The sequence below is a fragment of the Salvelinus alpinus genome, chromosome 18 (genome assembly GCF_045679555.1).
Source record: "Salvelinus alpinus chromosome 18, SLU_Salpinus.1, whole genome shotgun sequence".
Taxonomy (NCBI): Eukaryota; Metazoa; Chordata; class Actinopteri; order Salmoniformes; family Salmonidae; genus Salvelinus; species Salvelinus alpinus.
Genome location: NC_092103.1, coordinates 6,304,098 through 6,425,934, shown reverse-complemented (window position 1 = coordinate 6,425,934; position 121,837 = coordinate 6,304,098). Strand labels below are relative to the sequence as shown.

Here is a 121,837-nt window from a genome sequence, read left to right as displayed (position 1 = left end):
AAGTCGCTCTGGATAAGAGCGTCTGCTAAATGACTTAAATGTAAATGTAAATGTAAAAAGTAGCCTATTTCACTATGGGCTAAGCTAACAGGTTAATTTCCACCACTCACGGACTACACCCACCTTCCTTTGTGAAAAATTGGGTGACATACTGTTGCCCTTTCTTTTCTATCTCCTTTCGTTTTTGGAAGCCAGATTTTTCTTTAGCAAACTGAGACATGCTGCTCCACCGGCACTCCTCACTCGCAATTCACTGTTAGCAAGTATCGTTCCGCGCCTGGTTTGGGGACAGGACCAGACCATTTCATGTAAATAGAGGTGGGGGGAGACAAAGAAACCGTTTGTACTAATACAACTTTGTAAATAAAATATATTAATGATAGGTTAATAATTTAATATTGAAAAAAATGCACCTAATGTTCTAATCATTTTTTAGGGCCCCTGTCAGTCACAGGCCCTTAGAATCGGCCTAATTTCCCCCCCACACGATGCCCCAGGGTAGGCTACAGTAGGCTATTGCTGTGCAATAGGAGCCTTAATCTCAGAGCCTGTCATGTACCCCTGACTGCAGTGTGCAAAACGTTTGACTCCACCCACCTCTTTTTGTCCATCTGAGGTTTGACAGTCAGACACTGAATGCAAAGCACACACGTTTGCGCAAGGCACACGTTGAATTACAAACGCATTTCATTTTTGAAGATCGTAAGAAATATTATATAAAGTGGTACCAGCAGATGTGTTGTAACACTGTTTGCTTCATGCTATATTTGAGACAAGCTACTGATATTGTCGCAGTGAACATCAGACTTGTTGTGCATGTCATGTACTGTTAAAATTGTGTTGATAAATGCTATAACTTTGTAATTATATTATTTCATTGAGCATATATATATACAGTTACTACCTATCCTGATTTATAATGCTATTTACTTTCCTCATGAGCATGGAGACAGACTATACCATATAGACATACTGACAAGCTGAATGTCAAATCAAATCAAATTTTATTTGTCACATACACATGGTTAGCAGATGTTAATGCGAGTGTAGCGAAATGCTTGTGCTTCTAGTTCCGACAATGCAGTAATAACCAACGAGTAATCTAACCTAACAATTCCACAACTACTACCTTATACACACAAGTGTAAAGGGATAAAGAATATGTACATAAAGATATATGAATGAGTGATGGTACAGAACAGCATAGGCAAGATGCAGTAGATGGTATTGAGTACAGTATATACATATGAGATGAGTAATTTTTTTATTTTATTTTTTTATTTCACCTTTATTTAACCAGGTAGGCTAGTTGAGAACAAGTTCTCATTTGCAACTGCGACCTGGCCAAGATAAAGCATAGCAGTGTGAACAGACAACACAGAGTTACACATGGAGTAAACAATAAACAAGTCAATAACATGGTAGAAAAAAAAGAGAATCTATATACAATGTGTGCAAAAGGCATGAGGTAGGCAATAAATCGAATAATTACAATTTAGCAGATTAACACTGGAGTGATAAATCATCAGATGATCATGTGCAAGAAGAGATACTGGTGTGCAAAAGAGCAGAAAAGTAAATAAATAAAAGCAGTATGGGGGGTGAGGTAGGTAAATTGGGTGGGTAGTTTACAGATGGACTATGTACAGCTGCAGCGATGTAAACATAAAAGTGGCATAGTTGAAAGTGGCTAGTGATACATGTATTACATAAAGATGGCAAGATGCAGTAGATGATATAGAGTACAGTGTATACATATACATTATATTAAGTGACACATTCCTGACACCACACTCCGAGGGCCCTCACCTCCTCCCTGTAGGCCGTCTCGTCGTTGTTGGTAATCAAACCTACCACTGTAGTGTCATCCGCAAACTTGATGATTGAGTTGGAGGCGTGCATGGCCACACAGTCGTGGGTGAACAGGGAGTACAGGAGAGGGCTCAGAACGCACCCTTGTGGGGCCCCAGTGTTGAGGATCAGCGGGGTGGAGATGTTGTTACCTACCCTCACCACCTGGGGGCGGCAAAGTGTGCTTTGTACATTCAGTTATACCAGCTCCATTAAAGAGATGAGAGACTCGGGTGACTTCTACGTCATCTTTACTAAACAACATAACACAATTAACACAGCAGACAAAAACAAGGTTTGACCACTCCTCAAAAATGGCTTCACTCCTGCTCATCAAGAGGCAAAGACAGTCATTTTCTTGTTGTCAACTGCCTCCACATAGAACATCCCATAATCTCTCTGTAACTGGAACGTGAATGGTTCCTTGAGGAGAATATTTTCCTCTTCATCCAGGCCATCATACAACCATAGTTCTTTAAGGGTTGTAATGCGGTCTTCCCCATCCATCCCAATTACACTAGGGAGGGAAACAGTGCCTTTGAGTGGTTGGAGTTCGCACCACTTTGCTGCCTCTAGGGTGTCCCTTAGAAGAACATCTGCTTCCTTGAAGAAAAAGGAAGAATAAATAAATATATTGGAGAGGGGGGTTTAAGTCTTTAAACATTGGTTTAAGACTATACCACTCATCATATGAGAGAGGGGGGGGTTAAGTCTTTAAACATTGGTTTAAGACTATACCACTCATCATATGGGAGGGGGGGGGGGTTAAGTCTTTAAACATTGGTTTAAGACTATACCACTCATCATATGAGAGAGGGGGGGGTTAAGTCTTTAAACATTGGTTTAAGACTATACCACTCATCATATGGGAGGGGGGGGGGGGCTTAAGTCTAAACATTGGTTTAAGACTATACCACTCATCATATGACACCTCCTACCTGTAGTGTGTTTTGTTTTCACCGCCTTTTTCGATCTTTCAACCTCTCTTCTTCAGACCTTCGTGAGTGAATGACATACATTACATACATTCAATATGAACATATATTCAGGTCAGTCTGGCTACAGTGAAACAAGTGATTTTAAGGATGCAAATTAAAAGTTTTTAAAATGTTCAAGACTTACGGCATGGGAAAGTTCTGCAGGAGAACTAGACACCACCATCGCCTAATTTGCTGCATGTTTTCCTTTGAAAAAGAAAATCACATAATTGGACGGGGATCCCAAAAAACATATCCACTAGTAATGAGAATTTCATAATTTATACATACCTCGGTGAAATCACACTGTGCTCCATTGCAATGTACCGAGCGTACTGTAAGTTAAGAAATAGTAGGTTGTTAAGTTTGATAGTTATGATAACAACAATAATGATAATAGTAAATGATAATAACAACCCCCCTCAAGAAGTCACAGCATGTCACATCAGCATCCAGCTCTGCAGGAGTTTGATGAATGAATTGTGTATGCAGTCTAAAAACTGTAGCAAATATGTCCCAAAAAGTGTCAAGAATAATAAACAAGAAAGCATATGAGCAACAACAGTAGTGTGCTTTGTATGCTGCAAGCACAGAAATAATAAGAACTTTTCATATGTTATAACAGATAATAGGAGTAATATAATATACTGAATAGCATCTTACCATAAAAGAAAACACCCCACAGTTGTTTGAGAAACCTTGCTTTGGTTGTAACGTCTGCTTCCAACTCACACCCTCAAACACGTAGATCCCCTGAACGCAGCTCACTTTCCAGCTCACACTCTCAAACACCTAGATCCCCTGAACACAGCTCATTCTTCAGATGCCAATCACCTGAATTCTAATCACCTGTTCACACACCTGTATGTCATTATCACACACTATTTAGTTCAGTTCTTTTCACCCCATCACTGTGAGGTGTTGTTTGTTTTGTGACAAGTGTCTTTCAGAGCGCTGTTTGTTCCCCGGCATGTATGCCTCCTGTGTATGATAGTAAGGCAGGCAAAAACTAACGATGCCTATTCCCTGCCTGTACTTTAGCCTATTGGATTTCCTGTTATCTACCTATTGCCTGATCTCCCGGACTACGTTACTAGCCTTTTCCTTGCCTGTACTGTTGCCCTTTTGGATCCCCTGTGTATGACCTTCTGCCTGCCCCTGGACCCAGCTACCTGCCTCCTCCTGTGGTCCTTTGCAAGAAACACCTGCTGCGCCCTGTGCTTGAAACCAGCTCTCTGTCTCCCCTTGTGTTCATTACATTGGTAGGCCCTGTGGTGTGAACAAGGTACAATTTTCAATAAAGGAATGACAATCAAATGGTACAGTTCAATGGAATAATTTAAAGGAATATAACATCTGAACATCATCCACACCAAAAGTCCTCCAAGGTCCAGGGGACAAGGTCTGAGCAATGTTTCTGTGAACACAGCGTATGTGAAAGTCAAGAAAAAGTACAATTCAACAGCTTTTTATACTCCAGCATGCATAACAGTTTTGAACACAGTTGGAACTGAATTAGCCCAAGTATTTTTCACAACATGTATGGGTGTTGCTGGACCAGAAAATGTATTTTTGACTGCAAACACACCCTTTCTCACATCAATGCACTCACATGCCAAAAAGCTTTCCTTGGACAATGTTTCAAAGCAATGTGTATGCTTTCTTCGTAAATGTGTCTTGAAGTTTCTTATTTAACTTCAGTTTTCATCGGTGCTGTAGTTGGTCATATAAAAATATACCACTGCACTGGTATAACATGAATATTACAAAGTACATTATGCATAATGACAGTCTCACTTACTTCCATGGTTTATATTTTTATCCATGTAAGTTAGGTTCGATTAAGATTTTTTTACATTTTAGTCATTTAGCAGACGCTCTTATCCAGAGCGACTTACAGTAGAGTGCATACATTTTATTACATTTTTACATACTGAGACAAGGATATCCCTACCGGCCAAGAGCAGACGCTCTTATCCAGATTCGCTTTCGTTGATGTTGATACCTTCGACGTTTACCTCAACTTGGGTGATCTTGAAGGAGAAGGGTTTGGGTTAAACGCGTTTGACTCTGCCTACATTGAGGCCGGCCCGGAACTGCACACTGCAGTCAGGGGCTTTTCGAGCCTATAGGCCTACCAAGGCAGGACATAGAAACCCAATAATCTACTGATAAACTATACTGATCAAAAATATAAAAGCAACATGCAATCATTTCAAAGATTTGACTGAGTTACAGTTCATATAAGCAAATCAGTCTATTGAAAACAATTAACTAGGCCCTAATCTATGGATTTCACATGACTGGGAATACAGATATGCATCTGTTGGTCACAGATACCTTAACAAAAGGTAGGTGCATGGATCAGAAAAACAGTCAGTATCTGGTGTGACCACCATTTGCCTCATGCAGCGCAACACATACCATTTCCATAGAGTTGATCAGGCTGTTGATTGTGGCCTGTGGAATGTTGTCACACTCCTGTCCCACTTCGCTGTGCGAAGTCGCTGAATATTGGCGTAAACTGGAACACGTTGTCTTACACGTCGATCCAGAGCATCCCAAACAGGTTTAATGGGTGAAATGTCTGGTGAGTATGCAGGCTATGGAAGAACTGGGACATTTTCAGCTTCCAGAAATTGTGTAGAGATGGGGCCATTGATTATCATGCTGAAACATGAATGAATGTCACAATAATGGGCCTCTGGATCTTGTCACTATATCTCTGTGCATTCAAATTGCCATCGATAAATTGCATTTGTGTTCGTTGTCCGTAGCTTATGCTTGCCCATACCATAACCACCATGGGGGACTCTGTTCCCAACATTGACATCAGCAAACTGCTCTCCAGCACAACGCCATACACGTGGTCTGAGTATGTGAGGCCGGTTGGACGTACTGCCAAATTCTCTAAAACAATGTTTGAGGCGACTTATGGTAGAGAAATGAATATTAAATTATCTGGCAACAACTCTGGTGGACATTCCTGCAGTCAGCATGCCAATTGCACGCTCCCTCAAAACTTGAGACATCTGTGGCATTGTGTTGTATGACGAAACTGCACATTTTAGAGTGGACTTTTATCGCCCCCAGCACAAGGTGCACCTGTGTAATGATCATGCAGTTTCAACAGCTTATTGATATGCCACACCTGTCAGGTGGATGGATTATCTTGGCAAAGGAGAAATGGTCACTAACAGGGATGTAAAATAATTTGTCCACAAAATTTGAGAGTAATAAGAATTTGTGCGTATGGAACATTTCTGGGATCGTGGGACCAATACTTTACATGTTGCGTTTTTTATTTTTGTTCTTTGTAAATATTTAACAACAATAGAACTATAGAAGTGTGGGCTATAGCATTTAGCCTAGTTTTACATTGTTTCGAATATACAATCAACCTTGCAGAATGTGCAGACAGGCACTGGCTATGGCAGCATGAATGTTTAGCAATATATCAAAACATTCTGCCCACACCTCTACAGAAATGTGATCAAAATTGCCATTGCTCTTTCTTTTAGAAACTGCTGTGGCCTAATTCCAAAAGTTCCAAATTGTTCCAAATTATACAGCAAATAAAGGGCTTTATTTCTATAAAAGGTTCTATATACACAGTGAAGGGAAGAACCTTGAGGGTTCTATCCCTACCCCAGAGTGTAATGGGGATTGTAGAAAACAACAGCTAGCAAAAGCTAACGCAGTCTGAAAACAGAGCCAATGTCCCTTTTTAATTTGTTTCCGATGTTTTCCATTGACAATATCCATATTAATGATGCTGCTGCATGGTTTCGCTGGTAAGAAAAATGGCTAGCTGACTTCCGAAACTGTTGGTTGCAACCTGATCTCAGATCATTTCGTATTATTCTGCACGTAAATCAGAGACATTTTGTTTAGTTTGATATGTTTCATTTCATATGGTATGTATTAATTTATGGATGTCCATCACCCATTTTTTATGATATGTTATGAATTACAAATCGTATTATATGTTACGAATTTGCAAAACGTAGAATATGTTACGAATTTGCAAAACTTCTCTACGAATTTTCGAAAAGGTAAATATGATACGAATTAGAAAACGTACAGAATAATATGAAATGCTCTGAAACCAGGTTGGTTAGCTCTCTGTGGCAGAAGGAAGATTCAATTAATATTTTGCAACATTGTTATCAAGGACAATGTGTGAGTGGCAAACACTATGGTTCATACAAACCTGTGCTGTTGCAAACTATATGCTAGCTATAAACAAGAGGAAAAAATAATGATTTGCCATTCTAATTCAAAAACCAACTGCCATTCTGCATGATGATGCAAAAGGATGGTGGTTGAACCAACTTGCAAGTAGCCTACCAATAAGCACTTTATTTTTCAATCTATTAAGGTAAGCAAAGTTGATTATTTAATTCAAATATATGAAACCAAAGTCATATGATAAACTACAGGCTAAATATATAAAGGTGAAACGTTATTAGAATTTGAGTATGTTTGTAAGCTAGCTAGTTAATTATATATAATAAGTATTGGTGATTCAATAGCCTAGTTAGTCACCACATGACTTTTAACACACTATCTATGTTTTGCCCAGTCTGGCAGTAACCCAACTAACAGACACAGAGGATCTCTTTAGGTTACTGCTGACAACTACTGCAAGTTGTTCTTTTACAACATAATACATATGTCTGCATAGCATTTTGTCTTCATTTTGGCAGATTAACTCGTGTTTATTTCTGAAGATGAACTCGTGTTTTTGCTCCTTTTCTCTTCTTCTCTGGAACCAGTCAGGCAACAACTCATACTGTACTGACTGTACAGAGAACGGAGCAAATGACACATTTTTGTTGTTCGCTGTAACTAATGGACAACGATCTATTGTATTGTATTGTATACAAGGGTTCTATATAGAACTTTCAGGGGTTCCATATACAGTTGAAGTCGGAAGTTTACATACACTTAGGATGGAGTCATTAAAACTCATTTTTCAACCACTCCACAAATTTCTTGTTAACAAACTATAGTTTTGGCAAGTCGGTTAGGACATCTACTTTGTGCATGACACAAGTCATTTTTCCAACAATTGTTTACAGACAGATTATTTCACTTATAATTCACTGTATCACAATTCCAGTGGGTCAGAAATTGACATACACTAAGTTGACTGTGCCTTTAAAAAGCTTGGAAAATTCCAGAAAATGATGTCATGGCTTTAGAATCTTCTGATAGGCTAATTGACATCATTTGAGTCAATTGGAGGTGTACCTGTGGATGTATTTCAAGGCCTACCTTCAAACTCAGTGCCTCTTTGCTTGACATCATGGGAAAATCAAAAGACATCTGCCAAGACCTCAGAAACAAATTGTAAACCTCCACAAGTCTGGTTCATCCTTGGGAGTAATTTCCAAATGCCTGAAGGTACCACGTTCATATGTACAAGCAATAGTACGCAAGTATAAACACCATGGGACCACGCAGCCGTCATACCGCTCAGGAAGGAGACACATTCTGTCTCCTAGAGATGAACGTACTCTGGTGCGAAAAGTGCAAATCAATCCCAGAACAACAGCAAAGGTCCTTGTGAAGATGCTGGAGAAAAAAAAGTACAACAAAAAAATACAAAAGTATTTATATCCACAGTAAAATGGGTCCTATATCGACATAACCTGAAAGGACGCTCAGCAAGGAAGAAGCCACTGCTCCAAAACCGCCATAAAAAAGCCAGACTATGGTTTGCATCTGCACATGGGGACAAAGATTGTACTTTTTGGAGAAATGTCCTCTGGTCTGATGAAACAAAAATAGAACTGTTTGGCCATAATGACCATCATGTTTGGAGGAAAACTGGGGATGCTTGCAAGCCGAAACACACCATCCCAACCATGAAGCACAGGGGTGGCAGCATCATGTTGCAGGAGGGACTGGTGCACATCACAAAATAGATGGCATCATGAGGGAGGAAAATTATGTGGATATATTGAAGCAACATCTCAAGACATCAGTCAGGAAGTTAAAGCTTGGTCGCAAATGGGTCTTCCAAATGGACAATGACCCCAAGCATACTTCCAAAGTTGTGGCAAAATGGCTTAACGACAACAAAGTCAAGGTATTGAAGTGGCCATCACAAAGCCCTGACCTCAATCCTATAGAAAATTTGTGGGCAGAACTGAACAAGCGTGTGCGAGCAAGGAGGCCTACAAACCTGACTCAGTTACACGAGTTCTGTCAGAAGGAATGGGACAAAATTCACCCAACTTATTGTTGGAAGCTTGTGAAATGCTACCCAAAACGTTTGACCCAGGTTAAACAATTTAAAGGCAATGCTACCAAATGCTAATTGAGTGTATGTAAACTTCTGACCCACTGGGAATGTGATGAAAAAAATAATAATCTGAAATTAGTCATTCTCTCTACTATTATTCTGACATTTCACATTCTTAAAATAAAGTGGTGATCCTAACTGACCTAAGACAGGGAATTTTTACTAGGATTAAATCTCAGGCATTGTGAAAAACTGAGTTTAAATGTATTTGGCTAAGGTGTATGTAAACTTCCGACTTCAACTGTATGAAGCAAGCGATGGAACCCTTTTTGGTTCTATAAGGAACCTTTTTTCCTAAGATTGCAGGCTAGTCTCTTGTGGACAGACTACGGATGCGTTCATCTGGCCAGGTGTTGCTGATGCATGCCAAATCTTACATTGCCTGGATAGGTATTTTAAGTGTCAGCTAGCCACATATGTTCTAACAATCTGTCAGTTGATGACATGGTCGATGACGTGGCATGCAACCATTGGTTGATGCATGCGACGTCTGCGCAGGGGAATGCTAATGCCGCGTTCAAAACAGCTGGGAACTCGGAAATCTCTGACTTCCGACTTCAGTTTGTTCAAGACCTCTGTGAGCACTGACTGGGGAAAATCGTTCCCAGTTGTCGTGAACGCACCAGAAGTCCTCCTGACTTCAATGAGTCACAGCTCTCCCTGCTCTGTGAATCACGTGGGTCACGTCAGCCAGGCTACTAATTGCATACACTTGATGCCAATGATTGACCCTCCCATAGGAACAACATTCTCTTTTGGAGGAGACGGTAAGGCAGCAGGAGAGAGAAGTGCAATGAAGTGAAAGCGAAACATTGTCGCCAAGTACAAACCATCGTACCCTGAATACAAGCCAAGAAAAATGACTTGGAAATCTACTTGATCACTTCAGCATATTGAGAATGTTGGATCCCATTGGTCTGATGGATTTCTTGAGAATCATGAGATGGAGTCAGTCGACTTCAACGATTCCTCTGAAATGAAGCCTGACCCGGATGAAGGCCTATCTGTGGCGACAGGTGTGGTGGTAGAGATTTCCAAAGTTTGCCCTGAGAATCCTACCAGAGATTATTTGGGACCTGTAGGAGTGAGTTTTTTTGAGAAAGGGGGTCCATCCTTTTTGGCCGACCCATATGTTGTTTCAAGCTGGGTAAAGGACAAACTGGGAACTGTTACGTCTGTCAAAGTTTCGAGAAGTGGAATTGTTTAGATTTTTTGAGGCAGCGGGCACTCCGCTTCACGCGTTTCGGGCTCGACCTGTGTCGTGATTTGCTCTCCGGAGTGATCAATGGATTGGAGTTGAGTGTACCGGTGGATAAGAAGATAAAGAATATTCCTGGTGTTTGTGATGCCCGCCGTTTGGTGAGATGCAGACTCGGTAGAAATGGTGAGACGGAGGATACCCTGTCTGGCTTGTTGAGCTTCGATATGGAGTTTCTACCAGATGAGGTCAGGCTAGGATGTATTAGCTATTCGGTGAGGGCATTTGTTCCAAACCCACTATGCTGCTTTAGGTGCCAAGGATTCAGACATGTGCCAGCAGAATGTAGAAGGGAGATCCCACGATGTGGAAAATGTGCATGAGGGCATAATCAGAGGGAGTGTGGAGTTGGGGTTGAGAAAGCAGCTTGGGATCTGAAATGCTCTGTATGAGAGAGAGAAGTTGAGATCGCCAGAGATTAGAGAGGGGAAGAAAGTTTCATATGCTGAGGCAGCAAGGAGAATAGATGATAGCCCAAGGATGAGGGATTTGACTGGGAGCCCCGCAGTGAGTAGGCCTGAAGAGAGAGATTCAGAGAGGATGAGTTTTAGTAAGGTACTGCACTGATGGAGTGGAAATTACAGAAGAGAGAGAGGTGTGGTAGTTGCAGCAGCAAAGTATTTTGGTGAGAGATTTTAGTGCAGAAGATCTACAGGGAGTTTTGGGAGACGGGGTTCCAAAGCAGATGGATGGGGTGATGGGTTTTGTGGATAGTGTCTCGGTAAGTTGCAGGGTTACATGGTGGTGCAATTAAAACTTTTGCCCTTCCCCTTTAACCTTTTTTTAACCAAAATATGAAATCCGCACACCTACCTGCGGAAGGCAGCAACACGCAACACAGCGTCTAGTCTGACAGAAATTCACAGGAAGAAGACCCTCCATAAACGTATATAAACCGTTCATAGAAGTGTTGAACAGTTTGGGAGAGTAAGTGGTATAAAGAAGCTATACATGCCATCAATGCTTATTCATGTTCAGTATAGGCTGCATTTTTTCCCTTTTTTAATCCCATCTGTTTTGAAAGAAATATTTTTAGATTAAAAAAAAAAAACATTTGTCTATTTATCAACCATTAGAGCATATATGTCAGAGTCAAGGCCCGCGGGCCACATCCGGCCCGCGAGAAGGTTTTTTACGGCCCCTGGGATGATCTTGATTTATTATTAGAACCGGCCCGCAGACCGCAGCAAGCCGGCAGCCCGCAGATCTTTTACACGCACCAATACTACATTTCCCACAATGCAACGGTGACGCACCGAGCAGTAGGCTGCTGTGTAAATGAGATGGAGCTGCCTTGGGAAAAACTCGTGGGTTTGACAACCGACGGAGCACCTGCGATGTGTGGACACAGGAGCGGACTGGTGGCGAAGATACGGGAAAAGATGCAAGAGGAAAACGCGACAGGTGAGCTGACAGCTTATCATTGTATCATACACCAGGAAGCGTTGTGCGGTAAAGCCTTGAAAATGGAGCATGTAATGAGCATCATCACGCGCACAGTTAACTTTATCAGAGCCAAAGGTTTGAATCACCGCCAGTTCAAGGCATTTCTGACGGAGTTAGAAACGGAGCATGGTGATTTGCCTTATCACACAGAGGTGCGATGGCTAAGCCAGGGAAAGGTGCCTTGAATACCGGTTTCTTTCATTTAATGTTCATGTTATGGGGATTTTTATATAAAGGAAATTTGTCTTTTGTGTCTGTTGAAAATTAAAGATTACTGACAGAGCCATAAGAAAATATTGCTTTATTTATCTGATCATATTGGAATATATTTGTTAGGTTTTCAGTAGGTTCAATTAGGTTCACTAGACTATATGCGTCATTTAAAATTTTTTCAATGAACATTCGAACAGTCCGGCCCTCGGCTTGTAGCTACATTTTTTATTTGGCCCTCCGTCCATTTGACTTTGACACCCCTGCATTAGAGCAATGGCTAGCTCTTTACAATGCAAGTCGGTAAAGGCTTTAATTTGACATTGAAGTCATACATTTGATATAGATTTGTAGAATGTCCACTGCTTACATTGCACATTCTGAAAACAGTGAGATACTTTCATCCCCTGTATTCGTTTATTCATTGTACTGCCCACAAAAAAAGGGCCCTGCGCCTTTAACGGCAAATTGTACATAATTTTATTTCGCGAGATTTGCTTGGCGCGGTGACCCATGTGAGAGACACATCCTGCAAAAATCATTCTACCCTGCAGAGAAAAAGGCTATGGAGCGCTGAACATTTTCACTTGTATACCCCTTCCCCCAAAGGCCCCGTATTTGTTGTGATCAGATTTCTGTAACATTTTTTGGTGGCTATCGGGCGGTGGAACAATGTGGATTCAGATTCGGACCATAGACGGAAAGGAGACACGAACCATTGAGGATCTTTCCAGGCTGACCAAAATTGAGTATCTGAGGCTGAAAATCAAGGATATCTTCAATGTAAACCCCCAACAACAACGGTTATTCTATCGGGGCAAACAGGTAGATGCTATCTGTCACCTATGGCCATCCTAACAGTCGTTTGTTGTGTGTTTACGGTGCCGGATTAGGTGCTAGGCTGTTAACGTTGTACATAGCACTGGAGCTTCCTGTTTTGAAGGGAATTCGCCAACAGTTCTTGCGCAAGAGCTGAGAGGACGGACTGTTGTGCCATATTCATATGCTGTCATTGTCCCAATGCATTATGTCTACAATGTTGCCGTTTTCAGTAGGCCTGTTTTCCAAGATGCATGCAACAATGTATCAAGGTAGTAGCCAACACCTGAGCTAGACAGATGAGAAAATGCATATTCTTCGTGATCTTTTTCCAGATTTACAATGTTATCCACATGTCAGGAAGGCATCCCGTTATTAGAACCTTATTCAGACCCCCATGACCAGTTCGATATAATCTAGATGCATTGCAAACAGCATTCTACCACGTTTTCCAAAATATTTGGGGTCTTGATGACTGTCGTCATGGCCTTTTGATGTTCATGTGATTTGTATTATTCATTTGTGTAGTTCAGGATGCGTTGCTCCACGTGCCTTGCCGTCAAGTGAAGTGCAGTGTTTACACCCGCGCGCTGGTGGTTTGACACAAACTCAACGTCACTGCATCGTGAATAGTGGTTAGGTAGGCGCCACTGTGAAAGTGATCTATGCATGGTGACTTTGTTTCCCCATATTCTGCATGTAGGTTACATGTAAAATCATGGTTGATAGATACGAATTCTGCGGGACAGTGTTGAATGAATCTAATACTCCTGGGGATTCTAGAAGCTGAAGTATTAGATTCAGAGACAATTTTCATTGAATGTGAGATTTCAAAAAAAAAATCTCTCCAAGTGAGCTTTGACATTGATCAGCAACATTCCATCTTTTACAATATGACATTGATCAGTCATGACAACATTGTCTTTTCTGCGACTTCGTATAATGCCTTGTCATCATTTCAGTGTTTGTGAAGGTAATATGCTAGAATGCTCTGTACCTTTTTTTAGGGCCCTGTTTCCAGTCTAGTAGTAAGGACTGGCGACCAGAGTGTTGTCAGAGTATGCATACACCCAGCTTGTATCCTTTCTATCCAGTGTTTGAGACAAGTATAATGACTCAAAATGGCATCAGAAAGACAATGGTGATTGGGTTGGAGATGGAAATGCTGCTGTGCCCCTGTGATGGTCATTCAACCCTTTGTGGGTGTGTGTGTGTGTGGGTGTGTGGGGGGGGGGGTTCATTGTCTGACCACTGTGCCCCTGTGTATGTCCCAAATAGCAACCTTTTCCAAAAAGCACTACTTTTGACCAGGGCCCATAGGCAATATGTAGGGAATAGGGTGCCATTTGGGACAGACCGTGTGTGGGGAATATTACATCTGGAATAATGACTCAGCATGCACCTCATAAAGAAAATACTGCTTTTTCTATTATCATAATTTAATATGCTTCACACCATCCTTTTTTTAATCCAGTTATTTGACTTACCATATAAATTGATTCCTCTGAAGGCACTTTAGCCATTCTTAAATCCAAGGCCCTGTAAATAAATAAAAAAAACAAAGGAGAATCATGACTGCCATTGAAAATAAATGGCTTGCTCTTGTTTTGCTGGATTTTTGACACTACATTAAGGATTTAAGTGGTTTTGTGTTTACACATCCATGCTTTGGGAGGGATTCCAATTTCGGGGATGTTGTTCGTTGCTGTATAATGTGCAGTACAGCATGACGTGTCAGCCATTTTGAATTTTTGAATGAGGAATTCCCTTGTGCTCTCTTTTGAGAGGAAACATGGGACGTAGCCACGGCAAGCTTTTTTTTCTTCCATTTTTTTGTGGGGATCAAGCAGCTAAGCGTATTCCGTTTGAATGTGAATTTAAACAACAAAAGACCTGCGTTCGATTTGCTTCAGTTGGCAGCCTACCTACGTTTTCATCACCTTGTGATGTATGGTATGCATGGCTGGCTGTTTCTAAGGAAACAATATGCTTTTCCCTTCTCTCTTTTCCATACTGAGTGTTGCGTTTTCCCATTTATCCTTTTATTTAGGCCTAGTTTATGAGATACACACTGGATTATGTTTTTAAGGTTTGTTATACAAGAAGACCTTCGGTTTTCAGTGCTGCTATTGTGTAGTACTGTAGTGAAGTAGTAGTGTAGGCCTAGTAGTAGAGTATGTACTGTAGTAATCTTTGTATTTCCTCTGCCTCATAGGAAAGCAGGCAGGGTGGGTGGGGGATTTGCACGTGTGAAGTAATGTGAAGAATGAACCACGCGCAGTACCGACTACCGTCACACTATTAAGACTGTTGCCAGGAGCCAGAGGAGACTCATTCAATTTCAAAATGGCGTCGTCCTAGCCCTAGTTCAAAGCATGTTGTACTATGCCCTTGCGTTTGAACGACTGTCACTGTTAGAGAGCCACAGAGGTCTTGTAACAGTCTCTTAATTAAGTCTGTGAACGGATCTCTACCTGCCTATAGTCAGTCCCAAATGTTCCCTTTCCCGAGAGTACAGTCCCCGCTTTTCTCTTTTAGATCCTGAGCATACCGTCTTGTCACACACACAAAAACAGAACACTCTACTGAGCAGACCCCGTCTGCTAAACATCTACTCTGAGACTTGAGATTGGCTGGTTTTTGAATTGTGCTCCCTCTCTATTGGCGAGTGAGTGTCTCTCAGGGTTAATATTTCACAGAATTTGTTGCAAAGAAAGCCACTTGCACTGATGGCATGTTTATAAATGTGAAAAAAGACAGATTTAAGAACTCTTTAATACACACACACATTTTCAACATTACACTACAGGCTAATAAGCCTTGACACTTTTTTTCTTAGTTGGAAAACCAGGCCATTCGTTCAGTCGTCTTGTTATTGCTCTGTATATGAGAGGCAATATGGCGTTGTGAGAGAGCTGGTTGGTTGCGTTCCTGGGTCTTTGCTTATGGGGGACTAAGATGGTGTGTGTGCTGCAGTCAGCCACGTGTACAGATGCCCCGCTCTCCAGTTTAGGGTTGGCTGAAGGTTTGGAGCCTGTTGTCTGACACGGCTGAGGGCACTTGAATCCAGTTACACTAATGGAAGTTGGTGTCCTTTCTGAGTTAAGAAAGGGACGGTGTGTTTCACGCGGTGGAAAAGTGACTTTTTTTTAATTTTGGCTCTGTGCTGAGCAGGCAGCGTGAAGTAGAAGCAGACAACAAAGGACCAGTTTTCAAACATTTATTTAAAGCATGGTTTTTCTATAACTGAAGTCAAGACTCCACCCATTCTCCCTTCACATATTCTTGATTTGAGTTATTTTCAGTTGTATCAAAGAAGTTACTTTTAAAAACCATGCAAGATTAAAACGTAACGAATTAAATAAACAAAAAAGGGCCCAGGAAGCAGGCGTCCATTTTCTTAAACAGTTCATCTTACAACCTTTTAGTAGCTACGTGCTCTCACCAAACGCTTGCCACATGCACTCTGCAACAGGGATCCACCGTGCTTCTGGACTGCATCACATCCGGTGGGATGTCCGCACCTCAAACAGAAAGAAACAGGGATTTTTATAGAAGTCAGGTGAACATGCGTTACTCAATGAACCAGAGTCTGCAGAGTTAACAGTACATGACTGATTGCCAAGTTTAAGCAGTGGTACTTGAGGTAGATCAATGCCACACACTGAGAGCCTAATTCCGATAGTTTTTTCCCACTAATTGGTCTTTTGATCAATCACATCAGAACTTTTCATATCAGATCTTTTTCAGAGTTGATCTGATTGGAAAAATGTCTAGTCCCAGTTTAGCAATTTTATGTTTGTATCTCTGCATGTGGATTTGGATTTAGCCTAGTTATCACCGTGTCAGCTCAGTCTAGTTGTTTTGTTTACGGTTCCTTCAGTGGTGATGTTTTTTACTTACAGTGAAGCCTGTGCTTGACTTAATTTGAATATCAGCTAGCTACAGGAACTGTGTGTCAGTTGTTCTTGGTAATGCGAGGTAAATGGAAGTGCTTTCTTTTTCACTCTACCAGACCGGCTTGTCAAGAATGCAGGGTCCTGCTTTACGAACACGACGGCTAGAAAGAAACAAGGTTTCGGGGGTAGAGAGCAAGCCGAGTCTATTCAAGCCCAACTTCTTTCTATCCATATAATTACTAGAGATGAAGAATGGAATCTGTTTTGAGGTATAATTTTTGTTGTTGTTGTGTGTTCTGTATAGATGAATAAATAAATTGAGTTTGGTATAGGCTTGACAGCGAGTTCCATGTCAGTGTTTTGGGCTGCTTGGGGGGTGTTCGCTCTTGATTAGAAACGTGACCTATTTTTTTTTTCTATTGGCGGTCTAGCGGGAGGGAGGCGAGGGGTGGTTTGGGTGGTGGGGGGAGGGGTAGGGAGTGGAGCTCACTGTCTGGTTGAGCAGTGTGTGTGTTGGGCGTTTCCTGCCCTATCCCAGAGTTCCCTGCCAGGTTCTGACTGCAGACTAGTATCTGACCACCCACTGAGTGATTTGGTTTTGCACCTTTGTTGCGTTAGGGAAATGAATAGTCACACATACACCAGCCCTGACTCGCTTACAAAAATACACATGAACGCCACACTTGTACGTACACACACACACGCAGCTGTGCGTACACACGAATGCACCAAGTGCATTTCGGAAGCGCAGGTCATGTACCGATTCTTTTTTTTGAAAGGCTTGGCACCTACGCAGAAACACCTTTCCAAATTCTGATAGAAATCTCAGGTGGTCCAATTCACTTAATTGGCAGGCAAAGAGAACCACCACAAAAGTACAATGGTTATAATGGAAATGTTCTGTCATTTTAATTGCGTATGCAGAGTACTTTTCTCTGTTGCGTTAAATCATTGATAGGCTAGATGCCAAAGCATATCCGTCAGCCAGGATAGTATCTAATAGACTTTTCCAGGTTCGGCCTGGTGATGTAGCGTTTCCCTCTCCACCCGGAGTAGATTAGGTTTCTATTCTGTGTCATAATGAACAGGATCCGTCCAGCAGTTGCCTAATTCAAATACAAAAGTAGCTGTTTAATTATTACATATTCAGAATATGTTGTTGCAACCTTGCCAGTGCAATTTAGCAATGAGCTTTTCAAAGACAGTCTGGCTGACTTGTCAGTCGTCACCTCGGATAAACAAAGAAATGAGTTTGACTGAGGAGAGGTGGGACTCGTGATCTACAACCAAATAATAACACACGTGTGAACACACACGCGCACAAATGTACACGCGTGCACGAACGCAGACACATACACACACACACACACACACACACACACACACACACACACACACACAAAGTGGTTGTGCCACTGCCACCACGTGGTCGATTTTTGACCATGCTTTTGTAACGGATGTGAAATGGCTAGCTAGTTAGTGGGTACGCGCTAGTAGCATTTCAATCAGTTACGTCACTTGCTCTGAGACTTTAAGTAGGGTTTCCCCTTGCTCTGCAAGGGCCGTGGCCTTTGTGGAGCGATGGGTAACGATGCTTCGTGGGCGACCGTCGTTGATGTGTGCAGAGGGTCCCTGGTTCGCGCCCGTGTCGGGGTGAGGGGACGGTTTAAAGTTATACTGTTACACTTTCAAAATATTTTTCCCATTTAGTGTTTCTTTTCCTCCTTAGTCTAGCAGACGACTGAGGTTTAATTGCACATTCCTAATGTTGTTATTGAGGATGACATTTACATCCTACTCTGGAACTTTGATATGCCCGTAGAGTAAATTATGTTCAACAATGTATTGAAAAATTTGCCAAAATGTAATACATATGCCAACTTTGATTTAATTGTTTCTCAATTATGCTTTTTTGATAAATATGTCTACAATCCTTCCAAAGGACCATGCTATGGATTACATTTTGTGAAAATCTCCAAAATCATGGTCTTTATTTGGTCTGGGTTGTGAGAGGAATCGCTTGTATGAGAAATGCATTTCAGCATATTTTCCAAGAGAATCTTAGCTAGAATACGTTTTCTAGATATCAACAATTGATTCAGTCTGAAGAATACGTAACGCTGAAAGAGGATACTGACAATGAAAAGAGAGGAACCAATTATAGACCATACAAAACCTTAGTTTCCTAAAAGTTTAAGATGATAAGGCGCATGTTTTATGAAACCCCCCCCCCCCACCAATTTTGTTTTTATAGATGTTACATTGCCTGTCCCAGTCACCCTCCTACCTTTACAAGACTGTAGAATATGCAAGCAAAACTTAGTATTGCTTCATTAACATCTCATCTTCGTAACGAATACGGGGAACAGCTGTGAGTGGAAAAACAAGCTTTGTGAGCCCTTTCTAAAAGCCATGAAATATGATTGACTGAAAAGCCTTTTTTTGAGACTTGGCCACCTACTCTGCAAATGGTCAAAATTCATGAAATTAAACGTTTTCAAATAAAGCTTGAACTCCAACACATACACCTTAAGGATAATGGTTTCATTTGGAGATGAACGCTCAGGTCAACTTTTACACAGAATCGCCCAGCCATAACTTTTCAAACAGACAGGATGGAAGACGTCCGATCGCCCAAATGTTTTACCATCCCTTGACAATAGCTAAACCCCAAATTTGTAGAAGCTTTATAACATCCGATATCATGGTTACTAACTGGACCTGGGTTTTGAGTGTAATTATTGTTATTGCCTAAGCCCTAAGGGGCCTATAAAATGTCTTGTTGAAGAGGGAGATTATGCAAATAGTAATTGACTCTCCAGTTAAAGGTCAAACGTGGCTAATGTACGCTGTGTTATGGGATACCATGCATGACATAAAATAGGCTTTTCCCGACACAATAGATTCATTCTAGTCAGTGTGCTGCAGCCTGCCCGGTGTCCCTTTCCTCCATGATGGTGTCTAGTCCACCATAGAAATAGAATTACTAGAACGGACATTCCCGTTGAAGTGAATGTTCTGTGATGGGTAGTAATTATATTTCTGGGCTATGCCGTTCACTCCACACGGCAGGCAGACAGACGGACCATAGACACAGACAAACGCACACAGACAGGTGACCATAGTGTGTGTGGCGATCACGGGCGGCTGCTCTGTTCTAAATTTCACGAGATTATTAAATAAGGGAAGGCTAGAGGACGGGAGATTGCGCTCTCTGCCATAAGCCAGTCTGGAGCGCCTCCACTCTCGTTTCTCCTTTTCTGCCTCAATAAGTAACCGAGGAGAGGCGCGAGTGGCCATGCTTATTTCTCCAACACAATGGCGGATGGGAAATGGTCTGGTCACTGGCTACCTCGCTCGCTTCTGCTCTGATGAGACGAAGCTACGTAGATCCATTGGTACACAACTAGCTGTTTGCTCACCATTTATACCGTAACATTTTCATGGAAGTAGGCTATAACAAGAGATACAGTAACTGAAACACAAAGCGAGTGATGAGGCAGCCAGAGATGCAATGTTTCTTTATGTGAGGAGTCTCTCACTCTCAGAGTAGAGCCATTTTCTGACACAAACCAATGACTGCGGAAATGCGCCACACCACCATCTGAAAGACAGACTGAGATTGTGGGGAGGGAGTTTGTCGATATGGAGGGGTGGTGGGGAGGGGGGGCTCCTTTATTGGTTGCCATAGCGACTTAGGTAGTGTCCCCCTCCAGATTTATTATTTTATTTCTGTATTTATTTGAGGAAAAAACCGCAGTGGAAGGCAGAGATTTGTGTCTTTTTGTTCAGGAATGGATGTTTGTTTTTCCCCCCGTAGCTTTTAGCTTTTATTTCCGAATGGTGTTGAGCATCAACACATTGTCCCTCACCCTTCTGAACAACCGTGGAATTCTGTCTTTTTGCCGAGCTCTTTGTTTGCTCGGCGATGCTATGCTGTTCATTTTAATATTGCGCAGATGTCTGCCAGTGCCTGAGAAGAGAACCCCCCCCCCCCCCCAAAATAAAAAAACTACACCAAAATGGCTGCCGAACAGATCCGTGTGTGTGATTTTTCAAATGCAAGATAGTCAAACAGCGTATGGCTATCACACAGCTGTTTTACCCACCTCAAGCAAAACAGAGAATAAAATGTCTGCCTAGCTAACAGATCCATTTGTGTGTCAATATTTTTCAGATGGAAGATGGCCACACGCTATATGACTACAACGTGGGGCTGAACGATATCGTCCAGCTGCTGATCCGTTCTCAGGCAGGGGACGCTCCCGACAGCCTCCTCGTCCCGCCCATTGCACCCCCTGTCAACCCTAAGGACTGTGACACCATGCCCATGTCCAGTAGTACAGCTCTGCCCCCCACCACCCCCAACACCACGGCTGGTGCAGCTACCACCCCCTCCCTATCCAAGCCTACCATAGTGGCCCCCAAACCCATCCCTGCCCTCACCACAGTCAACAACAACACAACCACAACCACCAGTAACAGCAGTACCACCAGTACCAAAACCAGTAACACCAGTGATCCCAATAACAACAGGGCCAAGTCTTCTAGTCCACCAGCACCGCTGGAGAAGCTCGACAACCAGCCATCAACCTCTACACGTCCCTTCCTCATAGACGCCGGCATTGGGGTGTTCAAGGTGAGAGAAAGAACTTGCTGGTCCGTGGTACCATTTTCTCTCAGGTTGTGGTTTGTGTATGAGATAATATATAATATGTAATATTACGTTCATTCAATAATGGTGCTTTTGAGCCGGATATGAACCAGCTAAGCGACCCCTAAGGATACAACTCTCCCCAACAGTATTTTACAACTCTCCCCAACAGCACTTTCCCCAACAGGGAAACGGTCTGTGAACATGCATGACAGACCTGATCCATTGTCTCTACTCTAGGGTGACGCTAACAGACATTCAGTGTAGGTTGTCCTTTTCTCAGGCGCGTATTCACAAAGCATCTCGGAGTAAGAGTGCTGATTTATAGGATCAGTTTAGCCTTTTAGATCATAATGAATACGATATGGGCAGGGGGGACTTGTTCCTACGTCAGCACTCCTACCCCGAGAAGAGTTTTGAATATGGGCCATTTTACTTAAATTCCCCTGTTGAATTACGTCTGTACTGGAGCTCTGAACGTTCACCTCATGGTAACCATGTTGCTACACGTTTAATCTCCCCAATGAATGACATTTGAGCTGGAAAACTTTATTGCCATGCAACAAACGGTTGCTGAGATTTTTCTTGGTAATTTATTTCTTTTTTTATACTCCGTTACAGTAAGTGGCAAGGCTGACACGTTTTGCTAGACGTCCTCTGAACAGTTAACACCGTAGCCAAGCTGCAGGGGAGCTGGGGCTAAGGATGCCAAGCAGACCCAAGCCAAGAGACACATGCGCAGAACTTAACCCTGAGAAAAGGCATGCTGGCCTGCTGCTGGTGAACCACAGTGGCTGTAAATGATATTTGCTGGAACATGGGCAGTAACAGTCTCTTGGCTCAATGAAAAGCCAGTGCTAGCCATCTACCATCAAGGTGATGACTGGCCCTGTGTGACTCAGTTGTGGGTTAATTTTATGCAGGGATCACGCATAGACATACCAAAATTGTATGCACTCTGATATATTCTTAGCTTTGGGACACATCATCGGAAGTTTGTGTATTGGCTGGACTCCCTGAGTTGTCCATCGTTCTGGTGGGTGGCAACAGAAAATAACAATACCACAATATAGCTGGCTCCACCCAAAAAAACTGTTTCCTGTCAACAAAAGCATATGTATAATCTCTAGGAACTCTACTTACCAGACATAAAGTGAGATGTGTCCCTCATTATCAAATAAACGTCTGAATCCAACATTTGTCCGAAGCGCACCATTCCTGCCAGTAGACAACGCAATTCACGCTAGATTTCCTACCACGAAGTCTACCACTGTTTACACTGCAGGAATATGGTGCGGTTTGGACAAAAGTTGGATTCAGATGTTTATTTGATAGCGCGGGACACATTTCACTTTACGTCTGGTAAGTAGAGTTCCTAGAGATTATACATATGCTTTTGTTGACAGGAAACGTGTTTTTTGGTGAAGCCGGGCTAGGGTTATTTTCAGTCGCCACCCACCAGAACGATGCATAACTCAGGGAGTCTAGCCAATACACATACTTCCGATGATGTGTCCCAAAGCTAAGAATATATCAGAGTGCATACAATTTTGGTATGTCTATGCGTGATCCAACCACTACACAGACTCTCGATGTTGTCCCAAAGCTAAAATATTTTGTACTGCATGTGAATATTAAGAGTAGACCAAAAGGCTGCCTTATTATGATGTTGCTACTTTCCCCCCCCCCCCCAGCCTTTGTCCACAAACACTCACTGACGAACATTCCAGAACTGATGAACATTCCAGAACAGTGATATAATCCTTAGTTGCTAACTCTATTAGCGAACTATTCTATGCTACTCATCATTACATAAACCGAGGACACATCGAGAGGCGATCTGAATCCAGACCCAAGCCTTGAATGCACGGAACACAGAATATTTCAGACGTCATTATAAAGGCCTTGAGAGAGGGGGTGGGGTGTTAGTCACGAAGAAACAGTGGGCTCTCCAAAACCCACAGTCTGGAGAAGCGTGTTTGGTTCCTCACTTCATATCTGGATGAGAATCAGTCTGAGGATGCTTCATTCAGACTGCTATGTCATGTGGTTATGTCATTAGCTCCAGGGGAGAGGGATAGTGAAAGCAGTGTCATCTCCACAGGCCCACAAGGACTGCTAAAAAAGAGTGGCACTCGCTATCAATGATACTCTGAACCTGCAACCATTAACTTAACTAAACGGTATAGAGCTCACTGCTTCTGCAAATCTCAATTCCTTTAGCCATGATACACATTGTTATATCAACATTGCTAGGCCCACGCCTCAGACCGGGAGGGGCAAGGCCAAACTCGGGCTGTCTCAGTTGTGTGCTTTGCTCTTCTTCCATCGTTAAAGGTCCAATGCAGCTGTGATTTGCAGAGAGGTTTGGAACTCTTTCTTATTGGTCTATTAACTAATTTACCGCCTGATGATGTCACCAGGCAGGCCATAAGTCCATCCCACCAAAACAGGCAGAAATTTCAGGCGTTCTTTTCAAACCGCTCTTACACTAAAAGGGCATTATCATAATTGTTCACAATTGGAAATATATATTTGACTGCACCGGGCCTTTAAATAAACAGAGGCTAGTTGGATAATTGATAGCTAAACCCCATTAACTAGGCTAAAACAATTTCACACTTAAAAGTCTTTCTCATTTTGTTGCTTCCAGTGGTCCACTGATGTTTTTTTTCAGCCACTTTGTATTCCATTGTAAACAAATGCTTGCCAACAATAGTAAACGTTTTTTTTATGGGTATTTTAGAAGTAATTGCAGAGGTCTATTTCTTTTAGAAATGTCCAATATGTCTTTGTCATTTTTATTTGATGCAACATACATTTAATTATCCAGACACCTGCTTTCATTAATACCGAGGCCAGATGTACTCTTTAAAATGATAAAGAATAACATGTGTAATTTTATGAATATTTAAAAGCTAAACTATTTAATTTTCCTTATCTCCCAGATAAATGAGTTGGTGGACTGCAGAGACATAAGTATCGGTGCCTGGTTTGAAGCCTGCATCGACAACGTGACACGAACCCCAAAGGGTCAGAACAGCAAAGCTCCTACAGCGGGGAAGGTTGGCAGGCCTAGCAAAAGGACTAATGGCAAGCTGGAGACAGAGCCGGGCCAAGGCCAAAGCCACCCCTCCTCCTCCACGGACAATAGTAATGGAAATAATCATTCTATGTTAAACTCGGACAGTGGGCCTGGGTCCTCCACCTCTCAAACAGACTCTACTGCCACAGACAAAGAAAAGGAGGATGTCACGTACCATATCAAATATGACGAGTAAGTTGGTGCACCTGAGGAAAAAGGCAGCATGACTTGTCGGTATTCCCACTTAGGAACCCAATTTTGGATTTATTTTCCCCCCTTTTTGGGGAGGGGTCATCTACAATTGATAGTTTCACCCACCCAGGTTTGCTTTCCTTAATTCCCTGCCATTTGGTTTCTTTAAGGCGTGTTACAGTAGGTCCTATTCTTTTGGAATGGGTCACCTACTTTTGGTTGGTAAGTAGGAGTACGGTATGTTGTGATGAATCCGACCAGGTACAGTGAGCTGTAAAAGTATTGGGACAGTTATTTTGTGGTTTTTGCTCTGTACTCCAGCACTTTGGATTTGAAATGATACAATTACTGAGGTTGAAGTGGAGACTGTCAGCTTTCATTTCAGGGTATTTTCATCCATATTGGGGGAACCGTTTTGAAATTACAGATTTTTTTTGGTACCTAGTCCCCCCCCCCATTTTAGGGGACCAAAAGTATTGGGACAAATTCACTTATACTGTATGTGTATTAATAAAGTAGTAAAAAGTGTAGTGTTTGGTCCCATATTCATAGCACACAATGACTACATCAAGCTTGTGACTCTACACATTTTATTGAATACATTTGCGGTTTATTTTGGTTGTTTCAGATTATTTTGTTTCCAATAGAAATGAATTGTAAATAATGTATTGTGTCATTTTGAAGTAATTTAAAAAATATATTTATTTTGCCCCTTTTTCTACCTAATTTTGTGATATCCAATTGGTGTAACTTGCAGTTAGTCTTGTCTCATCGCTGCAACTCCCGTACGGGCTCGGGAGAGGCGAAGGTCGAGAGCTGTGCGTCCTCCGAAACACGACCCAATCAAGCCGCACTGCTTCTTGACACAATGCCTGCTTGACCCGGAAACCAGTCGCATTGGAGGAAACACCATACACCTGGCGACCGTGTCAGCGTGCATGTGCCCGGCCCGCCACAGGAGTCGCTAGAGCGCGATGGGACAAGAACATCTCTGCCGGCCAAACCCTCCCCTAACCCGGACAATGCTGGGCCAATTGTGCGCCGCCCCATGGGTCTCCCGATCGCGGCCGGCTACGACAGACTGTACTCGAACCCAGAATCTCTAATGGCACAGCTAGACCACCGTGCTACTCAGGAGGCCCTTGGAGTCACTTTTATTGTAAATTAGAATACAATATGTTTCGAAACACTCCTACTTTAATGTGGATGCTACCATGATTATGGATAATCCTGAGAAAGTTAGAGACGCACAAATATCATACCCCTCTAAAATGGTAACCTCCCCTATTATTGTAATGGTGAAAGGTTAGCATGTCTTGGCGGTATGATATTTGTGCGTCTTACTTTCTCACTCGTCATTATTCACAATTTCATTCAGGACTATCCGTAATCACGGTAGCATCCACATTAATGTAGAAGTGTTTAGAAACATTCTATTCTTATTTACAATAAAAGTGACTCAAATTTCTATTGGGCACAAAATAATCTGAAACACAACCAAAACAAACAGAAAATGCATCCAACACATTTGTAGAGTCACAAGCTTGACGTAGTCATTGCGTGCTATGAATATGGGACCAAATACTAAACTTTAGACTACTTTAATAAACGTAAGTGAATTCGTACCAATACTTTTGGTCCGCTAAAATGGGGGGTGCTAGGTACAAAAAGTGCTGTAATTTCTAAAAGGTTCACCCGATATGGATGGAAATACCCTCAAATTAAAGCTGACAGTCTGCACTTTAACCCAATAGTCAATGTATCATTTCAAATCCAAAGTGCTGGAGTACAGAGCCAAAACTACAACAAAAAAAAGGGGTCACTGTCCAAAAGCGTTTGGAGCTCACTGTGTCAGAGCTGTGTAGACTGGGGTTGCTGGGGAGTTCAGGAGATACCATTACATGCCATATATTTGGCCGTAGAAGTGCTTTGATATCCCCTTACAGTATGTAGTCCCCACCCCAGTAAATACAGAGGAGGTGCGATTGCATGCAATATAAGTGGTGATAAATCTAACATAATACCCCTTTTTATGTATTGCCGCACCAGAAGTGCCAGCCACTCCCTCAGTAACCTTTGACCTGGAAAACTAAAGCTCAGGCAGTAATGAAACGGCAGCATTAACTGTTTTCCTTACTAGCCTGGTGCGGCACTGGCCAGTGAGTCAAATTGAGTTCAAAGGCAGGCCAAAAGGCAACAGAGTTATTTCCTGTCTCAGAAATCCATTCCCCCCAAAAATGAAGTGTCTGTAGACCAGTGAGCTTCTGCATGTTTTAGGACAGACGGATTAACCCTCCGACACTGGCTAGTCACCTGGAGTAATGGCATAAGAACCAGATTTAATACAGTAGACAAGTCAGTTGGTAATCTGAGATGTTGAGTCTCATTTTTACACAACTTCCATGGCCTCTCTGGAAAACATTGTCAGCAGTTGATGTTTATAACCAAAACTTGGACGACATGTACAGTTTTGCAAAAGTAGTGTCACGAACCGGCTCGTAGCCCTTAACAAAGAGGGTATATATACAATTTAAAAATGCTGTGTGTGTGGGTAATCAGTAGTGTAAGAGAGTGGTTGCGTACAAAGATGGTGATAATGAGAGGTGCCAAAACAAACAAGCCACAAAATGCCACAACCAAAAATAGTATGTCTGTGTGGAGAGAAGGCTCCTCAATGAATGGGGGAAAGGTGTATTTATCCCCGGAACACACCCGAGCCCAGGTGTGTCCCATTTCGCTGACGACCCTCCCGGCTCCGCCCACCGTCATCCTATTAAGGAAAACGAGTGTAAAGAGAGAATTCGGCAGACAATGAGAGGGTCGTCACAGTAGCTAACATCTGCAACGTATTAATATAACTGTTTTGTTCTTGTACTCTTACGTAATTAATCAGAAATCACCCTACATCCTGCTGGATGGTGAAAGTCCCTTTTGTTGGGGATGTAAACCTACAACTCTTTGGTTCAGAGGGAAAGGAAAAGGGGTTGGGTTGGGGCAACTAGTTTAAAACCACAGCCCCTGATTCTGCCTGCCTGTCTGCCTGCAGCTTATAAGGGAAAGGCGGATAGAAGCTGCTAGATGGAATTTGGAGTCATCTTTTTCAGGGAAATGAATTCAAAGGAGCCGTTTCCAAGGTAACCGCGGAGTTCTCGGGAGCGTTACTCTAAACCCCATTCCAATTGCTGCCTAAAATCGAGCTGCACATCGAGCATGTTGCGAGTGAGGTGCATAAAAGCTCTTTACTTAGTGAAACACTTACACCACTTCTGTAGCTACCAATCTCTCGAGCCCATATGTATCAAACTCATTCCACAGAGGACCGAGTGTCTGCAGGTTTTTTTGCTCCTCTCTTGTGTTTGATTGATGAATTAAGGTGACTGATGGGTTCGGAACTCTCCTCACTTGCTTGTATAGGTCTTCATTGGACACAAATTGAAAGGAAAAACCAGCAGACTCTCAGCCCTGCGTGGAATGAGTTTTGACACCCCTGTTCTACACATTGGTCATATTTCAGTATGATGATGGGAAATAAACATTTATATTTCAAATGACCCCAAGCCAAGCAGCTTTTCTCTCTCTCTCGGTGTGTTGTGGTTAGGCAAGGCTTTCCAAGGCTCGCCTGCCTGCTGTATAATTTGAGGCCGAAAAACAGCTTGTCAGAACTGAAACCACCTGTTTTACTTAAGTCTTGGACTAATCTGTAAGAAATCTTAAATTAATGAGGCTCAAAAGCGTTGCCTCCAAGATGGAGAATCGTCTGCATTCTTTTGGCCTGTTTCTCCATTATAACAAGCGTCTCAGATCTGGCTTATGGTGGGTCTCGCTTTCGGCCCAACCAATGCTTTCAGTGTAGCGTTTGGCACGACTGATGCATGTACATCCATCCAAGCAAAGAAAAAACTCTGGAACGTATAAATAAGGTATAAACAATTATCAGATTAAATGGTTATATAAAAAAAGACCAGAAGGAATGTATTATTGCATCGCTGCAAAGGTCACGCTACATGCTATCTTGCAATTGTGACAGTCACTGTATTAGTGAAGCTCTGACTGCCACCATATTTCTGCTCTGCGATTTAGCCGTATTAATTAGACCTTGTACTTAAATGTAAGAGGTCTAATTCAGTATTCCATGATTGCTGAGATCAAAAGGCCTGCAATTCCATTTAGTTCTAAACTAATACTGTTTAAACACACTAAGCAACCCTTATTGTTTGAGTAGCTCATAGCTCCAGGACTGCCTATTTACCTCCAATACTAGTCAGCTACTCCTCCACACACTGTCCTCTCCTGCACTTCACTCACTTATCCTCCCCTCTTGTTTTCAGATTAAATTTGATTAAACAGATCTTTAAAAAAAACAAACAAGGTTTCCATTGAAATATTAAATTACAAATGAACAGGGAGATTAACAGAATGGGATCATTTCGCCCATGTGATGTCGTCATGGCGTAATTACACTCGGCTAAGATCAGCCAGACTCCTCTGCTGCTTATCTGACAACCATGGAGAAATACTCGTTTTCACACACCTCCTCTACATGCAGTATAGGTGCTCTGTTTGGTCATCTACATATGATGATGATGACGAACACTTTCATAGTTTCTTCAGTTAACACTCTAAATTCTCTAGAGTCTAGATTCTAAATTGTAGTTTCCAGATTTTAGAGTCCAGATTCTAAAACCCAGATTCTAAATTCCATTCTAGAACCACTTCTAGTTTCCTGCTCTTCACAGGCGCTGTGTACAGTATGAGGGTCTGTGGGGCCGGCCCGGGGTGGACTCTAATCTCTTCCACTGGGTTGTTCCCGTCTCTCCTTTGCCACAGGAACACCGTGTGCTGAGCACTGACTTTTGTTCTGTTCTCCCCTGAGCTTCTGTAATCCCCTCCACCCAAAAAAGGAAATTCATGCCTCTAGCCTGCTACCCTCACATCAACATCTCGGAGCTGTCAATGTGCTCAAGCTTTCTTCGCTAGTGTTACTATTCGATCTACTGTACCAGACAAAAGATTGGACACACCTACTCATTCCAGGGTTTTTCTTTATTTTTTACTATTTTCTACATTGTAGAATAATAGTGAAGACATCAAAACTATGAAATAACACATATGGAATCCTGTAGTAACCAAAAAAGTGTTAAACAAATCAAAATATAGATTGAGAGTCTTCAAAGTAGCCACAAATGAACTTTTAACAAGGCACACCTGTTAATTGAAATGCATTCCAGGTGACTACCTCATGAAGCTGGTTGAGAGCATGCCAAGAGTGAGAAAAGCTGTCAAGGCAAAGGGTGGCTACTTTGAAGAATCTCAAATATAAAATACATACTTGTAAAATACACTTCTTTTTTGGGGGATTACTACATGATTCCATATGTGTTATTTCATAGTTTTGATGTCTTCACTATTATTCTACAATGTGTTCTGGTATGCACGTACACAGGCACCAAAACACACACACGTAGAGGATATTGCTGTGAACCGTAGGCTGGTCTTTCTCTCTCCCTCTGTGTAAAGCGTCAGCCCTGGTGCTATAGAGGTAGGGTGTGTGTGGAACCATGGAATAAAAATTCGGAACATGAACTTGAGTGTGCACGGAGCACATTGCAGGGAGAGGAGAATGTGAAGGACACTAGACAGGAGAAATAGGAGACGCACGACTGTAGCTAGCACCTTCACAGTACAGCCAGTGGCTACTAAACCTACTTCACCATGCTAATGTCTGTGAACCCGATTTATCTTGTCATCCATCAGCAAAATATTTTGTCAAAATAACCAGTCAGCCTCCTCTGGTCAGATAGGACTCTACCACTGTCCCATTTCTAGGACGGGTGTGTTGGGAATATCAACGGTAAAATCCCACAAACTACTCAGCAGTTTATGAAAGATAAAGATGTGTCTAGTGTGCTTGTCACTTAAATTGTGTGACCATGCTTCAATGTAGTGATGCTGGGGAGGAGCTCTGTGACTTGTGACACTGCAGAGAGTACGTGCTGGATTGTGATGAAAGCGTTGCCTAAAGCGGGCCTTGGTGTGTGAGCTAGTCTCCAGCGTTCACTGTCCCTTTTTTGAAATAGTCAATCACCTTTCTTGTTTGACCTCTCCGGGACTGACCACCTCTACCGGTTTTATGTCGGACATTCTTTTGAAGTATAAGTAACTCTCTTAACCTTAGAAACCTTCTTCAGGGCTCCCTGACTTTGGAGTGATGAGTTAGTCACACACATATATATATAAGCCACCTTTTTTAGAGTTGCCTTTTTTCCAGATGGGATGTTTTTGCAACGTATACACAGTGTTTCATTTCCTCCTCTGTCTGTTCTTATGGAGATACAGAGTTGTTAAAACCCTCTCTTAAGCCTGTTGCATTAGTCCCAGTCCAAGCTGCATATTATACTGATTTTTGTCTCTGAAGTTTTGTGCTTACGTGTGTGAAATTCCAATTTCTCTTGTCTGGCTGTCTTTTTAAAAAATGTTACTAATTAAAAAAATATATAATTTTGGCCTGTCCTAGCAGTTTCTCGACTCAGCTTGCTACATCTGACTAACAGGTATAACTAAGTGAAACTACTACGTAGTTCTGTATGCCTTTTGAGGATAACTAGTTTTGAGTTTGACACATCTGGGATATCATACTTTATTACGAATTCATTAGGTGAAGTTTTTGATATTTGATGTAATGTTGATGTTTTATAATGATGGTGGTGGTGGTGATGATGATGATGTTCTCTCCTCTCCCTAGTTACCCTGAGAACGGCGTGGTGGAGATGTGCGGCGGTAACGTGAGGCCGCGGGCTCGGACTCTGCTCCGGTGGGACCAGCTCAGTGTAGGCCTTGTTGTCATGGTGAACTACAACATTGAGATCCCAGAGGAGAGGGGGTTCTGGTTCGACGCTGAGATTACTGCGCTCAATGAGATCTCCAGAACCAACAAGGAGGTCCGCGTCAAGATCCTACTGGGGTAAGAGACTAAGAGACTAGAGCTGTGGTGTATAAACCCAGTGTATATAGAAGGTATATTTTATGTCTACAGGTATTGTTGTGAATCTTCATATTCTGGTGTGAAGTGCAGAATCCGAGATGAGATCCGACATTGTAAAGGCAAAAGAAGAGGTTAATTTTACCAGTGTTTCATATAATCATATGTAAGTCTATGGGTAAGGGCTGTGGGATACTTATTGGTTGTATTGTGAACCACGTAGGCCTGTAATGCAATGTAGATATTTCTGCTGACTGTTGTTGAAAGAGGACTGTTCTTTCTTTCTCCAACCCCCCCCCCCCACCCCACCCCCGCAGCGGGCCAGGGGACGTCATCCCAGACTGTAAGCTGTTGTTTCTGGATGAGATCTATCAGATTGAGAAGACTGGAGCACCCTCACTGTCTGCTGCAGATGGCCAGTTCAAACGTACGCTTCAATACTACAGTCTTCAGACCAGCCAGTCAGGGCTAGGATAGGGTTAAGGGGGTAATATTGAGAATTCACTCTGAGTTGTTTTCGTCAAGTAGCCTCAATGATAAAATGTCCCGTCGAAAATGGCCATTGCAAAATGGCACAATTTGCAATTTCACGTGGTTTATTGCCATCAGTATGTGTGTTTTGGTTTGCGTGTGTGTGTGTGCATGGGTATTTGTTTTGTGTTTTTGTTTGCCTGTGTGTGCGGTAATTGTTTGCATATGTATTTGTCTGTCTCTGTGTGTGGGTGTGTGCACACTGGTGCGTGTGTATGTTTTCACGTGTCTGTGTGTGTGTGTACTCTACACACGCTGGGATTGATCCAGGGAAGAGCGGGCCCGAGTGTAAGCACTGCAAGGCGGACCCCGACTCTGAGTGCAGGTTCTGCTCGTGCTGTGTGTGCGGAGGGAAGCAGGACGCCCACATGCAGCTGCTGTGTGACGAATGTAACATGGCCTTCCACATCTACTGCCTCAACCCACCGCTTTCCACTATACCAGACGACGAGGACTGGTGAGCTTCACTATGCACTCCCACCATTTGGGGGCGCTACACTCACTCACACATACTGTAGGCGGCATCCCAAATGGCACCCTATTCCCTATACAGTGCACTACTATGGGCCCTGGTCAAAAGTACAGTAGTGCTCTATGTAGGGAATAGGGTTGCTTTTGGGATGTAGACAGAGACCGACCCATAGACCTGTGCACTAATGGCTGGTGGTGCATGTACAATATGTGGTCCATTGATTCTAATGATGAACAAACACGCATTGTGAGTGTTAGTCATTTTTGCATGTCAGTGATGACTGAGAAATGGCTTTAGCCATATGAATCTGTGTATATGTGTGTATATGTGTGTGTGTGTGTATATATATATATATACAGTGGGGAGAACAAGTATTTGATACACTGCCGATTTTGCAGGTTTTCCTACTTACAAAGCATGTAGAGGTCTGTAATTTTTATCATAGGTACACTTCAACTGTGAGAGACGGAATCTAAAACAAAAATCCAGGAAATCACATTGTATGATTTTTAAGGAAATTATTTGCATTTTATTGCATGACATAAGTATTTGATCACCTACCAACCAGTAAGAATTCCGGCTCTCACAGACCTGTTAGTTTTTCTTTAAGAAGCCCTCCTGTTCTCCACTCATTACCTGTATTAACTGCACCTGTTTGAACTCGTTACCTGTATAAAAGACACCTGTCCACACACTCAATCAAACAGACTCCAACCTCTCCACAATGGCCAAGACCAGAGAGCTGTGTAAGGACATCAGGGATAAAATTGTAGACCTGCACAAGGCTGGGATGGGCTACAGGACAATACGGCAAGCAGCTTGGTGAGAAGGCAACAACTGTTGGCGCAATTATTAGAAAATGGAAGAAGTTGAAGTTGACGGTCAATCACCCTCGGTCTGGGGCTCCATGCAAGATCTCACCTCGTGGGGCATCAATGATCATGAGGAAGGTGAGGGATCAGCCCAGAACTACACGGCAGGACCTGGTCAATGACCTGAAGAGAGCTGGGACCACAGTCTCAAAGAAAACCATTAGTAACACACTACGCCGTCATGGATTAAAATCCTGCAGCGCACGCAAGGTCCCCCTGCTCAAGCCAGCGCATGTCCAGGCCCGTCTGAAGTTTGCCAATGACCATCTGGATGATCCAGAGGAGGAATGGGAGAAGGTCATGTGGTCTGATGAGACAAAAATAGAGCTTTTTGGTCTAAACTCCACTCGCCGTGTTTGGAGGAAGAAGAAGGATGAGTACAACTCTAAGAACACCATCCCAACCGTGAAGCATGGAGGTGGAAACATCATTCTTTGGGGATGCTTTTCTGCAAAGGGGACAGGACGACTGCACCGTATTGAGGGGAGGATGGATGGGGCCATGTATCGCGAGATCTTGGCCAACAACCTCCTTCCCTCAGTAAGAGCATTGAAGATGGGTCGTGGCTGGGTCTTCCAGCAAGACAACGACCCGAAACACACAGCCAGGGCAACTAAGGAGTGGCTCTGTAAGAAGCATCTCAAGGTCTTGGAGTGGCCTAGCCAGTCTCAAGACCTGAACCCAATAGAATATCTTTGGAGGGAGCTGAAAGTCCGTATTGCCCAGCGACAGCCCCGAAACCTGAAGGATCTGGAGAAGGTCTGTATGGAGGAGTGGGCCAAAATCCCTGCTGCAGTGTGTGCAAACCTGGTCAAGAACTACAGGAAACGTATGATCTCTGTAATTGCAAACAAAGGTTTCTGTACCAAATATTAAGTTCTGCTTTTCTGATGTATCAAATACTTATGTCATGCAATAAAATGCAAATTAATTACTTAAAAATCATACAATGTGATTTTCTGGATTTTTGTTTTAGATTCCGTCTCTCACAGTTGAAGTGTACCTATGATAAAAATTACAGACCTCTACATGCTTTGTAAGTAGGAAAACCTGCAAAATCGGCAGTGTATCAAATACTTGTTCTCCCCACTGTATATATATATATGTGTGTGTATATATATATATATATATGTGTGTTTTATTTAGTGCCAGATTTTTATGGTGGGTATCAAAGGTTTCTAAGTTACAACAGACAATGACACCAAAAGTATAGCATCAACAGTAGTTTATCTTCTGTCCATCAAACACAACACGCCCCCTATACTGACTCCCTATATTGATCATGCTCTGAGAGGGTGGTGCAGCTACTCCATTAAGTGACTGAGTTTTGGCTCTTGCCTGTTTTACTTGGCAGGTACTGTCCCACCTGTAAGAATGACACTAGCGAGGTTGTGAAGGCTGGTGAGAAGCTGAAGGCCAGTAAGAAGAAAGCAAAGATGCCATCAGCCCATACAGAGAGTCAGAGGGACTGGGGCAAGGTGAGACAGACCGGGTCTATAATATTAACTACTCTAACCCCTTAGCCCCAACAGAGAGTCAGAGGGACTGGGGAAAGGTGACAGGGGCTGTGTCTGAAATCTGGCTTGCCTACTACCTACTTAAACTGCATACTGTGTACTAATCAAAATACTATTTAGGAATGACTGTTTAGTAAAAATGAATGCAGTAAGCAACAAATGTCAGCATACCAGGCTCATTCTACTGAGAATGGGTCATCTAATGTGCAATTGTGTTGATTCCTGCCGTTTTGTTCATTTTGGTACAGCGTGTCCCCTCAGCTGATTATCAGCTGTTGTCAAGCACACTTTGGTCTTGAAAGACTATTCTATTCCTCAGTAGTGTGCAGCAAATACAAGTAGATGAAAAGCCGGAATGAGTATGACATCCTGGCATTTTTAAAGCATACTAAAAAAAATTATTACATTTTTTGCAAACCCAAAAGGGCTACTATTTAGAAAGCAAGTGCGGGTATTCGGGGCACGGCCAGTGTCTACAACACGAAGAACAGTTTCTAATAACAAGGGTTACACCAGGGGGTTGGGGTCAATTCCAATTTGACTCATTGTTTATTTTACTTTAGAAAGAGGCGATATCTTGGCCTGGACTGGAGCAAATATGTTAATGCCGCAACTCACGTTATGGGACACTCAGCAGGAGGGACCCCCTTGGTTTCTGGCAGCTGAATGAGTGAGCAAGACACTCACAAAAACAAACGGGCAGGCAGACAGACAACACTGTCATTGTCTAGCGCCTTGTGCTGCTAACAGAAGCCCAGGATAGTTGAGTAAACTGAGGCTTCGGCCTGTTGAGTCACAATATTAGCAATACAAAGTAGGTCTCTTCTTCACAGCTTTGTAGCAGAGTGACTGGGCAGATTGGATTTTGCTGAGGCGCGGGGCACCGGTCTATGGTCCGTAACGTGAACGGGCAAAAGCCGTGAGGGAGGAGCGTCCTTCTCAAATCGAACAGTAATCTTCGCCACTCGGTCATGTTATCAACAATGCAGCATGGTGCATTGTCCAACTTTTTATCAAAAGCAACCTCTTTTGTATGTGGAAACACAGAATTATTTTCATTAAATCAAATCGGGTCCTTTTCCAACCATGCAGAGTTAAAGGTAAGATTTTTTTTAAATGCAATCAAAAATGTAAATAGTGACACAAGGACTAAATACACAGCAAATAATGAGTAAAAAAATAACATGGCTATATACAGGCAGTACCTGTACCGAGCCGATCTGCTGGGGTACGAGGTAATTGAGGTAGCTATGTACTACATATACAGTGCTTTCAGAAACAATTCATACCCCTTGACTAATAATTTGATGTGTTACAGCCTGAATTGAACATTTATTAAATATTGTTTTCCTCACCCCATTTACACACAATACCCCATAATGACAAAGTGAAAACATGTTTTTATAATTTCCCCAAAAGGTATTGAAAATAAAATACAGAAATATCTCATTCATACTCATTGATGTTTTGTGTTGGAATTGCTCCAAACATAACACTTTGTTTTCAGGATATATAGTCCATTTCTTTGCAGTTTCACTTGACGAGTTATTGCAAACAGGATGCTCTACCGGCTTCCTTTTCACTCTGTCATTTAGGTTAGTATTGTGGAGTAATTACAATGTTGTGATCCATCCTCAGTTTTCTCCTATCACAGCCATTAAACTCTGTAACTCTTTTTAAAGTCACCATTGGACTCATGGTGAAATCCCTGAGCGGTTTCCTTCCTCTCTGGCAACTGAGTTAGGAAGGACGTCTGTATCTTTGTCGTGACTGGGTGTATTGATACACCATCCAAAGTGTAATTAATAACTTCACCATGCTCAAAGGGATATTTAATGTCTGTTTTTTTTTTTTTACCCGTCTACCAATAGGTGCCCTTTGCGATGCATTGGAAAACTTCCCTGGTCTTTGTCGTTGAATCTGTGTTTGAAATTCACTGTTCGACTGAGGGACCTTACAATTATCTGTATGTGTGGGGTACAGAGATGAGGTAGTCATTAAAAAAATGTTTTACTTTATTATTGCAAACAGAGTAAGTCCATGCAACTTATGTGACCTGTTAAGCAAATTGTTTTACTCCTGAACTTGAAGGTTTGCTATAACAAAGAGGTTGAATACTTTTTGAATCATGACATTTCAGCTTTTCATTTTTAATTAATTTGTAAAAATGTCTAAAAACATAATTCCACATTATGGGGTATTGTGTGTAGGCCAGTGAGACAAAATGCTTTCTGAAGTCACTGTAGGTAGGCGTAAAGTGACTAGGCAACAGGATAGATAATAGACAGTAGCAGCAGTGTATGTGGTGAGTGTCAAATTGTGTGTGTGTGTGGCATCAGTATGCATGTTTGTGTCTTTTGTGTGGGCGTATGTAGTGTGTGTGTGTTGCGTTGTCAATGTAAGCATGTATGAGTGTGTGGGTAGAGTCCATTGTGTGTGTGCAAGAGAGTTTGTGTAAAAAAGGGTCAATGCAGGAAGTCTGGGTAGATATTTTATTAGCTATTTAGCAGTCTTGTTTAAAAGTCTTATGGCTTGGGGGTAGAAGCTGTTCAGGGTCCTCCTGTTGGTTCCAGACTATAAATGTTGGGCCTTCCTCTGACACCGCCTAGTATAGAGGTCCTGGAGGGCAGGGAGCTCGGCCCGAGCAATGTACTGGACCGTACGCACTACCCTCGGTAGCGCCTTGCTGTCGGATGCCAATCAGTTGTCATACTAAGTGGTGATGCAGCCAATCAAGATGCTCGGTGGTGCAGCTGTAGAACTTTTCAGCCTCCTGAGGGGGAAGAGGCATCGTCGTGCCTTTTGAAGCTCTCGGCCTGCTCCACTACAGCCCAGTCGATGTAAATGAGGGCGTGCTCGGCCCTCTGTTTCCTGTAGTCCACGGTCAGCTCTTATGTTTTACTGACGTTGAGGGAGAGGTTGTTGTCCTGGCACCACACTGCCAGGTCTCAGACCTCCCTATAGGCTGTGTCATCGTCGTCAGTGATTAGGCCTACCACCGTCGTGTTGTTTGCAAACTTCATGATGGTGTTGGAGTCGTGGGTGAACAGGGAGTACAGGAGGGGACTAAGCACGCACCCCTGAGGGGCCTCTGTATTGTTGCATACCCTCACAACCTGGGTTACTCCTTAATTACTTCACTTTTGTTTAGAGCTGACTTCGCCCTGGGCTTTGAACGGGGCACCTGGCTCACGTTTGGGAAGCAGCCCGTGTCCAAAACAAATTCAATCAACTTTTACCCCACGCAAAACACGCCTGCCCGGGCCATATTAATTGAATCCCCTCACTGAGTTCTCCTAAAGGAGTGCATTGGCAGGTAGCAGTAGTGACCAAATGGGAAGAAAACGGACTGAGACAGGGAGGGACTACCTGGACTTGTCCAATAAGAACCACTCAATTTAGTTTTCCATTGCAAAATGTTTTGCGACATTGTACTCTACAAATTAGGGTTGCAAAATTACAGGAACTTTCAATAATTTCCCTGGTTTTCCTGAAATCCTGGTTGGAGGATTCCTGCTTATTTCCTCCTGATTCTAGGAATCCTCTAACTTGGATTTTGGGAAAATCTGGGAATTTATTGAAAGTTCCCTGAAATGTGCAACCCTAGCCCTACTGAAAAAAAAAAAAAAAAAACTCTACTTTTTCTCTGTTTCCTTCCATTTGGTGCCCACTGAATATGGCCCAGGCCCACAGTGAGGCCTTTCTGCTCTGACTAAGCCGTGTGTAATTCTTTGTTGGCTCTCTCCTCTCAAGCTGTGAGGCGACGCTAACAATGCCATTTAAAATGACTCAGCAGAGTGAAGTTCTTTTCCTGGAACCAAACTTGAGGAAAAAGAACCCCATTGTTTCCCAGTATACAACATGGATACTTCCCAAATGACACCCTATTGCCTATTTAGTGCACTCATTTTAACAAGGGTCCATAGGGCTCTGGTCAAAAATAGTGCACTATAGGAAATAGGGTGCCATTTAGAACGTATCCTATGTTAATTGAAAACAGCCTATTCTGTACATTAACATCTATATACATGAAAGTGCTAGAGGTTTTGTTTTTTTCATTATTTGTCTTATCATTTGGGAATGTTATGAGATAAGAAAGACTGAAGAATGAATCAAATTGTCCGACGCTTTAATAAAAAAAACATTTCCAGCCCTGAAAATGGATTATTGTTGTGTATACAAAGCCATTCAGGTCTGATTACGCTATTATGGTAACTAAAGCTTCTACTAGTAAGCCCTTTGTTTATGTAATGTGTGTGGTCCAGCGTGGGAATACATGCTAGCTAAAACATACATGAATAGGTCCTTTCCTTGAATGCCATGCTCCTGTTACAGGGTATGGCCTGTGTGGGGCGCACTAAGGAATGTACCATCGTCCCCTCCAACCACTACGGGCCCGTACCTGGTGTTCCCGTGGGAACAACATGGAAGTTCCGCGTTCAGGTGAGCCAATAGCAACACGATTTCGTACCAGGTAGGGTGATACATGTTACCTGTAGGGTGATACATGTTACCTGTAGGGTGATACATGTTACCTGTAGGGTGATACATGTTACCTGTAGGGTGCTACATGTTACCTGTAGGGTGATACATGTTACCTGTAGGGTGATACATGTTACCTGTAGGGTGCTACATGTTACCTGTAGGGTGATACATGTAGGGTGATACATGTTACCTGTAGGGTGATACATGTTACCTGTAGGGTGATACATGTTACCTGTAGGGTGATACATGTTACCTGTAGGGTGATACATGTTACCTGTAGGGTGATACATGTTACCTGTAGGGTGATACATGTTACCTGTAGGGTGATACATGTTACCTGTAGGGTGATACATGTTACCTGTAGGGTGATACATGTTAGGTGATTCCTCACAGAGAAAATGTTTCGAACAATATGTTACATTTTCAAATCATGGCGACGTTAAATCCGAAAAGTTTGTTACTTTAAGTGAACTTTATTGGCTTATAGTTATCAACTCTGATATTCTGACACGGATTTGTTTACATAGCCTGTATCGCACGTTCCTTCCCTCTTTCTCTATCCCTCCCATATCTCACATCACCCATCCTGACTCTCCCCCACTCTTGTTCATTCTCCCTATCTATATTCTCCTCCCTTCCTGTGTTCCAAGGTGAGTGAAGCGGGAGTGCACAGGCCCCACGTGGGAGGTATCCACGGCCGCAGTAACGATGGCTCCTATTCGCTGGTGCTGGCCGGAGGCTTCGAGGATGAAGTGGTGGGTTTCTTTTGATTTTTTTAATTTTCATTTCTGCGGTTGCTGTGTTTGAACTAAGCAATCTAGGAGCGTGGGAGTGGGCTCTCTCCCTCTGTTTTCCCTCTCTATTCTCACTTCCTCTGATGTCCCATGCTGTTTGTTCTTGCTCGGTCTCGTCTTTAGCATGGGAGGAGGGTAGGATGGAGGGAGGATGGTAGTCTGTCTACCCATCCATCTGGCCCTCACACAGATGTTGTCTGTCTCTCTCTTTCTCCCACCCCCGCTCTCCTTCTCTCCCTTTAACATGTTTGACTTTCTTAAAGGATGTACGCAGTGTACATGCTTTAAAGAATACAGCATAGCTCTGGAGAGTGCATTTAAACCACTATGATGAATGGTTAACTAGGATTCGTCTGGAGGATGGATTAGGATGGACTTTGAACGTATTTTCACTGGATTTTACAAAAGTGTTCATACCCATACATAGCCAGTTATAATTGTAATGGCTTAGCAGATAAGAAAAGACGATCAGTATTTACCTGGCTAAAAGAGAAGGAATGTAATATCTATTGTTTACAGGAAACGCATTCAACAATTTTAGATTAAGTTCTGTGGAAGAAGGACTGGGGGGTGAAATATACTTTTACCACGGGCAAAGTAACTCAAAGGGGTGATGATATTAATTAACAATAATTCTGATCTGAATGTGCAAATTGTTCAAACAGATCCGCAAGGTAGATGGATTCTTTTAAATATGTTATTGGACCGTAAACAGATTTGGCTCATTAATCGATAGGTAAATTGAAAGGTAAATTACTTTCCAAGGTTTTCCTCTATGATTTTGCCTGTGCTTAGCTCCATCCTGTATCTTTTAATTCTGAAAAACTCTCTAGTCCTTGCTGATGACAAGCATACCCATAACATGATGCAGCCACCACCATGCTTGAAAATAAGGAGGCAGTTCGTCAGTGATGTTGTGTTGGATTTGCCCAAAACATGAGGCTTTGCATTTAGGCCAGTGTATTCCTTTGGGAGTTTTTGTTTTTCAGAATTACTTTAGTACCATACAAGGCGCCTGTTTTGGAATATTCTGTATATTTGTGTTCTTCTTTTCGCTTTGTCATTTTTGTAATTATTGTGGAGTCCCTACAATGTTGTTGATCTGTCCTCAGTTTTCTCCCATCACAGCCATTGAACTCCATAGCTGTTTTAAAATCACCAATGGTCTCATGGGAACATCCCTGAGCAGTTTCATTCCTGTCTTAATTTTATTTTTGATTGAACCTTTATTTAACTAGGCAAGTCAGTTAAGAACAAATTCTTATTTACAACGACGGTCTACCCCGGCCAAATCCTAACGACGCTGGGCCAATTGTGTGCCACCCTACGGGACTCCCGATCATGGCCGGTTGTGATACAGCCTGGAATCAAACCAGGGTCTGTAGTGACGCCTCTAGCACTGAGATGCAGTGCCTTGGACCGCTGTGCCACTCTGGAGCCCTATCCTGCAGCTCAGTTTAGAAGGATGACTGGATTTTTCTTCCACTTTGACATTAGAGTATTTTGAGTTGATTGTTGACCACTTTGTCACACAATAAAATATGAAGAAATCCAAAGGGTTATGAATACTTTTGCAAGGCACTGTATGTTGATTTAGCTGTGAGTCTCAGGTTGAGATTTCATACTTGTCAGCTAAAGTCAGCTAAAGAAAATGCAAGATTAGTCCAGTATGTGCAGGGGCTGTGTTTTTAGGACTGTGTTTATATATGTGTGTGTGTGTGTGGTGTGTTTACATGGGTGTGTGTGTGTCTCCGTTTAACCCTCTGACCTCCACTGTCAGGACAGGGGAGATGAGTTCACCTACACGGGCAGCGGGGGTCGCGACCTTTCAGGGAACAAACGCATCGGGGAGCATTCCTTTGACCAGACCCTAACCCACTATAACAGGTACAGTAAACAAACAAACAAACAAAAGAAGTACTACTGTCCTGTTCCTCTCCCTGGTTTCAACCAAGACGGCAGGCGTCATAGTGTACTTTTTTTTTATACTCAAGTCAATGTAAAACTGTTGAAAGCCAGTGTTCATCAACCTGTCCTGGAGACGCAAAGGGTGCTGAATCAAATGTGTTAGTGCTGAACTAGAATGAAAGCTAGCTCCCTTCATCACATGACCCTTTTGACCCTTGCTCTCTCAGGGCCCTGGCGCTGAACTGTGACGCCCCCATCAACGACAAGGATGGGGCGGAGTCCAGGAACTGGCGTGAGGGGAAGCCGGTGAGGGTGGTGCGGAGCTCCAAGGGACGACGCATCAGCAAGTACGCCCCGGAGGAGGGAAACCGCTACGATGGCATCTACAAGGTACATTAGCTAGGGAACTAACTTCTATCATATGAAATTGCAATACATACAGTTGAAGTCGGAAGTGTACATACACTTAGGTTGGAGTCATTAAAACTCGTTTTTCAACCACTCCACAAATTTCTAGTTAACAAACTTTAGTTTTGGCAAGTCGGTTAGGACACCTACTTTGTGCATGACACAAGTCATTTTTCCAACAATTGTTTACAGACAGATTATTTCACACTCTGGTTCATCCTTGGGAGCAATTTCCAAATGCCTAAAGGTACCATGTTCATCTGTACAAACAATAGTACGCAAGTATAAACACCATGGGACCACGCAGCCGTCATACCGCTCGGGAAGGAGACGCATACTGTCTCCTAGAGATGAACGTACTTTGGTGCGAAAAGTGCAAATCAATCCCAGAACAATAGCAAAGGACCTTGTGAAGATGCTGGAGGAAACCGGTACAAAAGTGTCTATATCCACAATAAAACGAGTCCTATATCGACCTAACTTGAAAGGCCGCCCAGCAAGGAAGAAGCCACTGCTCCAAAACCGCCATTAAAAAAAGCCAGACTACGGTTTGCAACTGCACATGGGGACAAAGATCGTACTTTTTGGAGAAATGTCCTCTGGTCTGATGAAACAAAAATAGAACTGTTTGGCCATAATGACCATTGATATGTTTGGAGGAAAAGGGGGGGGGGGGCTTGTAAGCCGAAGAACACCATCCCAACTTTGAAGCACGGGGGTGGCAGCATCATGTTGTGGGGGTGCTTTGCTGCAGGAGGGACTGGTGCACTTCACAAAATAGATGGCATCATGAGGGAGGAAAATTATGTGGATATATTGAAGCAACATCTCAAGACACCAGTCAGGAAGTTAAAGCTTAGTTGCAAATGGGTCTTCCAAATGGACAATGACCCCAAGCATACTTCCAAAGTTGTGGCAAAATGGCTTAAGGACAACAAAGTCAAGGTATTGGAGTGGCCATCACAAAGCCCTGACCTCAATCCTATAGAAATTTGTGGGCAGAAGTGAAAAAGTGTGTGCTAGCAAGGAGGCCTACAAACCTGACTCCGTTACACCAGCTCTATCAGGAGGAATGGACCAAAATTCACCCAGCTTATTGTGGGAAGCTTGTGGAAGTCTACGCGAAACATTTGACCCAAGTTAAACAATTTAAAGGCAATGCTACCAAATACTAATTGAGTGTATGTAAACTTCTGACCCACTGGGAATGTGATGAAATAAATATTTATTTTATTTTTATTTAACCAGGAAGGGCTCATTGAGATTTAAATTTCTTTTTCAAGAGCGTCCTGGCCAAGATAGGCAGCACCAAGTCATTACAAAAATTACACACAAAAAAAGACAAACAACATGGACAAACTACAAGTAATCTAGTAAAAACCATAGAATTCACAAGAGTATAACAAAATCAAAAACAGCAAATTAAAAACATTGACATGTCAGGGAAACGGTCTCAAGATCATTCATCTGTGATTTAAAAATACCAATCGGAGCAAGTTCTTCCAGTTTAAAAGTATTTTGTAAGGCGTTCCAAGACTATGGCGCAGAGTACATAAAAGCCCTTTTACCAAATTCAGTTGGGACATTTGGAACAGTTAGCAGGATAAAGTTCAGCGAACGAAGAGAGTACCCACCACATTTCTGAACAATAAAAATGCCTAAATAAAAAGGTAGTAAACCCAAAATGGCTTTCTTTGTAAATAAAAGTATACCAGTGACTGAGCCTACGAGTGACTAGAGAAGGACAGCCAACCCTGGTATACAAAGTGCAGTGGTGCGTAAGGGTTTTGCAGTTTAAAATAAATCTCAAAGTGCCATGGTAAAGGGTGTCAATTGATCTCAAACACTGAGCGGAAGCATTCATATATAAAATATCCCCATAGTCTAGTAAAGGCATAAATGTAGCCGATACTAGCCTCCTTCTTGCTTCAAAAGATAAACAGGCCTTATTCCTAAAATAAAATACCAATTTCAGCTTAAATTTTTTTTGTAAGTTGTTGAATATGCAATTTAAAAGAGGCCGTCATCAATTAAAATCCCAAGATATTTATGAGGTTACAACCTCAATCTCCTTGCCCTGACAGATAGTAATAGGTGAAAGGTTTAGAGGTCTATTTCTTGCTTTAGAAAACACAATTAGTTTAGTTTTGTCAGTATTGAGGATAAGCTTCAATTGACACAAGGTATGTTGAACAGTATTAAAAGCAGTTTGCAAGTTCTGGAAAGCTTTTGTAAGAGACGAGGCACAACAGTAAATAACAGTATCATCAGCATAAAAATGAAGTTGTGCATTTTGGACATTTTTGTCTAAATCATTTATATAAATGGTGAATAAGAGAGGACCAAGTACAGAGCCTTGGGGCACACCATTAAAGACAGACAATTTAACAGACATAAGCCCATCAAATTGAGTGCACTGAGTTCTATCAGACAGATAGTTAGCAAACCATGCAACTGCATGCTCTGAAAGACCTACACTCGACAATCTCTGCCTTAGTATAGCATGATCAACTGTATCAAAAGCCTTAGAGAGATCAATAAAAAGTGAAACACAGTGCTGTTTTTTGTCAAGGGCTTCAGTGATATCATTTAAAACCTTCATGGCTGCTGTAATTGTGCTATGCTTCTTCCTGAAGCCCGATTGGTACATTGATAAAATAGAGTTAGTAAATAAAAACTCTTTTAGCTGTTCACTCACAAGAGTTTCAAGTATTTTCACCAGGGGTGACAGCTTTGCGATTGGCCTATAATTATTTAAAAGAGTTGGATCTCCCCCTTTTAAAAGTGGTAGGACAAATGCTGATTTCCAGATCTTTGGAATTTCATTACATTCCAGGGTTAGATTGAACAGATATGTAAGTGGTTCAGCTATGAAATCAGCTGCCAGATTTAAAAAGCAGGGATCCAAAAGATCAGGACCTGCAGGCTTTCTCTGATCTAAGGATTTCAGGGCTTTATGTACCACCTGCACTGAGAATGGCAAAAATCTAAAAGTTTGACCAGCTCTCACTGGTTCATCCACACAGGGGTGTACAGAGGACACTGAATCAAACAGCCTACCAGATGATACAAAGTGCTCATTGAAACAATTCAGCATTTCAATTTTGTCATATATAGCAACAGAGTCCTTCAAAACACATGACGGTAATTAATTAACATTACTGTTACCAGACATAGACTTAATAGCCTTCCAAAACTTTCTAGGGTCATTCAGGTTATCAGTGGTAACAGACATAAAATATTCAGACTTGACCTTCCTGAGAAGAAAAGAACACTTGTTTCGTAACTGCCTAAAAATAAGCCAATCAGCATCAGAACACGATATCCTTGCTTTAGCCCAGGCTAGATTACGGTCGTGAATAATACAAGACAGCTCAGAAGAAAACCATGGATTATCCCGCCCTTTAACCCTGAACCTGCGGAATGGGGCATGTTTGTTTACTATTTGGATAAAAACCATGAAAGAATATCCAGGCAGTTTCCACATCAGGGATAAGCTCAATCTTGCTCCAGTCAAAATAAAACAAGTCATGAAAGAAAGCCTGCTCATTAAAACACGTATAAACACGTTCTCTTACGTATAAAACGTGGGTTTGTCTTATGAACCTTAGTATTTCTAACAGCAACAACAGCACAATGGTCACTTAAATATTCTGCGAATGGTGTTTTTTTTAATGATTTATGTGGAACATTTGTCAATATCAAATCAATCAGGGTAGATTTATCTGGGCATTTAAGATTTGGGCGAGTGGGTGAGTTTAATCAACTGGGTAAGATTCATAGAATTACAAAACATTTTTAAATCATCAGACACCGGCTTTAACCAACACCAGTTGAGATCACCAATCAAGATCATTTCACTGTAAAGAAGTTTAGACACAAGGTGCGTCAAAGAAGAAAATGCATCACCGAGAGCAGAGGGGGGGGTCTATAACAGCCAATCACAGTTATAGAGAGACCCTTTGAAACCTCAATATTCAAAGCAAGAAATCCCAACTGTTTACAAATAGTTTCAGACTTTGCCACACTTACAGGGAATTTACTTTTTACATATATAGCCACACCCCCACCTTTCTTAACCCGATCAGTGCGATAAACAAATATCCTTATCAAAAACAGACTTGCTGAGCCAGGTTTCAGAAAACACAATTACATCAGCATCAATTGATTTAGCCCAAATCCTAACCCCATCAATTTTAGACAACAGGCTACGTACATTTAAATGAAAAATACCAAAACCAGATCTTGATTTAAAATCAGAGGGGGTTTGGAGACATTGCATATCAGGGCCAGGGTTAGGTTGCACGTTACCTGGTATCAACAACAGAAGAATAACTAGGCACCTCTGTTTAATAACCTTGCACGGCTTCTCTTTTTTAAGAGACCTACTGCAAGCGAATTCTTCAAGTGAGTTTCCAGACAATACAAAACAGTCATTTAAAACCATTAGACTTTGGTAGTGACACATTCGTACTGTTCACATCATGCCACAAATACATCGGCACTTGGACGAGTGGACCGAGTGAAAAAGAGCGAGTTCCGGCAGACAAAATGTCTAATGGACAGGAGAGCACATTGTCCGATGTACTCACCCAGCGACAATGTTCGTTTTCTCCAGAGTTAAGTAAAATCAGTGCACAAAGCAATACCATGAAAATTGTCATTTTCTCTGACAAATGTAAAAAAAAAACAGAGGCCAACGAAGGTAAGGGGAGAGCGGGACAGCGTGTATGTATGAGTCTGAATGTGAGTATTTGCGCGTGTGAGTAGATTGGGTGTTGAGGTCGATTGAGAGAACGGGTTGGGGATTGTTGAGCTGCCACTGACAGCCAGGCGAAGAGCATAAAGGAGCAGCTTGGACCAGACACTCCGCGGACGAAGAAGGAACTCAGGCCAGCCAGAGATAGGGTTACTTTGGTAAACTTCAAGTAATGAAGTGCCGAGTTGAGGACCCGTGATCTTTACACCAACAAAAACAAAATAATTTGCACTACACAACAAGGAAGTTACTCAACCATAAATAAATAGGTTATTAGTAGGTTAAAATGTACTAGTCACAGACAAACGACTTGACATGCTGCCATCTTGGATTATTCTGACATTTCACATTCTTAAAATAAAGTGGTTATTCTAACTGACCTAAGCCTAAAACAGGGAATTATTACTAGGGTTAAATGTCAGGAATTGTGAAAAACTGAATTTAAATGTGTTAGGCTAAGGTGTATGTAAACTTCTGACTTCAACTGTACTTCCATGCAATAGTATTTTGTTTGTATTGCCATATTGGTTGATACTTAGAAGGCATGCACATTACGTTGCTTTATACTAAGTTGTATGCTATAGTGTGGATATTAGAATAGAGCCCTGGTGGCTCCTTGCCTGTCACTCAACCTCCTCTCATGAACATTCACTGGAGCACGCCATTTTGGATCCTTTACGCGTTACCTCTCTCCTAGTCCCTTGTGACAAACTGTTAACAGCCGTTTGTTTGTAAAATCAGAAATGTATTACAAATGTAATACAAAACAGCATCAAAATAAATCAGATGAAGATATTTTTGGGCCTGGTCCTCATTATGAGTCATGCTTTTTGATCACATCTTGATTTCCCCAGATGGGCCATTACGGTAAACACAACGCGCATGGTTTCAGGGCTGTAGCGATCGCTAACAAGACAAGATTAGGAAATATTTAATCTGAATCTGCTCTTTTTGCCATCCTTTTTTGAATGAGGAATTTTCAAAGCAATATTATTTTTAGTACTATCCCTGTCTTACTATAAACTCCTGTTAGGCAGCAGCGACATCCAGTGAAGATATAACTATGTGCCCATAGAAATAGAATTTCTAGAACGAACATTCCCATTCAAGTCTGTGTTCCGTGGAGCAGCAGTAATTATTTTTCTGTGTAGGTGTAACGGATGTGAAATGGCTAGTTAGTTAGCGGTGCTGCGCGCTAATAGCATTTCAATCGGTGACGTCACTCGCTTTGAGACCCTGAAGTAGTGGTTCCCCTTGCTCTGCAAGGGCCGCGGATTTTGTGGAGCGATGGGTAACGATGCTTCGTGGGTGACTGTTGTTGATGTGTGCAGAAGGTCCCTGGTTCGCGCCCGTGTCGGGGCGAGGGGACGGTCTAAAGTTATACTGTTACATATGTCTCAGGTGGTGAAGTACTGGCCGGAGATAGGGAAGTGTGGTTTCCTGGTGTGGCGGTACCTGTTGCGGAGGGATGACCTGGAGCCTGCTCCCTGGACACCTGAGGGCCTGGAGCGCATCCAGAAACTGGGCCTAGCTGTGCAGGTAAGTGAGGGTCTTCTGTCCACCTGCATTTGTTTTATAGGACATTATGATAGTATGAGAAGGATAGGACAGGCTTTTGGTTATGACTGCTGTTTCAGTGGCTGTCTCTCTTTTATGTCTTAATTTCTCAAATTAAAAGTGCAATATTGTGAAATCGCTATATTGTGAGTAGTTCGCCTAATTTCAGTTTTATTGACAAAACAAGCACGAATCATTGTACCATCTAAACCGCTGTGAAATAGTATATTTTCAGTAACCACAAATATTGTATTGATCCTTTGTTTGTTAAAGACAGTTGATGTTTTTATCTGACGGTCTTGACTGTCTCTCTGAGTGCCCCTACTACAGTATCCTCTGTGTTTTCGTATGACTCTGTGTCTCTTTGCCTCCACAGTATCCTCCAGGCTACGTGGAGGCCATGGCCAACAAGACCAAGAAGGAGGCTAACGCTCGACCAGGGTGCACTAGGAGCAAGAAGCAACCTGGACGGGGACGGCCACGGCTACACCCCCTGGAGAAGAAGGTGAAGGAGGACGAGAAGAAGCCCATGGAGGGTACAGAACAGCCACAGAGCAACGGCAGTCAGAAGACACCCAAGGACAAGGAGACAGGTACCTGTTGAGACACAGCTAGGAATATAAGCCAGAGACAGAAGAGATGTATTTTTAGCTTTGTGTGTACAGTATACTGTATATCTTGTGCACTGCTATGTGTAATTGCCACTAGGGAAAGGAAAGGGGGGGGGGGGGGGGATTACCATAACATATGAAGCCAGTTATGACAAGGCATTTCAGGGTTGTTTTGAAGGTGTCAAATAAAATTTTACCCCATCTTTGAATAGAATCGATATGTGTACATGCATCCATAAGCAACGTGTGTTGGTGTGCTTTGTCAGAGGTGTGTAAGGAGTCGGCGGAGCCCCGAGCCAAGCGTCTGAAGATGGAGGAGGCGTTCCAGCTGACAGAGCAGCAGCAGAGCCTCATCAAGGAGGACCAACCCAATAAGAAGAACTGGGACGAGGCCATGGGACACCTCAAGGAGGGGCCGGTGTGTATACACCACCACCCTACCTCAGTCACCTCACTAACTACCTCACTGACCACTAGACTAACTACAACTATACTGAACTAAAATATAAACGCACATCTAAAGTGTTGGTCCCATTTTTCATGAGCTGAAATAAAAATCCCAGGAATGTTCCATATGCACAAAAGGCGTACTTCTCTCAAATTTTCTGCACAAATTTGTGTACATCCCTGTTAGTGAGTATTTCTCCTTTGCCAAGATAATCCATCCACCTGACAGGTGTAACATCCAACCAGCCTCACAACCGCAGACCACGTGCCCGGGACCTCCACATCCAGCTTATTCACCTGCGGGGTCATCTGTGGAGGGGGAAGGGGGGTGCTGAGGAGTATTTCTGTCTGTAATAGAGCCCTTTTGTGGGGAAAAATGAATTCTGATTGGCTGGGCTTGGCTCCCCAGTGGGTGAACCTGGCTCCCCAGTGGGTGAACCTGGCTCCCCAGTGGGTGGGCCCCTGCCCAGTCATGTGAAATCCATAGATTAGGGTTTAATGAATGTATTTTAATTGACAGATTTCCTTCTACACAATACTGCCTCACAATGTAGTCTCCTGACTTACTACTTCTAAACAATAGGTGAACCAACACAAGAGTCTCAGCTAGCTACACAACCTACCGACAAGGACTTATGCACTTCTATTAAATGAAATGAAGCAGATGATCCATGGGCTAACTAACATGTGTGATGTCGCTGTTACTATTGTGACAGCTGAGCCTTTAATTCCTGTGTTCCTGTCTTTCTCTGTAGAACTTCCTGAGGAAGGTGGAACAGACCTTCATGTGTGTCTGCTGCCAAGAGCTGGCCTACCAACCGGTCACCACTGTCTGCGCTCACAACGTCTGCAAGGTGTGTAACGTGTGTGTGCACTTGCATCCGTTGTAATGATTTGTTTGCTGGACTATAATTGAGGACTAATTGTGGTGTGGTAATTGTAAATGATAAACAAAAGTTGAAAAAGTATGGTGACATGACAAAAAAGAAAACGAGATATTAGATACGTTGAAACGACAAAGGTCTAAGAAGGGATCTTTTGAGGAACACCACAAGACATCATAACCTTATTAAGTATGAAACACACCAAGCACGTCACTGCCGATAGGTACTTATCACAGTGGGAAGCCGTTCCTTTTCTTGCTAGAATGAAAGCGGTAAAATGGCATTTTCACCGTACATTTCACCGTACATGCACTGTAGGCTATGGGATGGTAGCTAGCTAAGTGCACAGACACAATAAACACAACACTAAATACTTCCTTAGCTAGCTAACTAGCTATGTTGTGCTAGCTAGCGAATATGCTAATGCTAGCTAAACATTTGGCTATGGATAGTGAATTCAATTGTTTATTCGTCATCTTGCTAGGTAGTTATCTAGCTGTGGCCATATGGCTAGTATCAACAAGGGTTTTCTACAACTTAGCAAGATGGCTTTGAATCTAAACCATAAGCAATACGGACGGGCAGAGTAGCCTAGTGGTAAGAGCATTGGACTCGTAACCGAAAGGTTGCAAGTTCAAATCCTCCAGCTGACAAGGTACAAATCTGTCTTTCTGCCCCTGAACAAGGCGCTGTTCCTAGGCCGTCAATGAAAATAAGAATTTGTTTTTAACTGACTTGCCTAGTTAAATAAAGGTAAAACAATCAAAAATGTATACGCACAGATATGCATTGCCAAACATAGCTACTGTCACCTGGTTTGGAGTCTTTTAATAACAAGGATGAGTGGCTGACGACTTCCAAGGTGTTTGCTGTGTGAAAACAAAAAAAGATGGACTGCCGACACTGTTCAGAGGTGCTAAATACTGTCGGCAGGCGAACGTTTGATAATCCTACCAGTGCGTCTGAGCTTTTAGATACCCATGCTGTTCTGTGATCTGTGGCATTCTCACTCTTTGTCTCTCACTCTCTCCCTCCCTCCACCCCAGACCTGTTTGTTGCGGTCTTTCCGAGCGGATGTGTACACCTGCCCTGCATGTCGCCACGACCTGGGTAAAGATTACGTCATGGTCCTCAACAAGACTCTACAGCTGCTGTTGGACCAGTTCTTTCCTGGCTACAGCAAGGGCCGATGAGGCCACACACGCGCACACACACACACACACACTACATGTACACGGCGACACACACATACACACACATAGATACACACATTTGCACTTACACAAGTAGTTACACAAATCACATACCGATGATGCACACATACAAAACCTACGTATAGACATACATTGGTACACACATGCCACCTGTTGAACTTGGACTGTCCCCATTAACTTCACCAGCCTGAAATCATCCATGCCTCAGAAGACCTCTCCTGAGCACCACCCACCCCTAACCCTGCCATGGATTCCCTTCCTGGGTACCACCACCCCTTAACCCCCCAAAGGGTTCCCTTCTTCCCAAGCGTTCCACGTCCCCAGTCCGCAGAACTTAGCAGTTCATCACCTGTCCATGTGAGGAACAGCCAGCGAGGATGCTAATGCTAACCATAGCCATGTAGAGAATATATGGCTCTAACGCTACGTAGCCTCCAGGGGGAAGGTGCCTGAAGTCAGCACCTATAGGGGTCAGGGGTTCGGGGTCACAACCTAGGGAAGCGGGGTGATGGGAAATGTAGTGTACAATGTTAGTTTTTTTCTTTGTTACTAGTCCATTTGAATTTCAGCCTGTTCCTCCCTTCTTCTCTCTGATCTCCGTTCCTTTTTTGTTTGTTTTCGTGGTGATGTCCTTTTCATTCAAAGAATTCAGGATTTTTTAAAGACATGCAAATGCAAAATGTTTTAAATTATGCTATGGTCTCTAAAGCAGCAAACTGTGATGTGCATTCCTTCCTACTGCTCAAGGCGCAAATATACAGAACAGAAAATAATTTTCTCTCTTCTGTATCGACTCGCAAACTAATAGTTTCCTTCTCCTCTGTGAGCTTTGCTTCGTCCCCACCGTCCCTAGGGTTGCAAGATTCCGGTAACTGCCCAACATTCCAGAAATCCCGGTTGAAAGATTCATGTAATCAGGAGGGAGAAAGCAGGAAATCCAGGAATCCTTCAACTGGGATTTTTGGAAAACCTGTGAGAATTTTGGGAACATTTGCAATCTTACCTGCCCCCAGTCGTGTACTCTACCTACCACTGCCGTGGACTACAGTAACTGTCTAGACGTCAGGTGGACGCTTCGCTTCAGCTTTAGTGTTGTGTTCTGTTTTTTTTTGCACTTATATTGAAGAAAAAGAGATGTTGAAAATAAAAAAAGTAATGTCTATAATTTCCTATAATGCTACTACAACATATGGCATTTTTCTATAATTTTAGTTGCCTATTCTATTTTAGTCATTAGTTATTATTTTATGTGGCAACCTCTACCTGCTGCTGTCAGCCTGATTGAAGAGTTTCATTGCTTCACATTGTGATCTGAAATTTTATACATGGTATAATAATACTTGATATGCACCTATTAAATATTTTGATTCCAGAAAAAACTATTTTCTGCTCAGTTTTCTTCCAGCACAAACTGGGCTTCTGTGGGCCTCTGCGGAAACATTGGGTTCTGGCTGCCATTCATGCCAAGAGGACAATCTTCCTCTCTGCTCTCGTCACTCCACCTCATATTCAGATTCCACCTAGTTTCTGCTATATTGCTGTTACAAACCCAGTGCTATAACATCTGTGAAGGACTGGAGAAACTTGCCTGCGTTTACACAGGTGGCCTAATTCTGATCTTCTGCCACTAATTGGTCTTTTGACCAATCCAATCAGATCCTTTGCCAATAATTGGGCAAAATATCAGAATTGGGCTGCCTGTGTAAATGCAGCCTCTATATATAGATTAGTCTGAGATTGAGAATGTTAATGCGTAGAGGCCCCATGTATAGGTAGGTACCTATTACCTACTCAACTGATCAGTGTAGTAGAGCCACAGCCAGGCGCTGTGCTATGGCCCGGCTACTATACTAGGCGAACAGTTTCTACGGTGAAGTGTAAATGGTCCCGAACGCTGAGCTGAGTATGCAGGATGGAACGTTAGACTTTCTGTGCCACTGACTGCAGCGTAATGGTTCCACTTTTTAAAACCCAGACAGATAAACCCATGGAGAAGGTGATCACAGAATGAATTAGGGTAGAATAGAGCCAGGTTTTCTTGAGTAGAGGATTCTGCAGGTGATATGGCATACATACAAAGAACGTGAGATGTAGTGCCTCTGCAACGTTTCCATTTGAATGATCAGAGATAAACCCATTGAGAAGGTAGTCACTGTCTAAGTTTGTCTTTGTATAGGGACGAGGGAGAGAGGATTATTTCACCCTTGGATTCTGCAGGTGAAACCAACGCAGCCAGGTAAATCTTGACTGAGTAGACTAAACAGGATTTCTCACCTCGATTGTGCAGGTAAAACGCCATACATACAAAATGGTGCAGGTGATAACTAGGAACATTGTTGTTGACCTCATGGTGGGATGGAAGGAGCATTCCTTTGTGGTGAGCTGCCCCCTAGTGGAGTAACATATTACACTTTTCAAGCCTCCAATACGTACCCTAATTTAACTGGCCTATTTCGCCTACTGCGCAAACATTACTAGGGCTGCATTCTGATTCTCTACCCTTCTCCTGAAGTGTGCACTAGTATGCATTTAAAAGCATTGGATTAGTGCAAGCATAGCTGGATGGCATTTCAACCACATTCCTCACACCGGTTCATTACTTTAAAATCCATGAGGGGGGGGGGGGGGTCTACGAGTGCATACTTTTGGAGAAGGGGAATATAGCCCTAGTGTGCAAACAATGTCTTTCTCAATCTCTTGATTCTGCACATCCTCAAAATGCATCGGAAGGTCCGAAGGGAGTGGACCTGGGCCCTCTACCTCCAATGCAATTGACACAGCAAAGACTAATTGATTTAAGCCATGGAAACCATTTGAATAACTACAGCTGCGTTTACACAAGAAGCCCAGTTCTGATCTTTTGCCCAATTAGTGGCATAAGATCAGATGGCTGCCTTTAATTCAATCAATTGCATTTCACTCCCAATATTTACACTATCAGAGGTGTTTGAACTGTCAAAATGTGTTATTGCAAAGAAATACTGAACAGTAACTAGCATACACTTGTCAACTTCTGGAATAAGGATCATGCAAATGGGTCACATCCAGTGTGTGTTATTTGTCTAAATGTAAAGTGCATTAACAAAGAACAAGACAGAATCGGGAGAAGGAAAAAATCCATAAGATTATGTATCGGAGACAAGGAGGCAATGCTATTTTTCTTACTTTTATTATCACAGGAGCACAATAGGTACGTACCACTATGCAAGGTGAACATCAAACTTAAACTACACGAAGAATCAAAAAGTTAAAACGGAATGCTAGTCCAAAAATCCAAATCGAAACATCACAGCAATTTTTATCCAAACAATGGTACAATCATTTTCTGATATACATGAAAGAAAAGCAAAAAGGACTTGACTTTTTTTGGTTGCTTTGAACCAATTAATCCATCATATTTACTTCTCAAATTGAAGCACCCAAACCAGTTACACAACAGCATTCACATGTGCTAAAGTTTAAAGGGCTATTATCCAGCAATGAAATACCAATATTGGAGCTTTTTTGTTTAAAAGCAATGTTTACACACATTACAACATTTGTCAGAGGACATGAGTGCTTTATCATCAAAATGTTTGTCACAAAGGTGGGGCGGACATGTTGTTTTTATAGCTTAGCCAATGAAATAAAAAGCTCATATCTAATATAGCCAATGAAATAAAAGCATATCTTAGCCAATCAAATTAAAAGCTGGAGTACCCAAGCGTAAACCTGATGACCTGTTTTTTTTTTAAACATTCAAAAAAAATAAAAAAATCCTCCTGCCTATCAACACAATAAGAATAAAACAGACAATCGATTGATGATAACAGTTATGAGAATTGCAATATGCTCAAAGTCCGTAAAAACATGGTTCCCTCTTAAGTAATGAACAAAACACCAATGAAACCTAAATAATAAAGAACTTAAAAGGGATGAAAGAGAGGGGAAAGAGAAATGTCAGCCAAGCTGTGAAACTGGGGGATACAATATCTAAACTAATCATCCACTTCCTTTGAACAAAAGCATGGAAGGCTGAAAGCACTTGGGTCACATAGGAGAGTGGGGTTTGGTGGAGCAGTGGGTAAGGTGGGGGGAAGCCTGGATCCCAAACTGAATTGCTCCGTTTCACGCAGTTGTTTCACTTCACAATTGTGGTCATCACAGCATGGCCATCAGACGTCAGTCTGGCTGAACCATCTCTTCATTGAAACAGTTTGTGAAACAATAGTGAAAACAGCACAATTCAAGTTGGGATCCATGCTAGGCAAGGGGGCTGTTCCAATAAGCAGGATCAATGTGTTACTTAGCCAGCTAAATGTCTTAACTAAATGTTTGGGAAACGACTTCCTCTTTCTTAGAATATAGAATTGAAGTGGCATGACTGACTCAACCAAAAAACCCACACTCAGGTTTAGCTTTCTAAGTAAACCAGAAAAAAAATCGAAAGATGTGCCTATATCTGGCTGTTTATCAAAGTTAGCTGGCTAAATTGAGGATTCTGCTTCCTGGGAACACCCCACAGGGGTCAGAGCTAATCCTCGTCGGAGGAAGAGTCCATGTCGAAGTTGTAGGCCATGAAGAAAACGTCAGGTCGGAGTGGGACAAGGGCACGGCCCGGTTTCACTATCTCGAAGCCCAGAAAGCTGAATGTGCGCACAAGTTTAGCTGTGGGGACACACAAAGACACATATTAGAAGAAATACCATCAAGGACGACCTTCCATCATAAACAGTGAACTGTAAAAGTATTGGGACCGTGACACATTTTGTTATTTGGGATAGTCCTGATTTAATCGTGAGAAAGTTAGATGCACAAATATCATACCCCCAAGACATGCTGACCTCTCATCATTACAATAACAGGGGAGGTTTGCATTTTGGGAGGTAGGATGTTTGTCTGCAATTTTCTCACTCCTCATTATTATTCACGATTCATTCAGGACTATCCGTAATCACGGTAGCATCCACATTAATGCAGAAGTATTTAGAAACATTCTATTCTTATTTACAATAAAAGTGACTCCAGAATGGCACAATACTTATTTATTTACCATTCATTTGTATTGGGCACAAAATAATCTGAAACACAACCAAAACAAACAGCAAATGCATCCAAGTTTGTAGGGTCACAAGCTTGATGTAATCACTGCGTGCAAGGAATATGGGACCGAATTCTAAACTTTTGACTACTTTAATACACATACAAGTGAATTTGCCCCAAAACGTTTGGTCTCCTAAAGGGGGGGGGGGGGGGGAGATACCTAGTCAGTTGTACAACGGAATGCCTTCAACTGAAATGTGTCTTCCGCATTTAACCCAACCCCTCTGAATCAAGTGGATACCACGAAATTGGGGAGAAAAAGGGGTAAAATAAATCAAATAAAAAAAGGTGTTACTGCCCAATACTTTGAGCTCACTGTGTGGATGCTTATCGATTGAGATCATAGGTTTGGTGGATACGCTTTTACGTACTGCGATCATCTCTATTCTTGTAAAAGCAGACAAACACGCTGACAACTTCAAGATGTTCCTCCGCATACTCCAAAAGAGCCGCAAAACTGTAGAGAGAGAGGTAGGCAGGGTTAATTAGACAACATGAGATTATACACACACGCGTATGTTCACATACAGAGAGCACAGGCACACACCTCTCCTTGCTGCCCTCGGGGAGCGGGGCCATCGGTATCTCCACATACAGAGCGTTCCCGCTCAGCACAGCGTCCCAGTGGATCACCTTGGAAACAGTGGGGCGGCTCTGGAAGTGGAGTATCCCGGGGCGACCGTTCCCCGCCGGCTCCTCTGTCACAGTCAACTTCCGGTCCTGGAAAACCAAAATAGGAAGGAGGGAGCGTTAATCAATCATTTCACTTGAAGAAGGGATCATTAATGAACAAACTCCCTGGATGACTTCAGGATTGTGTTCACTAGAGCACACTAACAACCTTTTTGCAATGGAAAAGTAATATCTGTTTTTCTTTAAAGCAGTACTTCACTTTATATGCAAATCCTGCTAACAGCTTCTAAAAGGGCTCGGTAGAGTTTGCGGCCAACCAAATAATTATAAATGAGTAACAGCGTTTCCCATTCGCGCCGGTCCTCGGCTAATCAGCCGGTCACAGACTGATTTTCAGCTGGCTACTTTTCATTTAAAAGTTTCAATTGGCTAGCTTGTCGACCCCTCTCCCGCTAGAATAGAAGTTGCGTATCGTTCAGCGACCTATTGATAGGATAGGCGCCTGTCAGTCACAAAGCGAGCGATGACTGGGAAACGCAGTCTGCCATCTGTCCCGCATCCCAGTACAATGTGCAGGCGCTGTGGTTGGTTTCAGTCAAATGTATTTACATGGAGGGAGAGAGAGCATGATGCTCGGAGAGAGAGAGAGCATGATGCTCGGAGAGAGAGAGATCATGATGCTCGGAGGGAGAGAGAGATCATGATGCTCGGAGGGAGAGAGAGATCATGATGCTCGGAGGGAGAGAGAGATCATGATGCTCGTGAATTTGCAGGTCCCATGTAATATGGTAACGACGAGCTGAAATACACAACCTAGCCTAATTATTATTTTCTAGGAAATGCATTTTATTTTGTGTTTCACATAGCCAGCCACAGTCGTGGCGCATGGTATGCCATTTACTGTGCTATAACAACTGAACGGCAAGTGTTGTCTAGTTTATAAAAAGGTGTCGAACTGCCTGAATAAAGTCGACCTCCTATACCCCTTTGCCATTCATAAATCATGCAACGTGATTATATATCCATGGTATCGCATCGGGACTATTAAACCAAAGGATTTCCTAGGTTTCCTTTCCTAGGACGTTGAGGCTTGCCAGACAGCGACAAAAGTGACCAACTCTTAGACCTGCGTTCATTTTGCTCCCTAATTTGCAAAGACTATTGTCAGGCCTATGCTTTTTGCCCATTTCCTGCAGATAAATTAGGAAATAATTAACTGCAGGAACAATAGAGAGCTTAATTCGGGTCCAAACATGATATTTAGGGCCCTCACGTAATCCAGGCATTAAAACGGAATTCAACAATATATTGAACTTAATAGGCAATCAACTAAATGTATTGAAAATGTATTCAAGTTTATCATGATGGAAACAGAACATTTGTCAGTCAACTTTCCAAATGTCGACTAAACAAAATATGCTAGACAAGGTGGGATCTTCTTGTGTCTGAGAAATGTTGGTGGAAACACTTTTTATAATAACCACCATAGCGAAGTAAACTTCCGAGTCACCTGATGACTTGTGTGATCCTCCCACTACGACTCGTTGGGAAAGCATGCAGTTATGAACTTCACAGGGTGGTGAAAGTGGAGGCGATGAGCTTGATGCTCCTTTCCAATACATATTAATGGTCTTATTCTGTTGATGCTTGTTTGACAAATAAAACTAATCTCGCTCTTTTGACCATAATAATAATAATTTCATTACACTATACCCGCACTGTATCTGCAAGCTGTTGGCTAAAGCGCTAATGCCAATAACAGAGAGGGAACATCGCTATATAACATATTTTGTTTATATTATTTATATCCCAGGGCAAATTAGCCAGCAACATCAAGCTAGCTAGCTAAATGTTTCATGTGTTTCGACCTGTGCCCAAATTAATATTAGTTGGGTCAGAGTGCGCTTCGATATTTCAACCTGCGAGCCCTGATCGAGTCTGGTGCGGATGGACAATAATCAACGCGCGCGTAATGGCGCTCGCATGGGCGTGCCCGGTGCAGTCAGCATGTTAGATAAATATTGATCCAGCTCGACTGCGTCACGGCACAGACGTGGCAAAGCAATTGCTGAATGTCTCGAGCGAGGCTGATCTAAATTACATACGTTTCATAGCTCTGCGATAGCAAATGTGACCAACGCACTTCCAAACCTAAAATAAGTAATTGCGTGGAAGTCAAACATTTGCTTTACGTCGGAGGCAGACACATTGCATATGCTCAGAACGTCAGAAATGGACCCCATTTACATAGTCCTTATCCCCTTGTCTATAGGAGGGATGCATGCCGTTAAAAAATGGGCCAAATGTTGATTTTGACATTCACAAATGTTCCAGATTTTGACTATCACTAATGTCATGATATGTTTGGTAAAGTAATAAAAGGTGAAATATTCTGTGTAGATGTTCCTAAAACAAATTATAACTACAGTACCAGTCAAAGGTTTGGACACATCTACTCATTTATTTGTGTTGTGACAAGGTAGGGGTGGTATACAGAAGATAGCCCTATTTGGTATAAGACCAAGTCCATATTATGTCAAGAACAGCTCAAAAAAGCAAAGAGAAGCGTCAGTCCATCATTAATTTAAGACATGAAGGTCAGTCAATCTGGAACATTTCAAGAACTTTTAAAGTTTCTTCAAGTGCAGTCGCAAAAACCATCAAGCGCTAAGATGAAACTAGCCTCTGCTGCAGAGGATAAGTTCATTGGAGTTACCGGCCTCAGAAATTGCAGCCCAAGATATCTCAACATCAACTGTTCAGAGGAGACTGCGTGAATCAGGCCTTCATGGTCGAATTGCTGCAAAGAAACCACTACTAAAGGACACCAATAAGAAGAGACTTGCTTGGGCCAAGAAACACGAGCAATGGAAATGAGACCAGTGGAAATCTGTCCTTTGGTCTGATGAGTCCAAATTTTTGGTTCCAACCGCCGTGTCTTTGTGAGACGCAGAGTAAGTGAACGGATGATCTCTGCATGTGTGGTTCCCACCGGGAAGCAAGGAGGTGTGATAGTGCTTCGCTGGTGGCACTGTCTGTGATTTATTTAGAATTCAAGGCACACTTAATCAGCATGGCTACCACAGCATTCTGCAGCGATACACCATCCCATCTGGTTTGGGCTTAGTGGGACTATCATTTGTTTTCAACAGGACAATGACCCAACACACCTCCAGGCTGTGTAAGGGCTATTTGACCAAGAAGGAGAATGATGGAGTGCTGCATCAGATGTCCTGGTCTCCACAATCACCTGACCTCAACCCAATTGAGATGGTTTGGAATGAGTTGGACCGCAGAGTGAAGGAAAAGCAGCCAACACGTGTTCAGCATGTGGGACCTCCTTCAAGAATGTTGGAAAAGCATTCCAGGTGAAGCTGGTTGAGAGAATGCCAAGAGTGTAAAAAGCTGTCATCAAGGAAAAGGGTGGCTACTTTGAAGAAACCTAAAATACATTTTGATTTGTTTAACACTTTTTGGGTTACTTTCATAGTTTTGATGTCTTCGCTATTATTCTACAATGTAGAAAATATAAAGAAAAGCCCTGGAATGAGTAGGTGTGTCGAAACTTTTGACTGGTACTGTATATAAGGACACATATGAAGTTTATTATTAAACTTTTTGTTTTAATCATATATTTGTATATGTTTATTTATACATTTGTGAACTAGATCATATGTGTACTAGATTGTTGAAAAGTGTTGTTTTTTCTCAGACATAAATAAGCAATTCAAGGTGAAAGCAAAAGTTATAGTTTTCTAGGGGGGGAAACACTACTACATGAATAGTAGTGCCCTCTTGCTAGATTGATGATTAAAGCCATAGTTAAAACCTTGCAAGACGCCTGTCAGCTCAACTGGTTTAAAGGTGAAATACGCAGAAATCGCTAAATTTCTAATAGTTTGCCTAATTTCAGTTTGTGTGACAAAACAAGCTATGTAGAGAACCATCGTAACATCTTAACCACCGTGAAATACAATATATATACAAAAGTATGTGCACACCCCTTCAAATTGGTGGAGTCGGCTATTTCAGCCACACCTGTTACTGACAGGTGTATAAAAATCGAGCACACAGCCATGCAATCTCCATAAACAAACATTGGCAGTAAAATGGCCTTATCAAAGAGCTCAGCGACTTTTAAAAAGTGGCACGTCATAGGATGCCACCTTTCCAACAAGTCAGTTTGTCAAATTTCTGCCCTGCTAGAGCAGCCCCGGTCAACTGTAAGTGCTGTGATTGTGAAGTGGAAACGTATAGGAGCAACAACGGCTCAGCCGCGAAGTGGTAGGCCACACAAGCTCACTGTCCTCGGTTGCAACACTCACTACAGAGTTCCAAACTGCCTCTGGAAGCAACGTCAGCACAAGAACTGTTCGTTGGGAGCTTCATGAAATGGGTTTCCATGGACGAACAACCGCACGGCACACAAGCCTAAGATCACCATGCGCAATGCCAAGCGTCGGCTGGAGTGGTGTAAACCTCGCCGCCATTGGACTCTGGAGCAGTGGAAACGTGTTCTCTGTAGTGATGAAACACGCTTCACCATCTGGCAGTCCGATAGACAAATCTAGGTTTGGCAGATGGCGACACTACCTGCCCCAATGCATAGTGCCAACTGTAAAGTTTGGTGGAGGAGGAATAATGGTCTGGGGCTGTTTTTCAAGGTTCATGCTAAGCCCCTTAGTTCCAATGAAGGGAAATCTTAACGCTACAGCATACAATGACATTCTAGACTATTCTGTGCTTCCAACTTTGTGGCAAAAGTTTGGGGACGGCCCTTTCCTGTTTCAGCATCAAAATTGCCCAGTGCACAAAGTGAGGTCCATACAGAAATTGTTTGTCGAGATCGATGTGGAAGAACTTGACTGGCCTGCACAGAGCCCTGAACTTAATTAACCCCATCAAACACCTTTGGGATGAATTGGAACGCCGACTGCGAGCCAGGCCTAATTGCCCAACATAAGTGCCCGACCTCACTAATGCTCTTGTGGCTGAATGGAAGCAAGTCCCTGCAGCAATGTTCAAACATCTAGTGTAAAGCCTTCCCAGAAGAATGGAGGCTGTTATAGCAGCAAAGGGGAACCAACTCCATATTTTGGAATGAGATGTTCGACGAGCATACTTTTGGTCATGTAGTGTATCTTTTCAATAACCAAAAATATTTTATTTTCAGCTGTTTGAAGCTGGTGTACAAAACCGAATGTAAAAGACAATCGAAACTTAACAGGAAGCATAGAAATAGCGCATAGAACATATCTACCGCTTCTTAGACTTGCTTTCAATGAGAATGACATATCTATTAGTCACATTTCTATGTGCATTTGGTCATATGCAGCTTTAAATTGTAATATCTTAAATATATTTTTGCAGTATGCAATGAGTGCGTGTGATATCCTGGTGTGTTAGAGGAGTATGCATAATATGAAAGATTATATTACGGTTGCATTTGCATGAGCGTTGTTAAATGTGTGTATGTACTCACAGAGTAGAGCGGCCGAGCTGAAGGAGTGTGATCCCGTTGACCATTCCCTCGCCCACCTGGGATCTTCAGGGGTGGGAGAGGGGCATCAGGAGCACCACAGAGGCCCCGGACCGCGGGTACTACAACAGTGTAGGGACAGGCTGGAAAGGGAGAGACACATATTAATCTTTAATTGTTGTTTTTAAGCTTTTGATTGCAATAGGACTCTGAACATGCAAGATAACGTTGCTTAAATCTTGTGTTTCCCGGTGTATTTTAATTATTTGGTGCAATACAGGCCGACGTATCAAGTGCAAGTAAAATTGGTAACCAAAATACTGATTGTGTGATTTAATTCACCCTCAAAGCGCATTATAGTTGGAACTGTTGTCCATGTAGGCAGTGGCGTGTATTGATGGATACCAAGTGAAGCCAGGCTTCGCCCCCAAAAAATCACCAAGAAAAAATAATAATAATAATTGTCTCTTTCGTATCTGTTTCATAAATGTTCCTTCTCAATGTATCTCACCGGAGAAAGCATCAGAGTGAGCGAAAAGAGCCCCTCTGTCTCTGTAAGCCATCTATCTGATGCTGTCTGGTCAAAAAGAGTATGACATTGTTGCCACCCGTAGCATTGAATGCAAGGGAAACCAGTGAGCATTTGGCCTCCCTTGACTAAAAAAAAAGTATAAAATAGCCAATCGGCGTTGAGCTAAACTGTGTGCGCTCAACTGTGAATGGTCCTGGCGCACCAAAAAAATAAAGTGGCAAGGAAAGCCAGTTTGGATTTGGCTTCACTCCAATCACATCTACAGCAAATCATCATTGAGAGATTTTTGTTGTTGTTGAATTGTTGCATCGTTGCCCTCTGGCGGCTAGCTAGCTAGTTAAAATTGGCCCTTTCCTAAATTAGCCATGGATGGAGATCGGGATTTGGTTTTACTTCATTCTCTGTACTGACCAATGATTATAACAGCGATTTTGATCCAAACAAACTCATACATCGTGCCCCTGGCCTGAGAGGATGTAAGTTCAAAATGTGCTAGATGTAGTAGGCTAATGTTAACTAGCTCACCTGGCGCATTTATGCCCTTGAAAGGAAGTTAAGCTAGCGAGCAACCATTTTAGCCAGGTAGCCTAGGACAACAAAAACTAAAAGCATGTGCTGTATAACTGAGCCATAGACGTTTCGTCAACATGAAAAAGACAGAGGATGGCATTGGTGTTTCCATAAAGGTAGGGTGAGTCAACATGTTTTTTCTTCTTGCACAAATACACAGAAATCAGAACCATAGACATCCCCATCATATGTGGCTTACGTTGATTGGACCAAATTGTTTTTGGTATTTTTTAGTTGTCACTGTACTAAGCATAGTGGAGGCAGCTCCAGTTTTCTTTGCGACTTGCGGCAACTCTGTGGTTCTAAATCAATAGTTGTTTAGTGGTCCGAAAACGTAGGTCACGTAACCGTTTGTTACATGCAATATGCTTTGTGGACTTCACCAAAACAGAGGTTGCTCTCCGGTTTTGTGATGAAACAAAAGGTGTGGTTTAATTTACTCTGCCACTGGGTCTTCTTATTGTCTCGGCCTTATCATGGTCACAAATTGTATTGGTCACATACACATATTTAGCAGTTATTGCGGGTGTAGCGAAATGCTTTATCACAACACATAGGTTGTAATATGGCTTTAATTGTTTTCTCTGGCTTGGCTTCCCCAGTGATTTGACCCACGCACCGCTACTGCATGTAGGCTATGTGAGTTCACCACCTCCTTCATAATTGTGATACTCATTGAAAGGCGAGGTCAGTACAGGTGCATCAAAGCTGGGACCAACAGACTGAAAAATAGCTTCTATTAAATAGCCATCATTGCCGGCTTCCACCTGGTTATGCAACCTTGCACTTTAGAGACTGCTGCCCTATATACATAGACTTGGGATCACTTGTAACTTTAATAGTGTTTACATACCGCTTTACTCATCTCATATGTATATACTGTATTCTATTCTGCTGTATTTTAGTCAATGCCACGCCGACATTGCTTAATCTATTATTTATATATTTCTTAATTCCATTCTTTTACTTCTGGATGTGTGTATTGTTGTGAATTGTTAGATACTACTGCACTGTTGGAGCTAGGAACACAAGCATTTCGCTACACCCGCAATATCTGCTAAATATGTGTGTGACCAATCAAATTTGATATGGCTTTAGTGTGACATTATATTTTGCCCTATAACCTAAACAAATTGTATTATTCCAAGGCAAAACTACATCATGAATAAACATAATCCACCATGTATGTGATGGATAGTATTATATGGCACACAGCAGGTTGCCTAACGCCCTTCAGGGGACATCTGGAGGCTGCCTTGCATCCGGAGAGCACTAGTGATGGGTCATTCGCGAACGAACGACTCTCTTTGAACGGGTCTTTTTGGCGAACGTCAGGAACCGAACCCGCATCGGTGAAAGAGCCATTCATTTGGCTCCCTGACTGCAACTACTGCCTTTTGATTTAAAAAAAAAACAAATTCTGCAGATAAATGACAAAATAATTATCTAAAAAGGGTGAACCCTCACCGCTTAAACAATAAATAGTGCGGAGAGCGTGTCAATCTGGTCCACGCTAATTTTATAATTGCATTTTTTTTGGGGGGTGCAAGGTAACATTTTATTTGAACGCGCATTTCACGATCTGATAGCTTACCTTTTGGGATATACGTTGGATATCTGTACTTTTTTCAGGGTTCTACCTAGGTCCATTTTCAAGCATTTTGAACAAAGAGCCGTTTGGGAGCCGGCTCACCGAAAATACTCGGAATGCTCCACGATGGGGAAAACGTGCACGACGAGGAAAAACGTGCCCAATCTAAACTGCGTATCTGCCCGATGACAAATTAACTTGACCAAAAACGTGCCAATGATCGCTACAAGTCAAAGGTATAAATAGCATACTACATGGAATAATGAATTGATCCCACGTAGATATGTAATTGCACCATTATTTAATTTATTCATTGGGATTGGCTGATTAATTCAACAATACTTTGACAATATGACTCCAATATTGTTTTGGGTGTATCATTTTGAGGGACGAATAGTATAATGGTATAACGTTACAATGTAACCGTAAAAGCGTTTGTGACGTCAACATGGAGGAATGACGTTGCGTCACTTGGGCCTTTTGATTAATAATCAATTGTGTTTAGAGAGAAGGTAACAATGGACGTGGATTCCGCGTGTTTCTTCTGTTCTAAGTTGCTCATCCACGAAACAAGCCATTCTAATGACAGTTTCATTTTGGGCCTTTTAATTCGTTGACCTGTGAGTTAACGGTAGCTAGCTACCTGACTATGCTATGCTTTCAGGTGGCAAGCTAGTTACACAGCTAACGTTAACTAATCTTATCTAGCTAAACTACAAAACGATGTCATTGGCAACCATTCAAACAAATGGAAATAAATGGTTAAGGTGTTCCGTTTGTAAAAAAGTGGTGATGGATATAGCTAGGCTTCCTAGAGGACCTTGATAATGTAGCTAGATTTTAGCCTAGCTTCTGTTATATAAATGACGTATCTAGGCTAACTAGCGTAGGATAAGCTAAGGGAGAGGACTAACCTTAAACAATAACGTTATAATTCTTAACCCCAAATTAATGTAGGATATGTTTCATAGATTACTTATCAAGCTAACCAGTTGTGGACAAATAGGAATATTTTACGTCATAAGAAATTAAATCCCAGTTTATATTAGTAGCTAACGTTACTTCCTCGTCACTGAAAAATGCACCATCCCCCACTTCACTTCGCTATTTTCTCCGTCTTCACTTACTTGCCAATCATGTCACAAATATTAACGTTACTACTTAAATCCGCCATTGTAGTACAGAACTGTGGTTTTCCTTCTTTCTCGCGAGCAAAGCAATGACTGTTTAAGATCCGCTGGAGGTTGGATTTTACCATCCGGCCTCGGGTAGAGACACGACGGGCTTCTGACTGCTCACTGCAATGGTCGGCTGAGGAATAGAGCTCGATCAGTTCTGAACTCAAGCTATGAGCTACGTAGGGAAAACAAGCGATACGTAGCTAGTTAGAGGTGAAGTTAGCTACATGGGGGCGTCTTCCGTGCAAGTGGAAAAATACCAAGGCGAGTAAACTAACAACAAAGACAGACAGACAGCAGGGCTGATGTTTGTCATCAAGGTAAGAAAAGTTGAATGTGTAGTCTCCATGCAACATTATAATTAGTCTTTCAGTTACATTTCATTTGATTGAAAGGTAAAGCATCATTGACGGCTTGAACACAGTGGGTGAATAGGTGAATTATAACTAGGTCTTATTCATATTATTGTCAATTTAATGTAATACATTAGCTACATATTTGTATAGTTTTGCATATTGTTACTCTAGCCCCCCCAGCAGTATAAAATACCACTTTGCCTCCCCTGCAGTATAAAATACTACTTTGCCATAACAAACTAGACATTTTGGTTAAAAACATTTTCTCTGTGAACCCAACAGTGGACTGGAGAGACTGCAATAGGCTACAAACCTATGTTCTCGCCAAGCAGGTTAATCTCCTTGGGATGAGGATATAGCCCTGGACTGTTTATCTGGCACTAAAAGGTGTCAATGTCAGTATGTCTGGTGGATAAGCTTTGAGGAGTAGCTATTTATCTTGGATGCTATTACCAGGGGCAAAGCAAGAATACGTCCCAAATGGCACCCTATTCCCTGGGTGTCATTTGGAACGTTGCCCAAGACAAGCCAGTGCTTAAATTGACCCCAGTGACCTTTTACCTTGGAGTAAAACATAACATTCATACACAACTCTGTTGAATGGCTGACAAAGCAACTGGCCTATACCGATTGCCTCATCCAATCTGGCCACTGCCATTATGATGTGTCTCATATTGGTATGTGAAGCCTATGGAGAGAAATGCAGCAACATGCACGCTTTAGGCTGATTAATTTCCTTTCATGTCTTTAGCCAGCCCCAAATCAAAATGCTTATCATATTAACCATGGCATGAACTGGCACCCTATTTCCTATATAGTGCAGTACTTTTGACCAGAGCACGATGGACAGTGTACACTTTTGCACTACAAAGGGAATAGGGTGCAATACCTACAGTATTTCAGTTCATAATAGCCAAATTGTTGTGATGTTGAGCGGTCTGCTGCTTGCCCCACAGCTCCAAGTAAGGGTAGCTGCAGCCCAATATGGTGACCGGAGTATGGGCGAGTGGGTGTGTCAAAAGCAGTGGGTGTATGGAATGCGAATCAGCTAATTGGGCAGATTTGTTGCCACTCAAGACCGTTTGGCGTGGCTGACTAACTAATATCGATAACCATCTAGATGTCACCTTGATACATACAGTACCAGTCAAAACTTTGGACACACCTACTCATTCAAGGGTTTTTCTTTATTTTTTACTATTTTCTACATTGTAGAATAACAGTGAAGACATCAAAACTATGAAATAACACTTATTGAATCATGTAGTAACCAAAAAAGTGTTGAACAAATCAAAATATATTTTAGATTCTTCAAAGTATCCACCCTTTGCCTTGACAGCTTCACGTGGAAGGCTTTTCCATCAGTCTTGAAGGAGTTCTTATTCTAAAATTGATTAAAATAATTCCTCATCAATCTACACACAATACCCCATAATGACAAAGCGAAAACAGGTTTTTAGAAATGTTTTCTAATTTATTAAATATAAAAACAGTAATACCTTATTTACATAAGGCCCTTTGCTATGAGACTCAATTGAGCTCAGGTGCATCCTGTTTCCATTGATCATTCTTGAGATGTCTCTACAACTTGATTGGAGTCCACCTGTGGTATATTCAATTGATTGGACATAATTTAGAATTGCACACACCTGTCTATATAAGGTCCCACAGTTGACAGTGCATGTCAGAGCAAAAACCAAGCCATCAGGTCGAATGAATTGTCAGTAGAGCGCCGAGACAGGATTGGTACCCCCTGGCGAAGGGTACCAAAAAATTTCTGTATAATTGAAGGTCCCCAAGAACACAGTGGCCTCCATTCTTAAATGAAAGAAGTTTGGAACATACAAGACTCTTCCTAGAGCCAGACTCCCGTCCAAACTTAGCAATCGGGGGATAAGGGCCTTGGTCAGGGAGGTGACCAAGAACCCGATGGTCACTCTGACAGAGCTCCAGAGTTCCTCTGTGGAGATGGGAGAACCTTCCAGAAGGACAACCATCTCTGCAGCGCTCCATCAATCAGGCCTTTTATGGTAGAGTGGCCAGACGGAAGCCACTCCTCAGTAAAAGGCACATGACAGCCCACTTGTTTTGCCAAAAGGCACCTAAAGGACTCTCAGACCATGAGAAACAAGATTCCCTGGTCTGATGAAACCAAGATTGAAATCTTTTACGGGAATGCCAAGAGCGCTTTCGACTCCTTTCCACAGCTCTGCACTGACACCCTTTGCTGGCTGTAATTAAACTATGATCCACATGTAATGTGTCCTTTGGTCCACTAGGTGTCATCCTTGCATTACAAACACCTGTAACAGGTTTGAAGTGTTCTAGCTACATTGTCATTCATGTCAGTTATGTTCAAGGAAGACGTTTGTTTTGTGTTTGAGCAATTGTATGGCTGGGTATCTGAAAGGTTTGGGGTGACAGGACAATTTCAACTTTGGATGGTTTCTCCATGAGTTCATATACTTAAAAATGTCAATTGTGAAAACATGAGTTTGATATGGTGCTGAATTGAAACGTTGCAAGGCTAACTAATACAGAAAATAGTAGAAAGTAGGAGACACAGGTCCTGTTTCCCCTACACCTTCAGCAGCTAGGTGAAGTCTAAATATGCATTCCAAATGACACCCTATTTCCTATATAGTGCACTACTGTTGACCAGAGCCATATGAGCCCTGGTCAGAAGTAATGCACGGAATAGGGTGACATTTCGTGTGTAGGCGGGCCGATGTGGTAAACAACTGTCTCTCAGTATGCCTTCGCTTATTGTCAAAACAGATTCAGTGGAGTGCAGATCTGGCTTGTACAGGCTTGTTGTTTACAGCTGTGTAACCACTCCAAAAATCCCTCTGTACAGCAGTGGAACATTATGATTTAAGGGTATGACGATTACCTGAACAGAGGAGGAATCGTGATAAATTAGCCTAAAAGGAGCATCTATTCGAAACGTTCTAATTATTGCCCAATCTTGTTGTGTTTGACATACATTGTGTTTCATACTCAGTAGGAACGTATACATATTTGTACATTCAGTCCTCATGAGATCTCATAGATTTAGAAATCAAAGTGAAGTGAAGTGAATTGAATCGTGCCAGGGGGTTGGTTAATGTTCATCTATAGAGACCCAAAACCTCCCAACAGCTTTTCATCCCACGTCCGACCTGAGCTCTCCCACTCCCCCAGGGTAAAAGTGGAGGACTGAAGGTTGCTGTGGTGTGTGTGTCTCTGTAGCAGTCGCAGATATGTTGGTTCAATTGAAACATAATGAAGGCATTTAATTTGCACGAAGAGTGCCTTGGTCCTTCCTGAAAAAAGTTTGTTAGTTCTCAATTTTTTTACCACAATTTTCACAATATGACGACTGATATAGGGTGTAATCATTAGTCCGACAGTTGCAAACACTAGTTTCTATTGGACAAATTCCAGTATGCTTATGTAACAGCTTAACTTTACGTCCGTCCCCTCGCGAACCAGGGACCCTCTGCACACATCAACAACAGTCACCCACGAAGCATCGTTACCCATCGCTCCACAAGAGCCGCGGCCCTTGCAGAGCAAGGGGAACCACTACTTCAAGGTCTCAGAGCAAGTGACGTCACCAATTGAAAGGCTATTAGCGCGAACCACCGCTAACTATCTAGCCATTTCACATCCGTTACACTCACCCCCCTTTCGACCTCCTCCTTTTCCGCAGCAACCAGTGATCCGGGTCAACAGCATCAATGTAACAGTTTAACTTAAGTCCGTCCCCTCGCCCCGGGCGCGAACCAGGGACCCTCTGCACACATCAACAACTGACACCCACGAAGCATCGTTACCCATCGCTCCACAAAGGCCGCGGCCCTTGCAGAGCAAGGGGAACCACTACTTACATTTACATTTACATTTAAGTCATTTAGCAGACGCTCTTATCCAGAGCGACTTACAAATTGGTGCATTCACCTTATGATATCCAGTGGAACAACCACTTTACAATAGTGCATCTAACTCTTTTAAGGGGGGGGGGGGTTAGAAGGATTACTTTATCCTATCCTAGGTATTCCTTAAAGAGGTGGGGTTTCAGGTGTCTCCGGAAGGTGGTGATTGACTCCGCTGACCTGGCGTCGTGAGGGAGTTTGTTCCACCATTGGGGTGCCAGAGCAGCGAACAGTTTTGACTGGGCTGAGCGGGAACTGTACTTCCTCAGAGGTAGGGAGGCGAGCAGGCCAGAGGTGGATGAACGCAGTGCCCTTGTTTGGGTGTAGGGCCTGATCAGAGCCTGAAGGTACGGAGGTGCCGTTCCCCTCGCAGCTCCGTAGGCAAGCACCATGGTCTTGTAGCGGATGCGAGCTTCAACTGGAAGCCAGTGGAGAGAGCGGAGGAGCGGGGTGACGTGAGAGAACTTGGGAAAGTTGAACACCAGACGGGCTGCGGCGTTCTGGATGAGTTGTAGGGGTTTAATGGCACAGGCAGGGAGCCCAGCCAACAGCGAGTTGCAGTAATCCAGACGGGAGATGACAAGTGCCTGGATTAGGACCTGCGCCGCTTCCTGCGTGAGGCAGGGTCGTACTCTGCGAATGTTGTAGAGCATGAACCTACAGGAACGGGTCACCGCCTTGATGTTAGTTGAGAACGACAGGGTGTTGTCCAGGATCACGCCAAGGTTCTTAGCACTCTGGGAGGAGGACACAATGGAGTTGTCAACCGTGATGGCGAGATCATGGAACGGGCAGTCCTTCCCCGGGAGGAAGAGCAGCTCCGTCTTGCCGAGGTTCAACTTGAGGTGGTGATCCGTCATCCACACTGATATGTCTGCCAGACATGCAGAGATGCGATTCACCACCTGGTTATCAGAGGGGGGAAAGGAGAAGATTAATTGTGTGTCGTCTGCATAGCAATGATAGGAGAGACCATGTGAGGATATGACAGAGCCAAGTGACTTGGTGTATAGCGAGAATAGGAGAGGGCCTAGAACAGAGCCCTGGGGGACACCAGTGGTGAGAGCACGTGGTGCGGAGACAGATTCTCGCCACGCCACCTGGTAGGAGCGACCTGTCAGGTAGGACGCAATCCAAGCGTGGGCCGCGCCGGAGATGCCCAGCTCGGAGAGGGTGGAGAGGAGGATCTGATGGTTCACAGTATCAAAGGCAGCCGATAGGTCTAGAAGGATGAGAGCAGAGGAGAGAGAGTTAGCTTTAGCAGTGCGGAGCGCCTCCGTGACACAGAGAAGAGCAGTCTCAGTTGAATGACTAGTCTTGAAACCTGACTGATTTGGATCAAGAAGGTCATTCTGAGAGAGATAGCAGGAGAGCTGGCCAAGGACGGCACGTTCAAGAGTTTTGGAGAGAAAAGAAAGAAGGGATACTGGTCTGTAGTTGTTGACATCGGAGGGATCGAGTGTACTTCAAGGTCTCAGAGCAAGTGACGTCACCGATTGAAAGGCTATTAGCGCGCACCACCGCTAACTAGCTAGCCATTTCACATCCATTACACTTATCCCCGTTTTGTTCCGTTTGCTTACGTTCAATAAACCTTTTCAACAGAAATGGCAGAATGAATACACCCCTGATCACGCGTAAACACAGTTCACTTTCATAGCAGCCACATTGTATTTCTTCTCACATCCATGCACTCTCATCCTCTCACTTCTTCCCTTCGCTTGTGGACTTCAATGCACAACACATCAGCTGTATGTGACCAGGCGAAAAAACCTTTCCAAACCAAACCATATCATAAACGCTACACACTGCCTACATCGTTGTCACCATATTAGCTAAAGTAATGTCATAGTCAGTATAGCTAATAGAACGAACGCGTTCGTAAACCCGCTACAATCATGCAGTAACGTTAGTGTGCAGTCAGTAAGCAGTTACACTGGCGGGCCCTGGTGGCAATAAATGAGTAATACCAAAAGCTTACCATGAATTAATTTGAAGAGTTCCAGCGTTGTTTTGGAAAGTCATAGCCAGCTAGCTAACATAGCATCCCTCTCTCTGAGCAGGGTGTTCCAGTAGGCTAAACTAGCTAGCTGCATTTGCTTGCTAAGTAAGTGAAACTGAAGGGAAAGAAATCTCTCTCTTGCTTCTCCTTCATTTTGGAAAAAAATGAATTTGTTCAAAACTGTTCAACTATTGTCTTTCTCTGAGTCAACTACTCACCATTTTATACACTGCAGTGCTAGCTAGCTGTAGCTTATGCTTTCAGTACTAGATTCATTATCTGATCCTTTGATTAGGTGGACATGTCAGTTCATGCTGTAAGAAGTCCTCCGGAAGTTATAATTACTGTGTAAGTCTATGGAAGGGGGTGAGAACCATGAGCCTCCTAGGTTTTGTATTGAAGTCAATGTACCCAGAGGAGGACGGAAGCTAGCTGTCCTCCGGCTACACCATGGCGCTACCCTACAGAGTGCTCTTAAGGCTACTGTAGACCTTTTTTGCAGAATAGCGTGTTTTAATCAGTCATTTGGTGGCGTGTTTATATTTAGTATAGTTTTATTTAAAAAGGATAACTTTCTAAACATTTTACAATTTACATTTTTATGAAATTCACTGAGGAGGATGGTCCTCCCCTTCCTCCTCTGAGGAGCCTCCACTGACTGCTTGGTACCACATTTGTACCATTTTGTACAAATGGGCTTTCACATTTTCCTTACATCTCCCTGACTCAGACATTCTAGCCTTTCTTCCATTTCATTAGCAGCTAAGGTCTTACAACGTACCAGGCCATAATCAGCAGCACACTTATATGCATTCACAGGTTCCGCCCATTGATTCAAACCAGAAAGACTGAGACGGAGTATGGTGTGAATGTGTGAAAACATTTCCAATTTATTAATAGATGCAGGTGAGGCTCACACATTCTGTTAATAACTTGTTAGTCATCAGAGAAGTGTAAATGTTCTAGTCACATACTGATAACCGCAGTGGAATAGAACAGTATTTGGACTGTTTCCTTTGCAGCCTCAGGCCATATTTCTCATTGGAGAAAAAGCGAAGAAGTTAAAGTGTGTATAGAAGCAGTCTGCTGCAATGCACTGGCAAAGGAGAAGAGACACAGCAAGCACAACAGCAGAAGCATTAAAACGTCAACCTCTAAAACAAACAAAGTAATAAAAAGGGAAAAACAATCACAGGTAGCTTCCCAAAATGGCACCCTTTTCCCTAAATAGTGCACTACTTTGGACCAAAACCCCTATATTGGCCCTAGTCAAAAGTAGTGCACTATGTAGGTAATATAGTGTTATGTTGGACGCAACCAAAAAAAACTAAAAGGCATTCCAGTGACTAATACAGGTTAAACAATTGGATTTCATAAATACTTTCACTATGGATCTTATCCATTGCAATTATTAAGACCTGCTTGAGTGGGACACACCAGTTGATCTACAATCTCTGTATGTACAAAGTTATATCTGTCTCCAGACCAGTCTGTGAAATTCCAGTTTCACATATCGAAGAGGGAGTATAGGGGTTACGATTTACAATTTAAGTTCTCAGTCACCATAACACACGGAGAACTAAAGGCACTGTAACAATTTTAAAATATCGAAAACAACAATTGTAGATGATATTAAGGTAAGTATTGGGGTAAGTGGGGCCATAGCAGTGGTGGTTCTGGCCATCTTAACTAATGCAATACACACCGTATTAAGTGGCATTAGGCAGTACACATTTCTAATTGGTTCAGGTCAGACTAGTTCCATTCAGTCAAAACAGCTTTGCCTTTCAAATGGCTGCCTCTCTAACGATCAATACCCTTACTCCCCATATGGATTGACGAGGTGAGATGCAACATCATACCTTTTACACTGAATAGTAAGCATCATTCTAGAACCCGGTGACTCCGTGTCAACACGTTTACCACATGTGCCATTTTAATATCGGCAAATGTAAATACTTGTGTGTGACCCTCTATTTACATTTTGTAATCAGCAAACAAAAGTTAAATAGCTGCACAGGCACAATAAAACATTTATGTCAAGACTTGCTGGAGTGGACAGGGATGAAATACCAGCCGGGAGCTCTTACTATTCCAAAGGTCAAAGGGCATCGAGAAGTCCTATTAATTAAGGACAAGACCGTAACAGTTAGAATGTCTTGGCTCGACTGTTGTTCATTAGTACTTTGCATTATAGTAAAGTGTACATCTTTGTCTGATTAGAATGCTCCATTCTGTGCACGTCTCTTCTCACAGGGGTTGTGTTTTGGGGTGGAGAGTGCAGAGTGCTCAGTCTGGCCAGAGAGACCATTCCATGTTCGGCGGTTCTGTCCATCCCTGGCCTGGCTGTGCTTTTGGACAATCTCCAGTGGTCTGCCTTAGTCCCATTCAGTAAACAAAACAGCAGTCTGTAAACTAGAACACATATACAGTAGAAGCTGAATGGACAGTCGGTGACGCCTTGCTTTCATGCATGTCGTTGTAAAAGGAGGCAGGCGGGCAGCAGGTTCACATTGTATTTTCGTATATCCTCCATGACAGATACAGGGAAACCCAGGGCGTTGGTTCATTGTCTCTACACGTTGTCCACAAACTCGCCCCAATCCCAAAACGATCCAATCTTTTCAGATCTCAAGGATGCCGAGGGAGCTAGGGGTTGATTTGGGATTCAGAAAGTTTGTCCAGTCAGTGTTTCAGTCATTTGAGTGAGTAGAGCAGCTCAGCAGTATGACACAGGGACAGAGGGTGAGCGGCACTGAAGTACTGACAACACAGCCAGTCCTCCAACTCTGCATTCCTCTCCGGCTCCAGAGACCTCTCAGCAAACTTCATCATCAGCAGGGCTCTCTTCACGTCCAGCCAGTTGAGGAGGCCCTCGTGGCAGGGCCCTTCTCCGGGGCCCAGCCTGTCTCGGACCCCCCACTGCTGCTGCTCCATCAGGTCCCTCCGGGGGCCCCACAGTAGGCTCTGCAGCACCCGCTTGGCCTCCTGGATGTGGATGCGTTTGATTGGGTCTGGCTGGAGGAGCAGCCGGGTTAGTCTCTGGAGCCCAGCGGAGTAGAGGGAGACTGGCGGAATGGGGGGCAGGTCCTCACAGTTGTAGTCCTGTTCTTTCAGTTTCGGGCTCACCTCGAATGGGTTGGGCTGGTGGAGCAGTTCGTAGATCAGGATTCCCGTTTGGAACTCGTCGAATTTCCGGTACTGGGCGGCCGACACGATCTCCGGGGCCAGGCGGGCGTGGTCGCGTTTAATGCGGGGATCATTGGCAGCGGAATCCTCAGTGTTTCGCTGCTTGGCCTTGGCGAAGCTGGCGATGACCAGGCGGGGGAGGTGCTTCTGGTCGTAGGGGGCATTAGGGTTGGCCTGCAGGGGGCGACGGTGAGGGATCAGGAGAAGGTTCTCCAGACAGAGGTCGCGGTGTGTGACCCCGTGCTCCTTTAGGTGCTCCAGACCGTTGCACAGCTGCAGCAGGAGGAAGCAGACCCGCCGTTCGTAAACCTACATAAAAAAACAATACATTTCATTTGTAGAGCGCTATTCATCAGAAATCACAAAGCTCTGTACATCAAAACAATATTTAAAAAAAAGGCTGAAAGCTTAAAGCAAAAATGAAGAAAGCTATGAGTGTCCCAAATGGCACCATATTCCCTATATAGTGCATTACTTTTGACCAGGGGCCTATGGTGCCATTTGAGAGGCAGCCTAGTACTGTACAAGATACGCAGACAGACAACTGACCTCTGGCTGAGCCTGGTGGAAGGACGCCCACTCCTTCACGAAGTCTGCCGTACTCTGCTGTGGCACCTCCTGGGTGATAACCACCACGCGTTCCTTGTCCCCCTGCGTGGGGTTGGGCCCGAGAGGCAGTGAAGCCTCGTCAGGGGGGAGCATGCTCTGAGGGACGCAGGCGATGAAGTGACCACAGTCCTGCTGGAGGTTGAAGTGGGGTGGGAGGGTTTGCTGGACAGACAAGCCGTAGAGGTGACCCTGCTTGGCTTCAGAGGTCTGGCTCTTACAGATCTGGAGGGAGAGGGAGAAACATACTGGTTATAGTTGGTAGAGAATGGAGGAGGGGAGAGTCAACGCCATAATGTGGAGAGAATTAGGAAAATGTCTGCCTGGCACTTTCAGAGAACAGAGTGGAGGAGGAAGAGACTGCTTAGACCACAATGTGCATAGTGAGGAAAATACTTGAATTACATTGATACACAAGAGTCAAAGCCCTGATGTGGACAGAATGTGGAAATACTTCAGTTATATTGAAACAGTTTTATGACTTGTATACTATCTCTGCATCCAGAATCAAATCTTGCCTGTGTGCTTGCACACTACTTGTCTGTCACAAGAGACTTTGCAAGAGATTCCCCCCCTTATTGTACTACTTGTTTGCAGCTTCAAGTAGAGACATTAACACGTTCTCCACTTGCACTTAGTGAGATTTAGTATTCTCACTCGCCGTCGCCAAGCTTTAAATCCTGCATTCATTCCGATCTTGCTTTCAAGCAGACAAACACTGGTACACTTATGGCAGCTCAGATGAATGAGTCTCATCATGTACAATACGTGCAAAGCCAAACACTGTGCGTCGCATCCCAAAATGGCACCTTATTCCCTACATAGTGCACTACTTTTGACCAGAGTCCTATAGACCCTAGGCAAAAGTAGTGCACTATATTGGGAATAGGGTGACCTCTGGTATGACATAGGGTACTTCCCAAATTCCACCCAATTCCATATATAGTGCAATACCTTTGACCAGGGCCCATAGGGAAATGTAGTGCACTATATAAGGAATGGGGTGTAATTTGTGACAGTCTGATGATTACTATGAAGGCTGGATTATTTCATACACTGTGTGTGTGTGTGAGAGAGAGAGGGGATCTTTGATGTGTGTGTTTGTGTGTACAGGCGTGTGTATAACTGTAAATCTGGCATAAATCTGGCTGGCATGTAAAGATTAATGGACCCAGAGACATTAGGAAAGACTATGCAGAGCCTCGGGCAGCAAACCTCCCTTAACACACACGGCCCTGCTCTCGATTTACACGTTGCTAATGACTTTGGGACAAAGGTCAGTCAGAATGAATGCAGAGCAGCACACCCTCCTCCCTCCACGGCAGGCTACAGTACATTCCCTGGAGGAACACAAGAAGGGTGGGACCTTCTCTTCTCTCGGAGAACAAACAAAATCTGTCCCAAATGGCACCCTATCTCCTATATGGTCAAAAGTAGTGCACTATGTAGGGAATAACATGCCATTTGGCACACACACAAAGTGAAGGGGCTGTGGCTCCCTCTGGTTCTCTAAACAGTCAAAAAGCGTGTTGAGGGGTCGACTTACTTCATTGGACAGGTTTCATTGTTTAATGAGCTAGTCTTTAACAAGGTAGGAAGATGACCTTGGTTGATGAGTAGAACTTACACAGTCCAATCACAGGGGAGTCTGAACGTACACAATCCAATCAGAGAGGAGTTTGAATTTAAACTACAGATTACAAAGAACCTCTTCTCACGCTAATTATGTCTCTCACCGACACACACACGCGCACATCCTCGCCACACGCTTGCTTATAATCCCCCCCCCCCCCCCCCTCTAAATGTATTCTCAGCCTTGTTGTTTTGTCTTTCAGACTTATTGTAAACATTAAACACCAGAGTCCTTGATATCAAAACATGTTGATTATCAAGCACTACATGAGAGCCTTGGCCCCCAAAAACAATCCCACTTTGAAACTCAAGAACACAGATAGACATATCTCCCTAGGGAAAGCGTTCTTCTGACCTAAAAGGGGCCTAAATGTAGGTTAACTAAGAAAGTTTATATTCAGTTACCTTGACTGTGTGTGTAGTGTAAAACTTCGAAATTTAAGACCACAGAGAGCTATAGAGATGAAAGGTATCTAATGTTGTCACCTTGACAGCGTAGGAGTTAGATGGGTCGGAGGCGCAGGCAGCAGAGTAGTACACGGCATCGCCTGCATTACAGCTGGCTTTGTTACAGGTCAGTTTGAACAGGGACCAGTTGCTCTCATCGAAGCGCAGCGTGTTCTTCTGGCTGCGGGTGAAGTGGTCCTCGCATTTCAGAGCCAGGCGCCGCAACGACTCAGCGTACAGGCCTCCCAGCTTAGAGTAGATGCCCTCTCTACTGTCTATGTTACTGAGCAGGGTCTGCAGCTGCAGGCTAGAGCCGTGGGTGGGCCCGGCGGCTGAGAGGTGAGGGCCGCTGAGCTGGGGGGAGGAGGAGGAGGTGATGCTGCCCCGGCTGTGTCCTCCGAGTCGACCACGTACTTTCAGGGGTTCGTCCAGGGTCCGGGAGTGCAGGGGGCGACCCGGAGGGCCATGACAGCGCTCTAGGGATTCGGAGGAGTAGAGGGGACGGGGGTCGACAGGGGAGGACGGGAGGCTGGACAGGGATGGTATGCTTGGACGAGATGCGTTGCTCTCGGAACCACCGGTGAAGGGGAGGCGGGGGAAGGCCCAGAACAGGGGTTTCCCGGCTGCGCTGTCAGGGGCGGAGACGGTGCGGTTCACCATCTTCTTCTCGGGGAGAGGCGGTGGCTGCAGCTGGTTGGAAAGGTTGTTGCTAGGGAACGGGTCAGGGTGAGGAGACACTGGAGAGGAGTCCATGGGGCTTCTGGGAAATGGGGAGGCGCACGACAGACGAGGGGCATCGTGGGAACCTATAGAGAGCGAGAGAGAAGTCATCAGTATTCATGTTGATATTGGATATCACACCGAGACAGGCTACAGGCACAAGATAAAATATTACATTTCAAGCACATTTCCATTTTTTATATACTGAATTTACTTAAACACTGGAGAACTACTAGTACCAGCAGCATCAACACTTCTCTGATTAAACAGTTGCCGAATCCATATAGATATAAAAAACATTTGATCAAAACTGCATCAAAACAAGATCTCACATTAGAAAAAACTCTGAGCTGACTTCTCTGAAGTGTGTGGTGTATGTAAGAACCCAAGCTGAGCCATAAGGGAGACTGGGCATCTATCACACCACAGTGCATGTATGCCCCACTTTGGATCTAAAAGCACCCACTAACTTGTCATTTTTGCAGATTATAAGTGTTTGCACTAGTAATGTATCAATATTTGTCTATGAAATAACCAATGAACATATAGCACAACTTTTGGATTTCACCCCCGTCTCAATATCAAATGGTTTTGATCGTTTGGAGGTTTTAGCGGAGTAAGCTTCTCTTCTCCTCTTGCTTTGGCAAAGCAGTGCTGCTCGCCAAAAGGGTTTGCTGTCCTTGTTTATGAAATGATAATTCGGGAAGTATTCGAGCCCTTGACTTTTTCCACATTTTGTTATGTTACAGCCTTATTCTATTCCCCTCACACAATACCTCATAATGACCAAGCTTAAACAGGTTTTTAAAAGAAGAAAAAATGAGTATTCAGACACTATTCAGACAGTACTTTGTTGAAGCACCTTTTTCTCCCCTTTTTCGTGGTATCCAATTGGTAGTTAGTCTTGTCCCATCACTGCAACTCCCATACAGACTCGTGCGAGGCAAAGGTCGAGAGCCGTGCGTCCTCCAAAAAACAACCCAGCCGCACTGCTTTTTACACAATACCCGGAAGCCAGCCCACCAATGTGTCTGAGGAAACGCCGTACACCTGGCAACCGTGTCAGCGTGCAGTACGCCCGGCCCGCCACAGGAGTCGCTAGAGCCTGATTGAACAACAACATCTCTGTCGGCCAAACCCTCCCCTAATCTGGACAACGCTGGGCCAATTGTGCGCCGCCCCATGGTTCTCCCGGTTGCGGCCGGCTGTGACAGAGCCTGGACTCGAACCAGGATCTCTAGTGGTATAGCTAGCACTGCGGTACAGTGCCTTAGACCATTGCGCCACTCGGGGGGCCCTTGTTGAAGCACCTTTGGCAGCGATTACAGCCTCAAGTCTTCAAACTTGGCACACCTGTATTTGGGGAGTTTCTCCCATTGTTCTCTGCAGATCCTTTCAAGCTCTGTCAGGTTGGATGGGGAGCGTTGCTGCACAGCTATTTTCAGGTCTCTCCAGAGATGTTTGATCGGGTTCAAGTCCGGGCTCTGGCTGGGCCACTCAAGGACATTCAGAGACTTGTCCTGAAACCACTCCTGCGTTGTCTTAGCTTTGTGCTTAGGGTTATTATCCTGTTGAAAGGTGAACCTTTGCCCCAGTCTGAGGTCAGGTTTTCATCAAGGATCTCTGTACTTTGCTCCGTTCATCTTTCCCTTGATCCTGACTAGTCTCCCAGCCCCTGCCGCTGAAAAACATCCCCACAGCATGATGCTACCACCACCATGTTTCACAGCAGGGATGGTGCCAGGTTTCCTCCAGACGTGACACTTGGCATTCAGGCCAAAGTGTTCAATCTTGGTTTCATCAGACCAGAGAATCTTGTTTCTCATGGTCTGAGAGTCTTTTAGGTGCTTTTTGGCAAACCAAGTGGGCTGTCATGTGCCTTTTACTGAGGAGTGGCTTCCATCTGGCCACTCTACCATAAAAGCATGATTGGTGGAGTGCTGCAGAGATGGTTGTCCTTCTACAAGGCTCTCCCATCTCCACAGAGGAACTCTGGAGCTCTGTCAGAGTGACCATCGGGTTCTTGGTCACCTCCCTGACCAAGGGCCTTCTCCCCCGATTGCTCAGTTTGCCCGGGTGGCCAGCTCTAGGGAGAGTCTTGGTGGTTCCAAACTTCTTCCATTTAAAAATGATGGAGGCAACTGCGTTCTTGGGGACCTTCAATGCTGCCGAAATGTTTTGGTACCCTTCCCCAGATCTGTTCCTCGACACAATCCTGTTTTGGAGCTCTACGGACAATTCCTGGTTTTAGCTCTAACATGCACCGTCAACTGTGGGACCTTATATAGACAGGTGTGTGCCTTTCCAAATCATGTCCAATCAATGAAGTTGTAGAAACATCAAGGATGATCAACGGAAGCAGGATGCACCTGAGCTCAATTTCGAGTCTCATAGCAAAGGGTCTGAACACTTATGTAAATAAGGTATCTGTTTGTTTTTTTTCTGTCTAAAAAACAGTTTTTCCTTTGTCATTATGGAGTATAGATTGAGTTTTTATTTTTTATTAAATCCATTTTAGAATAGGACTGTAACGTAACAATGTGGAAAAAGTGAAGTGGTCTGAATACTTTCTGAATACACTGACTGTTTATAGCAAAACTATCCAAACTATTGCAGATGGTGAACCTGAACAATCAAAATAAAATTGAATGCAAGCCTTGATCAGCAGGTAGGCTATAGCCAGATCAGAGTTGTGTCTCTAGTAGCTTACTTTTATTCTGGTAACTAATAAAGCCTAATATTGTGCAAGCCATTTTACAAGCATTTGAATGCTGAAGGTGCCCTGCAGCTATACAAGATCAGAAATAGACCTCTCTTCGGGCAGCGCGCGAAGCTGGGCACAGTGTGCAGTTTGACTAGGCTACTGATATTCCCTGGGGTTGTTCGGCACGCAAAGGGACTTGCAGATCAACGACTATCAACGCATTTGAAAGAGCGGTACTTTCAGAAGGTAGAAAGAAAGTTATTTGAGAGGAGAAAAAACAAACAAACCGACGATTCGTAACCTTTTGAATTGATTTTCTGACTGATGCATGCTAGATCTGGATTGGTTTGGGGTCCCGCGGTCCCGATCTTAAACATTTGAACTAGGGCCCAATGCGTATTAGTGAATCGTTACATCCCAAGTAAACACCCATCTCTACCATAAACAGGGTTCGTATAGAACAGGTACAATTGGCCACCAAGGGTTCAGAGACTGAGCAATAGGGAGAGTGAGGAGAGCGACTAACTGCCGCTAGTAGTTACTGTTGAACTAGGAGCCTACCGCCTCAGGCGCCTGTATTGATTCTTATAATTGGAGCTTTGTGTCCTTGTGCCTCCCTCACCCAGAATGCTATAAATATATAGTACATTACCAATACAGTGCATTACCCCTCACCCACAAACCTACAGTACATTAACCCTAACCCATAAACCTATAGTACGTTTTCCATAAACATACCGCACATTATCCATATGTAACAGATTGCATTCTGTTCTGCCCCGAGTGGGGATTAAACTAGCGATCTTCTGCCCAGCAACACACGCAACTCAAAGCCAACCGTCTTAGCCAACAGAGCAAGCTACATTACCCCTAACCCATAGACCTATAGTCAATTGCATTATCCATTACAGTACATTATCCACAACAGCATCTGCCTGGGTGACTTTGGCGAGCTGCACCCATCCTATCACTGTGCCACTGTGGCCCCTCCCGTATAACGTCTAACATCTTAGTCACATTTTCATCTATTCAAAGTTCCCTGAGAGGGTGTAGCGAGGGAGTTCAATATGATGGCCAACATGTCTGCTGTGCTCTACCATTAGGAAATGGTGAATTAAAGAGTACAATATAAAGAATGTGAGACTCCATCGTCTAACCCAGAGAGGTGGGTAAGTGTGTGGTTGTTGACAGTAAGGCGGCACCTCAAATGGCACCCTATTCCCTACAAAGTGCACTACTTTTGAACAGACCTTTGGGCCCTGGTCAAAAGTAGTGAACACTGTAGGAAATAGAGTCACATTTGTAACACAGACTAAACGAGTGGGTTTCCAGAGCGGAAATCTAAACGAAAGATGGCATGTATGCACGGAGCAGCAACAGCCCTTATTTTCCTCGTTATCAAAGTGCCATAATTATCTCTTCAAACACTTCCCAGGAAGTGAGGCAATTACATACTGTCTGGGAGTGTCCCAAATGGCACCCTATTCCTTATGTGGTGCATTACTTTTGACAGGAGACCTATGGTCATAAGTAGTGCACTACATAGTGAACAAGGTGCCATTTGAGTTGCATCCCATGTGCTTATATGGAGAGATGAAGACAGTGACGCCAAACAAGAGGGACGGTGCGTCAGACCTCAGCCAGCAGTGCGCAGGGTCAGACACACACACACACACACTCACTTGCACTCAAACGCACACTGATCCAATCTGTCTATCTGGAGAAAGAATATTTCAAAACAAAGGCTGGTCACACAGACAGAGAGACAGGCACACACACAATTTGGAAGAGGACAGAGAAACGAACACTTGACTTCTGCTCCTATAACCTCATATCTGCAGTGGCCTTTTCCTCTTCTGATTGTTCTCCCAATTTCAACCTAGTTAGATGGCTTCCTTCTAGTCGAACCATGTGACTACCACAATAGGAAAACAAGTGAAGACGTTTTTCCTAATCAGGTAACATGGTATAAAGGGCAAGATTTCCCCCAGGAGCAACTCTGGGGCACAATTCTTTTACATTATTTCCCCCGATGATGTTGGATGTGTGTAGTTATGGCTGCACAATTCATCGAATTCAGATCAAAATTGCGATATTGACGTGCAACATCTGTATCGCAAGAGGCTGCGATTTTCTCCTTTCTTTGACACTCCGTTAATACAAAAAAAACGAGACTACGGTACCTCCTCCAATAAGATGCGCTAGACTCTGTTCATTCACTCTCTACAGATGTAGGATCTTAAATGCAGGAAATTAAACATTTGTAGTGTCGTTGAGATTTCCACTTTGAAATTTCAGACTTGATTTTCCCTTACGAAAAATGTATCAACCCCTACAAAAATGTCCATTAATTATAATCCACATAATAATTCACATTTCCTTTTGCTGCAGGATTAATTTCCTGCTGTAGCAAACTGGCTCAAATGTAGATCCTACATCTGTACATGCACAGAGGATGCTGACCAATCGCAAGCGAACTCTCTCACTCTCTGCATGGCTTGAGCATGCTGGCCAATCACAAGCGTCCCCGCTTAAAGCGTGCAGTTAGACTCTGGTGAGGAAAGAAAGGGTTTTACCTGTGTGTGTTTATCAGAACAACAACGTCGATTTGGTGCCAAAGAAAGGCGCACCTTCTGTGGTAATGGCAGTATTTTGGCTACAGGCAAACCAATGTCATCCAAATTGAAGTGTTGTGTAAAAAGTGGCTCAGAGTTGTGGCGACAACAAGAGGCAACATGACAAATGTATTAAATCATTTGAAGAATAACCATCCCCTACTTTACGATGATTGCATGGTGGAAAAAAACATCTGACAGTAGCAAAGCCCCTCAGCCACAACCAGCCACCTGAACAGGCATTGATTGCAGACACATAGAAATCACAGAGGCTATCATCTATCATATAACTTAAGAAATGTTCCTATTTACACAGTCAGCAAAGATGGCTTCAAGAAGATAAACAAGCTGGACAGGAGATACAAGATTCCATCTCGCACGTATTTCTCCCAAGTCGCCATTCCAACACTGTATAACAAAATGAAGGGAGAAGTTGAAACATTGAGTGTCGCTTTGAATGACTGGACCAAACTTCAATGTTTTGGACACAGGCTGCACCTTGTAATCGGTAACCTATGTTTTACATGTTTGTGTTAAAGTACTTTGTCGTATCCTTTCAATTATAATAACGATTGAGTCTACTTATACATAATTACACAATCATAAGCTTCCTATTCCGTCTGTAGCCTATGGGTACCTGAATAAATAATTAACTTACGTTAATTAAGAACTAATAATGGTAAAATAGAAATAAGGAACTCATTATGTTATTCATTAATTAATAAGTGCTTATAGCACATTATTTTGGTAATAAAAATGTGTTTTAATACATTTGAAGTCGGAAGTTTACATACACCTTAGCCAAATACATTTAAACTCAGTTTTTCACAATTCCTGACATTTAATCCTAGTAAAAATTCCCTGTCTTAAGTCAAATAGCATCACCACTTTATTTTAAGAATGTGAAATGTCAGAATAATAGTAGAGAGAATGATTTATTTCAGCTTTTATTTCTTTCGTCACATTCCCAGTGGGTCAGAAGTTTACATACACTCAATTAGTATTTGGTAGCATTGCCTTTGAATAGTTCAACTTGGGTCAAACGTTTCGGGTAGCCTTCCACAAGCTTCCCACAATAAGTTGGGTGAATTTTGTCCCATTCCTCCTGACAGAGCTTGTGTAACTGAGTCAGGTTTGTAGGGCTCCTTGCTTGCACATGCCTTTTCAGTTCTGCCCACACATTTTCTATGGTATTGAGGTCAGGGCTTTGTGATGGCCACTCCAATAACTTGACTTTGTTGTCCTTACATGGAAGCCAAACCGGCTGCGCACGTGCGCTATCGTGTGCTATCGTGCATACATTTAATTTGTCCCCCTACACCAAACGCGATCACGACATGCAGGTTAAAATATCAAAACAAACTCTGAACCAATGACATTAAGTTGGGGACAGGTCGAAAAGCATTAAACATGTATGATAATTTAGCTAGTTAGCTTGCACTTGCTAGCTAATTTGTCTTATTTAGCTAGCTTGCTGTTTCTATTTAGCTAGCTTGCTATATCCTGTGATATAAACATTGAGTTGTTATTTTACCTGAAATGCACAAGGTCCTCTACTCCGACAATTAATCCACACATAAAACAGTCAACCGAATTGTTTCTAGTCATCTCTCCTCCTTCCAGGCCTTTTCATCTTTGACCTTATATGGTGATTGGCATCTACACTTTCATAGTATTACCACGACAACCGGCAAAACAGTTCGTCTTTCAATCACCCACGTGGGTATAACCAATGAGGAGATGGCACGTGGGTACTTGCTTCTATAAACCAATGAGGAGATGGGAGAGGCAGGACTTGCAGCGCGATCTGCGTCAGAAATAGGAATGACTTCTATTTTAGCCCTTGGCAACGCAGACTCTCGTTGGCGCGCACAATAATTGAATAACATATATTCCTACATTTATTTTGCAACGCTCGCGCACGCAGTCAGGGTATTAGGCCATTTTGCCACAACTTTGGAAGTATGCTTGGGGTCATTGTCCATTTGGAAGACACATTTGCGACCAAGCTTTAACTTCCTGACTGTTGTCTTGAGATGTTGCTTCAATATATCCACATAATGTTCCTTCTTCATGATGCCATCTGTTTTGTGAAGTGCACCAGTCCCTCCTGCAGCAAAGCACCCCCACAACATGATGCTGCCACCCCGGTGCTTCACGGTTGGGATGGTGTTCTTTGGCTTGCAAGCTTCCCCCTTTTTCCTCCAAACATAATGATGGTCATTATGGCCAAACAGTTCTATTTTTGTTTCATCAGACCAGAGGACATTTCTCCAAAAAGTACGATCTTTGTCCCCATGTGCAGTTGCAAACCGTAGTCTGGCTTTTTTATGGCGGTTTTGGAGCAGTGGCTTCTTCCTTGCTGAGCAGCCTTTCAGGTTATGTCTATATAGGACTCGTTTTACTGTAGATATAGATACTTTTGTACCTGTTTCCTCCAGCATCTTCACAAGGTCCTTTGCTGTTGTTCTGGGATTGATTTGCGCTTTCGCACCAAAGTACGTTCATCTCTAGGAGACAGAACGCGTCTCCTTCCCGAGCGGTATGACTGCTGCGTGGTCCCATGGTGTTTATACTTGCGCACTATTGTTTGTACAGATGAACGTGGTACCTTCAGGCGTTTGGAAATTGCTCCCAAGGATGAACCAGACTTGTGGAGGTCTTGGCTGATTTCTTTAGATTTTCCCATGATGTCAAGCAAAAAGGCATTGAGTTTGAAGGTAGGCCTTGAAATACATCCACAGGTACACCTCCAATTGACTCAAATTATGTCAATTAGCCTATCAGAAGCTTCTAAAGCCATGACATCATTTTCTGGAATTTCCCAATCTGTTTAAAGGCACAGTCAACTTAGTGTATGTAAACTTCTGACCCACTGGAATTGTGATACAGTGAATTATATGTGAAATATATTGTCTGTAAACAATTGTTGGAAAAATTACTTGTGTCATGCACCAAGTAGATGTCCTAACCGACTTGCCAAAACTATAGTTTGTTAACAAGAAATTTGTGGAGTGGTTGAAAAACGAGTTTTAATGACTCCAACCTAAGTGTATGTAAACCTAAGTGTAATAATCCAACTATTATCATATGTAGCCTATAACAATGTTGGAAAATATTTGTTTCATTTGGATTTATATTTAGTTACCACAGTATGTATGTTTGAAAATCGCAACTCATAATGGCAATTGCAATATCTGGCCCCCCCAAAAAAACTGTTCGATATTTTGTCCAAATCGCACAGCCTTGTGTGTAGCGCTCACTTAAATTTTTTTTGGTTCTGCTCTCGTATCTCTTGTCCCTCGTTTTTGTGTCCCGGCGGGTGGCTGTACTCACCAGAATCAGAGAGGGCTCTGTTGGAACCTCCAGGCAGGCTGTCAATAGAGGCTGTAGGCAGGCTGCTGCTCCCCAGGCCGCAGAGACTGTAGGACAGGCTCTCTACGGAGCCCTGCTGGCTACACCGGTCCAGCTCCACACTGCTCTGACTCATCTTACCAGACACCCTGCAGAGAGAGGAACATAGAGACTGACTGACTGTGTGTGTATGTGTGTGGGGGGATTGTTTAGTGCCTTTTCTCCAGAACCAGGAAGTGAAATGAATAATAACGAAACAGCTTCCCACCATTAAAAACAAACAAACACTCACTGTTATCATGTCTGATGCTTGCACTGCTTAAAAACATCTAACAAAATGTCTCTATTGCACCTCTCAACAATTACAGACAGTCTTCTCTATTCTTCCAACCAGTTAAAAAGAACACAGAATCTTAGTACTCCTGTCTAATTTCAGGAAACTGGTCGAGTGTGTGTTGTGTTGTGTGCTGCTTCCCTGTCAGTTTTGCATCAGGGAAGGAGACGGTTGTTTACGATCTACTTTTGATCTTCTCTTTCATCTTATCTAGATATCTCAACCTGTCTGGATGTGAATAAGACAGTAAGGCCACTCCATTAGGTAACTTGCCTCAACTCTTCACAAGAACACATAAAACATCAGATAGATTACTCTCACTTTCCTGGCTGACTGAGTGTTTGTTTTTGCTGAGTGTTTGTTATTGCTGTGTCTCTTTAGATAAAGAATCTTCTACCACACAATACTTAGAGCCAAAACAATGCCAAGTCATGAAAAAGAGACAATACAGACTGTAGTTTGCCGAATTGACCGTTCAATAATGCTGTTTTTGAAAACGTTTGCCAATTTCCACCTCCTAGCCCCATTTAATAATTTACCTGTTCTCCAAATCAACCGACAAAAAGCTCTACTCTAAAACGATAGATAGAAAATCAATTTTTGGTTTCCCCTGCCATGATTGCGCCTATCTGATTATATCTGAAGGAAAAGGAGCTCCATCCTCCTGGGGTAGTTTTTCTGATCATGGGACGCGATTAGACTGAGTGACAAGCCGGCCACTGCTTTTCAGTTGCTTCATTATAGCTGGTTAATGGGATAACAGAGCATAGGATCGGCTCCTTCATCTCATCTCAGATTGACTGGCTCTATTGCTCTATCCACCGGGTCTTTTAACTACAATCACCTCGTAAATCACCACAGCAAAATGTGTGTGTGTGTGTGTGTGTGTGTACCCTTCTCATTCTTGAGCAGAGCAGGACCCAGTATTATTTTTCACACCAAAGGTTTACAGTGGCTTGCGAAAGTATTCATCCCCCTTGGCATTTTTCCTATTTTGTTGCCTTACAACATGGAATTCAAATATATATATTTTTTGGGGGGGGTTGTATCATTTGATTTACACAACATGCCTACCACTGTAACGGCTTTCTTCCAGGGGTGAAGGAGAGGACCAAAGTGCAGCGCGGTTAGTGTTCAACATGTTTAATTTGACGACAAGTGAACACTACAAACAACAAACAAAACAACAAACCGTGAAAACCGATACAGACCTATCTGGTGCAGAACACAAACACAGAGACAGGTAACAACCACCCACAACGAACACAGTGAAACAACCTACCTAAATATGACTCCTAATTAGAGGAACGCAAAACACCTGCCTCTAATTAAGAGCCATACCAGGCAACCCTAAACCAACATAGAAACACACAACATAGAATGCCCACCCAAAACTCACGCCCTGACCATCACACACATACAAAACAACAGAAAACAGGTCAGGAACGTGACAGAACCCCCCCCTCAAGGTGCGAACGCCGGGCGCACCAGCACAAAGTCCAGGGGAGGGTCTGGGTGGGCATCTGACCACGGTGGTGGCTCAGGCTCCGGACGCTGTCCCCACACCACCATAGTCACTCCCCGCTTCTGTATCCCCCTCCCAATGACCACCCTCCAACTAAAACCACCTAAATGAAGGGGCAGCACCGGGATAAGGGGCAGCACCGGGATAAGCACCGGGATAAGGGGCGGCAGGTCCTGGCTGAGGGACTCTGGCAGGTCCTGGCTGAGGGACTCTGGCAGGTCCGGGCTGAGGGACTCTGGCAGGTCCGGGCTGAGGGACTCTGGCAGGTCCGGGCTGAGGGACTCTGGCAGGTCCGGGCTGAGGGACTCTGGCAGGTCCGGGCTGAGGGACTCTGGCAGGTCCGGGCTGAGGGACTCTGGCAGGTCCGGGCTGACGGAAGGCTCTGGCAGGTCCGGTCTGGCGGAAGGCTCTGGCTGATCCGGTCTGGCGGAAGGCTCTGGCTGATCCGGTCTGGCGGAAGGCTCTGGCTGATCCGGTCTGGCGGAAGGCTCTGGCTGATCCGGTCTGGCGGAAGGCTCTGGCTGATCCGGTCTGGCGGAAGGCTCTGGCTGATTCGGTCTGGCGGAAGGCTCTGGCTGATCCGGTCTGGCGGAAGGCTCTGGCTGATCCGGTCTGGCGGAAGGCTCTGGCTGATCCGGTCTGGCGGAAGGCTCTGGCGGCTCCTGTCTGGCGGACGGCTCTGTAGGCTCATGGCAGACGGGCGGCTTTGCAGGCTCATGGCAGACGGGCGGCTTTGCAGGCTCATGGCAGACGGACAGTTCAGACGGCGTAGGGCAGACGGGCAGTTCAGACGCCGCTGGGCAGACGGGCAGTTCAGGCGCCGCTGGGCAGACGGGCAGTTCAGGCGCCGCTGGGCAGACGGGCAGTTCAGGCGCCGCTGGGCAGACGGGCAGTTCAGGCGCCGCTGGGCAGACGGGCAGTTCAGGCGCCGCTGGGCAGACGGGCAGTTCAGGCGCCGCTGGGCAGACGGCAGACTCTGGCCGGCTGAGACGCACTGTAGGCCTGGTGCGTGGTACCGGAACTGGAGGTACCGGGCTAAGGACACGCACCTTCAGGCACTGGGCTGGAGACACGCACCATAGGGAGAGTGCGTGGAGGAGGAACAGGGCTCTGGAGATGCACTGGAAGCCTGGTGCGTGGTGTAGGCACTGGTGGTACTGAGCTGGGGTGGGAAGGTGGCGCCGGATATACCGGACCGTGAAGGAGGACACGTGCTCTTGAGCACCGAGCCTCCCCAACCTTACCAGGTTGAATGGTCCCCGTAGCCCTGCCAGTGCGGCGAGGTGGAATAGCCCGCACTGGGCTATGCAGGCGAACCGGGGACACCACCTGTAAGGCTGGTGCCATGTACGCCGGCCCGAGGAGACGTACTGGAGACCAGATACGTTGGGCCGGCTTCATGGCACTCGGCTCGATGCCCAACCTAGCCCTCCCAGTGCGGCAAGGTGGAATAGCCCGCACTGGGCTAGCACGCGTACTGGGGACACCGTGCGCTTTACCGCATAACACGGTGTCTGACCAGTACGATGCTCTCTCACTCCACGGCAAGCCCGGGGAGTTGGCTCAGGTATCCAACCCGGCTTCGCCACACTCCCCTTTAGCCCCCCCCCCCCAAGAAATTTTTGGGTGAGCCTCTCGGGCTTCCAGCCTCTCTTACGTGCTGCCTCCTCAATCCACCGCTCCTGGGCTGTGGCTGCCTCCTTCACCTCCCGAGAGCGGCGATTCTCTCCAACCCTTCCCCAGGGTCCTTTTCCGTCCATGATCTCCCAAGACCATTCCTCCTGTGTACTGGGCCGCTGCTGCTCCCCGTTGCTACGCTGCTTGGTCCTGGTGAGGTGGGTGGTTCTGTAACGGCTTTCTTCCAGGGGTGAAGGAGAGGACCAAAGTGCAGCGCGGTTAGTGTTCAACATGTTTAATTTGACGACAAGTGAACACTACAAACAACAAACAAAACAACAAACCGTGAAAACCGATACAGACCTATCTGGTGCAGAACACAAACACAGAGACAGGTAACAACCACCCACAACGAACACAGTGAAACAACCTACCTAAATATGACTCCTAATTAGAGGAACGCAAAACACCTGCCTCTAATTAAGAGCCATACCAGGCAACCCTAAACCAACATAGAAACACACAACATAGAATGCCCACCCAAAACTCACGCCCTGACCATCACACACATACAAAACAACAGAAAACAGGTCAGGAACGTGACAACCACTTTGAAGATGCAAAATATTTTTATTGTGAAACAAACAAGAAATAAGACCAAAAAAACGGAAAACTTGAGCGTGCATAACTATTCACCGCTCCAAAGTTAATACTTTGTAGAGCCACCTTTTGCAGCAATTACAGCTGCAAGTCTCTTGGGGCATGTCTCTATAAGCTTGGCACATCTAGCCACTTGGGTTTTTGCCCATTCTTCAAGGCAAAACTGCTCCAGCTCCTTCAAGTTGGATGGGTTCTGCTGGTGTACAGCAATCTTTAAGTCATACCACAGATTCTCAATTGGATTGAGGTCTGGGCTTTGACGAGGCCATTCCAAGACATTTAGATGTTTCCCCTTAAACCACTCGAGTGTTGCTTTTGCAGTATGCTTAGGGTCATTGTCCTGCTGGAAGGTGAACCTCCGTCCCAGTCTCAAATCTCTGAAAGTCTGAAATAGGTTTCCCCTCAAGAATTTTCCTGTATTTAGCTCCATCCATCATTCCTTCAATTCTGACCAGTTTCCCAGTCCCTGCCGATGGAAAAACATCGATGGTGATGAAAGGTGTTGAGTTTGCGCCAAACATAGGGTTTTTCTTGATGGCCAAAAAGCTCAATTTTAGTCTCATCCCACCAGAGTACCTTCTTCAATAGGTTTGGGGAGTCTCCCACATGCCTTTTGGCGAACACCAAACGTGTTTGCTTATTTTTTTCTTTAAGCAATGGCTATTTTCTGGCCATTCTTCCGTAAAGCCCAGCTCTGTGGAGTGTACGGCTTAAAGTGGTCCTATGGACAGATGCTCAAATCTCCGCTGTGGAGCTTTGTAGCTCCTTCAGGGTTATCTTTGGTCTCTTTGTTGCCTCTCTGATTAATGCCCTGCTTGCCTGGTCCGTGAGTTTTGGTGGTGGGCCCTCTCTTGGCATGTTTGTTGTGATGCCATATTCTTTCAATTTTTTAATAATGGATTTAATGGTGCTCTGTGGGATGTTCAAAGTTTCTGATATTTTTTTATAACCCAACCCTGATCTGTACTTCTCCACAACATTGTCCCTGACCTGTTTGGAGAGCTCCTTGGTCTTCATGGTGCCGCTTGCTTGGTGGTGCCCCTTGCTTAGTGGTGTTGCTGACTCTGGGGCCTTTCAGAACAGGTGTATGTATACTGAGATCATGTGACACTTAGATTGCACACAGGTGGACTTTATTTAACTAATTATGTGACTTCTGAAGGTAATTGGTTGCACCAGATCTTATTTAGGGGCTTCATAGAAAAGGGGGTGAATACATATGCACGCACCACTTTTCTGTTTAAAAAATAATAATAATTTAAACAAGTTATTTTTTAAATTTCACTTCACCAATTTGGACAATTTTTTAAAATGTCCATTACATGAAATCCAAATAAAAATCTATTTCAATTACAGGTTGTAATGCAACAAAATAGGAAAAACACCAAGGAGGATGAATACTTTTGCAAGGCACTGTATGATGATGAAAGATGGTGGAAATGTTGAGGTGGAGGTAAAAAGTAAAGGACAGAGTGTGTGTGTGTGTGTGTGTGAGAGAGTGTGGTGGGGGGTGGTGAGTGAGAGGTTGAGGTACTCTCTCTCTCTAAGTTTAAAACTCTGAGATAATTTGTATCCTAAATATCAGATTTTCCCCCAGCTACCATCGGAATGTAATAGTCTTAATTAGTGTCCTGAGTAAATTTAAAGACAACCTCCTCAGTGACAGTCAAGGATACATTACAGGGAAGGACCTTGAGTGAGATTGAGCCTTTAAGAGAAGACATGCATGGACAGCCTCCCATCATTAGGGTCTCATGAAACAGTGCCAATGTCTTATAACTGGACAGCGTATTCGTTCTGAACCGTAGGGACACTTAGGATGGGATCCAAACAAACGCAGATAAATGTCCTCTGCACTGCGATAAACTTTCAAAGGCAATTTGCCAGACATTTCCAGTTATCACGTTCCCGGTAAACACTGCTATTGTAGGCTCTAGCGTAAATCACCTCACCTTCAAAAGTCAATTGCGGTGTACAGGTCCATCTGTGTTTGTCTGGATCTCAGTACTTATAACTAATACGTAGAAGGTAAACAGTGCTAAGAAGCCTTGTGGATCTGTTGACACTCATGATATCATTACATGCATGTGGTATTTTTAAAGAAGCATCAGGGTTGAGGGGAGGGCGAGTTATAAGCGGTTAAGTTATAAGGGGACTACAGATGGCAGCGTTGTAAGATAAGCCTCACTTGCCTGTGGGTGATGTTGTGGTAGATTATGTTCGACAGTACTGAGTCTCTCTCTCTCTCTCTTCTCTTTCTCTGTTTCTCTCAGTCACACAGCCCTCCTTTGAGTTACAAAAGAGAAGAGCTACCTAGTAGCGAGCTAACTTTTAAATTAGGCCGCAGTCTCCATCACTTCCCCTGCCTGATGGTCAGTGAACTGTGACTACGTTGTCAGATGATGGTTGGATAAAAAGGTTACCGAAACAATAACAAGCTCTGAAACCTTGTTTATCATGGCATGGCTTCCATTAGCTCTTCGGGCATATGTCTTTCTGATAAATCGCCAGTGTCTAAGGAGTTGAGTAATAGTGTACATTTACGCCTACCTGGTGGCCAACCTGCCTATACTGTGCCCCTCCCCTCTCGCTCTGTCCCTCGCTAGCTCGCAATGAAAGATGCGTGTTTGTGTTCTTGGAAGTATGGCAACTAATCAGTCTCCTCCGTAATCTTGACACTCAGAAATGGGAGTTGACACCGGGCCCCGACGTCCATTATTTTGGAGTCGACTCTCCACCACTACATCATTGTCGTTAATAGTTGGAAAAATGTCAGAGAAAGGCAAGCGGGAGCAGCGACGTCCTGTATGGCAATACTTTGAGAAGTTAAATGAGAAATGCAAACTTTGCAAGTTGGAATTGAGGTACAGTAATGGTAGTACAGGTGCAATGCTTAATTAAGGATCATACCTTTTTTTTTTTTTTTTTTTACCTAAAATGACACACCCAAATCTAACTGCCTGTAGCTCAGGACCTGAAGCAAGGATATGCATATTCTTGATACCATTTGAAAGGAAACACTTTGAAATTTAAGGAAATGTGAAACTAATGTATGATAATATAACACATTAGATCTGGTAAAAGATAATACGAAGAGAAAAAAAACATGGTTTTCACCCCATTTTTTCCCCCTTCATCACCTTTGAAATGCAAGAGTAAGACCAATATATGACTTAGGAATCTAGGCGCAATTTCAATTTTGGCCATTAGATGGCAGTAGTTTATGTACAAAGCTTTAGACTGATCCAATGAACCATTGCATTTCTGTTCAATATGTTGTATCAAGACTGCCCAAATGTTTAACCATCTGAAAGGTACCCAAACTTTTTTCCATTTATTTATTTTTTCCATTTATCATATCCCTAACTTGAAACTCTAAAACTAGATAGAAAGTATGTATAAATAATAATAGACCTATATATTTTAAATAACTGCCCTTTTCCTGGCCCGCAAATTGATTTTGAGGAACAAATCGGTGAAACAAAATCTCTGCGGCCCTTTGTTGAATTTTGAAATCCAGATGTGGCCCTCATGACAAAAAGTTTGCCCACCCCTGATATTCTATTATATACTACATCTATACTATTACTATACAGTAACAAATCTAAAAATGATTTCCGTTCCAGCCCGGTCATGATGAATATTTCCATTGAAAAATGGAACAAAACAATTCAGACAATTGCGTCTCTAAAATTGGAAGTGGAATAGGGAATCGAGGAGGACAGCTCTGGTTGAAATAGATTACTGAGAACACGATTTCTCTTCACAGAGCCAGAGGGTGACCTTGGCAAGTAGCCTATTTAGCGATCGATACAGAGTGTTAGAGGATGATATGAGGACCATTGATGAGAGTCATGTGCTGCTATGAATAGCAATAGAGAAGCCCACTCTTATGATAATTCATCATAACATTATTATAGAGTACATTATATGTACATATAGGGTCCCTGAATGCACTCATGCGGGTTTTTCTCAGAAAATACAATCCAGATCTATAACTGGCTCATTGCTGTTGGACAATATAGAGAAAACTGAGTGAATATTATGATATGAAGTCAAGTTCATCATTTTGTATGCTACCCTATCACCATGGCTGGCCGTGAAAATAGCATTCCTGTCGCCTTCTTCCAGCAGCAGCACTGCAGCATCCGCAAGCTAGCCTGTTAATTAAACATGGTGTTAGGCTAGCGAGGGTATAAATACAACATTAACACAGCCTGATGATGATGCTTATAGTTGTAACAGAATCTAGTCATTCTATGTCTACAACTATAAGCAACTGTAGTCTTATAGTTGTAACAGAATCTAGTCATTCTATGTCTACAACTATAAGCAACTGTAGTCTTATAGTTGTAGACATAGAATGACTAGATTCTGTTTCAATGGCTGAACCGTTCAATTTCCTTTTTAAGCATTGAGCGGACACTTCCTATCTAGAGCGACTCACTTGAAGTAAGTGTGGAAGAGTTCACACAACTCCAGGACCAGTCAGTGATTCACCAGTAACGTTGGTGTGTTGTAATGCTGATTTTCTTGCCTTGCAAATGCGGGTTAGTTATTATTTTGAGAAGAATAGTGACCATTGTTTCAGCAACAAGGTCATATGAAAAGCAGGCCAGTCATAAACCACGGCCTTGCTGCCAGGGATATTAATGTACAGCCACAGGGCCCTCCCTCCCTCTTTGGGAAGTATATTAATGTACAGGCACAGGCCTTTCCTCCCTCCCTTTCTCTCTCCCCCTTCTTCCCTCTCTGCTCTCTCTATGGGCAGCAGTCACTGTACCCATAACACGTGCAGAGCAGAACTACAAGCAGCAGCAGCAGCAGCAGCAATGGGACGTGTGGTGTGGTGCAGCAACGCTTCGTTTCACGGTGCTCCGTCTGCCACCGCTGAGAGCTACGCCTTAGAGAGCTTTATGTTTTATGAGTCCTCAAGGTCTCCGTCAGTCATGCTCCCAGGATGGATATAACCCATTTAACGTTCAGATATATCCTACATCCGTCTGTCGCCAACCGTCTTTTATGGAAGATGCGTTTCACCCCATCACCTCCTATCCAGATGACTGGGGCTGCATGCCAAATGGCACCCTATTCCCTTCATAGTGCACTCATTTTGACGAGAGCCCTAGTCTCTGGTCACAAGTAGTGCATTATAAAGGGAATAGGGTGCCATTCAGGACGCAGCCTGTAACCTCCATCCACATCCCCAACCCTGGAGAAATAAACCTGGAAGGCATGACATGGGGAGGTTTATGTAATCAGATAGATACTGGCGTCTCCTATCTGGGCAGCAGGCAATGGATTCACACACAGGGCTGGTTTCAGCTCTCAGCTCTGACAAGCAGTGCCAACCTATGGGGGACGCCTGACGAGATCGCCTCTGACCTCTAACCTCTGACCTCTCGATCCCACTGCAATGTTATTGTTTCAGTCCATAAGTTGTATGGTTTTGGTCTGACGAAAAATAACCTTAGTTTGCAGTACTTCCAAAAAGTTGAATTTGACCAAGATTAGAACCATCTTATTCAACATAGGGCAACAAAGAAAGTTCACTAGATCATATCTACAAGAGCATATTGTTTATGTTCAACAGAGTTTGGCTAAAGGTATGTTTCAGAAAAGTCTCATACAGTACCTCAGACTGAAGTATCAGCAAAGGTCCAGGCAGGATGGCCATCAGGCACATTATGATTCCAGGTCCTTACTCTCGTTCAAAAACCACAAACTAGGAAGTAATGCAACACTCCCTCAACAAGAGTCATGTGTGTATTTAAAGTCTCTCTCCACAGAAAAAGCAATGGCACCTTTAAAGAAAAAGGCCGTATCTCATAACCTCCACAAACCACACAAACGCACTTCTTCACTGCAGCGTTTCCCCTGTACTCTTTCAAACCCAGCAACTATGCTATCTAGTCTATTCTCTGCCATCCGGAAAGGATAAAGCTGATCGCGGAGGGGGGGGGGGGGGGGGGGGGGGCTGGGGGTGGCACCTCATTGCCATGGACAGTTTGGGAGTTGCCCCGGGCAACAATCTGCTCTTCCACTACTTTAGGCAACCCCTCTGGGTGTCCTGCCCTGACCTGACACACCCACATCCCATAATACACACACAGGACTGATGGGGGTAAGATGGTAGGCCACACACAACGGTTTGGACCAACTGTCACTAGGGTCGTTCCACCTCAAAAAGCACAACGAAGAGGATTTCAACACCCACCATCATGGCATTGTTTTTTTTTTACCCTGTAAGCAGTCTATTGACAAGGTATGACAGTAACCCATGCTTTCTTTTTGTTTGTACCATTGACTTGCATTGGATTTGTGCCACAAATGCTAAAACGTTAGCATTTGAAACAGTGGCCTTGTAAACTAAACCAAAGCATGGATTGCTGTCATACCTTGTCCATAGACACTTACAGGGTAAGGAAACTAATATTACTTTGTAATTTGGGTGAAATATCCCTTTATCGTTGAGGGGGTGCGGATAATTTTTTGGTAAATCACCTAATAGCAGGAACAGCACCATCTAGTGGTCAGAACCTGGTAATATCAGGATGTAGGATGGGACATAAACCTAACAACTTCAGTGAACAATTTCTCTGAACGGGAAAAAAACATCACCAAATTCACTGAGAATACATGACCTAGGATGAAGATAAATGCTCAGAGCTGCAGCTCCATACTACCAAGACACAGAGAACTGATACTCTATACTCATTGTTGGGATTGGTGTGGCGGGTCTGTGGGTGACTTTAGACCATTTCTTTGGATTCCTCATGTCTTACTCATTGTTAGTTTGGTCCAAATTGGATGTAAGATACTATATTTACTGAATATTATATGAATCCTAGAAATTTAAATGGCCAATTTGGGTGTAATCAATTAGCTTAATTTCTCAAAGATCAAATTGCAACAAAAATAACGTTTCAGGAATGCTCATCTTTTATGTTTCCAAATACAGAAACGATTGCAAAGCAATCTGAGATGGTGGGTATCATGGCTTGCGGAAATCACATGGAATGACCCACTAAGGATGAAAAGACTGCATCAAAAGTATCACCTCACACAAGGACCTCCCAGTGAGGACGTTCGTTTGGTTCCTCACAGTGATCAAAGAACTGAGATGACGATTCCCGTCGTGAGAAGGACAGACTTCTCAACCATCTGGGTTCTTTAATGATTCATCACACAAAAATGCCGCCTCATCGGGGTTTGGTTGGTTTGCCTGTTTTCCTCCTCCTCAGCCTGGTGGAAACACCACTAGATGTGTCTCAAATGGCACCCTATTTCAAGTGTAGGGAATAAAGGGCCATTTGGGACACACAAACTGTCTTCCACTTTCCTCTGTTACACTCTTCTCAAAGGCTTTTCTAAGACACTTTGTCTCTGCGTGATTAAAGTCTGACGTTTCCGGAGTTATATTGGGTGAATTCTGAGCTGCGAAGTTGAATCTGTCGTCATCTGACTGTTTCTTAGCAGAAGACCGAGAGGAGAGCTCTTGTGAAGCTGACAGAGCTTCATTATTTCGGGAAAGTTCACCGTAAAGTCTATGTGAGGGTTAATGTGACTCTGAGGCACGTTGTTTAAACACGGGAAGAACCGGCGTGGCAGTTCATGCCTAGTCCTAGTGTGCGCTATAGCAGTTAAGCTCTCGGGGAAAACAAAATAAATACTGAATACCCAAAAGCATGACGGTTGCTAGGGCAAGGCATGTTCCCACATGTCTCTAGAAAGTGTATTTTGATCAGTAGCAGCATGCTTGCAATATCATAATATAATGGGAGAGATGCATCAGCTTCCTAGTATTACAACAAAAATACGGGTCTGGGAAATGCAATCAGCAACAGGGGTTCTAGAGTTCCCTACAGCCAAAACAAACGCTGCTGCCGAGACTCATTTGTTTCGTATTGAAAAGTTTCAAATGTCAAACTTTAAGTTGCCAAATTATTAAGAGGAGAAAGGTGTTTGGGATGACCTTGCTCCCCAATAACTTAGCCTAATACGGTATTGGTTTGACACATTTGAACACACTTTCATATGAATACACAATTAACACCACTACAGCCTCCCTGCAGTTTGAAACTTAGAAATGAGATGTAGAAATAGGCATCTACACAGAGAACCAGCAGAGAACCAGCACGGTCTTGTTGACCAAACACCTAAAGCTGCTCTGTTCTGAACTCTGCAAGGACTTGAGCAATTTCCAATTGTATTCTAAACCTACAACATGCCCCGACAAAAGCAAGGTTTATTTTAAAATGACCATTTGACGTCAACATGGCGGCAAACTATGTCTCCTTCTGCTTTGGGTGTATGAGTCAGAAACCTCAACGTGTATTAATAATCTGAGGTCTAAATAGTACATGGGGGGAAATGTCACTAGAGTTTAACAGCTAGGTTATTTTATATAGCCATGCGGCTATATTTGTTTCATAGGTAGGTCACAACTAGCTATTACCAATGTTGGAAACATTGATTCGTTTCCTGAACATTTGAATTCGAGCTTAGTTAAAATGCGTATTCACATCTTATAGATGCATGAAAACACAGCAACATCTTGGTTAGTTGACAATGTTATCTTTGTGCGTGCCTGTCAGTGTCAATGAGACAAGGCACAAGGACCCTTTCCCCCCCCAGTCCCATCTATTGTGTGGTGGCCAAAACAAATGTAGAATATGACAGGGAAAGTTTTTAATGCCCATTTTGTTCTTGACTTTTAGAATGAAAAGTTAGGCTGCAGTTACACGACTCAACTTGCACGCAGTTCTAGTGTGCAGTTGCAGGTGACATCATCTCAAACAACTTCGCTGTTACATGAAGCAACTCCCAACACGATTAAAATAGCATGCGACAGCCAAATGAAATTGAAGCTGCTTCTGTCATACTGTTTGAGGATTCTAAACTCACCCCCATGCCATCTGCTGCATCGGGCCTTGTACATTGTGATTACATTGTGAATACAGAGTTGGCGTAACTCCGCATTCAAATGGGGCAGCAATGAAAATGAACGGGCCTTTAGCTTTTGTGCTAGCATCAACATCCGGGGAACGCTGGCCAAGCAGACCAGGCTGGCGTTTGAGAAGTCGACGAGAAGTGAAAAATTCGTCCTTTAGTTGTACATTTTCTTGAAATCTAGGCACAACTTAGATTGGAGCCAACGTCTTAAGTAATTGAACATGTTGTTACTCCAACCTCGTGAGAGTGACAAGCTGACGCATTTTCATTTCCGTGAAAAACTCCTTTACGTCGAAGGAGTGCCTTTTTGATTTGACGGCCTGCACGTGTGCGGACAACTAACGTTGTCATGTCATCGCCTACAAGTGTGATCGGGGATTTCTATTGGAGAAGCAGTTTCTGCCCATCTTCATAATGTACTGTCTGTGTTGTTGACATGACAACTGGGCCGGTGTTCCGAACCTTCGAATGTGACAAAGGCATACATTCTGATTGGCTGTTTCTTGCGACTAGTTGCATGACGTTGAAAAGCTTGAAAAGCTTCAACTTCAACAACCTTGCAGATGATATGCGTATTATTTGCAAGGGGGTGTTTCACAGAGCACTCGAGAAGCAACTCCGTTGCAAGCAACTGAAATTGTGTTTCCGAGTTGCGTTGTGTAACTCCACCCTTAGACTACTACAAATGGAACAAGGAATGCATTGAGACTGGTTCCGGAACAGTCTGAATGATCCTAAGGGTTCTGGAATGAGAATGGAGGCTGACACCGGCTGAATAATCTCACAATGAAAGGCGAGATCACAGTCGCCTCGCTCGCCTCGCATCACTGCACAAGACGAGGGAGCATCATTTAACCACCACACGCAGAGAGAGAACCAACCACATGGCTGCTACAACAGACCTCTCTAGTCAGCTGATTAGGTGCACCAGAGGGGGGGGGGGGGACTATTCATCTGTTGTGTTGACATTCCCAAAATATAGTCTGACAAGTGAATAGTTAATTATCAAACAGCAAAAACCTTTTAGAGTACAAGGGACATTTAAAATGTCTACACTACATAAAGTAAGTGTTAATGCCCTTTGCGTTGCTTAATTTATGTACTGCATAATGATGAATGAGTTTCATTACTGTCGCGCCACAAAGACTTGCACTCGGTTCTATGGTCTGTCTGGCATGCTGTACTGCACTATGCCTGAACCAAGCAGTGCATTGGATAAGTGGGGAGCCTTTTAAAAGCTATAAAGAAAATGAAGATAAAGAAAATGACAAGAGTGGAAAGAGTGGAAATAAAACAAACGCCTATCTGAACTGATGATGTTGTCTCGTCGATATGAAGCAAGCCATCTAATTCCAACTCAAATGACTGAACACTGAACTCGACGACAATACTGTGTATTCAAATAGTAAGCTACAAAGACGAGCCATGGCCTTTTGCTCTTTCAGACTCGCCGTCATTGATTCTACACTCTCAGGAACACCATCCATACCTCAATGCTCAGTGTGAGGGAAATAATCCAGGTACCGTACATGACAAAAGAGTGACTCAACGACAAAGATGAGTACTTAGAAGTTACTTCACTACAGTACAATGACTGCTCTTCATTCGACCCTCTCAGGAATGCCATCCATAGGCCATAGCTCATAGAGTGTGTAAAAAACAAAAGGCCCAGGCCTAGTTTCTTACCTGTGGTGTTTCTTAGGCGGAGGGGGTGGAGGAGTGGGGCCCTGGCTTGAACTCTTCCCCTCTGCTGAGAGCTGCACCGTGCTGGAGACAGACGATGGAGTCAACGGCTGCGTTTTGGTCAACATGCTCCTGCTATGTTTGCCCTCCTCTACGCTGCCGCCGCTGCAGCCTGCCTGCTTCTGTTTCTGACTGGCACCATTGTTGGCCACGGTGCCTGGCAGGGTCTGGGTGCTGCCCTGCAACCCCCCAGTGGGTCTCCAATCCCTGGCCTCCCTCCAGACAGCCGCCCCATTGATGAGCCCCATCACCCTGTTCCGAGAGGAACTCTCCTGGGCATGGCCCTCCTCCCCCTCCTCCTCCTCCTCCTCCTCGATCCGGCCCTCCCAGTTCCAGGCGGTGGTGTGGAGCTTGTGCCTCCGGGCCTCCGATGAGGCTGAGTTGTGGGGCTCCATCTGGTGCTTCACCTGCACCTGGATGTCGCTCTCCCTGGGGGATAGAGACAGAGCCTGGATTCCCTGGATGCTGAGCTCAGGGAGAGGGACTGGGGAGAGACTAGAGGTCCCGAGGAGTGGTTTTGGGGAACGGTTGTTCCTCTTGGGGGGGATAGGGGGGCTGTTCTGGGGCTTGGGCTGGAGGGAGGCAGGGGAGGCTGGGGATGATGTGGAGGATGTCTCTGTGACAGAGGAGCTAGAGGGCCACTTGAAGGCTGGACTCCCAGGGTTACTGAGGGCCGTGGGGCTGAAATGTGGCCACTGGGTGCTGACGGCTGAGTCCGGGCTGCTCAGGTAGAAGGTCCGGTTGTTCTCCTCAGTATGGGCGGCCATGACAGTTATCTTTGCCCTATGGTTCTGACCCTCTCCCGTGAGCTCCAGCTCCGAGCATTGCTTTTGGGCCTGGGGGGGGTTGGGCTTCCCGTTCTCCCCAGCGCTCTGAGGCCTCCTCTTCCTCTTGGTGCTCTCAGCATAGATGGGCTCTGACGACATCGTCTGTCCCTCTGAGGGAGGGCTGGCTGAGAGGCTCTGAGGTGTGGGACTATCTGGCCCCAGCAGTCTGAAGCCATCAGGTCCTGTGAGGGAGTCTGTGCTGCTGCGGTAGGAGCAGGAGTCTGACAGAGACAGGCTGGAGACAGGCTCAGAGAGAAAGGAGTTGGTTCTGCCACCTCCACAGGGTTGGAAGTTGGGCACTAGTAGGCCCGGAGAGGCCCCTGAGCCCATGGTGGTTAAGGCTGGGACGAAATAAGTGCTGGACGAGTCTGCGGTACCAGACGTGAGCCCGTTACTTGGGGCGGCTGTGGCGGTGATCAGACCGTTACCAATGCCGTTACCGGCTGTTGTGGTTGCCGTGGCGATGATGTTGATAGCAATCCCCAAAGGTGCTTGTACATCCTGGACGACCTGGACTTTGGAAGACCCCCTAGTGTCGACACCATTCCCATTGTAAGTGCTCTTGGCGGTTTTGGTATTCTTGGTGATTTGTTGCCTGTAGGAGAATTCACCGTTGCTATTCCCATTCTCCTTCAGACTGTGGGCACTATGAGGCCCCCGGCCGTGGCCATCCTCCTGGGTCACAAAGATACTGCTGATGATCATACTAGAGTCCTTCTGCAGGGCAGACGGGGACAGAGGGGACAGGGGGCTTAGAGGTCCAGGGGAGAAGCGGCTGCACGGGTAGTCCATCTTCCCAGGGGTTGTAGTACTGTGCAGTACTGCTTCTCTCAGGGCCTTGTTACAGCCGTTACTGTCTATGTAGATCGGGGACAGGTCCATCATCTTGAGGCTCAGTCTGTCCCCTGGACTCTTCTGATTTTCCTGGTGACACATGGAGGGGAAACACAATTCATGGTTATAGAAAACATGCAGTCGTTATTGAATCACTTGAATTAAGTGACTCTGAAACCTATAGGTTTCTATTGTGTATTTATTATATATTGACATGGTTATTGCATAGGAAGGTAAAATGCATTGTCACAAATCTGTATTTGAGTTGGTGAGTTCTCACCTGCTCTATGTTCATGTTGACATCTGCCAGCATGTCGCTGGTGTCAGGGTGCATCATGGTAGGGCGGACAGCGATGGTGGGTTTCGAATAGAGCAAGGGCACGGTTACCCCCTGGCCATCCTCCTCCTCTCCACCCAGACTGGCCCTCAGGGCACCACAGGACACTATGAGGCCCCCGCTAGCACAGTGGGCGCTACGCGGGTGGAAGCAGTTCTTACACGATCCGGGTTTCCACACGTGTTCTGCAAACTCGCCGCAGGCTGACATGTTTGTCCGAAACAAACGGTTAGTGGTCGTCACTGATGGGTTGTGGAGGCAATGGAAAGATCCGACATGGTCGATTGGTACACAGAAGCCTGGTGTCACAAGATTGTGCAGAAGATCTGCAGAGAGGAAAGCAGAAATCAGATATTGATAGTGAACAGATTTTGTATTTACTGTGGCGATTCTCAGTACTCTTTGTCTGAACTTCAAGAGTTAATCAATAACCCTTTTAACCCAAAGGAATGCTATTGAGAGCATACATACAGTGCTTGAGCAGAGGTTCAGGGAGCTGAACATAACAGTGGAGGTTATGAAGATAAGGCATTGTTTAAACGCATTCCCTACAGCATACTTATTTTAACACCGTCTGAATTAAGAAATAAAACTTCATTTCATATCAACGCAATGACTTCAACTTTTTAGGAACAGGCATTTGATAGTGGATCGTGGTGTTGCTCAATGCTCATGAGTCAGGATGAAAATACTTCACACCCACTGGTGAAAACCAAAAGGTGCAATCCTCTCCTCTCCGTTCCTCTCCTCTGACTAACAGAGTTGGCGTTATGTCTGGTGCGGGAATCACCGAGCTCTCCGTCTGCAGGATGAACTAGGATTGAAAGACTACAGTAAACACCTCATGATCATGTTGCTCGACAGTTAATAGGATATATTCCATCACGCCTATGACACGTCTATGACACCGTGGGAAGCTTACAAGTGTTCCCATCGATTCTAACCCATTACTTAGCTAGACCAGTCTCTGACTGTATGTCGGAGACCAGTCTCTAACTGTATGTGTGGTACCAGGGCCGGAATAGCAAAATGTGTAGAATAGCAGGAACATTTCTTAAAAACGGCTAAATGTTCTCTTAGCCACATGGCAAAATATAAACAATAGGATGAGATGAGCTATAAAAACAGCATAATTTTCTCCCTGACCCATGGCAAAAAGTGTGTGGTACCAGAAAATGTTTAAGCAATGACAGTGATCAACCTCTGTACCACTGGTTCCACACTAATGCTCCATTGATTCCAATCGATTCTAACCCATTAATTTAGGTTAACTCCATCAAGTGTTTGACTGTGTGAGGTGCCAGTAAAAGTTGAAACAATGACAGGCTTTAAGCTCTTAGTGGTAAACTCAATAAGCCCCACCACTATCACTCTACTCCAGTGTTGTTTGTAACTTACGACGCTCTCAGCTTTGTCCTCGTTCCCAGGCCTCCTAAATGAGAGGATCCTACTTTCTGTTCAGCCCACATGACCCCCAGGAACATGAAGGCTTTTAGAATGCAGTCTCACGTTCTAGAACGTCCGAAACATCACAGAGGTCGGGAATGACTTGAATGCGGAGAGGCGCAAGTCGCACCAGGGTGACTCTCACACCGCCACCCCAGCACCACTAACACCTCTCCCTGTGTAAGTCCTGTTAAAGACTGAAGGACGATGAGAAAATCCACACGACTAGGAGGTTCATTTGTCTTGTTTCTCCTGGGTGTCCTGCTGTCTCTTCACACAGAGCTAAATACCTAGAGACAAACCTTGGAAATGGTTCACAGTAGTACACACACGTATCCCCCAACCCCGAAATGAATTAGGAAAGCAATATAGATGACGTAGCGTAATAATACAAGAGATTAGTCATCCAATATCAAACAACACCAGAAACTGGAGGATTTATGGTGTTAATATTATAGCTTGTGTTTCCCATGTAAATAATATCTAGGAACCAACTAATAGGCTAGACACAGGCTGTAGGAGGGGAGTTTGTTGAGATGCATGTTTACATATACAGTACAAACTGAATTCCTTTTGATGTTGTTTTTTTGACACAAGAACTGTCTGGAAAGCACCGGAAAGAGCACTGATTGTTGTTCCAACTCTTGTTCCAACAGCATGAGTTACAAACGTAGCCTGTATTCAAATGTGTGACCAATAGAGCGAATTGGCAATACAGACAAGACAGTGTGGTACAAGGTCTACTTCTGAATCATCAACTAGCTCTCAGTCCCATGTCAGAATTAGACGTTCATCCAGGTTTCTCAAACGTCAACTTTCGAAGTTGTCACAAACGTTGTTGTCGCAAAAGTGTTTTTAAGGTTAAGTTTAGGCATTAGCTCCAAAATCTTAAGGTTAGGTATTAACTCTGAATGGATAAGGTTTGAGAGGCTTAAAACTAAAATCTCATAAACAACTTTCTATCGCTAGATTCGAACTCGCAGCCTTCGGAATCAGAGGAAAATGCGTACGCCCATCCACCATCCCCCGAGCAAAACCGAAACCTACTTGAAGGTAACAGTGCTCACTGTTGCCCCTAGGGTGCCGGTTTTCACATCATCTCCTGACGTCCTCAGACATGGATGGACGTCCAATACCGACTTGTATTACGTGTGACCTGGCTGGAATCATACAGTCATAGCTGCTGTTCCATGTTCTCAACGGGGTATCTACCTGTCACCCAAAACAAAAACAAGAATGGACGTGGTAAGGAGTTTCATATGAGGGGGCTGTCCATTTCTTCAGCTCCATCAACTGTAGAAATGAACACAACCAAATAGTCAGCCAGATTCGGAGTGTATCTCTTTCTTCCTAGAAATTACACTATTCTACAGTATGTACTCCTGTAGGAGAACATCTATCAATGAGTATGGCTGGACAGTTAATACACAAATTCAAGTCTTTTTTATTTTATTTTTTATAAACACTTACCTGAAAGTGAAGATTCTCATATGGCTGTTAAGAATGTCAGAAGTCAAAAGGGGAAAAAATTAAAAAGCGATTGGCCAATTTTGGGTCAATTTTGTCCTTTCAGACTGAAAATAAAAAGCCATCTTTGTCCCTCTGTGTGTGTGTTGTGTGTGTGTTGTGTTGGGGCGGCAGCAGTCAGGACAGTTTGGCTTCCTGGCACTGTTCTGTTATTGCATGCTAGGCAGAGACAGCAGGGGGTGGGCTTCAGCAGAGAGGCAGCAGTAGTTAATCACACACACACACACACACACACACACACACACTGCATTATTTGCTCAGGGCTAGTGTGGTGCAGTGGGGAATGCAGTCTGTGTCAATGTTAGACTCGGTGGCAACACTCTTGACAGTCATAGTCAGATAAAGACAGAGGCAGAGCAGGGCTTTGTCAAGGACAGAACCGCTGAAAAAACTCTGATGAATTGGTTTACTTTTATACTTAGTCCACATCAAAAAAAGCTTATTTCATGTACTACTAGTGTCCAGCACAGTTGACCTGCATTTGGTAATCACGCTAGTGCCTTCACTTTCAAACTGAAAGCAGCTATGAGACAATTCTAAAGACAAGTCTGATACTACAGTATGTAAACCTGTAATTCCATGCTGAAAATGCACTCACATGCATGCGCACATACATCTAAGGGAAGAAGTTTTCCCGCATGGATCGATACTCTGCACATTCCACGACTGGTGTAATAAACGTAGCAAAAACGTTTTATTAACGAAATAGCGCCATACATTCTCAACTCGATCACGGACGAAATATGGAGTTATCGTGAGGATCTAGAGAACATTACGCGGTTTTACGAAGGCAAATAATAATGTGTATGGAGGCAAATAATGAGACTACCGCGCCTGTTTGAGCATCGATCCAGAATGTCCCATTCCTTGATTGAGGATTCGAACACTTCACTCTCATTCGATCTTTAGATTGTCGTATTCGAACTGCGACTTGAAGATTCCGGAGGGTATCATTCATTTTTCTGAAACAAGTCATATGCTTCTAGCCTCCTAGAGCACGTGCCTAGCTCCTGAATATCTATAGATGTTGACATGTTCATGCTCCTTGTCCTTTGCTCAGCCATGGTCATAAATAACATTTCACTTTTAGAATCCAATTGCGCTCTGGATCAAGAATGGTTTTCTATGCAGGATCACCTGTGACATTCCTATTGAGGTTTCTTAGCCTGATTATAAACATGGAGCAAATAGCCTACTAAGCAGAGGGACAGCTATATGTTCAACCGAGAGACATTAAACAAACACTGGTTTGAATAAACATAGAGGTGTCATTTATTGGTCAGAGAGGTGCTATTCGGCTATCTGGCAAGAAAAACGCATGGCAGAGTCAAATGTTTTTGCTTACCTGCGGACTTGACTTGCCTGGCAACAGCAATTCGCGCCTTCCAAAACAATATAAAATAACTGGGTCCCCAAAACAAGGTGTTTAATTTATGTTATTTATCCCACGTCCGACAAAACCGACAGGTTCGTTGGGAAGCCTCGAGAAATGAAGCTTGGTGCGGAGTCCCAGCAGCTAGCTTTGATCCGTTGCTCTGGACTCGCAGCGAGGTGAACTGGTAGAGGAACGGGCGAATAGTGAGCTTGAAGCTCCCGCAGTGAGGGGCGGAACTCCCTAAACTATAGGCCTAATAACCTACACGCAGAGTCGCAGACTATAGTCTGGCCACATTCAAGTGGCTGTAAAGTGGTTTTCGGCTACTAGGCTCACTTTCTCTGCTCGCAACATATCGAGCCGATGGCTTTCCCAGAGGCAAGGGCATTTCGCTAGAATAGGTGACGCGCGTAATGTAATATAGTCTAATTGTTCATTTTACTTGTCGGCTGTCAGCTGTTATACAGCTGTTTTGCCCTATTTGTGAAGGGGCGTGAGAAATAAAATGAAATAAGGTATTTTCGTGGTCACCATATCTATAGGCCTGGCCGCCTGGGGGTGATGTTTATCACATGCGTATAGCCTATGATAAACTGCATAATTATTATACTAGGAGGGTATGTGGGAGATAATCCAAAAGTAATTAAACACGCATTTTGGGCAGCTCCGGGGGTTGTTTTGAGTCCCCCCCAGTCCGGCTCTGACAGGCAGTGCCTTGCTTGGATGAGTGCCCCTCTCGCCCCCCGGAGCTCCTGCTTCTGTACGGAGAGAGAAAGAGAGACGGGAGGAGCCGTGTCGTGCCCCCCGCTGAGCCTCATTATGACCCGGGCCAAAGGAGGCCAAACTCGGCATGGTGGGTACCATTCAGTACCATCCCATTCGACAACTGAAAGGTGAAACATCACTGTCAGCGTAAAGCTTCGTCAAAACAACAGCCTGACGCGCGACAACGCACACTAGTCTCCACGAGCACGCACGCACGCACGCTCGCTCGCGCTAACGCACACACATACACACAGTTGAGTTGACATGCCTCCCCTCAGGGCATACACGCTTGCCCCAGGGACCTGTCTGGCTGTGAATTGTCTTTCGCCCGAGCAACCCACGATTAGGCGAATGTGCTGATAAGCAATGAGTCATTTAATTATGAACTTTCAATGGAAATTCAAAACACTTGTCGTCTCCCTAGGAGCATCAGCTGTAGATGGGCCTAATTGTATTGTATGCACAGCAGTGGAGGCTGCTGAGGAGAGGACGGCTCATAATAATGGCTGGAACAGAGCAAACGGAATGGCGTCAAACACATGGAAACCCTGTATTTGATACCACTCCACTAATTCTGCTCCAGCCGTTACCACGAGCCCATCCTCCCCAATTTAGGTACCACCAAGCATCATCGACTATCGATGTATGAACTGTAGAGAAGAATGGGTAAAAAGGAGAGGACACGTACTGGCATACCAATATAGTACTGCTAGGTTTATCGACATAGTCAGGTTAAAGTTTGGGTAAATCAAATTCCATGTTATTTTTCTTTTTTGGGACACAACCTAACAGGTTGACTACATCGCTCGAGTCGCGTGCGTTGTCAAATACATTTTGAAATGTATATTTTTCAATTATTGCACACACACTGCTCGTGCGCGCCAACAAGCGTCTGCGTTGCCAAGGGCTAAAATAGATATCATATTCTATTTCTGACGCAGATCGCTCTGCAAATCCTGCCTCTCCCATCTCCTCATTGGTTTATAGAAGCAGTTACCCAAGTGCAATCTCCTCATTGGTTATACCCACGTGAGTGACTGAAGACGAACGAGGTCAGTGGCGGCAATGCACCTAATTTATGAAAGTTGCCAATCCCAATATAAAGTCAAGAGAAGAAAAAGCCTGGAAGGATGAGAGATGACTAGAAACGATTCGGTTGACCGTTTTATGTGTGGATTAATTGGTGGAGTAGAGGACCTTGTGCATTTTAGGTAAAATAACAACTCAATGTTTATATCCCAGGACAAATTAGCTAGCTACAGCAAGCTAGCTAAATAGGACAAATTAGCTAGCAAGTGCAAGCTAGCTAGCTAAATTGCCATAAATGTTTAATGCTTTTCGACCTGTCCCCAAATTAATATAATTGGTTCTGAGTTTGTTTTGATATTTGAACCTGCGTGTCATGATCGCGTTTGGTGTGGGGGGACAAAATACAGTTATGCACGATGGCGCACGCGCACAGCCGGTTTGGGTTCCGTGTAAGAACTTGATTTACGGCTCTGTAAACTAAAAACCCTAACATCCCTAGCTATATATATATGGGATCTTATATAGACAGGTGTGTGCCTTCCCAAATCATGTCCAATCAATTGAATTTACCACAGGTGGACTCCAATCACGTTGTGGAAACATCTCAAGGACGATCAATGGAAACAGGATGCACCTGAGCTCAATTCTGAGTCTCATAGCAAAGGGTCTGAATACTTATGTAAATTTGCTATTCCTGTTTTTTATTTTGAATACATTTGCAAAAATGTCTAAAACCCTGTTTTTGCTTTGTCATTACGGGATATTGTGTGTAGATTGATGAAGGGTAAAAAACATTTAATCAACTTTAGAATAAGGTTGTAAGGTAACAAAATGTGGATAAAATCAAGGGGTCTGAATACTTTCTGAAGGCACTGTATATAGTGGCAGTACATCATATAATGCAAGGTGAGCTGTCTGTCTGGGCAACACAGAAACAGAAGACAAGCTCATTCATTATGACCTCTGTACTATAGCCTCACTGCAACAGCATACACCGTCGTCATCATAGGCCCATACTGTGTAGCCAACTGCAAGGTAAGCCGGTGTACAGGCAAACTGCAAAAACATAAGCATTCAGGTATACAAACAGAATACATGTCATGTTTGGGCATCACTTTCAACTATAAAGGATTATACAAGGGGAAAAGATAATTGCAGCAAAAAGAGAACAATGTAAGCCTGCCTCAGGTCCACGACTCGCAGGCTCTGTCCCAGGCTGCGTTACAAATTGCACCGTATTCCCTACATAGTGCACTACTTTTGACCCGGGCCCATAGGTCTCTGGTTATAGGTAGTGCACTAAATAGGAAATAGGATGCCATTTGGGACACCAGCGTCGAGTATCCCTTCCTGCCACTGGCATGTCATTACTATTCATGATGATGCATTAGCAGGTTTGTTGACAGAAGGCTGCCCGCTCTGTCTGGCCCTGCCTGCTGCAGTATTTGCAACGTGAGAAGTGAGCTGTGAGTGGACAGTGGGGAGCTTGCCAATCAGTCCCTCGATTACAGACCATCCCCACGAAGAGAGAGATGCTATGTCAGGATGCTGCTGGGAGCTGGACAGGTGTTTCCAAAGGTATACGGACTGTGTAATGGTCAAAAGTAGTGCACTACGTAGAGAATAGGGTGCTATTTTTGACGCAGCCCGCGCCGCTCCTTTTCCAACACGCTGTGTAATCTCACGAAGAAGTCCATGCCTGCCAAGCATCTCTCCTGTGGCTAGCTGTTTGAATTATTAAAGACAACATCATCTTGAATTAAAGTCAGCCAAGGGATAAGTGGTTTTAATGCATGAGAAGAAAAAAGTGCAGGGTTCACACTTGACTGGAGGAGTTAGATAGGTCAGTTTGGGCCAAATAGGAGTCATATTGTAGCCTCACCCCAGAGTCGATGGGGTTTGTGTGAGAGAGGGGTGGCACCTCACCACAAAGTCGTTGCTATTGGGGTGAAGAATGGGGATTGGGTAGAGACTACTGAGCAGGGAGGTGTATTATGATTATTCTGTCAAAATGATAACTAAACTGCTGACTAATCTGTACTTCCTCTTACTGTATACCTCTGGCAGACCAATCCCAGAGAATGGTTGAATAATCTGGATTTCCCTCTGTGTCAAAAAAGGCAGCAATCCCCAACCCTGCATGCCGTCTATCTAAGCTCTCATTAGTTTCTCAATCCTTCTTTTCCGATTAGTTTGCAATATTTAAGATCGGCAAAGTTGACTATTCTGAAGGCATGAATTTTCCAGGTTTTTAGTTGTGAGCACACGAACCTGGATTTCTGTCCTTCTCACGAGTCAAAAGGAGACTTGAAAGTGTGGTGTTGGTAACACAAGACTAATGAGCACGCAAACCGGTTGGACATTACATCATTCCCCAGGGAAGCGTATTTAAAGCTACTGACGAAATATGTAGCCACTAGCATCTCTCTTCGTTTTCGAATGTTTAGCTGACTGTGGGCGATGCTGCACTTTGTACTCCTAGGACTGCTTACTGCTTAACGTACCACTGTGTAGTGTCGAGCGTCCCCGAAGGAATGTTATGTCACGCAGGAAATAAGTTTGGTGCCGCTTCCCCTCATCCCCGACTTCCCCAACTATTGTTCGTTCTATCCCATGTGTTTCTCATCTCTCCTGCACGCTTTTTCTTTTTTTCCCCACTGTCACCATGTTGCTTTGTCTTTTCATTTGTTCACCCCCCCCTTCCTAGCTATTCGTCGCGGGTTGACATTTATTGTCACGAGTCTTGTCATTGAGGCAGAACTGAGCGATTTCCCCTTAGATAGTCCAGCTGCAAAGTCAAAATTGGCTATATTCCGTGTGCTTTTTGGTCTTCGTTTAAGGTTAGGGATGTAGATTTTATAACTTTGTGGCTGTGCCAGCTAGTGACCACAATGCAGAGCTGCCTCCAGAACAAGATTCAAGATGAAAAATGCTAACCTACAAGCCACCCCCACCTCACTTCTCGCCTCACCCCTGACCCCTGGCCTGTCCCAAAATAAGTTCAAAGTTCAACTCACTTCCACTGTTTGTTTTGGATGATTGACAAAACAGGTTGCCTGGTTGGCTGGTCCCAGTATGACACACATACCATATAACTCTTGTAAAACCCTCCTTTACCACACCAAAAGGCTACCACCGCTACTGTGAAATAGGGGAGAGGTGTTGTGCCGTGAGGTGTTGCTTTATCTGCTTTTTTGTCTCTAAGAGCTTTGCCCACCTGGATTGTACAATATTTGCCCATTATTATTTAAAAAAAATATTCAAGCTCTGTCAAGTTGGTTGTTGATCATTGTTAGACATCCATTTTCATAGTCTTGGCATAGATTTTCAATCCAATTTAAGTCCAAACTGGAACTAAGCAGCTCAGGAACATTCAATGTTGTCTTTGTAAGCAATTCCAGTGTATATTTGGCCTTGTGTTTTAGGCAATTGCCCTGCTGAAAGGGGAATTTGTCTCCCAGTTTCTGTTGGAAAGCAGACTGAACCAGGTTTTCTTCTAGGAATTTGCCTGGGCTTAGCTTTATTAAGTTTATTTTTATCCTAAAAAAAACTCCCTAGTCCTTGCCGATGACAAGCATACCCATAACATGATGCAGCCACCACCATGCATGAATATATGAAGAGTGGAACTCAGTAATGTTGGATTTGCCCCAGTATTACTATAGTAACTTATTGCAAACAGGATGCATGTTTTGGAATATTTTTATTCTGTACAGGCTTCCTTCTCTTCACTCTGTCATTTATATTAGTATTGTGGAGTAGCTACAATATTGTTGATCTATCCTCAGTTATTTATTATCACAGCCATTAAACTCTGTAACTTTTTAAAATCACCATTGGCCTCATGGTGAAATCCCGGTTTCCTTCCGTCAGAAACTGTCTCAAGGAAGCTCATCTGCGTACTCGTTATCCTCACCGGGGTCTTGACCTGACTACTGTTCTGCTTCGTAACCGACTTCAGTGGGCAAATGCTCACCTTTGATGGTCACTGGCACGCTGGATAAGTGTACTCTTCACGGATGAATCCCAGTTTCAACTGTACTGGACAGATGGCAGACGTCGTGTGGGCGAGCAGTTTGCTGATGTCAACGTTGTGAACAGAGTGCCCCGTGGTGGCGGTTGGGTTATGGTATGGGCAGGTATAAGCTACAGACAACGAACACAATTGCATTTTATCGATGGCAATTTGAATGCGCAGATATACCATGACGAGATCCTGAGGCTCATTGTCATGCCGCTCATTTGCCGCCATCACCTCATGTTTCAGCATGATAATGCACAGCCCGATGTCGCAAGGATCTGGACACAATTCTTGGAAGCTGAAATGTCCTAATTCTTCCATGGCCTGCATACTCACCAGACATGTCACCCATTGAGCATGTTTGGGATGCTCTGGATCGACGTGTATGACAGCGTTCCAGTTCCCGCCAATATCCAGCAACTTCGCACAGCCATTGAAGAGGAGTGTGACAACATTCCACAGGCCACAATGCCACAGGCCTGATCAACTCTATGAGAAGGAGATAGTGGCAAGAAAAAGTATGTGAACCCTTTGGAATTACCTGGATTTCTGCATAAATTGGTCATCAAATTTGATCTGATCTTCATCTAAGTCACAACAATAGACAAACATTGTGTGCTTAAACTAGTAACACACACATTATTGTATTTTCTTGTCTATATTGAATACATCATTTAAACATTCACAGTGTAGATTGTAAAAAGTACGTGAACCCCTAGGCTAATGACTTCTCCAAAAGCTAATTGGAGTCAGGAGTCAGTTCCACAGCGCTACTGGCAAAATATTCTGTGGACAGATGAAACTACAGTTGAGTTGTTTGGAATGAACACACAACACTATGTGTGGAGAAAAAAGGCACAGAACACCAACATCAAAACCTCATCCCAACTGTAAAGTATGGTGGAGGGAGCATCGTGGTTTGGGGCTGCTTTGCTGCCTCAGGGCCTGGACAGCTTGCTGTCATCGACAGAAAAATGAATTCCCAAGTTCATCAAGACATTTTACAGGAGAATGTTAGGCTATCTGTCCGCCAATTGAAGCTCAACAGAAGTTGGGCGATGCAACAGGACAACGACCCAAAACACAGAAGTAAACCAACAACAGAATGGCTTCAACAGAAGAAAATATGCCTTCTGGAGTGGCCGAGTCAGAGTCCTGACCTCAACTCGATTGAGATGCTGTGGCATGACCTCGAGAGCAGTTCACACCAGACATCCCAAGAATATTGCTGAACTGAAACACTTTTGCAAAGAGGAATGGTCCAAAATTCCTCCTGACCGTTGTGAAGGTCTGATCCGCAACTACAGAAAACGTTTGGTTGAGGTTATTGCTGCCAAAGGAGGGGTCAACCAGTTATTAAATCCAAGGGTTCACATACTTTTTCCAACCTGCACTGTGAATGTTTACACGGTGGGTTCAATAAAGACATGAAAACGTAATTGTTTGTGTATTATTAGTTTAAGCAGACTGTGTTTGTCTATTGTTGTGACTTAGAGGAAGATCAGATACAATTTTATGACCAATTTATGCAGAAATCCAGGTATTTCCAAAGGGTTCAGATACTTTTTCTTGTCACTGTATGTCGTGCTGTATAAGGCACCAGATACTGACTGGTTTTCTGTGACCAACAGATGCATATATCTATTCCCAGTCATGTGAAACCCATAGATTAGCACCTAATGAATTTATTTAAATTGACTGATTTCCTGTAACTAACTGTAATTCAGTAGTCTTTGAAATTGTTGCATGTTGCGTTTATATTTTTGTACAGTGTATTTAGCTACCAGTTTTTTGTTTATGAATAAGACTGACATCATATTGGCCATTTGCAAGGTTACTACTAGACTAGTTTTGCCTTCATGCAATGCAACACTTCAACCACTAGAAACTATGCGTACTGTACACATGGTCGAAATTTTGCAGGAGGATAAGTTCAGATTTTTATAAATGCCAACCTTTGAGTGAACTGGTGCTCGTATGTTTTAGGGATATATTTTGTGAACACACAACGTTTATAAATGAGGCCACTGGTCTTTATGATTTGAATCTGTGCTTCACATTCACCGCTCGACTGAGGGAACTTACAATTATCTGTATGTGTGGGGTACAGAGATGTGGTAGTCATTTAAAAATCCTTTTAAAACACTATTATTGCACACAGAGTGAGTCCATGCAACTTGTTATGTGACTTGTTAAGCACATTTTTACTCCTGAACTTATTTAGCCTTTCCACGACAAAAGGTTTGAATACTTATTGACTCAAGACATTTCAGTTTTTCATTTTTTATTAATTTGCCAAAATGTCTAAAAACATAATTCCACTTTGATATTATGGGGTGTTGTGTGTAGTAGATAAGTGACACAGAATCTCAATTTAATCCATTTAAAATGCAGGCTGTAACACAGCAAAATGTGGACAAAGTCAAGGGGTGTGAATACTTTCCGAAGGCACTCTAGTAGTTGTATACAAAACATTTTTAGTTCAATTCAGCCATTATCCTTCTGGAATGTGTGTTTGATTGGGGCGCCAACTTTTACGAAACTGAGATGGTTGAATGAACAAGAATGATCCAACAATAGGTTTCAGTAAGTGCCCATCTGGGTCAGGGTAGTCTCTTGTGACAGACTGTTAACATAAATGTCACGGTGGGTTCTGAGATTAGGGTCATGGTATTGTATTGCATTCACCCAGGCTGCTTCCTAAAGTAAAATGTACTACTTTTGACTAGGGCCGATAGGGGCTCTGGTCAAAAGTAGTGCACTATATAGGGAAAGGGTGCCATTTGGGACGTACCCCCAGTGTGAGAAAAGCCTAATCAGCAAACAAACCTCAATTCTCAGGTACCTCGTAAACCGTGTACACTCAAAGGATTCAAAGGTACCCTCTCTGTGTAACTGTATGCCTCTGGGAGTCCAGGAGCTGAAACAGAAATTAAAGACCGGTGTGAGCGCATGTGTGTTTGTGTGTGTGTGTAGGTCTTTGTGTGTCCTTGACTTGTCTGGCAGGAAGTTAGAGAAAGAGAGGTGGGTGTCCGTTTCAAGAGTGCCTTTTTCCAGCTGTGTTGCTGTGGCGCGGGTAGGTGTAGTTTGGAATGCAGAGATAACGTGGCCGGCACTGCCTGTGAGTGTGTGTGTGTGTGTGTGTGTGTGTGTGTGTGTGTGTGTGTGTGTGTGTGTGTGTGTGTGTAGTGCCGCACCTCGCCGCCCATGGTTAAACACTGTACACAAGCCCACCCTTAGCACTTTTTAGTGTAGCCTCTGTCACTCACTGTCGAGATTTCTCCACTGCCATTCATTGATGCGTTCCTCAACATGTTGCTACAAATCCTCAGCCTCTGTTGGTTATGAAACTAAATCACAGAACATGAAGACACCCTGTACGAATCACACTCAGTTTGTCACTGATCTGTCAGAGTTCTGATGTTTCTACTCACAGTGCTTATAGAAACGAAAACTATAAGTCCTACTGTAAAAACTCGATTTTATACTTAAGTAGAGCATTTCCCATGTTTTGTAGTGTACATTTAGCAATGAATTGTAGTTTATTCCTTTTCAGAAGAGTATTTTAATTTGAAGTCATTCTAGAAGAACATTTCATGCCCCATTGCAAACCAAACCTACGCTTAAATCAATATGTGAAGTCACCAGACAACATTGTGAGCATCAGCTGGTAAATGTTTGGTGGCCGTGTGTCTGAGTGACTTGTCCTCTCTCTCTAACCAAACTAATGTCTCTTCCACACTCGGCCTCTTCCTTATGTTTGCAATGTATCTCTGCTCTTGCACTTAAGCCACACAGGGCCATCTGCCAGAGGCATTAGCTGCCCAGGCTTCAGGCTACGAGGGACCGAACCTGGGTTCAAATAGTATTTGTTATCTTTCAAATTCTTTGAGTGTTTTATTGAGACTGCCTGGGTTCACATATGGGCAGGGTTTTGATTCCTTTGCAGAAAGTAAGCTCAATGAAGTGCAGATCAAGTCATTGAAAGACAATAAATGCTATTTGAACCCAGGTCTGCAGTGGAGTCATGAGTTTGATGTTTCATGAGGCGTGTTAATGGCTTCTGCATGGTAGGTAGCCAGAGAGTCAGTCCTCTCACCCAGGAGGGGGCCTCTCACACACCCAGCTTCTTCCTCAGGGCCTGCTTCATTGTGGGGTTAAAACTTCTTCAATTCCCCCTGGCTACCACTGCCCCACCCTGTTCTACCAGCATGGGCTTAGTTAGAATCCATTTTGACATGTAGCTGGCCAACATTTTAAATCAGTAATGGTCTCTTCCCTCAGGGGCCATCTCATCGTGCTGTAAAAAACACTTCCTCAACTCCCCTCTAGCTACCACTGCCCCACCCTGCGCTAGTCTGGCTTTACCTCCACCGTCTTAGCTGGAATACATTTTGACATAGTGTGTTTCTCCTTCTAAATCTGTAATGGTTTCTCCCCAGGGTCTATTTCACTGTGGGGTAAACACTTCCTTAACTCGCCACTAGCTACCACTGACCTTATCTTGCTTTACCTCCACGGGCTTAGCTATACATGAAGCCAACATTTGAAGTGTGCCCCTTCTAAATCAGTAATGATCTCTCTCTGTGCTAAGTGGTTTTAGAGGGCTGTGGGCATCTGAAGAAAGGCTGTGAGAGAATATGACGTCTGACCTTCCCCTGACCTCTGTCCCTGTAGACTGGTCATAAGGAGTTCTTGGGAATCTGAAAATGTACAAGAGAGGGTTATGTCCCAGGAAAAGGCGTGGGGTGAGATTGATTTTAGTCCTGGACTAAAAAGCTTGCTCAATGGAGAGCCTCCATTGAAATGGCTTTTTAGTCCAGGACTAGGTTTATCTGTCCAGGAAAGCAGAACTGCATGTTAAATTTTGGAGGAATTGTACATTATTTTGTGCAAGTTCATTCATACCTATGAGCTCTCATCCCTAGTGACAGGATAGACTAAACGGTTGATGAAATAAAGATAACCAATTTTGTTATTTTAAACATGATTTATTAATCCTGTGACTGACTGTGTTCTACTGCATGAGAAATACCTTTATTATTTCACTGATGATGTAGATAGCTATGGTATTTTAGAGTTTACAACCATTTATTCATAATCAAGAATCAATAAAAACGACGATAGGCTACAAAGCCTATTAATTCAGTGTTACACGGAATTGAACTGATTGAGGCATTAAATTTTATAAAATGGAAATTCCTCTAAATTACATAAAGACATGAGACGGAAAATCAATGATTGCAGATGCAGCCAACCCCCTAAAGCAGGGGTGTCAAACCAATTTTGGTCTTCAACGAGGTCCCGAAGGCCGCACTGAATTTTAAAATGATTCCCTCACTGTCAAAATTAGCCCAAAATAGTCCTCTATACAGCGTTTAGGGAATTTCCGATGATCCCTGACTGTCTAGCTTTCATTTTCGTGATTATTAGTGAGCAGGACACAGTAAAGAAACGGTATAAATATAGGCCCATTATCATTTCTACACCGTTTTTGATTTGGTTTTAGCCCTTTTAAAGTATATTGAGGCTCTATGTTTGACACGCCTGCGAGAGAGCGAGAATATTCACACACAGGCCTTTAACCTATCATTAACCCTGTCTTCTCCACTCTGTCTCACTGTACAGCTGCCTCATCAGATACATGACGCACAGCCCCGTCACTGTAATTACACAAATTGACAGACAATCCCTGTGTCAATCTCACTGTTCCCTGCCGGGCAGACTGGGCTGGACTCCGCTGCACATCTTAGATAGAAAACCAAGAGTGGATATCTGTCAGTCGGTCTTAAATAGTTCATTACCACAGGGATGTTTGATTGGAAAGAAAAGACACGGGTGGTTGTCTGGCAGGTTGTGGAATAATGAGAGAGCTTGGGAAAATGAAATACAATACGAATACGCTAATTGTCTTGGGTCTCTATTACAGTAGTCTGTCGCCTGCTTTACTGTGAGGTACTAAAGAAAGAGACTGACTAGAGCAGACCTTTCTATTCAAGTCTAATTGTCTTTATCCTGATTGGCCAAAGCTGTCATTACCATGCAGTAGGGCACTGTGTTGTTTGAACCAGAATGGCTCCTCAGTGGCTCCTC

General features: G+C 43.6%; 2 protein-coding genes, 1 long non-coding RNA gene and 1 pseudogene across 5 annotated transcripts; 2 read left to right on the top strand and 2 right to left on the bottom strand.

The window, feature by feature from the left end:
* Positions 1 to 11,483: 11,483 nt before the first annotated feature.
* On the top strand, positions 11,484 to 53,521 carry LOC139543598 (E3 ubiquitin-protein ligase UHRF2-like). Of its 3 annotated transcripts, none has more exons than XM_071349847.1 (16): positions 11,484 to 11,803; positions 20,951 to 21,412; positions 24,376 to 24,704; positions 31,447 to 31,665; positions 32,001 to 32,110; positions 32,485 to 32,671; positions 34,913 to 35,036; positions 39,411 to 39,518; positions 40,211 to 40,315; positions 42,135 to 42,241; positions 42,490 to 42,652; positions 48,831 to 48,968; positions 49,363 to 49,579; positions 49,864 to 50,015; positions 50,800 to 50,898; positions 51,975 to 53,521. In XM_071349847.1, exons 2-16 carry the CDS (start codon positions 20,951 to 20,953, stop codon positions 52,119 to 52,121), a joined length of 2,667 nt encoding a protein of 888 aa, XP_071205948.1. In that variant the 5' UTR covers positions 11,484 to 11,803; the 3' UTR covers positions 52,122 to 53,521. The 3 variants fall into 3 exon arrangements, with proteins under 3 accessions (XP_071205948.1, XP_071205946.1, XP_071205947.1); XM_071349845.1 differs by lacking the exon at positions 11,484 to 11,803 and adding an exon at positions 12,345 to 12,880; XM_071349846.1 differs by lacking the exon at positions 11,484 to 11,803 and adding an exon at positions 17,004 to 17,042.
* A 1,774-nt stretch (positions 53,522 to 55,295) lies between these two features.
* LOC139543596 (ornithine decarboxylase antizyme 2-like) lies at positions 55,296 to 67,380 on the bottom strand (annotated as a pseudogene).
* Positions 67,381 to 67,407: 27 nt separating this feature from the next.
* LOC139543597 (uncharacterized) lies at positions 67,408 to 100,212 on the top strand. Its single transcript, XR_011668737.1, has 2 exons — positions 67,408 to 67,527; positions 99,847 to 100,212. It is a non-coding gene; the product is annotated as an uncharacterized lncRNA (long non-coding RNA).
* LOC139543595 (inactive tyrosine-protein kinase PRAG1-like) lies at positions 74,349 to 110,357 on the bottom strand. Its single transcript, XM_071349844.1, has 7 exons — positions 109,900 to 110,357; positions 105,525 to 105,907; positions 103,527 to 105,334; positions 88,732 to 88,898; positions 79,396 to 80,162; positions 77,221 to 77,502; positions 74,349 to 76,980 (listed from the first exon to the last, which is right to left on the bottom strand). Exons 2-7 carry the CDS (start codon positions 105,789 to 105,791, stop codon positions 76,180 to 76,182), a joined length of 4,092 nt encoding a protein of 1,363 aa, XP_071205945.1. The 5' UTR covers positions 105,792 to 105,907; positions 109,900 to 110,357; the 3' UTR covers positions 74,349 to 76,179.
* Between the last annotated feature and the right edge of the window lie 11,480 nt (positions 110,358 to 121,837).

Coding starts and splice junctions, on each gene's coding strand:
- LOC139543598 (XM_071349845.1), top strand. CDS start 12,728: ATGTGGATTCAGATTCGGACCATAGACGGAAAGGAGACACGAACCATT. Junction 21,413..24,375: donor CCGGCATTGGGGTGTTCAAG/GTGAGAGAAAGA, acceptor CTTATCTCCCAG/ATAAATGAGTTGGTGGACTG. Junction 50,899..51,974: donor GCGCTCACAACGTCTGCAAG/GTGTGTAACGTG, acceptor CCTCCACCCCAG/ACCTGTTTGTTGCGGTCTTT.
- LOC139543595 (XM_071349844.1), bottom strand. CDS start 105,791: ATGTCAGCCTGCGGCGAGTTTGCAGAACACGTGTGGAAACCCGGATCG. Junction 105,335..105,524: donor TCAACATGAACATAGAGCAG/GTGAGAACTCAC, acceptor ATGTGTCACCAG/GAAAATCAGAAGAGTCCAGG. Junction 80,163..88,731: donor CAGAGCCCTCTCTGATTCTG/GTGAGTACAGCC, acceptor CGCTCTCTATAG/GTTCCCACGATGCCCCTCGT.